This window comes from Pempheris klunzingeri, chromosome 10 (genome assembly GCF_042242105.1).
Source record: "Pempheris klunzingeri isolate RE-2024b chromosome 10, fPemKlu1.hap1, whole genome shotgun sequence".
Classification (NCBI taxonomy): domain Eukaryota; kingdom Metazoa; phylum Chordata; class Actinopteri; order Acropomatiformes; family Pempheridae; genus Pempheris; species Pempheris klunzingeri.
In genome coordinates this window covers 13170237-13314415 of record NC_092021.1, presented here as the reverse complement: position 1 = coordinate 13314415, position 144179 = coordinate 13170237, and the positions used below count along the sequence as shown (strand labels likewise).

At 41.1% G+C, this 144179-nt stretch overlaps 1 protein-coding gene across 1 annotated transcript; it reads left to right on the top strand.

The window, feature by feature from the left end:
- The first annotated feature begins 34174 nt into the window (after positions 1–34174).
- On the top strand, positions 34175–128896 carry epha3 (eph receptor A3). Its single transcript, XM_070837528.1, has 17 exons — positions 34175–34268; positions 41835–41899; positions 51366–52026; positions 86599–86754; positions 90133–90492; positions 95413–95537; positions 100560–100722; positions 101507–101609; positions 102132–102196; positions 103570–103695; positions 107575–107760; positions 110422–110483; positions 112475–112684; positions 114580–114729; positions 115482–115675; positions 121377–121532; positions 126094–128896. The coding sequence occupies exons 1-17, from the start codon at positions 34175–34177 to the stop codon at positions 126197–126199; spliced, it is 2982 nt and encodes a 993-aa protein (XP_070693629.1). The 3' UTR covers positions 126200–128896.
- Positions 128897–144179: the final 15283 nt, after the last annotated feature.

The window sequence follows — 144179 nt, the reverse complement described above, 5'->3', positions numbered from 1 at the left end:
GTATGTGTGTGTTAGGTGGCTGACTGAAGGGCGAGACAGTGAGCAAGCAGAGGGAGGACTGAAGTGGTAATTGATGACTGTTGATTTGGGTTGCACTCATAAACGCGGCATATTTAGTCAGAGGAATAGAGGAGAAGGGCTTAGAGAGATGTGTGAGAGAGTGTGTTTCCATACAACAGTCAAGTGAGCTTTGAGTAGATCCTGGAAATGTAAAAAATAATGACTTCGTGAGATCGTATCAGCTAAATCGAAATTTCCTGAACAAAGACTTGGGTTAGATTTAACAGATATATAGATAGATAGATAGATAGATAGATAGATAGATATATAGATCTCACATTCACATCTCAAAATCTGCCTCGTTATCAATGGTGCTTGCCATATAAGCACAATAGTTTAGAGCTGTTGAAAATGACCCAACACTGCGTGTTTGTGTGTGTGTTGACTGTCACTGTGTGTGTAACAGAACAAGAAGGCCTTGGATTAGTGTTTTCAGCAGTGTGTTTGTGTGGGTAAGATAGGATACCATGTCCAAGCACAAAGCAAATAGGATTTCCTAGCATCTTTTTCTCACTGTCTTTCGTGTGTGTGTGTGTGTGTGTGAGTGTGCAGAGAGTTTACTCTATATTGTGAGGTTTAGTTTCCCACTGTGGTCATCCAGATTGCCAGTCACCACAGCCTTGTGTACGACATGCTAGATAAATCCTGTTTGCACACACGCACGCACGCACGCACTCGCACGCACGCACACACACACACACACGCACGCACGCACGCACGCACGCACGCACGCACGCACACACACACACACACACAGGAGTGCTCTGTGAGCCAAGAGATGTGGGCTAGCGGGTTCAGCTTAACCACAGTGAACTCTGGTTCATCCAAAACAAACGAGGAAGACCATGCAGGGATGAGGCTTCTAACACGCCTGATCAGACATATTCCACTGGTGTAATATTAAGTATTATCTTTCACCCTTCTTTTATTATGTAAGATACAACATATTTTTTCTGAGCTACAGAAGTCAGAATAATATCAGATTTGCAGTGGTGAGAATCTGGTGAGAAGACTCTAAGCTTCATTTTTCTCGCTGAACATCAACAATCAATTTACTCTTCTACGTGGGTGCAAGTTCACATACTGTGTTCAGAATCAGTGACTCTCAGCTCCTGTGGCTTATTTAAAAACTTGGATTGATTTATTTTGGAGTCGAGAGCTCCTCATATCAAAAAGGCAATTAGCAGGCTCTTCTGTTGTTGCAGCAAACAAAGATCCTCGTCATTTTAATTTAATGAGCTAAGTCTGGCTCAGAAGGAGAATCTCTGTTGGAATTTAATAACGGTTTCCACTCTGTCTTGCTCTGTAAAAAAAGCGAAAGCTCCAGCCTTGTGTTGTCACAGTGTTAGGTAGCATCCAAGGATATTATGGGAAAACAGGCCCAGACAGACTCATTAGGAGATGTCCACACTAGCTGAGATATTAGATTCATGATAATGCTAATACACAGGCAGTGTGGATAAGATTTCACTTGAATAATGGATGTTCTGTATTGAAGGGAGCAGATAACTAGAGTTATTTTTTCACAGGGCTCTATGATGTGTTTTGACTGATTCAGTTGTTCCAGAAAGAGAGAGAGGCTAACCATGCTCCCTTGAAAACAACAAAGAATAGACAGAGAGGCATCGTGCCCATAATGCAGAACAGACAGCTTTATTCTCACCGAACTCACATACAAGTATACTTACACACAGAGGACCAAATGTTATAGGCATCTTTATACTATGTGAGTGGGTTTTATTTGTTTTTTTCCCAACAGACCCAATTTTATGAGAAAAATCAAGCCCTTATTTGAAGCCTCAATTCAGACTTCCTTGTTCCGTGTGTTTTCATTTGCATAGAAACTTAAATGTAAATTGTTGCCACACTATTGTTCATTCTCATCTCATAGAAATCCATTCAAACAAACACATGTTGAGACCAAGCGAGTGGATTACTAACAGACTTATGTGCTTATGGCCTGTCTGCAAAAAAGAAAAAAGAAGCAGCCAGTTAGCATTCAAACTGAGGAGCTATAGTATTGTGGCACTAATGGAGCATTAGATTGGGGTTAAGCGCCTGAATGGGGAGTGGTCCACTTGCTCGGCCCCGGGGCTACGCATGCAGGTCCAGCGCTTGCATTAGCATAATTGCTGGACACCGGAGCACAGCAGAAGGTACTGAGCAATCCCCATTCCAGCTCACCTAATTCACTCTGATTGAGCTGGGAGGACTGGTGCTGAACTCCATGAATAGCCCTGGGATGGGGGACAGAGGATGGGTGGACCTCTTGGTAAAGCGGTTGGACAGGATTCATGAACTGCATGGATGACGAACAGCAGCACCGGTTAAAATGTACTGCAGTGAATGATCACTTGTTATTCAGTGCTGGATTAAAATAAGTGAAGAAAGCAGGGCAACTGTAGACCACATGTCTGCTACTCATAATTATCCCAATAAAGAAGCTTTACAACAAGTCTGACCCTCCCAGTATCACAATGCTTGACAGGCAGAGAGAAAGCGAGCAAGAGATCTCTACTTACGAATGTGGCTGAGCACAGTAGTTGGAAGCAGCCTTTCTGTCTCTCTGCCTCCCTCTACCCTCCTCCTCTCCTCTTGGGATGGGTCCTATTTTGAATTTAATGAAAGAGGAGAAAACACTACATTGCATAGGACTCAAATGGGACCCCAGAGTGTCCCAAACCAATTTTTGTTGGACAATGGCAAAAACAAATCGGAAATGTGTACAGTACTGATGAAATGGAGGTAGATGAAGGAATAAAAGTGTAAGAGAGAGAGGGCTAGTACAAGAAAATGAGATTTCATAAAAAAAAATTTAAAAAAAGGCGATTGGTTGAACCATTTGTAAAGGCCCAACACTGTTGACGTTTTTTAGTTGGGTTTCTCTTTTGTCCATAGTCGTTAAACAACGTATGCATACGCAGTGTAGATGCAAAGTTCGGCGACAAGGTGTTCCAGTTTGATATGGAGGGTTTTCCTTTTCCTGTGTGCTCCCTTGTTGTAAGTACTACAATAAAAATGATTCACAACTTATCTGAGTGTGCTCAAAGGCTCTTACGATCATGAGCTCTTCTCCTGCTTTGATGATGGATAAATGGGAGGTTAGCTGTGAAGTGGGATTGGTTTAACACCATGCCATGGAGCCCAATTTTCACAGAGCACCAGCCTCAATGTCCTAGACTCGGGACCAGTGCCCTTTACACAGCTCCTGTGAAGGTTCCCTGAACCCAGACAAGCGTTTCTCCTCCCACCTTGTGCTATTGCTCCAGTCCCCTCGCCTTGGATTCCTATTCAGCTTGTTTACCATGCCACCAGGCCTATTCAAACCCCAGTCGGCAGGTCTTCCAGGGCCTTACAGAGCAAGTGAACTCTCCCTAACCTACTAATCAGACCTCTCCTCCCTTTCAGCCCTTAAACATAAAGCCTCATCTTGACCACCATTTTGTAGGTCAGCCACTGTGGGCATTGTGCAGGCCTTAGCACCACCAGAGAAAGATCCACCTCCTATTGATGCATCTTGAGCAGCTCCCCGAACCACCCAGACACCTCCCCCTGCAGATGGAGGCATTCAAAGACATCCAGTTTATTAAGCTGTCACTGCGCATCTAAATCTGTTCCCTATTGCAATGGTACAGGCCTTTCCAGAGAGAGAGAGAGTGAAAGCCTTTGTGTGCCACCAAGGTATTCAAAGAGCTGTAAAAAAAAAAAAAAAAAAATCACACACTAAAACTAATGCACACACACCGGTGAAATGAGATGCAAATCCGGCGATTCACTTGGCAGTAAGAGTGGGCTTTTCTTTGTGTGTGTATATGTGTGCATCTTATGTGCGTGCATGTGGCACTCGTTGTGTGTTTGTGTGTGTGCGTTCGCCTAATTCCTGTAGCATGGTCTCAATCTGTGCTGGCATAGCAGCGCCTGTACAGTTGAGCAGCCGTAACATAGTTGTTGGTACTAGGGCATTGTGTGACTGTGGCAGGGAGAGAAATTACTTAAGGAGCCAGGACAATGTCTTCGGTTAAACCAGGCTACAGTGAGGGGAGACTTGCACAGAGAAACTTGCAGTGTAGGAGATGAGCAATACAGGGTGACAGAGGAGGGGGAGAGAGAGAGTGAGAGAAAGGGAGGCAAAGAAAGGGTGAAGGCTGAACTAGATCCTGGTTAAGACCTCCAGCTTCTTTCTCTTCTTTAGACAATCAACACTCACAGATTGGATTTGCATGCCTAATGGGAGTATAAGGCTATTGATTGTGTAACGGGGATTCAGATGGGGCAGACCACTGGATTCTAGTACCCCATCCTTAGCCCCAGCATAACAAGTATGGTACAGTAACCTGATTCTAGGACAGTATTTTAATCCCTGCTTGGGCAAATGTATAGACTTTAATGTTCTCAGAATTCCATCCAGTATGTGCATGTGTTGTTTCCCGTGAATCCTTTGCATATATGCAAACCATTGGAATCCGCTACTTGAATGGCAACTCCACCACAGACAAAATAAACAACAACAGAGAGAGTTAATACATTAGTGTAAATACATCTAATGGATATAGAATACTTAAGTCCAGGCATAAATAGTTTTGGGTTTGATTAAACTGTATTGGTATTAATTGGTATTGAACTTTACCAATTCTTGTAATGGCAAGACTGGCTAACTGGTTAATAATTCCACTGCTGGTTGGATGCTGGTGTCCAATCACTCGTGTCCTCAAATCTTTCATTGACAAAATCCTGCTCATCAATCACTGACTTTCATAGAGAAATCAAATATGTGAAATCATATACTTAATAATGATTGGCAGATTATGTGTAATGCATGGTTAGCTCATATATTCCTGTATGAGTCCATTGTCTATTAAAAAAAATGGTTGCATTCTCTCTTTTCTGTGTGTGTTTCTGGCTAAGGAGTGGAAATTAAAGGCTCAAGTGGTAAATGCCGGTATTAGGAAGGGAAATGACCACTCGGCTGTTCAATAAGGCCCTCCGTTGTTAATGACCACTTCCCAGGCTCAGACAGAGACATAGTCTGACACACATACACCTGAGGAAACGAAACAGGAAGAGGAAATGAGAAAGTGATCCACTCTTCCTTCTACTGTACATTCCCACAAAGATGTAAAGACTTTTCCAAACTTCTCTGTGGACTGGATTTAGGCTTGTGTAAAGACTGAGCAGGTTGGTTTGGACCTGGAACAATCTTTTTCCCCCCTAGGTTTTTTTTGTGCACATGGGGAAGTCCCTGCATTGGCTAGCTATAAGAAAAAACATTTGACTCTTATGTGTTTTAATATCATTAACGTACAGGTTTTTGTAAGTGTTGAAATATGACCCAATTAACAAGTGCTGCATTTTTGTTATTATTTCTCCGTGAATTAATCTCAAGGAAATAGGAGCTGAGAGTAAGGTAGATATTTCCCATGGCGTGGCTCTGTGAAATGGGTTACACATGTATACTCTCAGCCCGCCACTGCCCTCTCACATCGGCGATCCCTTTCTTCATTAGCTCCCACTCCTTTCTCATGTGGCTTTATGCTCAGTGCACAGAGAGTTGGCCATAGTTGGTCACAAGCTAAACAAACAGTATTGCTTTTCTTCCTTGAATTTGTCAATTTGGTCTGGTAATAATTTTAGGTTGAGAAGACTGAGGAAACAGTGAGCCAGTATGAGCGTTACAGATGGTATTATCACATGAAAATAGGTATAATTGCACTGTGCTTATAGTGCCGGTTAAGTAAACCTACAGTAGGGATCAGATTGCGCTGCGTTGCCCTCCCTTGTGCATCACAAAGTGGTTAGATGCTGTTTTAACTGAGATATACTAGACTGTATAAATGTCTCATAATTACTTGGGTTGGAATTTGTCATAACTCACTTTGGCATAATCAGTTACTGGTTCACAATACAGATAGTGATTTGCTATAGGTGTTGGTGGTGACAGGTGGTTCATTAACATAAGAAATTTTGTTTTTTGGGTAACTATAACTATATGTTTCAATAGAAATAAAGACAATAGATTGAATTAGATACCTATTCAGTTAAGAAAAATGTCCCTATAAAACAATTATTTACAATGACAGCTATTGAATAGCCACTTTAAGAACACACACGAGAAAACAGTTTTTCTTCCACTTTTTGGTCATTAAGCTTATACAGCAAGTGCAATGCATTCAAGGAAACAATAACTGTAATGGCCAATTGTTTGGCCTTTTGAAAGATCTATTGCTGTGCTCAATCACAACAAGATGGCTAATGTATTAGAAGTGCAAAAGAAATAGGCAAACAGCCTTGAGCTGCAAATACCAGACACATTAAAGCCTGGAGCAGTTCCAGCAAAATCTTTCAATTACACAGAGTGAATACCACTCTGTTTTGAGGGTAAGATGGATAACTTAGAGAAGGAGGGCTGTCAAAGAGGTAAACTACACTATAGATTTAATTAGAATAACACATCTGGGAGCTTATAGTTGCTTGAGCAAGTCTGGGTTGTAACAGACAGGTAGACGGCAAATCAATGCTTTGACCAGAAGGAAGAGCTAGTTCGTATAATAATACTGAGGGACAAAGTAAGATAGAAGAGAGCGGAAAGGCGGTTTTATTGAAAATGGTCAAAGAGTGAGAGTCAGGGTTGTCAGTCCACTTTAAGGACTTGTATCTAAAATCTTTTCATTACACCCAAACGTGCTAATCTAATACAGTTCTGTGACACATTAACAACTGGCAGTAACATATATATATTTGAGAGAGGAGGATAAAGCCTTATGACTTTGGACATCCCCTGATTCTTCTTCTGGTGCCACGATCGGCTTGACAGTTTTGATTCAGAATGAAAATATCTTGACAAGTATTGCATGGTTTGACTTACTGGTGGCTTCCCTAATAGGTCAGATTGTAATTTGTCCAATACTTTGGTTTGTGACCAAATACCTGCAATTCCCATCAGCCTCAGCTGCACTTTGTGTTTTGTGGTATCAACAAATGTTAGCATGCTTACATGATAAGCTAACATGACAAACATAGTGAACATAAGCTGCCAAAACATGAACGTGCTGCTAACATGACATGACTGTAGACTCTTTGTGTTGTTAATGAGTATTTTGTCAGCAATACTATGTTTTTCTCAACCTAATGCATGGGATACCTGAATAATACTTACATCGGCCAAGGAGGGCAACTTATACTCCTTCTGGAGACTCAGACATCAACAAAATGTGTGTGTCAAATCAATGTGTAGGTGTTTAACTTTTGATTTAATACATTTCAAAGAAGGCAGAATGTCAGAGGGAGAAAGTGTGAAGGAGTGTCTGTGAGGATTTGCAAGAATGAATAGGTGACGGGGACAAAGAGGTAGCAACTGTAAGTTGCTTTGATCTCCACAAGGTTGCGGTCTCTCTTAAACAAGATTGCCAAATGTCAAGTTAATTAAATAACCATATCTTTCAATATCTTGGAAGATCTCTCCAACTAAGATTGTCTGCCTCGGCCTTTCTGTCAGTATGATGGTGTCCCTGCCAGGTCCTACAGCATCCACTTCATGAAAGACCGGTCTGTCAGTGCACTCTGAAGCACTTTCTCAGCCAGACATGTGGTTCTTATTTTGCAGCCAGAGGAGCAGATTAACATAAAAGAGGGTGTGTAATAGTTCTCACATTCAAAACCCTGCCTGGGGCAAGAGGAGGAGAGGCCGCGTTTGGATTACCTCATTTAGGATCCTTTAAACCGCTGTTTACCTTGCAAAGTGTGCATCTCAATGAGGTATTGCAGTGGCAGCAAGCATAACAGGGTCAGCGGCATTAACAAACAATCTTCTCTGGCAGATAACTTCATTTGGCACAAGGAGACGTGGATAAACACATACAGGGCTGGGAGTCCATGGGTAACTTAGGATATGATACTATAACAAATGTTGCCCAAGACCTTATTGGCAACTCTAAACCACACAATATATTTCAATATACTATCACACTATCTTTAACTGGAGTGATAGAAGCCAAAAACAGACATTTTGGCATAAAGAAGGAGGGAAAAGCAGTCATGTTTATTCTTGCAGTAGCTGACAAAACAATTTAATCCCCAAGTCAGTTTAGTTGCAGGTCTGGAACTTTTGAGTGAGTCACACAATCTTCATTAGCAGTGTTATGGTTAGGTTGGTTTTCGTAATTGTAGAAAAGTACTTCTGTATTTGTTTTATGTGAAAGATGCCAGCTGTATACATGAGTCGCCTCAGACGATTCCCCAAAAATAGTATAGTAACAGAGCTCTCCAGCAGGAAGGTGAATGACATGATGTCGTCACAGTGGATGGATGGGGCAACAAAATGCGGTAACCATCACAGCAGTCCATTGTTGATTTCCCGCTTTCTACTGATATCAACTTGGTTTTCTTTAAACCATGACCGCGATAATTCCCTAACCTTGACCATATGGTTATTAAAGTAACCATGACAACATAAACAGTTTCTTCCTGTCAACACACAGGGACATCAAAACGGATCATATGTGCTCCTACGACCTATCTCCCCCAACAAGAAATCTGCCAATATGGACACATATGTCAACATGAATGAATAAAGTAAAACAACATGTCAATTCAGTCTGGTTATCGGGCTAATTCTAAATTCAATGTCAAAAAAAGTGAAATCCTTGAGCATGTTCACAGGTGAGACCCATTTTCCAGCTATTTCCTTCAGTTTGCCCCGCTGACCTGTGCAAGGAGCTACTGGCCCGCTCGGTTCATGTTCATGTCTATACATATCTAATGTACTGTATGTCTGTGTAACTGATTTAAAACAGAGCAGACATGGCTGACATGACGTAGGCTGAGAAACAGCAGAACTTTGACCAGTACGGGGTTTTGAATGCTAGAGAGGTCTTTCATTCTTAGGTGCTTGTGTGGAGTTAGATCAGAATGTAGGTAAAAGGACTTTATATACACTCTCTCTCTATCCCTATCTCTTTTTTTGTTTATTCAATAATTAAATGATGTAGATTCTAAGTAAAGCTACAAGTTGATGGTATTAAATGGCTGATGTCTGATTTGTAATGAAAGGTTGACATAATCCAATAATTATAGGCAAATTAATATTGGTATGAAAACACAGTAAAATTCAATCCTCTTTTTTCATCACCACATCCATTAAAAATCTCTCTTCCTCCTGCCACAGACCTTAAGTCATAGGTGCAAGAGTTTCTCACTAACACCGCCGACCTCATGTAGGCTCAAGGGGGAAAAGGCCAGATATGAAGGAGTCCTTTGTTGGAGAAAATTTAATATCATTTTCTGCAGTTTGATTAAATCATAATGCAGCAGGTAATGAATCTCCATCTTTGCTATTTCATTACTCGTCGCAGTCATGTTATCAAGCCCTAAATATAGCCTCATTATATATTCCATTTCTACCAGCAAGAGTCAAAAAAAAAAAGAAATGGTCTTTTCTGAACGTCAGGTGTATATTTCACTACACTGTTCATACAAGGGCCCCTCTCCTCTCCTTTTCTTCTCCTTCTCACTCCATCTCTTTGAGTTATAGCCACCACTGACATCTACCAACTCCAAATGAATGACTGGAATTGGAAATAGACGAGGGAACCAGGGTGAAGCACTTTGGTGAAAGGTTCAATTATTTTGATGATTGGTCACAGGAAATGTTTCACAGTGACACTCATTTGGTCCTTGTGGTGCTCTGTGGATACTTGGTTGTTGCAAGCTGAAATGTCATCATGATCTTTACAGCACAATGTCTCTGAAATCAGCAAAGCTATTCTGACCCATATGATCTTTTTCAGGAATTTCCTTTCATTTGTTAAGATTTGCTTATTTGAATCTTTAACTGTTAAATCTATCCTCAGATAACCCCTGTTTGCTCAACCAGACGTATCCAATTAAACAAGGTAAATCTGGAATTAGGACAGCACATAATGAACTTGACCCCCGAGGTGGGGCAGGTGATGCCCTAATCACGGTCAATGAGCTAATCTATCTCGACAGAAGAGTCAAAGGTCACAGATGAAGCTGTGATAAGGTACGGGCCTAATGAATAACAATAGGTGGATTAAGTGGAAGCCAATCCCAGACCGGGAGGAGATTTGGCCAATAATGTCCCATAGATTTTCATGGTAAGAATGGAAGTCATTGTGTCCTGCAGAGTCGAGGAAGGTCTTATTTAGGAATTTGTCACATAATATTCACAGAGCTCAAAGGCCCACTTTTTTCAACTTTTCAATTGAATCTCATATTATCAGTGTGGTTTCTTTCATTGTGTATGAACATACGTGAGCATCTTTGTGTGTGTGGCTATATCCTAAATCGCTCCCTTTTGCTACCAAACATTCACAGCACTAACAGTACTTTTTGCATTTCATTTTGTATACTTTCTGTGTGGAGTTTGCATGGGTTCTCTCCGGGTACTCAGGCTTCCTCCCGCAGTGCAAAGACATGCAAGTTAGTTGCTCTACATTGCCTGTAGGTGTGAGTGTGAATGGTTGTCTGTCTCTATGTGTTGGCCCTGTGATTGACTGTGTGACCAGTCCAGGGTGTACCCCACCTCTTGCCCAAAGGCACCTTGAATTGGCTCCAACGCCCCTGCAACCCTGAAGGATAAGCGGTATGGATGGATGGATGGATGGATGATTATTGTTCTTGAACATTCTGCTCAACTAGAAAAGTGTAAAACAGTGCAGATCTACGTCTGACGATCTCTGCTACACCTAACCTAAACTTAACCCCAACTGCACAGGGCCCCGCTATGAGAACACTGGGAGCCCTGCATACGCTAACTTATGCTTCCTTACATCCCACATCCTCTCTCTTCCCATTACCTGGAAATCATTCCCCCTCCGCCATCATGGAGGATTTTTTTTTTAAGGCACAAGGAATATTAGATAAGAGAGCTAACTAATATAATAACACAGAAAATAGCATAAAATAATTAAATGAAATGATAAGACTGCATTCTTCCATAGTTACTCCAGTGGTCATCAGATATTTTCAGTTCTTCACAAGTTCTGAGGAGAGACTTTACATGTTTTCTTTTCATTAGCCTGGAGGCACTGAGATGGTTGTCCACAAGGTCTCTTTTAAAGCCAGAGAAATGGGGTTTCATTTTCCTCCTTTTGGATGCGTGGATGAAAAATTTCACCAGGAGTATCAGGTTGTTCAGTATCAAGTCAATCTTAATGTCCTTCATGTTGCTACCAAACACAACATTTTTTCCTGCGAGAGGAGCAAGTAGTTGGATTTTGGTTGACAGCCAGACCGGTAAATCCTCCCAGATTGTCACAGAGAAGACAAAGCTACAGTCATTATGATCGACATTAAATCTCAGTCTTAGCAGTTCATCGGAATGATAAATATTATTAAGAGTTTTGAAATGATCTTCTTTTGCTCTTGGGTTTACCACGTGAGAAATATAATTAGTTCTCCATTTCTTAATGTCTGATTCTGAGAACTCATGGAGGCTCTTCCATTCCCTAAATGCACCTCAAGGAGATGAGGAAACACATCCTACATAAAAGTCTTTTATCAAGTAGTTTGAAGTAGAAACACAGTCCATTACAGCACTTACTTTGTAGTATTTCGTGTAGGGATCAACAGATAACACAATGCAACACAGTTACATGGTGAGATGCAATATAATGTGCCGACAGCGAATCCCACACTTGTATGGGATATATGGGATAATTTTATTGCAAAGTGTTGTGGCATCACACAAGGCAGCAGTTTGTTGTTTTATTTTACAAAACAATTGTCATAAACACATTCTTACACAGCGATGTGATGCATTATTGTGCATCTATCTGCTGCGAGGTTTGAAAATGTTCTTAAATAAGCGGTATTGTAGACGTGCACACCAGTTAGTTTGGGAGGTGATGCAGCTGTGCAGCATGTCATAAGTAACTGATGTCACTTGAGACTGACTCTGTGGAACCAAAGATTTCTCATCTGACAGCTTCAGCTCCACTGTTCTAGCTTATCTTCCTTATATCTCTCTTATAAATCTACGCTAGAGTTAAGATATGAGGACAATAGATGTAAGCATAATAATAAAAAGCACCCCTAGGTGAGGCTAGTTTTTTAGCCTAGCTGGTTGCGGGGAAATGCCTTCAGCTGTGTCATTCAAACTGAAGCAGTATTTGATGACTTGTAGCCCCTACTGGCCAGTTATGAGTGAAGAGTCAGCTGTCAGTGACGGTTAAAAACAGTCATTAAAATAGATTGTGAATCACTGCAATCGTGAGAGGTCGTTCAGTAAACAGGCATGAATGTGTAGAAAAAATAGGCTGATCAGTCTTGCAGTACGCAAGATCAGCCGCGGATACACAGCTACACACACAAGCACACGCATGATCCCCTCCAGGCTTACAGCTGGCGGAGACAACAAAAAAAGAGAATTTATTTCTCAACGGTTCAGTTTAAGAGGATGCAGGTATAGACAAGAGTCTCAGCATGACAAAAAAAAAAGTCCACTTCTGTTACAGCCTGCATCCTTGTTTTGGCTTTTATATTCAGCTAAATGAACAAATTCATGACTCGAGTTAAAACAACAGAACAGAACTGAACTGAACTAAACTGTGTGAAGTACTTATTGGTGTATACGTCTTAGGGAGAGTATGTAAGTAAGTTTAAGTACATCCCAGCATGTGTATGTAGGCATACACAGCAAATTTATTGTTTCCTCTGTATATATTTACAGTCACCTTAGTGATTTATAACTAGAGTTAACCAGTTTGTTCATATGTTTATCTTAGAATTAGTAGAGTGTTGTGTATTTGCATGTGTGTGGCTCTGTCCCTTCAGGAGATCCTCTTCGGAGCGTCCCCACAAAGGTCATTGTGGGGGAGGACACACACCCAGCTTTGACCTTTGGGGTCAAAAAAGGTCTGCATGATGGAGATAGCCAGAGAGAGTCAGATAATAGAATAACAATATATATGTTGTGTGTTGTGTGCACGTGCGCCTGGCCTGCATGCATGCATGCATTAATCCCGCCGTCCAATGTGTTTGCCCACTCAGAGCATGCACGCAAGCATTTTGTGCATGCATGCGTGTGCTGGTGTGTTTGTCTGTTGGTCCATGTGTCGGTAATGGTCAGTCCAGCATTAAAAGCTGAGCAGTTTGCCCACAGCGAGGTGCGTGTGCAGAAGATAACTGTGATTGTATTTCTGTCTCCTCACATACAAGAGGAAATCCTTGTGTCCACAGCCCAAATATTACTTTCTATTTACCCTTTGGATTATATGCTCCAGATAATTGGTGATAACACAGGTGCTTAGAGGCAACTGTCAGCGGTGCTTCCATCTGTCCATTATCCCCTTGCCCATTCCATTTTAAATGTCAATATTTGTGTTTTGTCTTAGACAGAAATGCCTTGTGAAAGACTTGCCAGATTTGAAAAATTACCAACAGAATTGTAAAGAGATTATTTTAAATATTTATTTTCAATGTTCAGTGAAATGTTTGCATTTAAGTCTGAAAATCTATTGTGAATCTATCCAGTAAAAGGAAAGTGTTTTGGTTTTTCAGATTTCTCTTTGGTTTGACCTACTCCTGGTGTGATACATAATTTATGAACTGAATGGTGAGATAAATGTAGTGTAAAATGGTGTAATGTAAAAATAGTGCTCACCAGTCTGGTATTTTAATGGTGCTCGTATGGATGTTTTTGTACATGTATTTTCTAATTTTATTTTTAAGAGAGAAAATCTGAAACAAATTAAGAACATGGCTAGAGAGCAATTTGGTTATCTAAGTTAGTTTTAAAAAAAAAGAGAGGGTAATACTGAGAGGGGAATAAATGACAAAACAATGAAAAAATAAATAAAAACTGCTGTCAGTGAAGTGAAGTTTGATATACGGTGCATTTTGTTCCTGAATTATAGAAAACACACAGGCTTTATTTTGTCAGGCTGGTGAGCCTCACTCTATTGTTCCCTTCTCTGTGTGCCAGCGCATTAAGAGCATCCATTGCTGTTGTGTAATTTGATCATTTTGGGCTCTTACAGGAGCAAAAGGTCTATTCAGTGGCAGTTTTGGTTTTGTTAAAAATGTCCCATTGTTAATTATCTAAATAAGTCCATGCAAAAGCAAGCTCCTTTCTTATGAATTATATTTCCATTTTTTCCAATTCAAATTGTGTTCAAGCCACCCCAATTTCTTTGTAGCAAAAAGATCATGACCCTGTATGTATAGGCTAGATGAGCTCAGGTTGCTTGTGCAGCACAGAGGGAAGAGCAGGCCCAGTGCTCAATCCACCCAGGTCTGCGGGGGTCACTGTTGGGACTCATGAACACAGACTTATTTGGTCTTTACTGGACCTCAAGTCCAGCCTACAGTCAGGATGTTTCACACCAGTATTCCATGTCTCCGGGATTCAGTGTGTACTTGGATGAATTGTGCACACCTGTGGCGATTACTGTGCCTAATTCAGCAATATTATTACATTGTGGAAAAGCTTAAAAATACTTTCCCTGCCCACTGGGTAATTGAACAGTACAATTAGAGAACCAACATAAAAGAGCCTGCAGATAACCACGTGTCACATCTCAAGACATTATGAAACTGAGGGATAATTAGTCTTCACATAATATTATCCTGAGCACCACAGCTTGGATCAAAAACCTGAGGAATACTGCCACAATTCAGTCTCTCCCCATCAAAAGGACAGAGAAGGGTGTGACTTCAAGAGAATCCTGCAGTGACTACGCTGATCATTTTTCTGTGCTGGATCGCCGACCTGTCCAGGGTGATTGAATAGCGCATGTCTTGACAGGCTCCAGCTTCTGCATTATTATTATCATTAATAAGTGTTGGGAGGTACAGAAAACGGATGGATGGAGAGATTTTGTGTTAAAATTCAAAATCTCTTCAACAGATTTGCCTTGCTGTGTTTGGTTCTGTACCACTTTTGCTCCAGAGTTAAAATCAGTCAGTACTTAAATTGCCATTCTGTTATAGGGCTAACATAAAGACAACCATTCACACTTACTTTTAGAATATCTTTTTGTGCATAATTTCAAAGCACCTTGCTCTGAGATGCATTTGACTGAAGCATTGACCCTATATTATGGAATTCTTATGATATATTTCAAACTGAAACTGAAAGAAAAAAAAAAAACACACATATTCACTTTGTTCAGTATCTGTATTGTCAGCTAATGCTGTAGGCATGCTGTCATTGTATAAAACATCAATCCCTCTTCTCTTTCACACCTCTGTCTCAAAAGGTGGCTGTATTTGTCATACATCAAGTTTAATCTTCATCCCAAGAGTCCTGCAGTTTTTTTTTTTTTCTTTGTCTGGGAAATGGATAAAGAATTGCTTTTGGGGACAGTTATTTAAAACAGGACACTGACAGTTTTGAATTACTTAGTCATGCTCAAATAATGTTTTTTCACCCCAGCTGCACTGACTAATATTTAGTTTTGCGACTTTTGAGCAAGAGAAAAAAATGGCACTACTCCTGAGACATTATTTTAATTATGTGTGCGGTTTCAACAGATTTCAATAGTACTTATGTACATAAAATGCCAAGAGCAGAAGTTAAAGTAGCTAAAACCTAAAAAAGAAGTTTTTTGTCTGTTACACATTAACCAGTATTTTTCTCTCATGCTTCCCACTTGCCTCTCAAACACAGATCCACGTACAGGAACAAATGCCGGACTAATGTTGGTCTAATTGCAGGACTGGAGCCCTGAATCGTCTCTTAGACTGTTTTTCAGAAAACTTAATCGTGTGGACAGGCAGAGTGAACTAATTATCTGCACGCTGTTTTCCCAGCCAAAGCTGGTAATTTAGCAGCAATTGACCTCCTGCAGTTTGCCAGCAAATGAAAACATGTAGGCCGGTCTGCTAACGAGGGGCCTGAAGACCCCAGGGTTCGTCTGGGCCCTGCTCTGCACAGTGGACACAGAACCCCTCACTTCACTTCCAATTTAGCTCTTTACCACCTCCAGGGGAATCATCATCATCCTCACACTGTGTAATGACTTAAGCTAGCTGCAGCAGAGGAAAGGCCTGTTGGGAGACCAACTCAATACTGTGATTGTCTGGAAAACAGGATGTACTCTTTTCCAAGGTGGTTCACCGATGGTATGTGGCCTCAGTGACTCCAGCTGGACAGTGCCTTTAAAACTAAAGCATATAGCTCCACTAGTCATTATATTTCATGTTACATTTTTCTGGTTAGGAGTTTAAGTCATACAAATATGGATTTTTTAAATTCTCTTTTCCACTGTCTTTGACATTTTTTTTTTCTCTTGGCAGGCCGAGAAAGCCTCTGACAGCATTTATTATGGGACACAAACTCTTAACTGAGACATTCTTCAGTCGTATGCTTCAAAAAGTTGACATCTGGTCTTCTATTTCCAACAGAAAAACAGTAGAATTGCCATCATATGATTTTATTTTCTTCAACGAGTACTCTCCACACTCGATAGCTTTGTAGCCTGGCTGGCAGGAGACTTGTTAGTGCATACACACACACATACACTCACACAAAACGATTAAAAGGGGATATGCCTCTTTTACTCTATGTGACCACACCTCTTGATAATCAGCATGCTCAATATTAAACACCTCAATCAGCTCTTTCCAATTACTTTATATTTTTAGAATTTATTGCCTCAGTGCATGTTTGCCCACATAACATTTAATTGTTTTTGGGATATTCCAGATACCAGTGGGTGTCATATTTGGCTCGCGTTCTCTTGTAATAAACTGCAGAAGTGATATCACTGAAAACACAGCAATAGTAATGTGGAGCAGTACTTCCTTGTCTGACCTCGTTTGACAAAGTTTGCCCATAGTGGACTTCTGGATTTGGTCTTGTGCATGTCGAACTGTAGCATCATGCTAACTGTGTTTACTTTGTAAGAGGGACCTGTAACAAAATGCCCATGCCAACGCAGCCCTTGCATTTTATTGCATTTTACTGACAGTGTGATTGCTGGTTGAAATAGTGACAAAGTCAGTTATCAGGTAAGGCAAATTGTACAATTGTGGGAGGGGAGCAAATCTGCCTGCTCTCTTTACTGTCGCCCTGTTTTTGCCACATTGTTTCCATGCTGATGCTGTGTTGTCGCCACGTTGTCGCCACGTTGTCGCCACGTTGTCAACATGTTGTCTCCTCTTAATGAAGAAATGCCAAAATATGTGCAGTAGAGCCAAAGCACAATACACTTCTTTTATTTATTTTTTTTAACTTTCTAAAGTATCAGGAAAAAAACTCTCCTTCACATTGTTGACCTTTAAGAGGTAATCATGATACAAAGCATACAATGCAGAAAGCTACAGTGCGATTTCACTGTACTAAAGTGTATAAAATCCAAAATAAAGAAGTCACGCACCAGCTAGTAATGTTGTGGAAATGTACTCTTGATTCTACTCCTATGAAACCTAAGGGAATTTTGATCAGGGAGATTGGGAGCTTTCAGTATGCAGACAATAATGTTATGTACTGCATATAAACCTTTACAAACAGCCTACTGTAAATGCCAAGTTAATTTGACACCCTGGCAGTGGCTCAGCCAGGTGAATCAGTAAGTGGTAACAGCTCATTTTGACCTGCTGACAGTGAGGGCGTCATCCCAAATCTTGTTTTCATGCGCTCTCTTTGGGATGCCTTGTTGCAATTTCAGAAAGGAAAACAAGAAATCTCTTTTGACAGAATCTGTTCCTATATCCCCTGAAGTGATTTGTGTTTTTGACTGTGCGCATTATGTATGTGTGTGTGCTTGTGAGGGAGACACACAAAGAATGTCAGTTAATTTCCCTTGTGCGGTTGCTAAAGCAAACATTTCTTCTTTATGAAGAATGAGTAACTGCGCCACCATGATGTGTTAATGTGTTTGTATGCGTGTGTGTTGTGAGGGGTGAGTAAGTTCACCGCAGAAATATGGTTAATGGTACAGTTACTGGGACTGTATTTTACTACCGGCACTTTGTGATTCCAGAAACTGGCTGAGACAGAGGACATCTGTCGTCAACATGTTTGGAGCACACTAACAGCGAGAAAGGCTTAATGAATAACCTTCAGATTCGACAGAGTCATGCTGCTGCAATTCTCTGTCCCTGCTTAAATCAAATGTTTCACCAACAGCAGACCGCAGTGTAACTGGGATTACCAGAAGAGGGTATCCACCCATATAAACCGGAATGCTGCTCACACATAATTACTACATTGTGCTAATTATTATAAACCATTATTAGGTTCCCATCCTCTTTTATTTCTAACTTCCTAAACGTCAGAGCGTTGAGATCAATATAAAGAATACTCTTTCAGAAATGGTTTTCAGACACCTTTCTGTCTGATTGTCTTTGCAATCAGGGTTATGTTATCATTGTCACAGGCCGCATGCTGTGGACATTTTTTGTCGACTTTCCCTTCCACTTGCAGCTGCTGTTCCTCTTTGCCAGCTCTGTCTATATTTGGCCTGTTTTTTTCACAACTTGACACAGAAAATATATATATATTTTTTCCATCAATCAATGTCAACACAGATAATTCGGCCTCTTGGGAGGTTTGGGAGTAATTTGGAAAACGCACCTATAAAAGTGATGATTGCTCTGCGTGTCTTTAACTGAGAAACGCTGCATGTTATTATGTCTTAACCCCTACACATTAATAACCCAAAGCTCAATTCAGGTCTGTCTTCTGGGAGGCCTGCTTTTGTCTCCTGTGTGCGTCCGTGTGATATTAGGTTATGTATCAACATTCTCCTTGTGGTTTATAATCTATCCTTCCCTTGTATCTGTAAAAGAAAGTCTCAGTAATAAAAGACACTGTGACATTTTGAGACATAAATGTCCACTGCTGAAATACTTCTTGATTGTAATTGCACAAATCAAATGTCATAATAGTCCCTCTGACATGTACTTTATCCTCACACTGTCATTTAGTGTGTCACTTTATTGACAGTCCATTATTATAGCAAAAATATACACTGAGTTGCCAGTTTATTAGGTACACCTTGCTACAACTAATGGAGTCTAATACAACAGCCCTGCAATAAATCCTTCATGAAGGCTATAATGTTCAGTTTTTATTGAAACTGCTTTAGAGAGGTGTTGATTTAACTGTATGACCATTTTAGAGGGTGCAGTTTATGCTGCTGTTGAATTGTACTGCATTACTGATTTTTTTTATTCTTATTATTTTGTCCACACCATTTATACCAAGTAGGATAGGATATATAACAGAAACAGCTCTCTGTAAAATGCAATACAGGTCAACAGCACTACATACTACATCCCCCAAAATGACTGTAAAATTGAATACGCCTCTCTAAAATAAAAAAGGTGCATTGTTATTCACATAAAGATATGATTCATTGCTGGGCTGTTGTATTAGGGTGGGCTATTTTTAGCTAGGTGTACCTAATAAACTGGCAAACTGGCAACTGAGTGTGTTTTTGGTTAGTGACTGAGGTGCATAAGCATGTTACTCTTACAATGAACTTGTCTTTCAAAGCTTCAAAACAGTCAATCCACAGTTTGCAGTTCGGACATGCTTGGTGTACTTTGCACTGGGAGGCAAAAAATGAACTTCGGTCTGCGTGCTTCTGCACGAGCTCCAGCCAAAACACTGTGTGAATGTTTCCAGTCAGTGTTTTCAATGTCAGTAAAACATTGTTCATCTATTTCCCATGAAAGTCATTGTTCATCATCCGCTGCTCAAGGTAAACATTTGTACACTGAACTGAGACTAACAGTGAAACAGATTGTATACAGTATGGCAGGCCGCTATTGTAATCAGAGGATGTAGCTGCATCCTTGTCAACCCGCGGACATATTCCTTATGTTTGCCCAGCCTCCGTTGTATTGAGCTGCCATTCCCAGTTAGTTTTGATTGGTTTCATTTGTTCCTCTGTGTTTAGCCATCAATCATAGCCTTCCTTTACTGGAACTCTGCTGTCTGCCAGCTGGTTGTATATCTGTGTGTGTGTGTGTGTGTGTGTGTGTGTGTGTGAACGCATGTCTGCGCTTGGTTTGTGAGTCTTGAAGGTGGTCTGTTGTGAATCTATAGGTGATCTGAAAGAAAGCAACAGAACATAAATTACCATGAGGTGTGAAGGTGGGAGTCTAAGTATTGGCCCACTGTTCTGGCGGTCTGCCTGCGAGTGTTTGTGGAACTGGTTTAAGCCACAATGCATCAGTTTGGCAATATATCAAAATAAGAATGAAACCAGCCAATATTTGTGTACCTGTGAGCTAGTGACTGTTGGTTTAATCATGTGTATGCATTAAAATATTATTTTCATAATTATCACTGTCATTATTACAGGTTGTGATAATACATTTTAGGACCTTGAGTTTAAAATGCAAATTTCACATGTTTTTCTACTTCAAATTACTAATAATCACATAAATATCAGCCTTGAAAAGGACTCCTCTTGATTCAAGCATGCTTATGCACAGAAAAGCACGTGATTGTTTTGTCAAAAGACTTCTTCTTTAGGTAGAGGAGATTGGAGCCAGCTTGCAAGTTATAACAAAGTTTAATCTTACATGTAAGAGGAGCGTTTAACAGTGCAACAACATCATGGAGGTTACAGAGTAAAAGGCTCAACCAGTGAGCATGTACAGTTGGTTTTTATAATGGGAGTTGTGGGTTTAGCTCTCACACATCGTGGGATCATCTACTGGCAGAGCACACCATCGATTGCCACTCTGTCTGGCAATTCGCAAGAATGTCCTCGGATGGGAATTCTCATAACATGTTTAGTTCGACTGAGTGACCCAGTATTTGTGTGAGGTCAGAAGAGGATAGCAGAATAAATCAGCATCCTCTGAATCCTTCGACTGGCATCACAGCTGTCAAACCACCCTGATCGCTGTTACTTACAACACAAGAAAGAACTTGAATCCCCTGCTCTGGATGATCCAACATATGTTTTACTGCTTTGTTAAGGCGTTTTAAAATCCATCTTGAAGACCTCTGCTACGTCTGTTTGGTGTGATTGAGAGGGATGGAGGAGAGTAAGGATGCAGCTTCTGGCACAACAAAAGAGTGCAACTTTCCATGAAAGCCGTTGGGAGGATGAGGTGGGGGGTTGGCAGAGACAGGAGAAAGGGAGGAAAGTGTATCAGAGTGAGATGTCTGACATGCGGCTGTGTTCTCCGACCTGGCAGGGCCTGGAATGGCCTTGGCTCTGAGGTACAGACAGCAGTGAGGGAGGGAGGGATGGAAAGAAAGACAGGAGAGATCATGTGTGGAAAAAGGCAGGCGGTATTGCCCTTCTTCATTTAACCAGACAGGTCAATTGAGCACTTTTTTCAGTCAACGCAATTACAGCTCTGTTCTCCCTGGAATTGAACCATGTGGTTCTGCCCCTGGCAAATGCTCTACTATGGAGGGATGGATGGGTGTGGAGGGGGAGACGAGAGATGGGAGGATGGTGGAAGTGTAAGCCTGGGTGGGTTGGCAAAGTGAGCAGAATCTGAGTGGTGCCGGAGTACCCTGGCAGACAGCATGGCACCTCTAATCACATTCAATCAATCATGTGCGGAAGGCCCGAGCCAACCTCACTATCAAACTCCTCCAGTCTCTCACCTTCTATCATCTCTTTCTTCAGTTTATTCGATCTTCCTGCAGTTTTTTAACCATTCACACTGCCACCCACACTGTATACAGAGCAGCCATACCAGTTTGTTGTGGCTATTAAGTTTAAACTTAGCTGGGTTATAATGCAAGGGTTTACTGACTTACACATCACTAAGATAAGACAAGTTGCACCACACGAATAAGTTCATGCGTAGATGCTGGGTGTTACTAGATAAACATAATTGGTACTAACAAGAATAAAGATTAAATTAATAAATTACACATCAACCATAATGTAAACAAAGTTTTTCCCATTTAAGAAACAACACCTCTATATTCTGCTAGCTACCTAGTGCCACACTAACTAATGGTCAAGTGCAGTTTTATATGATGAGTGAGGTTGGCTAGTTAACACAAATCACATTTGTTGGATACTGTCATCAAAAGTATTTTTACATTTTACAAGAAGCGAAAAATGATACAGCGACATTTTGAAAAATACTTATAATACATCTATTTTTAACACATATTTAGCATATATAACAAGAACACATGAACACTTAATAGTGGGATGCAGGGTTTAGAGCATGGAAAATGTATTTTTCATTTCACTGTGTCTTTAAGGAGTAATTCTAGTAAGATCACATATTTAGGTTTTAAACATTTTTGGATGCCTTATATATGATGAAAAGTTAAAACATTTTTAAAATAATACCACATGGCAGGAAAATGAATTGAGGAAATTGCCAGCATCCACCCACAACTAAAATGGGATAATTTGTCCTCCTACCATCACTCACTCAAGACAGATGAGTGACTAGTGATTTTACTATTTTGCTTCACTTAAGAGTTTTTCTCTTTGGTAGAATATTTATATTTTGTGAGTTCAGTTGTTGTCAACTTGTAGCAGTCAACGCTTTTTCTCATTACTTAATTTTTCGCATGTTCCTCCTGAAAAGTGACGATTGCAACTATAAATACACCTCATGGCTTACTTGGGTGTTTTGCATTGCTTTCTGAAGCCTATTTTTGTCTTGTAACGGTAGTTTCTACAGATCAGGCGTTCAAATCGTAAAAAAAAAAAAAAAAAACCCTCGGCAAACCTTGGCAAGCATGTCTCAGAAATGACAGCACTAATAAAGATGGTAGGTCTATCTCATGCACTATTTACCTGTCTAGGTCAGAGGAAAATGGATGGGAAGACTATCTCGTGCTAAGAAACACAGTGACAACTGTGTAACACAGATCAGCTGAAATGAGCGAGACTGTAAGTGTCTTTAAGAACACGATCGCTGGTTAGACACTCCACTGACCTGAGATAATCACTTGAGAAAGGAAAGTATTGTTGTACAAACTGTGAAAAATAATAAAATCATGAAACAGCATTTTGCTTAAAGCCAGGCATAATTAGTGACAGACTTAAAATGAATTTGTTTTTACCCAGGCCATGAATTATACTGTCTCTTAAAGCATTTTACTTGGCTGGCCAGCATGAAGTTTCTCCACTGAGTATTACTGTCTGCTGTAAGAGTAATGTTCAGAAGTAAAAAAATGGTCATTTGAAGGAGATGGTGATGCTAAGTGTGTGTGTCAGTTAAACTGTGCCACTGGGCCAATGTCGCAGTGCTTTAGACTGTCTAACAAGCATGCGTGTGTATGTTGGTCGGATTGTACACGCAAGCCAGGCAACCCCAGGCCAAATTGGTGTGTTGTGTGCTCACATATGCATAATAATTACATTGCATTGTCTGTGTTTTTGTGCAGTTGCATGCCTTTCCTCTTTGTTCCCTCTTTGTTAACAATGATGCAATGTTGCACTTATAGATTACAGCAGGATTCAGGCTGTATGTTGACTAATGCAGTGTTTACTATACGCAAGCAAGATTCTTAGTCCGTTTTCCATTGTGGGTTTCCTTTCTGTTCTTCTTAAAATAATGATGGGATAACATAAAGAATGCTGTTAACTACAAGTAGACAGCCCTATAAAAACTCTTCACTAATGCACACAGAGTAGTAACGTTCATCAGTTTAACAATTCATTTCAGATAATCAACCAAGCCTACATGTTAATATTATTACAATGGCCACAGATTCCATTAAATATCCTAAAATTTGGACCCCCCCCGTCTGACCTGAACTCTCCGACATTCAGATGTATTCAATGGTAACTGCTTACCTGAACAGGCAGCTAATCAACCATAGAACCACAGAAAGCAATGCAAAAATACCCCCTAATTGGGCACAGTTGCTGTAATTTTTGTGTTTGTTTGTGCCTTGCAATTAGGAGCATTTCAACTGCCAGTTGGACTGTATAGAGTGTTTTTGAGGATGAGTGCACGCCTCATAATTTGAATCACAGTGTATTGCAATCATCCATATATTAGAACGGATCAAACAACCTCTCCTCCCTAGTAGTTCGGATATTCTGCATTCATCCAAATGAATTGAAAAGTCAAAAATACCCCCAATAGGCGGCTAGCTCTCACAAGCGAGGATGAGAAAGTTGTGTGATGATTCCTTTCACGGAAAATGCTCGTAGCGCCATAGGAGCCTGGTGCCAGAATTATGCTTGTTGATAAATTCCTATGATGAGATTCAGAAACAGCTGGCTGCTCAGAGTAATTTTCTGGGCTGTTGTTTCCTCGCTGCTTTCCGCACTCTCTCACACACAGTGCGCACACACGTGGATATAAGACAGAAGAGAGGGGCATGAGACATGAGAGTCAAGGTGAAGTTCATCTCTGAAATCCCTCCATTACTGAAACACGCGCGCACCCAGCTCTACAGATTCCTTCAGTGGTTTAGTCTACAGCTATCTTAGCAATTACAGCAGTTTCCCACGGGCTCCTGCAAAGGGCCTGTTAGCTAATATGCTAATGAAGACAAATGGAGGTAATCTCTCTGTTCTCAGGGTGAGTCTTGGTAGCAGAGAAAGAGGGTTGGAGAGACGTGGAAAGAGATATTGACAGTTAAAGACAGGCAGAGGATAACGCAAGTTTACCCAAATGTCTCTACTTTTTAGCCATGGCACAACCTCACCTCCCCTATCAGCCCACGCAGATAAAAGCCCGACACAAAAGCACCAAGGCTGTACCTGTTCTGTCGGTAAAAGCATTTTGAGACCTCTCCAGAATCCTTTTGAAATGACTGAAACAAAACAGGAAGAGCATTAGACAGTCTTCACATAAAAGACAGCCGCAGTGACAACTGATGAGGGTTTCACCATTCAGTATTATAGTGTTTGGGCTGGATGTGGTATAAACACACAGTCATCTCTGAGGACTGTGTGTGTGTCATAAAGCGAAGCAACATAATGACACAGGGCCCATTACACACAGTATTTAGAGATTAGACTAACACTGTGGTTTTGTGGTCAGAGTCCTGCTGATGATAACCATGTGTGCCAGAGGATATACGTACTTAGACGGTGCTGGCAAATAATGGGATAATGGATGCCAACATACCTGATCCATGATGGGGTGCCTGCTGTTTCTTACAGGAACTGGGTTGGTTATGATGAGCAATGATGGAGTCAGTTCTTTGAAACTCATACTGGTGCTTTTTATTAATTCATAAACAGAGATGTAGAATCTTTTTTATACGTTATGGCTTTGGGCAGATCATGCGAAACTTCAGGTTGCATTGGTATCGGCGGTCTTGTAACATGTGGCTGGAAAAGAGTGAATAAAAAAGTTGATGCAAAGTCTTCATTTTCAAACATGGTGCTTTTTGTCTTAGTGTGCAAGTTTATGTGATGAGCAGTCAATTTGAGCATCGTCAGCAATGTATCATCACTAATGTGACAACCTCTTATTATAAGTTGATGCGATTATTGTCAACTGAGCAAATATAATCATTCCAAGGCCAAAAAGTACACATAATTGTTCACTTGCTCCCGTCAGAAGCTCGGCATCGCTTTTCCCTGATGTTTCCCCTGAGTTCTTTGACAGAGTTTGCTTTGCTTTGCTTGTCCATGAACAGCCTCTATAAAGCTTTTTAATGCCCCATAAGATCCTCGTAAATGCATGTTTATTACTGCACTCAAAAGAGCACCAAACACATAAAATGTATAGGTTTAATAATTTTTTGGCAAATTGTCTATAGTTATATGATGATCATTATAAATCTAAAGGAACATATATTGCAGTTGTTTGACAATTACGAGAAAAGTTTCTTTCTACTTCTAATGGGTTAATGGCGTTGAAACAAATCAAGGGAAAGCGTTTCTTGACATTGCACCTCGAGGTGGTTGAAACACCTTGTGATAGCAAGGTTTGTCTCATGGTGTTTGCCTATGAATGACTATACTGTAAGAAATGTTTATCTGTTGCCAGAGAGCTTGTAAAACGCATGTCATGCATCGTAGCACAAGTAAGAGCGTTGCCACAAACAAAATGACATTTCAGTCTGGCTTCCAATAAAGATTTAGTCAGGACACTGACGTTTCAACACAAGGCCCTACTAACGCAGTTTGGATTGAACTTGTTGGTGTGCACCACACCCATAGCCTTGGTTTTCACCACGCTTGCCAACTGCTCATAGCTCCATAGGCGAGAGGCTCGGAGCAGATGACAGAAACACAGAACTCCACATAAGGGTGGTTTACAATGGAAGACAAAGACATTATTATTAAGACATTGGCGTTACTGTACTGCTCTGTTTTAGCTTTAGCTTACAGTAAAACTGGTCAGTCTCAAAGCAATATTTGTTTGACGTCATCTGTCAGCTAAGTGCATTAACCCTCGTGTTGCCCTGTATCCACAGCACACGCTTCTGCATCTAAGCCCTATACATTTTCCTTTGCAAATGAATCAACCATATACCCTTAATGAAAATGTTCTGTGTAGGCTGTGTGAGTGCAATTTAATGAGTAGGTGTTGAAATAAACGCATTAATGTAATATAATTGGTACATACACATGGCTGTTTGGTGTCACTCAGTGCCCCGGCAGCCTTTTTTTTTTGCCCCACTACTTGACTTTGTGTCACTCAGGTAACCTTAACAACAGCTATGATTAATGAAAAAGGAACACCTCATTTAGTGGCTTTGGCAGGAAGCGGGCAACAAGTGTGTGCATGTGTGTGTGTTGTGTGTGTGTTGTGTGTGCTTGTTGACTCCACAGTGTCTTCCATTTTGTCTCGTCTTCCTCTCCCACAGCACCAGAAGTAAACACTAAAGTCTGTCACAATACAACACACTGGATGTGAATATAGAGTGGATGTCTGTGCACACTTGTAGGCGTGTGCATGATGTTAGCATATTGTGCGAATATATGTGCGATTGTGTGTGTGTGTGTGTGTGTGTGTGTGTGTGTGTATACGCAAAAAGTGCAGCAACACAGATGCACCCAATGAGAGTGAGAGACCTGCGGAGCCATAGGCCAATTAGATGCTGTTATGGAAGCTGTGTGATACTGGCACACACACACACTCACACACACACACATGCAGGACTTCAGGGCCTGTACTCCATCATCTGTATAATTAAGGTGCTTTTCTCCTGAATATTTTAGTTAAATGTCTCTGCAACAGCGCAGCAACAGACCTGACTGTCTTCCAAATGAAGACTGCTGCTCTGAGAGAGAGGCCATTAGAAAGCATACAGGCATGCACGCACACACACACACACACACACACACACACACTAATACAATGACTGATATCTCCTTTATGACCTTTGATTGATACGCATAACTTCCTGATCTCACGCTTGGAACTATCATTGTAGGCATGGTCTCTTAGGATTACATGTCACATGTGGGGGGGGTTTGAACAGTTTCTATGTTGCTCTATCAGTTTTTTATGAGAAAAAAACTGCTGCTTGTTTCACTTTGTAGTTTTGCAAATCAAGCTCATTGCTGCCAAGGTCTTATTTGGCAGACATTGTTCTAAAATGTGAGTTACTGCATGTGTGTCTGTATGTGTGTGTGTGTGTGTGTGCGAATCTAATCCTATAGCAGATGGAGGAGGAGTGGTGTCCAAGACAATACTGGCAGAGGGAGTGAGATGAGGGTTAAGACACTGTCCTTCAAAGATTGATGAGAGCTGATTCTATGACGGACAGCTCGTTGTATTAGGACAGCATTCCTTCCCAGAAAACACAGTACTTCCATTCACTTTAGCTAATTATCTCAGCCAGTACTTGGCCACGGCTGTTATGTTGCAACACCATGAAATGACTTTATTATTACAGTCAAATTAGTGATCACTGATCAAGTATTCTACTTCTAACAAATGTTTTTTTTTTTTTCTCAGTTAAAATGATGTTTTTTTTTCCTGCATTTTAAGATACAAAACTACTGCTGTTTTCAATTCTATTGTGTTCTTCTATTAACAGTGAGGAATGCGAGCAGAAAAAAATGGGTTTATGTTCAGATAACTTAAAGTAAATGAGTCATACGGTGGGTTTTAATCATTTACAGCCAAATATTTGTCTCCAAACTTTACTCTTTACATGACCAGTTGTAATGTGTGTGCGAGAGAGAGAGAGAGCGACCGAGGGAGAGAGTTTCTGCTTGTTTGCATTTTTGTGTGTCTCCTTGTGACAAAACCTCAATGCCATCAAGGAGACCAAATGTTGTTTCCTCCCTCTCTAATTACCAGCTCTTATGGTTTAGCCTTGTTTAGTTGTCCCCCAGTAAGTAAACCATCATGTCAGACTGTTTTGTTTCAGTGCTTTTCTCAGCTTGAGGCCGTACTGAATGTGTCCCCCCCAGGTGGGGCAGTGTTTACATATTTTTATGAAAGGAGGAATAATCAGCAACATTCATGTAGTAGTTAAATGTCTTTTGAACTGCTCTCTATCTCTAGCATGTAAACAAGTAGTGTTGTAACCTTTAGCTGATTCATGAAGGCTTTGCTGCTCTGGTCAATCTTTCCCAGGGAAAAAAAAATCCTCAGGAACGTGGGAGGTTACATGTCTTACATTTTACTGCCTAATCCGTTTGAACTGGTTGGCTTGCATGAGCTTCGACATCCAGTCTGAACACACAAAGAGAAAAGCACCGTCAACACAAACTGAAACTTCCCTCACAGGAAAAAGAGAGTCAGTGTCTAGTGATGTCCTGCATGGCACAGAAAAAAAAATAAATCATTAATAAATGCACAGCAACAGGATGGATGAACTCAAGGTTTACTACTTTGAGGCAGATATTTATACTCTAGTGAAAAGCAATAATGTGTAATTATTAATTATAATGTACAGTTATTCAGATACAGCACTTGACTTTAATTCTGAGGTATTTTTGCTTTACTTTGCTTTTGTAAAGTGCTTTTCTTTTTCTCTCCAACACATTTGTCTTGTGGCTGAAATTAATGTTACATTCAGATTTTACATTGCATCTCTTCTTAGTTTACCCCTTCTTTCTTTTTAACAGGATATTCTTAGGAGGTATTTCACAGCACAGTGTTATTAATACTTTTACTTAGGTCAACTGCCAGTGACGGAAAAAGTATTCAGATCCTTTAATTAAGTAAAAGTACCAATATATTAATAAAAAAAAATACTTTATTACAAGAAAGAATCTTACTTGAGTGGAGGTGTTATCAGCTGAGTGTATTTAAAGAGCAATGAAATTATGGTTCTACAGTAAAATGGCCACTGTGACTGATATACGGTAATTTATTATATTATTAGATTTTTAATACTGATGCATCAGTGCTCAAGTACTGTTGCATTTGGTCGAGGTGGAGCTACTGTTATTAGTCAAAATATAAATGTAAGAGGTCGTGAGATTAATGAGGTAGGAAAGAAGAAAAGCACTTATTCTACTTTTTCAGACTTTTCTCTATTTTTTGTTTTTCGTCAAACATTATTTAAATAAAATCATCTGATGACTTTGGAGGGGAAAACTGTATTTGATGTAACTGCTAATAACATTTGAAACTAAATAAGACCCCAAATAGTCCTGCTTTTATAGAATCTTAAAAACAAATGTTTTTGTTGAAGCCAAATCTTATTTTGCAAAGTAAGTAGTCACTATGGCTGGCAAACAAATAAAAAAATATTTCATTCTGAAATGTTATTACGTAGCATAAAATGGCAATACTCATCTAAAGTACAAGTACCTCAAAACTGTACTCAAGTAAATATAGTTTCTTTCCACCACTGAGCACTGCTTTTACCACCGAGTTCTGTTCTGCCAAGTTGTTGCTTTTCTCAAGTAATAAAACAATCATGCTTTTTACTGCTGTCTCTCATAAGTTTGACCAGTTTTTGTGCCTCGGCAGAAACAATCCCGTGAAAAAACATTTTAGAGCACAAATCATGGAGAACTATTCTACTGAAAGGCATACTGATGAGTGCAGCAACTTTTTGCAGAATGACATCCCTTATTAAGTAGAATACTTGAAAAAAAGACAGGGACGGTTCTGGACAATGATTCTACCTTCTATTTTTATTTTCTCACAAACGTTAACAACAGCAAATCCATAAATCTCCTTCAGTCATGCTGCAGACTCCCCTCGCTGCCAGCCTCTTCCCACTTCACTACAGCAGTTTGATGGGACATTATAGTAGCTGGATGTGGAAGGAGAGAGAGAGAAAGAGAGAGAGAGAGAGAGAGAGAGAGAGAGAGAGAGAGGGAGTTGTTGGTAGTGGGAAGGAGGCCCGGCTCTGTCTCACAGGACCCTGTCATGACAGGTCAGTCACTCCTATCAGAGCCGTCTCTCTGAGGGTGAGACGGAGAATTTGCCACATGAACCATGACCCAATTAATCATGGGTGCACATACAGGAAATAGAGGGGACACACTCAACAAGACGCATTCTTCATTAGATAAGAATTAACACGCATTCCTTCGGCCTGATGTTAAATCAAAAAGCTTTCACTGGAAATTTGTTGTTACTGTGAAATTGTAATCAGACGCAGTATCTTTGGTGGCTTTTCATGTATTTGACACCATCACTGATTTCCTGAAGGGGGCTTTATCTCTACTGAACGGAACGGAACCGAGTATGTGTTAAGTTGTACTTTACACATCCTGCTGCTTTCAATAAACCCGAATAAATATTATTTCCCCATTCAAATTTTTGGGAGTAGCCAAGCAGGTAGTTCTGTCGGACAAGAATTTTTTAGCATTGGTACCAATTATCATTATTCCTCCTGAATGGACACATAAAGAATGTTGCAGCAGTATTATTATAATGCACATGGGTGTAACGGCTACATAAAAAAAAAACTGTAATTGTGCTTTAACGACTGGTTAACAATAACCAGGCCATTGCAATTTCCTTCAGTTTTAGAATCCTTTGTAGTGCTGGAACATATAAAAGAAGGAGGGAAAAGGGTGAAGAGCGGTGGTGCTGGCAATGGTAAGAAAGCGTCCCTGGTATGGTGTTTGGTGTGGGGGGATAGAGTTTCATGCCAGCAGCCCGCTGGCTTCTCCTCCCTCTGTACGCTGCGAGTATGGAGGAATGTGCCGCCTGAGAACCACAGGGAGGAAGAGGGTACTGACAGCAAGCAGTAAACACAGTCAGCCTATCTGTTTGTTTGTTTGTTTGTACGTTACCGTGTAAGAAGGCCAGGCATTGGCAGCTTCAAAGCTGCTCTTAAACAACGCTGGTTCTGTGAGTTTGGAGCACTATTCAGCCATGTCAGGACACATCATGACTTACAATTGCGGCTCTAAATCAATATTTTCCTCCATCTCATACTGGATTGTTCCACTGGCAAGAGTTCAAGAATGGACAAGCGCTCATTGAGAAGAGGGAAAAAATGTTGGAGTGGATAGACGGGAGGAACCCATCGCATTTTTCCAATCCGCCACAATCAGAAACAGATTTTCAACAATTAGTCTGAACTTAAGTTGCAGGTTTATTGACAAAAAACACAGTGACAGCACCTTTCAGACAACCAAATGAAAACGATTACAACTGGTTATGTTTGACTGTCATCACGTTATTCTTTTCTACACCACAATGTATTCCCATTCATTAATACTGTGTAATGGAGGATGCTTGGAGTCACTTTTGTCTTCGCCGTCTGTCACTTTTTTCCTACTGTATTGGTGCACGTATTTTAATCTTCAACTCTTTTGTTGCCAACATTCAACTTAATTTTAATTTGCCACTTTTTTAAGCACTTTGAGCTGCATTTCTTAAAGGAAAATTGCACCTCAAGTATATTATTCAAATTAAGAATAGCCTAAATTAAGCTTGAAATTCTTGTTTTGCTTGCTTCCTTTCTTTTCCAACTTGGATTAGGGTTATTTAGAATTCTGACAATTTCCCATGAATATGTAGTATTTGAAAATAAATGAAGTTGTTTTCTCAGAGAGCTCTCCATTGAAACTACATCCCCGTACATGTGAACTACGAGCCCGGAACACCGAGCCTTTGAATTGATGGTTAGCTGTGGGACCTCTCGTATTAATCTCTTTTCAGGGTGTAATAAGTGAATTAGTGGGATGTAGAAGATGATGTATGACAAAGGCCGGCACATCTGAAACCTGCTGTAAATCCACATGCCACAGCCACTTAATAACGTGGCCAGAGACCTCCTGGCATCATTCTTCACCGTATCCATTGATAACCTGAAACTAATATTCCTCTCAGAGTTAAACAGTGCTCCGAGTTTGCTGTTATGTCATTTGTTCTGAGATATATAAATGCAGTGTAAAAATGCCCCAGTGATTTCTAAAGGACTTTTGAACACACTTCCAACTACATAATATAATGAGCGAGACAAATAATAAAATCCCAGAACGATTTTTCTCCTGAAAATGCAGCAGCATGTGAAAGTAATGCTCCACACGTGTAGAGATTTTTCAAAATGCATTATGCAATTCGCATAAGACACATTTCCAGAAAATTAGCAATGTTTTCTACCGTGTCGTTATGCTTTGTACAATCGTTCTTCTGAAAGAAAGTTCATCAAGTCCATTCATTGGGAGCATAACATTAGCATTAGTTGGGTGCCACAGTGACTTTTGGCATCCCCCTGAGTTTTTCTTAACCACTGAAATATGCTCAGTAAATTACTTTTTCATCACAAAAAATATTTTGTCTCATTTAATGCAAATGGAATTTCTTTCAATATTTCCTTTTATCTGTGAGAGCCCTCCTGCTGCAACCCACAGTGCTATAAATTACATTGAGGAAATGAAGTAATTTGTATTTTGTCACAGTTTCTACTAATCCAAGTGTGGCTGTTTTGTTGCCTTGTGCGTGCTGTGTCCTTTAACTTCTCCCATACGTCAGATGCCTTCCCAGCCCCTGACCGCCAACCCCCCACCGCAACAGCTGGCGTCTCAGCGAGGGCCCTGACGTTACACTGCCACTTCAGCCTTTCAGTGTGGATCAAGTATTGTGTTGTCAGGGGCCCCTAATGGCCCTTACAGAAAATAGCACAAAGTAAACCCAAATACAAGCACATGATATGTCCCTCTATCAACAACGAATAAAGTTTTGTTACATTATGAGCATTTATGGGGTTTTTTTTCACGAGAAAAATTATCTATATATCAAAATTATATAGGAAATGTAAATCATAAAAAAGTTATTTAAAATGCACTACTTAATCATAGAAATAAGTTGTTGTGACTTATTGTGACTTCAGTTTGTGATTTTCATAAAGAATTACAGCCACACTTAAATGGATAAAAAAAGAAAATTGTTTTCATACATACATACATTTTCTTTGTTTGCCTCAGACTGCTGGTATCATCTGCGTCACTTTCCATGTGACAAAACAACACAAACAACTGGCTTCTATTTGTTCTAAAATAAGGTTTAAAAGGAGGGGGAAAAAAAACCTCTCCCTCTTGGGCATTTAAAAGTCTGGATTAAAAATGACAGGATACTGTTGGCTGGTCCCATTTCTTGATGTAAAACAAGTGCCCAATAATGGTTGCTCCACAGTCCAAATTAAAACCAAGATGTTCCTGATGTATGATTCAAAATCACGAGTCACTTTTGGCAGTTTTATCAAAAACATCTGCGTCCTACTGGCTGTCTCTCTCACAGCCTCGGTTATAGAGGAAATTCTCATTGGCTGTTAAGCACATTTGATTTATGCTCTAATAAAGGCCTGTAGATGTTGGACGGGGCTGCTTGTGTTTGTGACTGGGCCAAATGAAGCCTGGGTGATACTCTGAGGTGATAATAGGTCACATATTCACTATTCACAAATAAAACTAACTAATTTTTGTTATTCAACTAGTTTCTTAAGCAGATGAACACTGTAGCTGATGTGACATTTGGTAGATGTCTAATTTCAGTAGGTCACAGGATCACAGTGTTACCCTTTGGCTCCCAGATTCATTACTAATATTTCTTTAAGTCCCTGCTCTCCGTTTCAGTGAATCAAATCACATTCTTTTTATGCATTGACTTCACATTCTGCTGAATATCTGAGTTTGTTATTCACGTCGAGAACACGCCCGTGGTGAAGGATCCGAACTGACCTGTGGTGAACTTGAGCGCTGCGTTTTGCTTGTCTGTCAGACTCTGTAGGACCCAGCGGAAATCTGCTCCAGCCGGAGGGAGACGGAGCGAGAGAGAGGGAGAAAGCTGAGTGGAGAGGAGACGCTCTCAGATCAGTCAGTGGCTTCATGGAGTTATGTACCTCTGATCCGCCGCCATGGATTGCAATTCGCGATCACTCCTTTTCATTTTACCTCTTTTATTGTGCTGCGTTGCCCCTGCGTTCCCCATCATCTACCCTCCAAACGAAGGTAAGGGAACTCTCAGCCTGCGGACATGTGTGTGTTTATCTGTGTGTGTGTGTGTGTGTGTGTGTGTGTGAGGGCGCGCGTGTGAGGACGGTGCGCAACGGCACGGTGCCGTCAGCTCATCGCGGACTTGCTGCTGTCCAAATTATGGTGATGACAATAATAAGATGATCCGAAGCGCGCGCGGAGGGGACGCCGGGCATCACGGAGAGCCGGGATCCGAGCACCACCAGGCGATAATTAGACAGTAAACTTGAGAGTCGATCCAAACAAGGCAGACGAGACGGCCCATTTCGGTATAATCTCGCCAACTGGGGGGGGGGGGTTGATAGTTGTTTAAATGGGGGATGAATGAACTGAGCAAAAGGCGAGACAGCTCCCCAAAAAGCGCCCACAGCGGAGTTATTACGGAGCGAGGACATGCAAAGAAACTCCGGCGTCTGTGTTTCTGTCTGAGGTTCATGTTGGTCTGTTTTATCCGACAATCCGTTTTGGGGTAGACGCCCCAGTTAGGGCTCGCAGTCACGCCGATTTAAAGGCAGTGATCGGAGGATGAGCGCAGTCGCATATAGTGCTTAAAAACGCGGATGTCTGTTATTTTATGGCTGTGACCTGGTTAAGTCAAAAACAGTTGACTTGTGCGCTGTGAGCTGCCCATCTTACAGCATCACCCCTAACGCCTTCTAAATTATCAGGATTAAAATCCGACGGTGGTTTGTGAACCTACGAATGTGCAAACGACTTCATTTCGCTGATTTCCGAAGCTTTCCAACTTCTGCTCACTTCTTCTGCGATCCTAATCATGTGGCAATATTTTGAAAGCCGGCAGGATGAGGCTGAGCCGCTCCAGACGCGTGCAAACTGCGCTGGGAAACAAGTGAAAGAGCCTCCTGCTGTACTTGGAAGATTTGCTGAACTTTCTCAAAAATGTTGACAAGCAGTGCCAGTGTCCCGCCCTGTGGGTAAGGTGTTTTGTGGAAGGGGGTCAAGAGAAAAAGGAAAGGCACACGTCTGGAGCTGAAGGTTGAAACTGCGCGAGGAGGAGGAGGGGGGGGGGATACACATTTGGCTGCAGAGATTTGGGTCAGACTATCTAAAAGGAAAGGGGTCACAATTACAGTTACACCTGTAAAAATATATATATATATGTAACGATTAAATAAAACACTCAGTGTCCATGTGGATAATAGCTCTCTAATGCTGACATGGTGCTTAGCGAGGAAGGATATCAACATAGAGATGAGTGATTTAAACCTTAATGCCGATAAAGCAATTAAATTAGTCGGAATGAACCTTTAGCAGGCCTAATCTGTAATTCTAACTCCAGAGGCAGATAAAGCGAAGCAGTAAAGGAACAAAGCCACGTCCCTGATCCTTCTTCCGCCCGATGGAGAGGACTGTTACAAAGTACGTGACTCAATTTGAAGTTGTGGGAAGAGTTTGGAAAGTTTTGGTGTAGTTTTGGTCAAAAGAGCGGCTCTCATGTGACGGAGAAACTGTCCCAGAGCAGACACATAACCCAAATTAACCATCGACTGTGCTGTTGCTATAGATCTGATTCATAATCCACAGTGATGAGGACCGATGACTGGATCACTGAAAGGTCCCTCCTGAGTGTTCAGGATACTTTGTCAAACACGGTAGCTTTTTTTTTTTTTCTTAAATAAATTTGAACCTGAAGCCTGATTTCGCCAAAACGGTTATTATGTAAATCTATTCATCCAATACCAAAAAATATTCTGATGTTATACACAGTGCGTCCTGTGCCGAAGATCGCCTGATCGTCCTGATCTCCGCTCACTTGTTTTTCCAACGCAAGAGATCAATTTGATTAGAAAAAAAAAATGTGATTGGGTCAAAGTCAGCTCGGTCTAGCCTGTATAGTCAGAAATGTTGAGTTTTAAAGCTGGTGGACATTTAGTATCAGTGTCAAACATAAATACACATCATCCTGACAAAATATACAAAAGCCTATTGGTCAGTGTGTGTGTGCGTGGGTGTGGGTGTGTGTGTGTGTGTGTGTGTGTGTGTAAGAAAGAGAGAGAGAGAGAGAGAGAGAGAGAGAGAGAGTTATGTAGAAAGTTTTTAAAAAAGAAACAAAAATGTGAGGAAAAGTCCTCTAAGCGGTTTATAAGTTAGTAAGAGCAGCAAAAGTGTTGAGTTTCACCATGAAAAATAGAACCCGGCTATTAAATTCACCTTTTGAAGACATGGATCTACCAGAGAGTGTCAGTATCGAGCCGCTCGGTACTTATTTAGTATAGAAATTCAGACAGACTGCTTTACCAAAAATATGACCCTGTGACAGCACCAGAGACGCTTTGAGGTGGCGCACAGCTAATTCTCTGTGTTTCACACTGTTGGTGTAAAATGTCCCTGCTTTATAGATCGGACTGTGCTCCAGTTTCCAGTGACAACCAACGAGAAGAGGTCCTGCCATTTACTGTTATCTAGTGCAGCAGTGAAGCCACGAAGCAGGAAAAAAAAAACAACCCAAAAAACCCCCCAACCTAAAGTTACAAACTCACTGATGAGCACCAGAGCTGCATTTGAAGCAAATCAAAGGAGTCTGTAACTTTGAATATCTCCTTAAAAAGTCACCAAACACGGCAGGGAGTGTGTGTCTTCTTAGTAATTAGATTCATGTTCATAATTAGACAACACGCTCGTAAAACCTGACCTTTATTTACTTCCACTAGTCTTTGCACATTGTTCTGTGCTGCAGTCCAGCTCACACGAGTGAGAGATGAACCAGGCTCGTGTCTTTGTGCCGACGGGCTGCAGCTGATCAGGACGCACGCTGCAGATTATGAAAAGAGCGTTATGAGGAGTTATGGATGTTTGGAAACTTGAAAATCGATGTTCCTAAAAAAGGATCTGCTGTAAATCCGTCGGCACGTTCTCTGCACCTCACGTGAAGGCTTTATCAGTGAATTAGGGAATCTGGCGAAGGCCTTATTTTGCCAGCTTGTAAACTCTATTTGGACTTTTCATAGACTTGACTCAATAAACGCCATAATTACGCATTAAGAAAAAAAAAAAAACATTTCCATGAAAGTCTCAAGCCTCAACTCTGAACGGGGTGATGGAAATCTTGTGTTATTGTTTTATTATTTCCCTCCCCATTTATAAGAACACCACAAGGCAAGTAATATTTCTTGTAATCCTCTATCCCATCTCGGCATAGTGCCTCCGCCAACATTTTTTTTTTTTTTCAAAAACAGCGTTTACCGTGTGGCTTTCATTAGGCCGTAGTAGTCGTGCATAAAACTTTGTGGAAAAGTTGAGGGGAAATACTGAGAAAATCCCCCAAGAATATCATTCAGTGGTGGGAATTCATTTTAACCAGATATGAAATATCTATATTATATCTATTTGTGAAATATCTATATTTGTCTCCACATTTAATCGAATAGAAATGTCAAGTTGTTAGTTGTTGTTTTTTTTTTTTTCTGTGGTGCAGCGCGTCCCTTTGCGTGGGTTTTCGGTGTGATTCGGCCCGCTGCGGGGCGTCGGGAGGCCTTGGGTATTTTTAGCCGGCGGTAGGGAGGCTTGGCCCGGAGAGCCCGGCGCAGCAGTCCCGCTGGGACCAATGGGCGTTTGTGAGCGATGGTACCTTTCAGAGGTGCTGGAAATGTGCTTACATATGCCCCTCCTTTAAAAATAACCCCCCTTTCTCCACTTAATATATTGTAGGTCTATATTTATATGCGTCTGGTGGCCAAACATTGAGCTGAAGATGGAGATGGCATCTTCAATTTAACACCACGTGTTTTAAGCTTCAAGGATAGATAAAAAAGATAAGACTTGAGTGTGTGTGTGTGTGTGTGTGTGTGTGTGTGTGTGTTTCTGCGTGAAAGTTAATGTAGGATTGTGTATAGAGATAAAAGATTATACAGTATGTGTGCAGGAGTGCTGTACGCCTTTATGAGAGTGTGTAAGTCTGTGTATGTACATTGGATCTAAGCATAAGGTATAAGAATAGAAGAAAGAAAGAAAGAAAGAAACAGGAATGGGGGCAGAGGGGTTGGGCAAGCAGCAGCAACATCAGACAGAGCGACTCTGCACTTGAATAATTCATAATGGGAGGTGAACACTTCACCCTTTAACACAGACACAAGTCGCCTTGCTTTGCCTGCACTGCGGCCTGCCAACCTTCACAAGCGCAGAGCCAGGCTGCAAAGACAAAGCCCTCTCCGCTTTGTTCGATGGGAGATAGCAGGAGATGTGTGTGCAACTTCTCCATTCTGTTCTCTTCTGCTCTGAATGGAGCGACTGTGTCCAGATGGGAGGGTCTCTGCTTTGCTGATCAAGCCATGTGTTGATTCTAGACCAGCGTCTCTGACTGACAGCTTCTTCTTCCACTCATCCAACATTTTAATTCTCTCTGTGCCCGAGGATTAAATTTCCATGTGCATCTGTTGTTTCCCCTCATCGTATTTTACTGGAGGTGAGGGACGATGGAATTAAAGTTTGTGCTCGTCAGTCATAGTGGTTAATGTAGCTGTTGAATTCTGAGAACGCAGACATCGAAATAGGCACGCTGTAGAACGTCTCATGTAAATATTTCAGCATATGCTATTGCTAGGGATACTAGGTCACTAGCAAGTGAAAAAAAAAAGAGAGAATTAATGTTACATGACAAGTGGTCTCGAATTGTATTTGCAAGGGTGCTCGTTGTGTTTACTGGCTGCGTGATAGAGTACACCCTCCCAAACAAATCTGTATTCCCATCAGTTTACCATGAAAACTTGAAGGACATTCTGGTTCCCATGTGGCATGATGCCTCCTCCTTCCTCCCTGTTGTCAGGGTCAGTTAACGTGGGTGTCTGATGGTGGCCTAGGTATGTGTTGTATATTGACTCACCTGTTTCTACCTCTGATGTTTTGCTCCCTCCCAGACTGACTAAGTTTGCTATTAATACTCCTAGTTTCCGTTTAGAGACACTCCCCGATGGGGCAGGGGCTATATGCTTGGCTGACGCCAGCTTGCTAACAGACACTGTGAGTGTGTGTGTGTGTGTGTGTGTGTGTGAGTGAGTGAGCAAGAGTAAGAAAGACTGTCAGCAGAGGTTTGTGTGTGCTCTTATATTGTGCCCGCTTGAGTACGCATGTGCGGAGACATGTGCATGTTTCGGTGGAAGTCTGAAGTGTACGTGTATGTATACCCACAGTATACGTGGGATTGTGTGCAAACGTGTGTTTGTAAATGCTTTAATTTTGAGTGTGGATGTGTATTTAGCTATTTGGCACATTTTTATCACGAATACATGTGCGTCAGTGTTTGTTTACTCCATTAGTTCCTTGGATGGGGTGCATCTTTTTGTGTGATTTTGTGCTTTTCATAACTGTGCACAGGGTTAGCGCTTATGCATGCTCTCCCGAGTGTGTTTGTGTGCGTGTGTGGGTGCTGGTTTCCCTAGCCAAGTGCAGCTGGAGGGGGCTTTTTCTTCCTGCGATACAAGAGCCGTCTAATTTTCTGCTCTCAAATTCCCCCGCTTGGCTCAATTTGAGTGGTGGGCTCGGCTCGTTGAGAAATGTAAATTGGAAGCAATGGCCCTGGATGCTGAGCTGCTATTATCTGACATGAACAGATAGCTTCATTAGACTCTAATAGGAATGTGTCTACTGCCACTCAACCAGCTGAGTGGCTTAGCATGGCTACAGCTCAGGTGAGCCTCAATTTAGCAGCTTTTTGAGCCTGGAATTTGATAATACGTCTCCCTCTGTGTGTATTTTCCTTTCACCGCTTACCTTTCAGGCTCTTTTTTTGCCACACTGGCTGAAGAAAATGATAATTTCCATGTCAACCTTTATTTCAGCGTGAAACAACAATTAATTCACAGAGTGGCGAAATCACTTTCCTCTGCAAATTTCTGTCACACTGCTTGTGAGGGGTAAATTTTGCTTGACTAAAATAGTTTTCACAGTGCCACAGCAGTACGTCATGACCCACAAATACGCTCTTTAACTGTCTTTTGCGATGTTTATACTCTTGCTTACTGGAGCTTTGAATGGGAGAATACAGGGAGATTGTCCTGCTCATATTTTCACAGCGAATAGAGTTACAGCTGCAGGGCCTGACTGCACTGCTGCTTCGCTTTGTTGTGTATGTGTGCACTTGCTCGGGTGAGTGTGTGTGTGTGTGTGTGTGTGTGTGTGTGTGTGTGCACTCGTTTGTGTATGTTGGTGTGTGTGTTGAGCTGTGACCAGATTTGCTCTGAGCGGGATGACAAAGAGGCTGAGTCAGTTTCAGGTTCAAACTTGAACACACCATCAGACCAGTGGAACTTCATTGTTCAACTATCTTTTTACATTAGCTGATTACTTCTCCTCTACTTTTCACGCATGTTTGTAGTCACAGCAACAAATAATTTTCTTATTTTCTTGATTGTACCAAAGAAGAGGCCCTGAAAAAGTAAACTCAGTTTTGTTGTTTAATAATAAAAAGAGAGACACATTTGTTTCTTCTTTACATGACGATAAGGCATCATATTAATTTTTTCTCAGTTCTCCTTTTGAGAAATAAAAACTAAACTCAAAATTTGATTTATTCAAAGTAATATAGCCAACCTATTTCTATTAGTTATATTGCAGCTGCGTAAAGAGTTTCTCTCTCTGTTATTTTATTTGAAGTGAATGTGCACACGAGCTATATTTGGTTATTGTTTCCTGATTGTCCCTAAACAGAATCTAATGCCAAAGTGACAGTGACTACTACATTCACACTATAGCCACGTGTATATACATGGGGAAATGGTGTAAGACATTTTGTGTGCACTTTGCTCTGTGTACTAATATTTTTTGTCTGAGGAGGTGGGCAGTTGAAGTGCAATTACCAGTAAGTCATGACACCAAAGTGCTTGGCACTTACTCACGCTAAGTACTGACATGGCTGCACCATCACGCTAATGGAGCTCCTTGTCTTATTTGTCCTATCTATCTATCTATCTATCTATCCATCTATCAGACATGGATTTCCCTCCCTACATCTTGGCTTCTGTTTGATTTTTATTTTGTTTTCATTGTGACTAATTGAATTTCTGACCACCTTTGAAACTTTTGATTGGATCTGAAGATTTGATTTGATGCAGTTTTGCTTTCCCCAGTGACATTCCAATCACCGTGGGTGTATGCGTGGCTCCATAGACCGGGGGTCAAATGGGTCAAAAGCTTGAGATTTGTAAAATAAACACTTCTTGCTGTGGTTTTTGAAATGTTAGCTCTACTTTGGTTCCACATCTCTTCTGGTTATCAGTGTCGTAACTAGTTTGCACAGCCAAGGTCTGCTTTGATCCTTTACACAGCAAGATGAGTAAACTGGCTCTCACCGTTGCTTAGTATAGGATACATGTAGTGTGTGTGTGTGTGTGTGTGTGTGTGTGTGTGTGTGTGTGTGTGTGTGTGTGTGTGTGTGTGTGTGGCAGCTGAGTAAATAAAGTCGTGATCAGTGCTTGAGGTTGGTGATCCCTCCTGTGGGATTAGATGAAGGCTAATTGGGGCTAACAAGGACTACACACTCATATGCTCTCTTTTGTTTTCCCTCTCTCTTTCTCCTCCTCACCACAGTCAACCTGTTAGACTCTAAAGCAAGCCAAGGGGAGTTAGGATGGATTTCCTACCCATCGCATGGGGTGAGTATCCTCTATCTCTATATTTATCATTATGCCTGGACATGCTTACATTTGGAGGACAGACCCACCAGCATGAACTGGATGTGGGATTCAGCCCTGCACCACATGAAATCGGGATTTTCAAACTCCCGTGGTTCTCACTATGTCATGTTGACTCAATGAGCCAAGTGCAGATTAACCCACTTTTCTTTAGATGTTTTTGTGCATTCTCCATCTTGCAGGTTAAAGGTTAAGCATTTGGAGCTTGCCATATGGTCAAGATGCTTAAAGGAAAATGTACTGTGTGTATGTCTGGATGTTTAAAGAAAGATTAAGGCATTAAAAAGGTTTTAGGCTGTAGGCACAAAGGCTTCGACGCAAGAATCTCGTAAGGCTTGCGCTTTTTTAGTAAATATCACATCAGCAATAGTGATAGCAATTTAGTGCTGTTGCATGTAAACAGTTTAATTTCATTGTTGAGATTTCACCTGTTTAATCCATTTGTTGTTAACTGAAAATACGCCCCACCTCATTCTGTCTGTTACACATGCTTTAATACAGTTATTAGTCTTTTAACATACAATTTTCAAATTTGTTAGACGCTAATTTTATTTTCAGTAAAGGACAATTCCAATTATGAAATTCTTAATCCAAGCCTGTGCTTCAGGAACTGACCTCTGTTGCATTACTTCTATTCAGGTCCCACTTATTTAAAAGACGCAAAGGGTGCCAAAATTCTTGGCACAAAAATAAATAAATAATTCCAGCAACGGCAACAAGAATATTATTACATGAGAATTGTACAGCTTTCATTACAAAATAAAAAACATCCAGCAATGTTGCAGCAACATAGTCTTTACTTTTTGGAAAACAATGTCTGCAGCCTCATCCAGCAGCCTCACTCTGCTATAAAGTCCCTCCAGTGGGCTCTCGCTCAGTGTTTATTTGTCTAACTAGTTAGACTACTGTGCCTTGGGGCTGGCACTGACACACACACACACACACACACACACACACACACACACACACACACACACACACACACACACACACACACACACACACACACACACACACACACACGTATGCATACATGCATACACGCACGCGCACACACACACGCACTTCCTCATTTTTTTCCTTTATTAAGTGTTAGAATTACTCTTTGGCAGTAGCTTAAGGTAATCCAGTCATTTGTTCCGTGGAGCTGCCAAACCTTGTTTCCCTCAGCCATATACAGCGCTGGCACCATAAAAAACGTTCAGTTTCTTTGTGAGGTTGAACCACAATGAAAAAATGACCCGAAGGAAAAAGTGCAGACTGTTTAAAATGCATTCAGTCCAAAGACAATTGCAGACTACAGGACAATTGCTTGACCATTTAAAGGGAGAGATTGATGTTGTGCTGATAGAAGTTATTCACGTGTGAGTAAGTAGGAAAATGTGGGCCGATATTGCGAGCTTGATCCAACACTGGACATTGGAATGTGTGATAGAGGTTATGCAGCGTGCACAGCGAGCTCTGCTTTATTTCAAGTAATTTGTTTTGAACAAGCTCAGAAGAAATGCTTCATACAAATGATGCAGGAGTGGGAGAAAATGTCATTATGAAATGAGGATGATTCCGAAAAGAAAGAGAGGGGGTAGGAGATGATGAAAAGAGGGAGAGTAAGGGGGAGGTGAAGGGGATGATGAGACAGAGAGATAGAGAGAGGAAGAAAGAGGGGAAAGGAGAGTGGGAAGGACAGGAATGGATGAGAGAGAGGGACAGAGAGCCAGATATTGCTGATGATCAAGTCCTCAAGGTGAATCATCTGTAATTACTCACGTCATCCACTGACTGCGCTCCGATAAGCAGCCTTCCCTGAGAGACTGCTGTTCACAAATGATTTCTCATAATGTGGCAGTGGCACTGAGCCCACATACACACACACACACACACACACACAGAAACATTCATTCACATTGATGGAGAGGCCGTGGCTATTGGCCTACCGAGACACAACGTGCTCCGGTCACAACAAATTAAGAGCTTAGCCTCCCCAGGATGTTCACTCCGGAGCCATGGACTAGACTGACAAGTGTGTGTGTGTGTACTTGTGTGTGTGAGTGCGTGTGATCCAGATATACTGTTATCTGTCTGGGAGGCAGGCTGATTGCTGAGCAGTGTCCAGGGGGCTTAGCCCTTCACAAGACTAAAGAGTGTTAAAGATTACATTCTTGCGTGCTTTGAAAGCATTCTTCAGCAACAAACCAACACCCCAGACACGGACTGTGCATACAAAATAGAATTAATGGGCAAATACAAAGTGAAGTCAATTTTTCACAGGAACCAACGGGGGATACAGCTGCACTGACATTTTGGCCATGACTGTTACATATGGACATGAAAAAAAGTAACGAAAACACTTTATTATTATTTGCAATGTGCAATTTGATATGTTCAGCTGAAATGCTGAAATATTGAGATATTTCAACTATTGAAACTAATAGATGTGCTTAAGTTCAGCAAACCAAGTCAAATCGAAACTTATTTTGCAACATCCTCAGCAAAAGCAGATGTTTAAGTAAGAAAAAAGTCAGATGTCAGATGTTAAAAAACATAGTGTTCCTTCTAGGAAAATCAGTATTACAGTATATGAAGTCAATGAGAGTGTTAAATCAGCACTTAAAAAAACAGAGGAGAAAAAAAGGGGAAAAATGTATAGTGAAATATCCTGCTTCTAAATGTTTTTAGGTATATTTTATATACAAGCTCTACCCTCTGCAGGACTGTGTCTTACAGTCTTTTATAGAAGTAAAAGTAAGTGGTTTTACATATACTGGCTGGTAGCAAATAGAAAATAGTTTAAGCGTACAGGAGAAATAAATGAAACAAAGCAACTTCATTTTGGCTCGTTTTTTTCTCATTCAGCAGAAGTCATATCATCATATGCAATATAAACCTTTTTCTTTTTCTACATTGCTTCAGTAGACCAAGATATAACTTGAATATCAAAAAAAGACCCTACCGTGGCGCCCTGTTATAATGAACACGGCACACGGGAAAATCCCATGACATTACAACCTCATCTTTCCAGGAATCTATTTACTGGTCACTCATGTATTCAGCAACATGTTTGTGTAGCAAATGTTAGTTAGTTAACTTAGATTGATTCATAAATCTGCAATCAGGAGACATCTGTTTGTTCCTTGCTCAGCAGAATGAGGGAACCAAAGACCATCCTGATATAAGGACTGTAAAACGACCACCCCGAAATAAAGACTGTACAGGTTATGAGTTAGACCGTACATACACATCATACATAGTGAAGGCATGTAAATTACTCATGAAAGGAAGGCTGGAACATTCAGAGTGCACATAAACATGTTGATTACTCATGAAACAAAACTGATTACCACACATTGGCATTACCTGAACTTTTTTATGGGGATGAAGAAGCTTGACATCTATTGAATAAAGCCAGCAGTCCGAGTGTGTGAACCGTACATATGCTGTCAGGGACGATGAGAAATATTCAACACAAACACATTCACACATTCCAATTCTCAGGTCTGCAAGGAGAGGGCGGGGGTGTAATGGCATAGCTTTTTATATTCTGGACTAAGTCCATCACTTCAGCCAGTCAGCTCTCTCTCTCTCTCTCTTTTTTTTTTTGAAACTCTCAGAGCACAGACTGCTGTTTCAACTTCTTTAGTCACCCAAGGGCTCTTAAAGCCCCCCATGCTCGGCTGCCACCCCATCTGCGAAATCGGCCTGACCAGCATAAAATGCTCTCCCCACAACCCAGAAAGAGAGAGAGTACAGAGAAAAGCCCATCCATAAACGAGGATTAGCAGGGCAAGGCAAGGGACCAGAGAGGAGGAGGAGGAGGAGGAGGAAGAGGAGGAAATATAAAGTGGGCTAGAGTTACTTTCTTCCTGGTAACACCAGTTGATGCAAAACCTCTGACTGACAACAAGTGTATGGCAACATTTTTAAAATTATTTCAAACTCAATTGGGCATTAATATTCCCCAAAATAATAAAACATTATAGAAATGAATTCAATTAAAAAGCCATTTATCACAAATTAATAGATGTCCTACCAGTGTAACACTACAGTGTCATGAATGTGCTGCAAACACGGTTCTTTAGAATTAAACGAAAATCATCCAGCATCCTTCAGCAATCGTCGCTGATGTGTCCTTGAGCAAAGCGTAAACAAGGATTTGCAGGGCAAGGCTTGTGGCTGTTCAAAAACAGGAGGAAGGAGGAAGCAGAGAGGGTATGAAATGTGTATTCAGGTTTCTCTTTGGTAAAGCCGGCTGATGAAATGTCCTCTGACTGATATGTTGCAGTTGTCGTGTCTGTCTGTGACCTCGGTGGCCTCTATGGAGCCCAGGACGTAAGCTGGCTCCGCACTTGCTGCGGACGCTCCAGTTTTTAGATTTACATCTCCCCAACTGTAGAGGTATAGTGGACAGTTGTCAATGAACGGCATATGAACTCTGGTTCTGCCATGACTTTTTTGTAAAGCCACATTTGGCAGTTCGAAAAAAAAATGACAAAAAGGCTATTTTAACATAAATAAATTAAGATTTAAAAATAAAATGGTGAATAGAAAAAAAAACCTCCACTCATATTTCATTACGACAATTTTTTTATGATTCCCTTTTATGAAATTAAAATATTCAAGGCCTTTATTGTTAAACATTGGAATAGAAGATGTTCATTCTCAATCTTGTTTCCTAAAACACAGCTACTTTTGGTATAAATGCATTGTTACCCTATACTGACCCATATACTGGTCCATTAACTCCCATTGACCCGCATGCCTTTGAAGTGGGTGAACTGGTGCGCTGACTCGGTGACTCTGAGACGTGCCTGTTGCCGTAGTTGTAATGTCATGAGCAGATCAAGTTACCACACTCCATTTTACTGTCCCTTAAGCTGCTTCACCTACCTACAGCACAGATCAGAGAGACCAGGGGCAAGATCATCAAACTGTGCCCCAACTGTGACCATCAGGGGTCGGGGTCAGAGGTCACAAGAACCGGTGCAGGGTCCTAGTGTTGTTATATATCAATTAGAAGGCCGGGAGAGGAGAGTTACGCCCCCCTGGAGAGAAACAAGGGGGTGGCTGCTCACTTTAGATCTTTATTTATCCTGGTTGACACACAAACAGGTCCCCACATTCACAGTGTGAGTTTCCTCTGTTGGTGGCAGAACACCCAGAGCAAGAAGTAGCAGTGGTCGAAATTTTGCTTTTGATTAAAAAAAAAAATACTATCATTGAATGTAATGTGGAGCTTTGCAGAACTGTCCAATATTTTCACACTTGTCTTGCAGTTGAGTAGCTCTTGAAGTAATTGAAGTGTCCAGAACTTCCTGTGTATGTGGCTGGTTGATTCATCATAGCACAGGCTGCAGGCTCACGGGTGCTGTAGTACGTAGTGCTATCATCGCTCTCTCCTAACTCGTGCTTTTCTGGATCTGATTAATTACGTTGATACGTTCTCTATTCATTTCCTCACTCTGCCTTCCTGCTTATCAAGTGAAGGACAGAAAACAAGGCTTAGCTAACTAACCCAGGGAAGTGATTCAAGGTTGGAGGAGATCATTCTTATGATGTCATGTTTGGGGACTGGGAGGAGGAGGAGGGTAGCTCCATGTAATAGATGCTATCCTCCAGAGTGGGATCCTCACATCATAGCGGAGGTCTCATTTACTTTGGCAGAGACTTGCTCAAGTCAAGCCATCGTCTCTGGAACTGGATATAGCATGCTCACCATACACATACATACAGGCGTATACACACACATGGGTTTGATTTTGACCCCTGTGTGTGTTTGTGTTCGGCAAACTTCAGACCCCTCCCAAAGACAGCTTAAAAGCAGAGAGCCATCTATCACAGTCGTTTTAGATTTAGTCCAGTTTGCATCATATTGGCAGACATTAAAGTACATAAAGACATGAGAGATTAGGCCTGCAGCTCATCTGCTTACAGCATCTGCTCATAAAGGCTCGTACAGGTCACATGCACACGTTCATGCAAAATTACAATTGCACAGAAGCGCAGAACACATTAATACGCAGGAAAGTAAACGCACATGTATTTGCTCACTCAATACTACACACATACTTTGTACAATGTCCATAGACAAACGCACGCACACGCTGTGCCCTCCACCTTTAGGCCACTTAAAAACCAATTTTGTCAGAGTAGCTTACTGTTCAGGGTAAGGGAAAATTAAACATCACACAATGAAATGTAAGAACAATTTTCTGAGTATGTGGAGAAGCTCTTGAAGTAACAAGACAGGATAGGTGTAAAACAGAGCGGATACTTAAGTCTCCCTCATTTACATTTGCTTCATCCTCTTAAGTTTTTCAATATAGCAGCGAGGTAGAAAGAAAGTCACAGATTCAGCAATGTGCATGCAGTGCATGCTCTCTATATTTGATTATAAAAATCTATTTTTCCAGCCATAATATTGAATACTTTACATTCATCCATGGCCCCGTTGCTGTTTGCCACTGCTGTGTTGTAATTATGAGCCACAACTTGTGAACTAATAGTTCATTTTCTCAGAAAGGCAAAGATGTACAAACTACTCTGTCTTCCAGAAATTATGTTTAATTTGTTCTCACAAATATGTTTTAGAGGAAATGTAATTGTTGCCAGGACTATGTTCACTGTTTTTTTTTTTAAGGAAGTATTATTGTCGTGTACAAAGTGCAGGACTTTGGCACCAGTGAAGAGTGTTTGCATCCTGAGGTCCACATAGGAATACAAAGAACTGTGGTTAAAGTTAGAAAAAGATACTGGTTTTAAACGTCATCAGCTACAATGCCACACACAGATATACAATATAGGGAAAACAAATAAAATACAAAAGTTTTCCAATTTAACATACAGTTTCATTGAAACTTCTCCTCATTAATTTGATAAAAAAGAAAAAAAAAATCGTGCAACACTATGTTACTCTCCAAACTTCTTTTACAAATGTAATATGTAGGCAACAGCGATGTAATGAAAGATATGTTGCAATGCGCTCAGCTCATGGTTCTATACACACAATTCAGCTTTGTGTGATTAAGTTGGAGTATCAGCACCTTCACTGGCCTATTTTCAGGTGTTTTCAGGCAGGATGGGAACCTTTATATTTCTGTATTGAGTATTTGTAGCAGGTAATATTCCCATTGACTGTTTTTAACCAACACAAGTGACAGATCACATGTGCACAAGAAAGATAGATTCCCAGTTGTGCTGCGTTTAATCCTTGCTGAAAGACTAAAGACTAAAGACAGGAAAAAACTAAAATAAATCTAAAAATATATATATATATAAATAGAGAGAGAGAGAGAGAGAGAGAGAGAGAGAGCGAGAGAGAGCTGAAGTAGTGGATGCTTTGTTTTCATCATGTTCCAGTGAGTATATTGTCTTATCAAACAAAATGTCAACAGAACCACCAATCATAGTGGCCAATCTTGTCTTCCCTCTGCTCTCTGTTGTGTCAAGGGATATCATCAAACCGTTTTATATGTCATCACGTCATTATTTCTACAGATACTTTAAGTCAAGCTATTGAAATCGTGAGTAAAGCGAGGTGAAATGTTAAGTTTAGCTTCACCTCTCTATATTCAGCCCCACTCAATTCTGTCTACTTTCCCCTGTTATTGTTGAGCCTATAGAGAGCTCGGACTCCGCTGTGATGAATGAGGTGACGCCAAGGAAAGCATGACAGGAGAGACTAAACACCAATGGAATCCCTCCCCTCAATTTTCCTCTCACTTTATCTCTCCCTCCTTCTTCCGAGTGCTAGTTTTTTAGCTCTATCTCTTTCTCTTTCTTTTTCTCTTTCTCTTTCTCTCTCTCTTTCTCTCTCTCTCTCTCTGGGGTGTTTCATTAACTTTACTGAGAGATGAAAAACAAGTGGCCATCCTTCAGTTTGAGAGCTCCTTGAACACCGGGCACTCATAGCTATGCTTTACACCCACACAAATGCGCACACATACACAGACGCAGCCACACATACAGGCACACAAAAACATGTAATAGAGAACCTAGACTTTCTTACCTCATCATTAATTTCTGTGTTCAGGCTGAAAGCACCTGCTGTGCCTGCCTGCTATGGGACCTTAAACACTTCACATGAGCCTTATGTGAATGCATATGTGTGTGTGTGGGTTTATGTTTCCATTAATGCATGTGTGAAAAGAGCGATAATTCAGTTTCCACTTACCCAGAAAGTGTTTCTCTTTCTCTGTCTCTCGCTTAGAAGAAGAAAGCGCTGCTCATTCAGGCATACATCCATTCTGAATTTCACAGAAAGAAAAAAAAAAAAATAGAAAAAGCATCCATTTGAACGTTTAGAGCCATTCATTCTAATGACTGTCATTTTAACCACAATGAGCCCAGTGTTTCAGGTGTTTGCCCATTCATCATCACTGTGATTCAGTGTTGATTTGCCTGGACAGCGAAGCCAAAGCGCATGATCAATGAGTCTTCCCGCTGTGTTGAATTCAAAAGGAATGACCCCACTTTCTTTTTTCTCCTCTCCCCTCATTGCTTTCTCCCAGTGGAGGGAAAATGTAAGATAGACACGAACGTTCCTGGTATACACTCACATCTGTCTGTACTCCGTAGCTTCTTTTGTTTCATAGTGGATTCAGCACGTTTCCTTTAGTAGGAGTAGTACTGTGATGCAAATAACCAAGACTGCAGCTTGAAAGTCCTCACTTTGTAGAGAACAAAAACATGTTAGTAAAAGGGTGGAAAAAAAAACACTATGAGGTTTTGCCAATATTTAAAAGCAATTAAGCAGTTTCACACAAATTTAGTCGGATTGAGACGGGAAATCACAGTTCATGGTTTTTCTCTGAGATATTTTCATAGAGCTCTAATCTAGAAAATTTGGCTATGCCAGCAAATTTGCTTTTAATTAATTTGAGTAATTTACAAGAGATCTAGTAGTGTGATTTTTTCACCCTTAAGTGTTTATTAGATGCTTAGTATTCAGCAAGAGTGAATCTGAATCTAAATAATTCATCTGTAAATGCTTACAGGGTGGAGATAACTTTATTTTTCTCTCTGCTATCCTCCCTTCCTTTCCTCTTTCTTCCTCTTTCTCCCTCTTACTCCAAATTCCCTATTTCCCACCCCTTTCTCTTCAACTTTCCTCCAATGTCTTTGCTCCTTTTTTCTTCTATTTTGACCCCAAACCCTCTTTAACCTCTAACCCCTTGCTCTCTCTCTCTCTCTCTCTCTCTCTTATTTTTCTTACATCTTTTTACCAAATCTTTTTCATCACTTTTTCATTCCACATTTCCTCAAAACTCTGTCTGCTTCCTATACTATCACCTCCTTTGAATCCATCCTCTTTCTACCTTTTTCTCAAATTTGCCCACTCTCTTTCCTTGCATTTGGTTATCTCTCTGTCTGTCGCTCCTTTTTCGTCTCCCCGTTTCTCTCCTCCACCTCTCCCTCTTTTTATCTTTTTCAGTGGGAAGAGATCAGTGGAGTGGATGAGCACTACACTCCCATCAGGACCTTCCAGGTCTGCAACGTGATGGAGTACAGCCAGAACAACTGGCTTCGCACCAACTGGATCCCTCGCCAGTCAGCCCAGAAGATCTACGTAGAGCTGAAGTTCACCCTGAGGGACTGCAACTCCATCCCGTTGGTCTTGGGCACCTGCAAGGAGACCTTCAACCTCCTCTATCTGGAAACAGACGACGACCAGGGCAGCCACTTCAGAGAGCACCAGTTCTCTAAGATAGACACCATCGCCGCTGATGAGAGTTTCACCCAAATGGACCTTGGAGATCGCATTCTCAAGCTCAACACCGAGGTGCGCGAGGTGGGTCCCATGACCAAGAAAGGCTTCTACCTGGCGTTCCAGGACGTGGGAGCCTGCGTAGCATTAGTTTCAGTGAGGGTTTACTTCAAGAAGTGCCCGTACACTGTGAGGAATCTGGCCTCCTTCCCTGATACGGTGCCCATGGACTCCCAGTCTCTTGTGGAGGTCAAAGGCTCATGTGTCAATCACTCCAAAGAGGAGGAGTCTCCACGAATGTACTGCAGCACAGAGGGGGAGTGGCTCGTGCCTATTGGGAAGTGTCTATGCAATCCGGGGTACGAGGAGAGAAGCAACACCTGCCAAAGTAAGACAGCTCTTCCTTCAGTCATATATTTTCATATCTCGGTACTTTCATTGTCATCCTTTCATTGTGTACTGCATGTCGACTACTGCGTACCTTTCTTCTTATATAACCCCTTATTTGTCCTCTTCACCTATCCCTGCTTGGAACCTGCAGCCTAAAAGTGTTTTTTTTATTCTGTCCTTGTTTAAAATACTATGTGAGACAATGCACAGTTTGCCAAAGCTGCAAAGTGTGCACAGTGTTGGATGAGAAAACTTAATATCTGTCAGCCCAGAACCTTTAATGTCTGTTGCCCAACCTTTGTGTATACATATGTGTGTGTGTGTGCATATGGATTCTGAATGATTGAGACCTTCAAAAGAACCCCAAAATCCCAGAGTGTTGGTGGACAGTTGCACATGTATATTTTCCATACATGTGTGTGATGTGTTATCCAGATCTTTGTGCTACAGGGTGCTGCATGCAGTGGTTCAATAGTAATCTTCTCTGTGACACATCATTAGCTATGGGAAGATCTTAACCAGAGTAGCAAGGATGGGACTGATAACGCAGAAGAAAGGAGTGAGCTGGAGTGGATGGTGAATAATGGAATAGTTGCGGTTATGGTTGTGGGTGTTGGTGGAGTCATGAGCGGGACATTGGAGTCTGGAGATACTCGACCTCACTCCAAAATGGGTTGTCGCCTTGTTGCAAAAGTTTAAAAGTATATGTCTGGCTGCCTGCCTTTGCCTTTCATTCTCAGACTGTCTGCGACATGATCATCACAGATGTTCTGCACTGATTTGAGTCGTTGCCCGCTGGTTATTGGAAAGAATCAAAATGATAATGATGTGATTGGCATCATTTAAGACTTTTTTTGCTTTTTGTGCTACAGAACTGGACTGTTTTCCACACAACTTGTTCATTGTCCGTAAAAATCCTTGTCCTCTTCATTGACTTTATTTCAATTCAATTACTTTGTCAAAAATGTTAAGTAAATGAAGCCCTAAGTCAACTTTTATATACCCGTTAGGATCAAGGAATCACTGAGTTCAAAGGTTAAATACCATAATGAGCCTTTTATCTCAGTCTGATTCAGAATCACGGTGCAATGCATTGCATTATTTTTATCATGTAAACATTTGTTTCTATGGCTGGTGTAACTGCACCTCATCAGTGTTTCTCTGCAACAATAATTTTTGGATCTGTACAGTAGCTCATCCACTACAGCAGCTGCATGATGAGTGTTTTCATGGCCATGATTTATTCAAGTACTTTGGTGTATAATGTAAAATAACAATAGTGGTGATTTATACTTTCTTCATGCTCCACTGGTTTATGCTTCTGTATATATTTTTTGATCAAGCCAATTAGAAAACTGCTCACAGAGACAGAAGCACTAGCTCTATAGAGCAGAAGCTTCTGTCATATATGTTCCATGAAAGCCTTTCCCTTTGTTGTGGCTCGTTCCTGTGGTCCATGTCATCCTAGATGTGCTCCACTTTTCTCAATTTAAGTGAGCTCCTCACTCTGCTTAAGAAGCCAGACACAGCACCTATTTAAAAGCAGCCACCTCTGCACTGCGGCTGTTCCACAATGGCTTTAAAGTTGAAAACAGAGTTGGAAGTTTGAAGAAAAGACAGTGTGTCTATAGCTTTTTCAGTCCTAGTTATTGTAGCTTGTCTCAAATGCATCCACCTTCATCAGCTCACTCCTCTCCAGAGCCATGCCCTGTGTTAATTAAAGATCAAAGGCAGTCTCCCAGGTCAAGCCCCTGCTGTCAGGGCCGAGGGAAGCTCTTTTTCTGCGTCTGTGGACTCCAGACGAGCCTGCCTCACTGTCCAGATGCATGAGAAACTGACGCAGCTGTCAGATGACTGCCTTATTTGTACAAAATGTAAACAGATTCAGGGAGACAAAAAATGATAGGCAAAAATGGTAGTAAAAACAAGAATGCTGGTTAAAATGCACAAATTTAGCCTTTCCTTCCAAATTTGAAAGGTCAAAAAATATAGATACAAGAATGGCACATTATGTAGACAAATGGCAGACCCCTGTCTCCCTAAATACCACCCTCCTTTCACTTCCTGCCTCTCTGTGAATTGTGTGAATGTTTGGATGTATTTGACAATCTCTTATTGGTTTCAGAGAGGTCTAATGGACTCTAATAAGGTCTTATGTTACACTGGAGTGGGACAGCTGCACCAACAGGCCCCCACAGCCCCCGCGTGCAGCCGTCGGGGGCCCCAGTGCGCAGCTCGCTCTTCAGGCCCTTTGTGTTAACAGATAGATGAGCGCGTGGGGTTAGGTCACCGTACACACACATAGCGAGAAAGATGAAAACATATTTACAGTGCCACAGCCAGATAAAACAGAATGAACAGATGTCTAAACCAAGTACAAACAGACACAAATTGGGCCCCAAAACCCACTTGGTAATATTCTATCCTACTCTGCACAGACAAAGATTTTGGTTGTTGATTTAGTGTTAAATAGGCTATACATGGCAAGAAAACATACATCCTAACAGTTAGTAGTCCTATCCTAGTGCAGTTAACACCACAGATGAATAATCTAGCGATCGGGCATACTTGCTGTCAGGCAGCTGTGGTTTAAGACCAGGAGTGAGGTGCTTGCATTGTGTTGTTGTCGTCAGGTGTGACTCAGATGTGGATGGAGCACCTTTGCTGAATATTTCATGCTTTGTTTTCTTTGACAAGACACCTTGATGCAGCGTCATCCATTTACCAGATTCTCTCAGCGTTGGTGTGTGTGTGTGTGTGTGTGTGTGTGTGTGTGTGTGCGTATGTGAGTATAAGTGAGAGAGGAAGAGACAGAGTTTGAAAGCAGTTTGCTTTGTTTATACAGTCTCCAAAGTGTGTTTAAGGGCTTTAATAGAATACACACTAGTATTAGACTTTCATTACCTTGCTGAGCTGTGTGTGTGTGTGTGTGTGTGTGTGTGTGTATGTATGTGTGGGTGTTTGTGTGTGTCTGTGTAGCCAGAAATATTTGGTGAAAGCGAGGATATTTTTTCAGTGGCGCCTTCACAAGAACACACAAATTCTGTCTGGCTTTGGCAACAGGACACCATGTGTGAGCTGCTGTTGCAAGAGAGGGTGTACATGTGTGTGTGTGTGTGTGTGTGTGTGTGTGGCTGATGGCTACAACATGTCATTACATATCTCACAGGATGCAGCGTATATTGCTTTGAGCGTATTTTGATATGTCATCATCCATATCAGAGCAGAAGATGTCATCAGAGCGCTGTGAGTGGGTATGGAGTTTTTCAGACTGTATGAGGTGAATGGACGTGTCACTCGTCATCGGGATTACTGTATGTTTTGTGAGCAAGCTTCGGCCTTTTCACAGAGAATGGTGAGGCCAGATCTAATCTCGCTAAGTCAGTCTTTCATCTGTCATTAGAACGGACTGGAGCAGGTGAACTAGCTCCTATCTACCATCAGTGTGAAATTCCTGCAACCCTAATTTGATCCTAAAACAGCAAACGGATGTCTGTCTGTCGAGTTTGAGTGTGTGTGTGTGTGTGTGTGTGTGTGTGTGTGTGCAAGCAGCTGTTCTGTTGTGCGTTAGAGAGAGACCCAGGTTTACATTCTTACTGGATTTATCAAGACACACAATCCTCAAACTTGCCAGCACCATAATGCTTATTATAATTACACATATGCAGTAAATCCATATACACAGACATAGAGACACATACACTGAAGCCTACTTAAGCCTGAGTTGCTGGTCTTGCCTGGATTACTTACCATATCTTATTATAAGTGGGAAAAATTTAAAGGCACTTTAAAATAGAGATTTCTAATGAGTCCTAATTATTTTGCATGGATGATAAATGTTATAAAATAATTTCTTTTGAATGACTGAAATGATTACAGCATTTCCAAGTAAAAGGGACTTTTCCTCCTTGTTCTTTCCTTCTTCCCTCTCTTCCCACTCACCCCGACGGCTGTTCTTGGCCGCTGGTTCAAAGTCCTCCTTCCATCTCATGTCGATTGTTTTATATCACTCTCCGCTCTCTCGATTAAGTGATTTTGCTGCTGCGCTCATGCACGGACGTGCTTGGCATTCAAGCAGACACATTATACATCTCTTATTGACTTTGTCACGCAAACCTACATCAACTTGACCAATGAAACACTAAAGCTTAGTTCTCTGAAATGACTCAGCATCAATTTTATCATTTGATCTCAAACAAAGCTGTATTCAACTTCCACTATGAATCAAATGACTCTCTGTAATGTCACTGGTGTTTGCTATTGCTGGCAAATGCCACTTTCTCTGTTTTTGTTCTTTTTTTATTGTTTTGCTGCTCCCAAGGATTGAGGCAAAATGGTGGAGAACCAATGTGGTTGGTGAAGAAACTTGTTTAGCATTTAGCATACAAACACTAACCCACATACGTTTCTCAGGATTGGTCGGACCACACCAGAGCTAAAATACCAGTAAATATCCATCAAGTAGTGAGATAGAGTCTCTCTGCCCCCTAGTGATCATCCATCCATCCATTGTCTATACCGCTTATCCTGCAGGGTCGAGGGGGGCTGGAGCCAATCCCAGCTGACGTTAGGCGAGAGGCGGGGTACACCCTGAACTGGTTGCACAGTCAATAACAGGGCCAACACATAGAGACAGACAACCACTCACACACACACACACACACACACACACACACCTACGGGCAATTTAGAGTCACCAGTTAACCTGACCTGCACCTAGCCTTAATTAATAACAGTGGAAGAGATCCAGCAGCACTGCTGAAGTCCCACAGTCATGCTTACACATGCCTTCTTATTTTTCTCATCACTCACATTGTTTTTTTGTATATTTTCTTGCCAAACTGTTGAGGCTGAGAGCTTTGAATTCATGGAGCTATTGGCTCTCCTCTGGTCCCTTGGAAGGACTGTGTTTGTTTGTGTTGGCCATTATATAACTGCCAGGCTCTCTACAAGAACATGTCAGCCCTACACACGCACACACACATGCACATATCTACACACACACACACACACACACACACACACACACACACACAGCCCCTAAATTACAATGACAGTCGGCCCATTTCTAATCCAACAACATACATCACACATTCCTTTCTCAACTTCTTTTGTTACTGAATATGTTTTTGCATGTACTGTACGTGTGTTTTTGTGTGTGTGTGCCTTAATTTGTCCAGTTCACTGAGTCCTCTGAGCCATTGTTTCTTATTCCAGCAGCACCCTGCTACACATCATATACCAATGTTGCACACATTCACAATAGGAGCTGCACAGTCTAGCAGAGCATAACAATAGCCTGTTACTGCTGGGCATTCAGGGCACCTCCCCACAGCCGTCGTTTAGAGGGTTCAGGCTGTCCTGAATGTGTGTGTGTTTGTTTGGGTGAATGACGTGTTATACTGTACATGGCTCTTCTCTAACACTAGTGTTCCATTGCATCAGTCTCCCCCTCTCCTGTCAGTTTAGTTTAGTGTGGAGGCTTTCTCTGCTGCAGTGTTTTGGCTGTGTGCTGGCTGGCATTTCTCCTTTTTGGAGCTGAAAAGGAGAGGAGAGGCTGAAGAAAGGACAAGGCCTGGATTGAGTGCTCCGGTGAGAAAGGTCTTGAATCATGATGTTAACGATACACTATTCAAAATCTGCAGAATGTAAAATTTTCCATCCCAACCAGCAGGAGTGCATAACCAAATCAGAATGAGTAAAACATAAACTCTCTCCTTTAGAGCTGCAACTGAGTGTTCTCTCCTGAGAAAGTCAATAGCAGAAGCTTTTTGGGAATTTCTGTTTTCTGTCTTTTGGGGCTGCACACCTTCGACACCTCATCACCTCATGTGTCAAGTTGCATTGGATCTCGGTCTGTTTACCCTCCTTTAGTGACTTCTAAGCAACTATGTTGTGGCGAAAAGTAGGGCAAACAGGTATTCCCTCACTAATGTGAGACTTAATGTGTCCAAAAGTGAATCCATGGTTATGAAGCTGACCTATTTGTGTTAATTGTTTATTTTGCACTGGTTCTACCTCTGCCCAAATTTTGAACCCCTCCAGTACTGTTTGACTTTTTAAGGATTTTCCATAACCTTGATGTGAAACAAACAAAAAGTTAATTAAAACATGCCGAGATGCCCACAGCAATTATACTGACTCCCACAACACAGCAGCCAGGAGGGGAATCTGACTGGAGGGAGGGAAAGAGAGGGAGAGAGGGAGAGAGAGAGAGAGAGAGAGAGAGAGACAGAGACATAATGAGTAGAAAGAACGAGAGAGCATTCATATACATGCAGATTGACAGACTGCATGAATATACAGTGGGGCAAAAAAGTATTTAGTCAGCCACCAATTGTGCAAGTTCTCCCACTTAAAGAGATGAGAGGGGCCTGTAATTTTCATCATAGGTATACCTCAACTATGAGAGACAAAATGAGAAAAAAAAAAAATCCAGAAAATCACTGTCTGATTTTTAAAGAATGTATTTGCAAATTATGGTGGAAAATAAGTATTTGGTCAAAAACAAAAGTTCATCTCAATACTTTGTTATATACCCTTTGTTGGCAATGACAGAGGTCAAACGTTTTCTGTAAGTCTTCACAAGGTTTTCACACACTGTTGCTGGTATTTTGGTCCATTCCTCCATGCAGATCTCCTCTAGAGCAGTGATGTTTTGGGGCTGTCGCTGGGCAACACGGACTTTCAACTCCCTCCAAAGATTTTCTATGGGGTTGAGATCTGGAGACTGGCTAGGCCACTCCAGGACCTTGAAATGCTTCTTACGAAGCCACTCCTTCATTGCCCGGGCGGTGTGTTTGGGATCATTGTCATGCTGAAAGACCCAGCCATGTTTCATCTTCAATGCCCTTGCTGATGGAAGGAGGTTTTCACTCAAAATCTCACGATACATGGCCCCATTCATTCTTTCCTTTACACGGATCAGTCGTCCTGGTCCCTTTGCAGAAAAACAGCCCCAAAGCATGATGTTTCCACCCCCATGCTTCACAGTAGGTATGGTGTTCTTTGGATACAACTCAGCATTCTTTCTCCTCCAAACACGACAAGTTGAGTTTTTACCAAAAAGTTCTATTTTGGTTTCATCTGACCATATGACATTCTCCCAATCCTCTTCTGGATCATCCAAATGCTCTCTAGCAATCTTCAGACGGGCCTGGACATGTACTGGCTTAAGCAGGGGGACAAATCTGGCACTGCAGGATTTGAGTCCCTGGCGGCGTAGTGTGTTACTGATGGTAGCCTTTGCTACTTTGGTCCCAGCTCTCTGCAGGTCATTCACTAGGTCCCCCCGTGTGGTTCTGGGATTTTTGCTCACCGTTCTTGTGATCATTTTGACCCCACGGGGTGAGATCTTGCGTGGAGCCCCAGATCGAGGGAGATTATCAGTGGTCTTATATGTCTTCCATTTTCTAATAATTGCTCCCACAGTTGATTTCTTCACACCAAGCTGCTTACCTATTGCAGATTCAGTCTTCCCAGCCTGGTGCAGGTCTACAATTTTGTTTCTGGTGTCCTTTGACAGCTCTTTGGTCTTGGCCATAGTGGAGTTTGGAGTGCGACTGTTTGAGGTTGTGGACAGGTGTCTTTTATACTGATAACGAGTTCAAACAGGTGCCATTAATACAGGTAACGAGTGGAGGACAGAGGAGCCTCTTAAAGAAGAAGTTACAGGTCTGTGAGAGCCAGAAATCTTGCTTGTTTGTAGGTGACCAAATACTTATTTTACCGAGGAATTTACCAATTAATTCATTAAAAATCCTACAATGTGATTTCCTGGATTCTTTCCCCCCATTCTGTCTCTCATAGTTGAAGTGTACCTATGATGAAAATTACAGGCCTCTCTCATCTTTTTAAGTGGGAGAACTTGCACAATTAGTGGCTGACTAAATACTTTTTTGCCCCACTGTATGTCTCAGTCCCTCTTAAATCAATGTCTACTTCTTTATCTCTTATAGTATACTGGTGCAGTGTCTCTGTGTGTGTGTGCATGTGTGTGTGCCTCTGTGTGTGTGCCTGTGTGAGTGTGTTTCTGGCATGCAAGGCCAAGGAGGAGGTTGGAGCCAAAGATGCAGGAAAGGTTTGTTCATTCGGGGTATTATTGCCTGTTTGCTTTTCTCTTTATGGGCCTTCCAGTGCAGCCTGGGGGTGGCGAGTAAGCCTGTCACCCTGGGGCCCTGGTGCCGTTAGGACTTCAAAGGTGTTGGTAACCACAGGCGCAGGAATTCAACTTAACACACAGACAAATACACCTTAATGCACATACACACACACACACACACACCACACACATAAAACAGAAATGGAGGGATAGATCGATGGGGTGTTTATTTGTTGGAGAGGCCCCTGCCAGTTGACAGGACCACTTCACAGTGGTCAGTCTTTGTGTGCTAGTGTGTGTGTATGCATGTGCGTACTGTACACACAGACGTGGTGTGCATGCAGTATGCATATGTGCATGCACAAAAAAATAGAGCAAAAGATCAAATGTATATAATTTGTCTGTACATGTGGAAATGTGCATGTTTGGGCTTCTGTGCATTTCCACACATGCAGCCAACGAGCGGCTTAACGGTGATGGACGGTCACTGTGGGACCCCTGACATCACTAGTGTGTGTGTGAGTACATGCGTGTGAGCATGTGTGTTGGTGGACAGGCAAGGACAGTGGGATGGACACAGCGGGAAACATCCTGTTTGACAGACACAGTGGATGTTTGGATACACATGTAATGTAACAGGAGAGGGTAATGGGGGAGTGGAATGGGGGAGTCACTCCATCATTCTTGATAGATGAGAGGGAGCAAGCTGGAGGGGGAGGTTGGCAAGGGAGGAGAGGGGGGAGTTGAAGTCAAGAGAGAAAGAAAGCAAGCTGTCACTAGAATATAGACCCCCACTGAAAACTCTTTGGCGCAGAAGGCTTGTTTTGTGATTTGTAACGTTACTGCCATAAATTCAGCATCCACGGAGGCTGACATGCTTGTTTTATTTAATTTTTTTCTTTTCAGCAATTCTCCACTAATCCTCTTCCTGTGTGCATTATTCTCACATGTTCCAGTGAGCTGATAAAAGATTTTCCAACACAACTTGAAGATGCACAGGTCACATGATCAGTGACATTTACAAAGCTCACTAAATGTTTAACGCAACAGCAAGGTCATCAGTTGGACTTAGTCCTTCCAGTTTTATATTTATCTTGCATAATGGAAACATTAAACATTACAAAATCCATTATGAATAACTGATAAGCACCATTTGTAGGGTGAACATTATGTAGTTATTTATTTATGTATTTTTGTAATTACTTCTAGAGACTCTGATCTATAGCATAATCAGCAGCTCATTTCCATTTTACCTTTTTTCTCCTCACCTTCTATTTCCACTTTCTCCTGCTATTGCCAGTGTTTAACTTTACAACTTTATCTCTTAATGTGTCCTGTGCTATAATGTCTACCCTCAGAATGGGACTGAGTTTAAATAACTGCACAAAAAGCAAATTAGAGGACCATTAAATGCAGACATGGCCTGTGAAAAGAGTTTGCTCATAATACCACTACTCTTACTCTAAATGTAAGCTTTTATCACATTCTGTATCTAACCCATGAATAAAATAGGCCTATTACTGTAAATCTGCCACGTGTGATGTCTGCTGTCCTTGGTGCTGAAGATGTGTTGGTGCCCTCAGCTGCAACCTCAGACACATCTAGGGGCTTTTGCTGTCAAGTGTCTCACTTATCTAAACACGTCCTGTAGGCACGTATAGCGACACTGTGAGTAGTTGTCAGAAGCATCATCTCATTGTACAGATGCGATGTGTTCAGTGAAGAGAGGCCTCTGAGTGTCATTTCAGTGTGGAAAACCCAAGCACCACCACATAAATGTCTGTCTTCCAGTGGCTGCCTGATCTCGCTGTGCTGCTTCATCACAGATGTCACCATAACAACCTTTCCCTTTCAACAAACACTGCACTCTTTAATGACAGCCTGGCGAAGACAGCGATGTCTGTTTTAACACGTTTGTGAGTAAGGGCACAGCATGGAAATCCAGTGGTAATTCTGTAGCGAGGCCTGAGTCACTTACCATACAGACAGTAACAACAGATGTAGCGACACGTTAGAACTATTGCACTCATCTGCCCAAAAAGTCCCTTGATACAGAATTCACCCACAGTGATTTAGAGTAAATAGAATAGACAATAGATTATATGACACATATCAATTAGGGGTATAATGGTTCACATATTTGTACCAAAAGTTTTTCAGAATAGATCTTTCGATTCAGTAGGCGTGTTTGCCGACACATAAGGCACATGTGGAACATTTTTTTGTGTGCGCAGGACGTCATTTAAAATTCTTGCAAAGTCTAATTTTCAAAAAACGCTGGATGCTGTTCATTCAGCCCATGCAATTCCCATGCAGAAATCCCCGCCAGCCAGTTGTGTTCAATGACATGTAAGATTTTGTCAAAAGTTGACTACCCATCTGGAATTTATCAGCCTGTCCTATTCCTATTTTATTTTTTGTGACACAGCAGATCCTGATCCTTGGATCTGTGTATGTGTAACTCTGGCTTTTGTGCGATTTCAATCTATGTGCAAATCTTTATATGGAAAATATTGAATGTATATATCTATGATCATAGGTCTCAGCAAGCCTCAAACACCTGGAATGAAAAAGGTTGAGAAATAAGCTTACCCTGATCCATGGTTTACCTTCAGCTGCTCTGTAGTTTTGAATATGTGTATTTCCTCGTACTCGTGTCTGTCGGTGTGTTGTTGACCTTGCTGTGGTAACCTTGGTGTTTTTATTGTTTGTGTCTTCCATCTTAATCAGGTCTGCAGGAAGTGGGGCTTCAGAGCTCCTCTGGGATCTGTGTGTGCTGGTGTGTGCGAGAGAGAGAGAGAGAGAGAGAGAGAAAGAGAGAATAAGTGCACGACATAAGTGTGTGAGACACGTCTGTCAATATATACAGGTCATTAGTAAACCAGAAGTGAGCAGAGGTGAGGAAAGGAAGACAAAGTGTAAACCGCAGCAGGAACTGCTTCTCACTGACTGATACACACACACACATGCACACACACACATACACACACATATTCTAATGCTGAAATTAAAATACTTGTTCTGTGCATTCAGTTATGTCTGTCAAACCAATCCCTCATCGACCAGTCGTACATTTAGATGTCCTCCTGTATATATTTATCCATTAAGACATCAGTTTCAGGAGTTTCCAAAATGTATGCACTTTTTGCCACGGTGCAGCCTTGTGATGGCCTGGCTGTCAGTCAAAGGTGTTCCTCTTTTTGACCCAGAGCGGGCTGGAATGGATCAAAGGAACCTGGTCAGAGGCTAGTTTTAAAAATCCTGCATTTCCAAGGATTGAAATGAATGGCTGTGAAAAGGGCGCACTAGAGTTTTCAGGCCCAGTTACAGGTCCTAAGGTTGTCAAATTTCTATTGGACTCTTTTCATGCATACTGTGACTGAGCCTCCTGAGGTTTCCTGTAGGAAACACTGTGGCAGTATGGGGCACCTGGCCTGTTTCAATCTATTTGGGCTTAATACCGTGAAAGTGGTATGTTGGCATGAAGTCAACTTTGTTTGTGGTGTCAAACTGGGGCCAAGATACACCTTGCACCATTTGGATTGTAACATTCCTTTAACATGATATCAACAGATAAGATCTGGACTTTAGATTTCAATTAAGGCCATCATGAAGATAAACATCTGGGGGTGTGAGGCCATGGAGCTCTATGGGAAATAAGGTGCTCTGCTCTAGTGAAACACGTGCTACCTGGATTTTGCTCACAAATATGTGTTAATGTGTTAAAGGGATAATGTGTGCACCCGTTTGTTGCAGTGGCTATATTTGGCGGCCGTGGTAAAGAGAGAGTTAAGCCACAAAGCCACAAACTGTCCTTAAGTTACAAGGCGATTTTTGTTGTGACCATCAAATATGACCTCAGCCACCAGTATGAGCTTTAGCTAGTGCCTGGAAAAGTGACGCTATGGAGACAAGCAGCTGGAGTGACCTTTCTTTTTATGGTTGCTTGCTTCGCTCTCAGTGACAGAGCTCAATGAAAAGAACTTTGGGGTAAAGATGTCTCATGGGCGCTAGGCACAGCTGAATGGGAAGGGACCCCGGGGCAAATCCAAAAGTAATTGGGACTCCTACATCAGCTGAAGAGACTTCATTTCTCCCTGTTGACTTGGAGGCACTGGACATGATGATACATACACACACCTGTTATGAGAACACACGCAAAATAAAGTAACCTATCTCAGGAGAACTTATTTCTCAGCCTATGCCCCCATTGAAGAGTCATTGAAGTCCGAGACAGTCCTGTCTTTCTGAAATGACCCACAGACTCAGACTGCATGCATCCTTGACTCTCTCTACTCCCACATTTGATAGAGATAAAGGAAAAGGTCCCTGCACTCATTTATTGGATACTCCAGCCATCTCTATCCACCCACAAGAAGCAGAGGGGTGACGTTTTACCTTCATCCATGGGCGGTTGACTTAGAATTGATGTCAGATGGAATGACATGCCCTCTGGTGTGGTTAAGTGTATGTGTGCAAATATGTGCATCTGTGAGAGAGGTGGGATGGGTGTGTGTGTATATGGGGGGATTGCGTGTGAGATATGTACTACTGTTGTGTATGCATATGAGTGTGTGTCAGTTGGCGTGTGCTGATTAAAGGCGGTCAGGCCTCAGTGATCAGGCCTTTAGCTGTCCCTGCAATCTGAATGCCAAACACAACGGAGCATGCCCAGAGCAGCCAAGCATGGAGACTGCAAAGCTAGACCATACCGGACAGCCATAAAGGTCTACAGCTGGGTGTGTGTATGTGTGTATGCGTGCGCGTGTGTTTTTGTGTCTTTTCCCACTTCCATGTTTGCCATTACGTTCTTCACGGACCATATCAAACAATCTAGATAGTAAACATTCATGTTGAATATAATAGATTTTATCTCCCAATACCAATTTCCAGCATCAATACAAAACATGATGTTGATTGTGAGTATAATTTTTTTTTCTTTACTGCCTCAAATGCTTTCTCCAGTCATTGTTCACCAAACACCTTTAAGAAATTCATGCATGATGTATAACTGCAGTGTCTGCAGCTCAAAGAACGGACTCCTTTGCATTAAATATCAATCAATCATTTGATTATCAAGAAAAATACCACTTCCAAGGTATTTGGATGATTATATATAATATGTCAGGATATTCAGAGAAGATGAATGAATTCTGATGGAAAATGAACTCTATTGTTGAAGTGTCTTTCTCTCACATACAAACATCTTCTGAATAAATGTACTTATCAGAAAACAGAGATATTTCTTTATCCTTGTGTCTGTATTTTAAATCTGCTGCTACTTGCATTACTATTTTTATGATATTGGATCCAAAGTTCGGATCTCTGCAAATGTGATTTGTTTTGCTTGGAAACTGTTGTGTCTCAATGATCTAGTTGAACATAATGGGGAGAAAAATAGAGTTATAATTTAGTGTTAAGTTGTGATAATGGTTCATTACAAGGGACAAGCCATGTAGCTCATTATTGTAAGTCAGCCCCACAATCTCAGTTCTTTAGCACTGGCCTTCGCAAATACCACCAGTGTGTCAACAAGTGTTTGTGCTGCCAAAAATGTTTCTGCCCTCAAACTTTCTGTGTCTCTGTCAAACTCTCCCCTCTTGAAGAGGCTGGAATAAAGTGTCACTTATGCCAGGACAAAGGATTCAACCTTTAAAGGTTGAAGGATACTGTGGAGATGAGCACTGACCTTTCTTACACATTACACACACATACACTCTCTCTTACACATTCCCTCTCTCACACACATACACACTCAGACACACACACACACACACATATGCATGGTTAGAAGCACTGTGAAGATGAGCAGAGAAAAATGGCAGGCAGCAGTGTCCAACAAGATTACTGTACTCATCATCCACAGATTTCCAGCCTCCTCCGATTCATTTCCCTTCATCTCTCCCTGTTCAAATGGATGGCACCAGGCATTTGTCAAGGTGAACGTAGCACGGCTCATGCCTGGCGATACAACCGACCAATTTTTCCATTTCTCCCGGTCTGCTAGTCTTTTGCTATTAAGTGTTCAATTTCATCATCTGGAGGCGATGCCAAAGTGCAAATCCTCAAGGAATGTTAGAGAAATCTCACTGATTAATACGAGGCCTCTGCACTGACTCCTGCGTGACTCCCTGCGTCTTTGACTGGCTTTGTATTCCTGTTGGTGCAAACAGCTAAATTGATGTGTGAGTGCTGATTCTAGCCTTTCATGGAAACACAATACATACACAAGAGAGCAATCCGGTTCAATATGAATTTCTTGAGTGATTTTGATCAGATTCTGCAAAAGCATTAAGAATTTATGACCTCGGTGTTAATGCAGAGACTCCCTAACCCTGCTGTTCTCAGGGTTATGGTTTGATGAATATCAACATTCAGGATAACGTAAAGTATGTGTAAAATATGATAAGAAATTTGATTTGTTGGGGCAGTTGAGGGTTACTTTACAGGGTACAAAAAAGTCAAACCACATCTGTGCACAATAGTAGAAAATGATCAGTCTGTATAATGAAATAAAATTTAGAAATAAGCTCTTAGTTAGCGATCAAGAGACCTCACATACATCATTGGTACATCACTGTGTTGCCATGTGTGTGGGGTGTTTTGTGGATGACAGCTCAGAGCCGGGGGTAATTGAGGTGTGTGGTATTGATGAGACCCCAGCTCTAATGAGCTTTAGCCAATTAATCCATCGATTTGCATGTAAATGGCTGCTGAAAGGTTACTGGCTGTGGCTGCCATCTGCATGTACTTACCATGCTAATGTCATGCTGAGTGACACATAGACTCTCAACACACGTGCAGAAATTTAGAGGCTGAGAGATGGGAAGACTGTTAGAGAGAGACATGACTGCCTGATCGCTGATAGATTGCAATGAATCCCATTATCAGCAAAATAAGGTGTTAATTAGAGTGTCTTACATTTACCACGGGTGTGCGCACCTTTTAATTACGAAGCAAGCATCTTTCATCAAGTCTGTCAATCTCCCTGCACATCTTTGCACTTCAGTGTATTTAGATTTTTTTCCTCTGTATATTTTAATTTATTTTTCTAACTTTATTTTGAAGCTAATTTCAGTGTGTGTCAATTCTGATATGAGGTAAGAACGCCCTCTCTCACTCGCTCTTTCTTACTCTTGCTCATGCATCTCCTCCTTGACAATAATATCAACAACAATTTTATCATTTATCTGACAGTGTTAAGTCTAAAACACATGCCTTAAGTTAGGCACCATTTCAATTTTGGGGATTTCTTTTAAACATTTGTCAGTTTTAACATAGACAAACAACCATATAACCACTTAAAAAATCAACAGAATTGGTGACTTGATTCAAAATCTTGAGGAATTCTTCCAAGCACAAGTGGCTGAATCCAGGAAGTCCAGCAATTGATAGCAGTGATGTATAACAGAGAGCTGGAGGATTGTTCAGCGTAGCAATCTTGAAGTGCATTCTAGATTTACAGTAATAAGTATTTCACTCCATATGAATTTCAAGTTTTCCCTCTAGTGTGAGAGCGCTGCAGAAAATGGGCTCTGTAAAGTCTTTCACCTAAAACAATGCAGAGTTCTGCTATCAGCCAGCTAACTGACTGGGGTTCAGTGTTAATTACCAGTGTGTTCGGCGTAACCGAGATACTCAGTAAATTGTCCCCAGGTGGGGAAAGAATAGGCTATCTTCATTTCTCATTGCTGCAGTTGAGCTAATTATGATGGTGCGTGTGTGTGTGGGTGTGTGTGTCTGTGTGTGTGTGAGAGCATTGTGCTTGGGAAGGTTTTTGGTGTATGTGGTGCTTAACATGTGCTCATTGGTCCAACTAAGATAGTATGTTTGTGTGTATGTCTATGTATATGTTCATGTTAGAGGGTGTGTGTGTGTGTGTGTGTGTAAATGTGGGGCTTCAAAGACCTTTGTGAGATTTCTCTACTTTGTGTGAATTTGTGTGTATGTTTGTACATTCATGCAAGGCCAGACTAGAATTGGCACATGCCAAAACATGTAACTTCCAAAGCCAACAGTTCTATTAAGTGAGATATTCTGCGTTATAATGATGCCATCTATCACTCCCTTCATCTCTCCCTTCCCTTTATCCTCAAACTCCTCCATCACCGCTTCTGTGGCCTCATTAATTTAGCCTGGACTATTTATGGGTCTATAAAAACAATAAGGAAAGAGAAGAAGGCTTTTACTGGCACGACATACGATTCCAGTGCATGGGAAAGATGAAGAAGCCTGTTGACTTAGATGGAGCGTACCACATCACTTTCAGTTAATTGCACTAGATTCTTAACATATGGGTAACATTCAAAGATGCTTTCATATATGCAGTTTTTTTTGACATGTCACAGCTAGTCTGTTCAACTTCTCAGAACGTGAGTGAAAATTAGGCCTATCTACACGGACTGCCCGTTAGCAATGGGAAACACCAAACTGTATCTGTATACCCACGTACGATGCATTGATTAGAATGATAACATTAGAATTTATTAATATGCAATGTAAGGAACTCAAGCAGGATGAGCAACCTTCACAAACTGCTTTTACGATCAAAAACTTTAAAAGTAGTTTTTTCAACAAGAAAGCCCTTTTTTATAAAACTAATCCAGGTACAAGATGGCAGAGTTTTCAACTGAAACCTTTTGATATGATGTCTCCCTACTTTTAAAGCAGTCTGGCATAAATAGTTAAAAGGTTAAACGGTATGAAATATGAAATATATGAGAACCCTTTCAATGTCCTCACCTAGCGGACTGTCCTTCCTACTAACAAGTGTTTGAGGCTCAAGGAGGTTAGGCCGCAAGATTCTTGTCAGCCGGTGAACCATAGTAACCTGTGGCTGCTGTCATTGAAGAGTATGTAACACACACTATAGCCTAGTCAATATGGGGCTGTGAAAAGCTCCTGTTGGCTTCTTTGGGGCTTACAACATGGGGCAGCATGAGGTTGTATGGATCTCACGGTCCCCTTCGATTGGAGGCCACTAACACATACTGCTGTCAAATGCAATGAATGGCTGGCTACTCTGTGTGTCTGAGCAGTAGAGGATGAGTGAAAATGAGAGTATGATATAAACAAGTTGCTTTCTGCAGTGATTTAGTAAATAATTATTTAGTAATAAAGGAGTTTAGCTGCCACTGTGCATTTGAGAGTTCATGTATATCAAATAAGTCAGCCACCAAAATAGAGAGAAAGATGAAGAGGGTCTGTATAGATTATGGAGCTTTCATATGTCTCTAGACACGTAACCATGACATGTTCTGCATCTGCCTGCAAAGAGAACCCTTCACTGGGTTTCTTTTTAATGATGGACTGCTCAGGGTGGCTGTTACTGGGGAGAGTGGGGGTTATCACCCTGCTGCAGAGTGAAATACCATGTGTGCGCCCAGCAGGAGAACATTCCTGCTGGCCCCATGATTTCCTCAGGTCATTCATGCAGTCTTCATCCCCACTGTAATGGCATTGTCCTGGGGCTCAGCCGCCCCGCCAGGCCCCCCACGCTTCAGCCTTTGGCCTCACTGACAGCACTGCCCTTCAGCTGCCTGTCAACCACGCCAAGCCTAGGCTGGTTGATGGGAGAGTTGGAGGGGTCAAGAGGATGAGGCCGGGGCTGGGGCTAACGCTACATTAAATGATGGTGAAAATGATAAAAAAAAAACGCTTTACTTACACAGTAAATATTACCTTTGTCTGATGAAAGCTGTACTACTTGTCCAATAGTGTTTGTACACGTTGAATCTGTATGAAGAGTGCAGTGCAGTTCATAAATTGAGTGCTTTACTGTCAAGAGATGCTAAAGATGAACAATGCACATATAAGCTGGCAGCAAAGAAAAGGAAAGTACTCATGTAGTTGCATTCAACCATTAAATGCTTGAAATGTCTAGCTGGTGTTTCCAGCTTCTCTTTTGGGTGCCAGCATGCTTTTTACACCTGCAAAGCTGAGAGGATTCACAGCACCTGGCACTGAGAGCTGCAGTGTATTTCTGTCTCTGGAATTTCTATAGTAAATTGCCAGTTACATAAGAAAACAACACCTCCATCTAGCCTTTGTTGAGCTAAATGAGGACATTGTCCATTGTCACTTTATGTTGTGATACGATAAAGGTGCACGGGTGAGGCTGTTTGAGCCAAGCAGAGGAACACAGTAGCCAGGGCCGTGTAAAAAGTGAATCTGCTGCATTGACTAAGTGGATGTGTGGAATGAAAGCAGAGGAGGAGGGACGGCATCTGCCACTACTTATGAATTCAACAAAGAGTATGCAACGTACATCTTTTCTCAAAGCCTCTCCCTCTCTTTCAGTCTTTCTCTCTGCATTCTGTGTGTGTAAAAGGGGCTGTTCATCATTATTCAAGGACGGAGCTGATTAAAGGTGATTAAGCCCTGCCCATCCATCACTCTCGCCTTTCAGCCTGTCACTGGCCCCAGTATTAAGGGGGACACCAGTGCATGTATGTGTGTGTGTGTGTGTGTGTGTGTGTGTGTGTGTGTGAGAGAGTGAGAGAGTGAGAGAGTGAGAGAAAGAGACTGTCCATCCAGGTTTGTGTTTTTCCAAATATTCGCCATCACACTAATTGCAAATAATTCCTCAAATAGACAGAAACAATATACTTGACTCTTAAGTAATGCTCCTTAATACTAAGATAATACACAAAAGCATTCAGTTTGTGGTTTGAACTTAAATGGACCATGGCAGTCCATTCTTTACAGGACTCTTTAGCAATGCTATGATGAATGTCCACTTTCTCTCTTGATGAATGGTGGCAGTGAAAGCCTCTCTTGCTCTTGCCATTCCTCATAACATTAACCTACAGTAACATTAACTAATGATGCTAAAAGGAAAGGATCATTTTCCTGAACAACAGTTAATTGGTTTTGCTGGTGTCCTGTTCTTATTGACAGTTTGCCACACAGACAGTTAGCCTTTCAACAGACTGTGGGAAGAGAGGAGTTTTACAAAAATGTTGTGATAATACCAGTAATTTTACAGAAATACAGCTGTAATGTGATTTTTAGGATTGAAAACAGAAATCCAGCGTTTCTGTTTGGGGCAGATAAAGCTTCTGAAACAGTATTTAGGCTATGGTAGGACACTTAGGACAGTCTCTGGCTTTTTAAGACGGGCTGAGGCAGGTTTCATTGCAGATTTTACAGAGTGTCGAATTAAGTTTCACTAGCTGTGGTCAGGGAGGAAGCTGCAGAAGACACAGACTGGACAGTATCTGATTCCCATTAAAAGGCCAATATCATCTTGACAGTGAGAGTCAGCTTTGGTTTCTGTTGCCCAAAGAGGTGCTTCTTTGACTGATGGTCAGATGTGTGCGTGTGCGTGTGTGTGTGTGTGTGTGTGTACTGTATTTGAACTGACGTTGAAGTGACATAGAGGCACTCTGACAGCTTTGTATTTAACTCAGTTTGTATTGCTTCATCAGAAATAATAGCCCTATCAGTATGACTAACTCTACACACACACACACACACACACACACACACACACGCTTTACAGGATTCAGGGATGTTAATAGAACAAGGCAATGTGTGAGGTGAACAGCTCTCAATATGTGCGCTTGTGCTTGTGAGCGTATCATTTTGGGCACAGTACAGGTGTGCGTATGTGTAAATAAGTGAGATTGAGCGTACTGAAACAGGAGCTCCATCTGTGAGCGTTGTTTTGGGAGTGTGACGACCACAATCTGGTTGCTTAACTTTTGTTTCCCACTGCGATGAGCTGGAGCTCCACAGACTCCCACTAAAGTTAGCTCTGCAGGGTGCCTCACTAGAAATAGACTTCTGCTGAACCCGCACGTCTTTAAGCTCTTCAACCCCACTGCCACCACCAGACACGCACTCCACCACACTGCTAGGGCACAGAAGTCACAGAAATGAAAGTTTAGAAAGCAATGACTGACTCATTCCTGAACAAAGCTACTACATGATGTGACAGTTGTTCTTTTGGCAACTTTCAGGAAACCAAATGACCACACATTTCTTTGGTTTTGCACACCCTGATACCTATTCTACATATGTTTTTTTTTATATTATCCTCATCTCTCGTTGTAATAATAATTGTTTTCTTGAAATACAACACAAGGTCACTGTATGGCACTACACTGCTGAGTTGATGCAGGTACATAGTGCTTGGATCCCGCCAATTGTTGCAGCTATATTTCATCTATATTTACACTGTAACTTTTCTCGTATCTATAAACATTGCTCAGCGGTGTCTCTCACCTTAATAGCCTTCAATTATTTAATAATCCTCGTGTAGTCATTTTCTTATACTTAATTGGTCTCTAGCGTGTTGTGTCGGAGCTCTCATGAATCTCCACAGCATCCTTGGTTATGTGTGTGTGTGTGATTTGTGTGTGGTCTAAGATTAGTTTGTTTACAGTGACTGCTTTGAATGGACCCATGTGAATACTATTCATGCTATCCATGCTTGTGTCGTCAGTGGCGATTCATCACGGCCCGCACACACACATACTACGCACACAACATGTTGTTTACACACTCAGCGGGGTTCTGTGCCTATGTATGTACACAGTGTATATGTGTGTGTACAGTACATATTTGTTTGGTTTGATTGTGGCAGGTGTGCATTGCTGTGAATGCATGTGCCCAAATATGGATAATATGTAACATGCAACACGACACAACACATACTCAGAGCTAAAACACACACTAGCTCTCGTATTCATAGAAATACAAGAGAAGAAGAATGAATAATTTTCATTAACACATAATGAGTTGTTTGCACCCCTCTATGTGTACATAATCATATGTGTGTGTGTGTGTGTGTGTGGCATATACTGCAGCAGCTGAGGATGATGGGAGGCAGAGATGAAGAGCCAGAATAGAGTTGAGGAGTGGGGTAAGACGAGAGTCTTGATGTGTACTTGGATCGTGCCAGGATGTCTCGCCATGTCTAGTTCACCTGCGCTGGTCTGTCACTCACACGCACACACACACACACACACACACACACACACACATTCAGACTTACACTGGCAGAAACAGGGACATGCAGTAACACACACAAACACACACCTCCAAGGGCATAGGGTGATACATACATTCTCTCTCACTCTTTGTCTGTCTCTCTCTCTCTGTCTCTCTATTTCACACACACACACACACACACACACACACATGCAGAGCTTATACCTAAAGCACAAGATGATGATTTATAGAGAGGTTTATCTCTCTTTCTCCGTGACCCAGTAACCGCTACCTCTGGGTCTCTCTTTCTCCCTCACTCTCCCTCTCTCTCTTTCTCTCAGCAGTAACACATGGCAGGGCACCCTGTGGTGAGGTGTGTCAGTTGAGGAGTGATTTAGTGCTGCTCTGCCCCAACCACTGCTGAGACACCTGCCCCAGGAATCTAGCTGCACACACACACACACACACACACACTCACAGACACATATTTCTTTGGTTATACACAGATGCATGCATTCGTACATGTGCACATGACGGACACGCATATACATAGTAGTTTAGCACTACCATGACCTCCAAATACACTGATAGTCCCTATTGCCTGAGAAGACCCCGCTTTACTTCCGCAAAGCAATGCGTTACTACTCTTTGTGGATCATGAACTAAAATGTTCAGTTGTGATTTCCAGAATTTTCTCTATCCACTTCATTCTTTCCAGAGGGACTTGGAAGTGGACACTGTCCCAGCTGGCATTTACTTGTAGGGAGGGAAACACCCCCGAGAGTTCACCAGCACCAGCACTAGAATCCAACCAAAACATATTACTTTTATATCTTTTATTAGCCCAATAGGCATCACACTGTAGCCAAAGCAAATGCAAAATAGCTATTCCATAGAAAGGCAATTACTGTAAAATGAGATTCTTTCAGTTTTGTGTGTAGCAAAGACTTTGTAAGAAGCCAGACTGAGTTGAGGATTTAGTGCTTTTTATGTATAAAGTTGTGGTGAAATTGCTAAGACTGAGCTACCATGACAACTTCTAAAGCACAGTTAATGTAGAAATCTCTGTAATGTATTCGACACAATATGATGGAAAAGGCATTTTTTAGCCCTTTTTATAATGCGGCCAAATGAAGCCTTCAAATTCTTTCCGTCCAGCAGATTTGCTTTTCCATGGCAACAGTGTAAACAGTTACTTGCTGCAGTTTCAATGTGACAGTTCAAAGGATGTAACAAGTAATTATTTACGAATGTTTATTTGGATGATTTGGTCAGATAATTTTGTGTAGCATCCAGGTTTGGTCATTATTTGGCTACTTTTTATTTTTTTTATTATTTTTATTATCAATAATAAAAACAAACATGAATAAAACCAAACAAAAACTATAAGATCTAATTTGGACATACCGACGCTAAGTCATGCCTCCACATCTGTGACTTTCTCTGTCTTGCGCTTGTATCAAATTCTTCTCTTTTGCTCGCTCTCATAAAAGAATGTCACAGGTTAAGAACGTCACTGGGGAGCATAACGAAGCATCAAATGAGATAGGGGCTAATTTGAATGCACCATGCTGCAAGCGGAAGGGGCTGCAACATTGCCATGGAGCTGTGAATGTGATTATTATTTTGTTATACGAAACCTTGATCAAATTGCCTCTCATTTTGTCCCCTGTGGCATGGAGGAGAATCCTATTAGCCACCTTGGGCATGGGCTACACAGAGGAATTCTCAGACCTCAATAAATAGATTCTGACCTTCCCGCTTCTGTCGTGGGTGGTGGTGACTTTCAAGGTGAGAGCTAATGAGGCACGTGAAATATTTGGTTTGGTGTGATGTAATGAGGTAAGGTAAGCGGGGGTATTCTAGAATATGCTATAATATGGTTATGAAATGAGGTGGTGTTAAAAAGAAAAAGGCTTTAGTAAGTGTCTTTAAAAGGGAAGAAGCAGTCTTAGCTTCAGACAGTTTAGATTGTTTCCTGTTGCAAGAAAAGCAAACCAGATGTTGGAATTTGCGGAGCACCAGTGTTATCAATATTTATTTCAGAATGGATGTCTAGTCCACATGACATTTAACCAGAAAATCAACGATTAGACGTGTTGATCAAATTTGAAGGACAGCACAGAGAGAAGGTGAGTGAGAAAACATGAGATGGTGCAAAACTGGCATATATTAATGAATAAAATTTCATCCTGTGATTGTCCCCAAGACAAGACAAGGACAAGAAAATTGGAAACAGGGAGTTTGAACAAAGTGTTTCAATTTTCCTTCAAATTTCAATTCGTCCCAGCATCCACTCTCTAGTCTGGGTGTTTCAGATTCTGGTGAGAGTAACACGGAGGGCAATATGAAAGCCAGAATGTCATGTTGTCTGAAGTGAGAGGAGCCTGGGGGCTCCTTAGCATATGGCAGCAGCCACATACTGAGGCTGGTGTGTAGGTGTCTGTCAGCGTTTGCATAATCATGCATGTGTGTGTGTGTGTGTCCTTCAGTCGTCCTCAGGTGCTCCAGCAGTGAAAGTGGTCTTCCCTAGTGTGCTTTACTACAGTTCCCCTCCCAGACCTCAGCAGGCAGAGTAGCTTCCACCCGACTGGGGCTCAATGTCAGCAACCATATGGACATCAATTAATTTGAATTATAATAGACACTAGAGAGACCTCAAACCGGAGTGAGACCACACAAGTCATGTTTATTATATCAATTAGTCCATTCAAGCGATGTAAAATAAAGAGTCACTGTATACTCAGTAAAATGTAGCTTATGTATACAGTACATACAATGGCTTAAAAATCTAATTGAAAAAAATCAGAACATGTGGATATAACAGATATGGTGATAACTTGAAAATATTTCAAATGAGTTTGCAACTCATCAAAATGTTGATTTATATTCAATTCCAGTTAAGAGATTCCAACAAACTACCACCGTTTTATTTATGTTTTACAGTCCTGTATGTATTAAATTTAGATACTAATATGGATTCAGTTTTATTAATATCAGTAATATCAGAAGTTTAGAACAGTGTAGTTGCTCGTGTTGTGCTGTCTTGCTTCAATTTTATTATAAAAGTAGTCGGCATCACAATTTCTTTATGTAAGTCTTGTCGACTGAGCACATTGAGTGAAATGGGTCACCATCATTGTGTGTGTGTGTGTGTGTGTGTGTGTGTGTGTGTGTGTGTGTGTGTGTGTGTGCGCGTGTGTGTTTGTGTGTGTCCAGCAGCATTGTAGATGGCCTATTTTCTCTTAAAGTAGAGAGCGTGTCCTCTCTGGCATTGGTCAATAAAACTGCCCTGGTGTTGCCTGCCTCTCAAAATAGGGCACAAAAAAGGACCTTGCACATACACACAAACACACAAACACAGACAGATAGACACATATTTACTTAATGCTGACAGATGCATATGGAATTGGAATAACTACTTAGCACTCTTCTAAGCTTTTGCCATTCCTTTCCCATTTCTCTTCTCTCTCCGACTACCCATCCTGTTACCCACACCCTCTCCCCCTTTGACCCTGAACTTTTCACTCCAGTTTTCCAATCCATCCATCGATCCATTCATTCTATAGATGCAATGGCAACATTGGATGTTGAGGTTTGGTTATTATGAAAAAGACCCTTTTAAAAAAAGAACATACTGCACTAACTTGTACTGACTTTTCTCTAAAGATGTGATATGTTAAGGGACTTGTAACAAGAAGTAAACGCACTGTAATTGATTACTTAAATACAATAACATTACTTTAGAGTTTCATTTTAATAACAATACTTATAAATCCCCTACTTGCCAATGGAAATCCAAATAAAAGATGGAAATCTGTCTGAGTTCCACATCAATTTCCCATATCAGCATGGAAACGGTGACATGGTTGCCACTGGCTACTATTGTCACACATGAGATTAAGGTACAATGGTGTGTGCAATTCTAAATCACCACAATGACGACAGCTAGTGTGTTTGTGTGAATGTGTGTTTGGTGTACATGGCTGGTTATCAGTTGTATTCAAAGCACCACAATAGTGCTGCAAAGGATGAGTGGAGGCAAATGGGGTTTAAGGCTGTTTAAGTTGTGAAGCGTTTCCAGGAAGGGCAATAGTGGAATGTGTTTGTGTGTGTCTGTGTTTGAGCAAGTGACAGGGCATTAAGAGGTCAGTGTAATCTTCACAACACAACACAATGAATGCATATACACACAGACACACAGACACACAGACACACACTAGTGTGCTGGGTTTGGCACTGCGCGTGATGGATCAATACAAAAAGGCTGATTGTTAGTGCGTGTTGTTAGTGTTTATGTGTGGGAAAGTGCAAATGTGTTCTCATCTTTTTGACTGTGACTTCCCACTCTGTCCATCTCCCATCTATGCCACGCACGCACAGACACACACACACACACACACACACACACACACACACACACACACACACACACACTCAGTTATCAATTTGTAGCTTGGAGAGATATGTAAAAAGGACAGTTATGTGTGTGGTAAAGCTCCCCACATCTATATGCAGAAATTAACACCACTTTAGTGTGTGTGTGTGTGTGTGTCTGTGTCTGTGCGTGTGCTGGTTGTCCTGGATTTTCTCACTGACCTGGCTAACCTCTGGAGTGTGGAGGGTGCAGGAAACAGTTATTGCATCCTTGATGGATACAGCAGGGAGTTGATCCATGCCGCTGCGTGTGTGGGGTTTGTGCAGTGCTTACCCTGTTTTGCCCCAGTTTATCGTCCTTCACATAACACACACACACACACACACACACACATACACACACGGAAACACTCAAACATGCTATTTTAATAAAATTGCCTTTTCTCTCTCATGCTCCATTTATTTCGTTTTAAGGAAAAGCACCGCATGTAGTATCCGTCCATACTGCTCTAATGCATCTCTATATGTTAAATAGAGAAGCAGTACTTTTTAAAGTGACTTACACTGAGCTTATTAATAATAATAACAATGTGAAAATGTGTAAATAAATCTAAATAGATGGAAAGTTTATTGGAATCATTAGAGGCGATCTCAAGGTGACATTTACACTACCCGATGCCTTATATATTGCAGTGAATTATGGGAAACTCTCATTTTTCCACATTGTTTTCGAAGCTTCCCTAGAAGATATCTTGAGATGTTAACTGTGTCATGTCAGTGTTTTTATTAGATGTAATAAGCATCTCAAGCTGATACCACAATGCAGCAGAGCAGCAAGCACATAAAGTCTGATTTGATTCTGCTAATTTCCCCTTGAACTGAAGAGCATGAAAGAGAGAGAGAGAGGAAACAGAGAGGAGGTCAGTTGCCAGTCTTTTCTATTGTCGAGGTTAGACTGATCTATGAAGGCCAATATTTGCTACTATTAAAATCTAATTTAGTGCAGGCAGCACACTTTGACTATACTGCTTGTTTAATGATTACATAATTGGAAAATGTAGAGGGAAAAATTTCACACACAAAAGCAATATCGCAGGTTGTTTAAGTCATAAAACCTTGCAGCAGGCAAAGCACACACACACACACACACACACACACACACACACAGTATTCGATCCATGTGTTAATGTGCGTGTTTTTACCTACATGCACGCTTCCTCTCTGCTTTCCTGACTGGTACAATACATGTAATGTCGACCGTTCTCACATTACTACTATGCTACTTCTTCCTTCTTCCTCTTCCTCCAACTCCTCCTCCACCTCCCTCGATCTTCCTCTGCTTCCTTTCGTCCTCTTATCCTCCTCATCAGGCGGCTTTATTATGCAAATAACTGTTGGATCAGATCGCTTAATTAAGCTTTACTGTGCCAGTATGCGTGTGTGCTTGCGTGCACAAAACACACAAACACAAACACATGGTAACTTTCTTTCACACATACAGAAACTGCTGGTGGTTGTGTGGTATAATGATTAGTATGCTGGACTCATCATACACGAAAACACACACACACACACACTGACATGAATACACACAGACACACAGTGTATCTATGCAGCAGAAGAGTCTCTTTGAGAGTGTGTAGATGAACAGATTTGAATAGCGGGGTCTCTCCAGGCCATTAGGCTGCAGTTAGCATCACAAACTCCAATCTGGCCCTCCACTGCTCAGCTGTTGAAGCCAACTGCCTCATTTCTATTGCTGCTGAAAATACAGATTATGAGGTTGTGAGGTGGCAATGATAAAACTGAACATCAGGGTCACAAATTGATCTGGTGGCCCATTTTTAGGTCCTCTGTGACAGGCAGAACAGCTGCTAGTTCTCACAGAGGTGGTTTGTAACTATCATAAGATCACAGGATCAGTAATTTCAGAAAATGCTGTTATATAGATCTGGCTTTCTTGGGTGGTCTTTATAATTAAAAATCTCTATTGTATCTGGCAAGAAATTTAATAGGCAATTCCATCTGCAAATGAGTCAGTGATGAGCTTATTCTGTGAAGCAGTGCCAGAATTCTCTGAAATCACAGATTTTTCTTTTCTTTATCATGTGCCCTACATCTACAGTGGTCATAGTGTTCCAGCTAGAAGTGATGATTTTAAGCAGCTTCTGCAAATTGTCCATACATACAGATCTTTATCAAATCAACAAAGAAACCACTGAATGCTGCTGATGCTGTTGCTTAAGTATATCCCAGCCAATCTTGCCAGTACAGGACTGAAACAATCACAACATAAGATCATCAGCAATTACGACCTTAAGCGCGGAGGGCCTACTAGGCCTTTGTTATATTCTGATTAGCTTTGGCAACTCTAATCACTGCGGCCGAAACTGAATTACTTTCAAGGTTAATTTTGGACATTTAATGTGTCCACCAGTTGATGGACACTTGTGGACGTACAAAAGCACATTGGTCTGCCGTGCTGATATGTGAATCAACTCTCAGTATGTGATTATCATGGGAAGCGGCACAATAATTGAATATAAGATACAATGCATGCATTTTCAATTTGCCCCAAGATACAACATATCAATTTTGATTATTTTATCAGGTTACAGGTTAGCTTTAGCAAATAGATTGTAATTCAGCATAATGAATGTCTTTCACACCTTATTTGTCAGAGTGATATAGTCATGAACTGGAGCCTTCAATATCTCATTGTGTCCTTCTCTGTGACATAATTTTTTCTGTGTGCTTGTTATTAGGGGTTAAGTCTTCCAGGTTTTGAAAGGAAATAAAATGTTCATATACTGTGGCTGCTGGTATTTAATGTTTTGTGGCAAAATTCTGAGTTTTAAATTGTGAAGAAAAATCCTTAAAAATGTATTTTGCATTTGAACTCTCTATGAATACTCAGATGGATGGCAATCTGAGATCATAAGATCATCCTAATTGTTGAAAAACGTAGCTATGCTGGAATTTTTATGTGTCTACTCATTAGTTGATAATGTGCCAAAGTCATGCCATGGTGCACTATATTTAAACCCTGACGTGATTATTAGGGAAGTGAAAATTTCCCACCAAAGTATACCATGGTTTCAGAGAAGACTTTGACCTTTTTCAGATTTCTGTAACTTTTTACTGCTTGGCCCAAAGGGGGATTTCATGGCAGGGGGCAAGATGTTTACTGTTGCCATGTTTCCAGTAACATTACAAGTGGCTCCGGATAAGACCGCCAGCCAAATGCCTAAGCTGTCAAAGTAAATAACTTTTCCATTTCAAAGAGAGCTATTCCAATTAAGGAAAGAAGGATGGAGCAAAACAAAGAGAAGGGAAAGCCACAGAAAAGAAGAGGAGGCGGGTGGGCAGGATGAAGGGGAGGTGGAGACGGAGGAAGATGGAAGGGGAGGAGAGAGGGAGTGAAAGTCGTTGGGATCTTGTCGGATTGAGAAAGAAAAGAGGCGGAGGTGGTGTCGAAACAGGAAATCAATTGTTAGGTTGGCGTTTTGCTCCAGTTGTGTTCGCAGTTAGGTGGAAGTGTGTATGCGTATGTCTGTGTATGTGTGTGTGTGTGTGTGTATGTGTGTGTGTGAGAGAGAGAGGCAGAGATGGAGACCAAGGGTGTAGAATTCAGGTTAAGCTGACACAAAGATAGGAGTCAAGGGCAAAGGTGGTTTTTGTCATGTTACACCAATCAATTTACAAGTAACAAGTAAAGTCAAGAGGTCACAAGTCCTGAAATAACAAAGAAATAACATGTGGAGTGAAATCATGTTTTCTGATGATTACACTCTATTGTAATTAGAAGCGTATATATGCTTCTAATGAGATCATAGTTGCGTATTGCTATTTCTACGGACAGCGCCCCTAGATGTTCTGTGAGACTTTTACAATTGAAATCATTTTACTGTGTAACTGAGCTTTAGTTATCAACTGAAAACAGATTCCAGGTTTCATTTCATTGAAATCACAGAATTGTGAAACATCTTTGCTTTACACTGTGTTCCAAATTATTATGCAAGTAGGATTTCAGTTAAACAAACTTTTGTTTTTTTGTTTTTCAATGAAACATTTTGCTTGTGTTGTTTCTCCTGTCTGTTTAAAACACTGACATCAATTTCAGACAGGCTTGATAATTTATTTGGCAGGTGAGTCTAACTAAAGGGAAACTACTAAAGGAGGTTGTTCCACATTATTACGCAGGTCACAGGTTTCATGCAATATGGGGAGAAAGAAAGATCTTTCTGCAGATGAAAAGAGTGAAATATTGCAATGCCTTGCAAAAGGTATGAAAACACTGGAAATTTTCACAAAAACTTAAGAGAGATCATCGTACTGTGAGAAGAAATGTGTGTGATTCAGAGCGCAGACGGGTTCGTTCAGATAAAGGTGCATTGAGGAAGATTTCTGTCAAGCAAATACATCGTATTAAGACAGCAGCTGTTAAAAAGCCACTGCTGAGCAGCAAACAGGTATTTGAAGCTGCTGGTGCCTCTGGAGTCCCAAGAACCTCTCGATGCAGGATCCTTCAGAGGCTTGCAGTTGTGCATAAAGCTGTATTTCGGCCACCCCTAACCAATGCTCACAAGGAGAAACGTTTGCAATGGGCTTGGAAATACATGAAGACCCAACAAGGCTGTTGGGCCATGGTGGCTGGTGGTTGGTCAGCAAAGAGGTGGTGGAGTGATGTTTTGGGCTGGAATAATGGGGAGTGAGCTGGTAGGCCCCTTCAGGGTGCCCGAAGGTGTCAAAATGACCTATGCAAAATATGTGGAGTTCCTAACGGATCATTTCCTGCCTTGGTATAAAAAGAAGAACCGTGCCTTCCGGAGTAAAATCATTTTCATGCGAGACAATGCACCATCCCATGCTGCAAAAAATACCATTGAGTCCTTGGCTGCCATGGGCATAAAGGGAGAGAAAATCATGGTGTGGCCACCATCATCCCCTGACCTCAACCCTATTGAGAACCTGTGGAGCACCCTTACAAGGAAGATCTATGAGGGTGGGCGGCAGTATACCGGCAGTATACCTCAAAACAGCAGCTCTGGGAGGCAATTCTGGCATAATTATATGAAATCCAGGCAGAAACTATAAATGGACTCACAAGTTCAATGGATGGGAGAGTTGTGAAGGTGCTATTCAAGAAGGGCTCCTATGTTAACATGTAACTTGACCTATAAAGATGTTTTTGATTGAAACAGCATTTAATTTGAGAAAAAAATATCTCCTAATGCAGAGAATACAACAGATTTGCATTTTCAATTCTTTATAACCTATTGAATGCTTTGAAACTCTGTCGTGCATAATAATTTGGAACACTGTATTTTGAGTTATTTAAAAAAACACTGTTGTCATCATCTGAAGTTTTGTTTAATAAAATCCTGATTATAATATAATTGTTGAGGATTTAAAAAATCGTACTGACTGTCATTTGTATTGACTATTTAGGAAAAACGAACAAAAACAGCATATGCGTAATAATTTGGAACACAGTGCACTAATTCAGACAATAAATATAATTGCTGCCTCTAAAACTCTTTGAAATTGGTCCCGCTTAAATGACCCATAGCAGGTTAACATAATCTGGTCCCACCAAGGTCAAGTCAGGTTTTCAATAAACATGCAAAAAGAGGGAATGCATGTGGCCACCAGATCATCCAGCAGTCATATTAATTATTGATGGGGGTGTCCTATGACCTAGACTATTGATCGAGCAAATTGCAGCCCGGGTTATTTTACAACCACCATATCATGTGGCTGCTGCAGCTTCACATGAGTGCATGTGTGTGTGTGTAGCAAGTGTGTATCGCTCCTTAAAAGTGAATGAAGAGATTGTGTTTCAGCTGTCATTATGTAGACATTGTGTTATACCCCTGTCAGTGTGTGAGTATTTGCAAGAATTTCAACTTGAGTGTGTGTTTGTGTGTGTGTATCACAAAGGAAGACGTACAGGGACAGTGATACACTCCTTACATGCTGTTGTTGCTGCTGTTATTGATTTGAAAATGAATAAAGGATGATTCAGGAGGGGATAACCTTCATATTTTCCTCTTGTGCAAATATTTCATTTTCTCTATTTTTGTCAACACAGTGATGTTCTTGTGAAATGTGCGTGTCCCTGTATATGTTATTTTCACACACACACATATACACACACACACACACACACACACACACACACACACATCTTTTAATTAATCTCACACACTCCGTCATCTGAAGAAGTGCTGAGTTTCCTCTCCTGGGGCACACACACACACACACACACACACACAGTAACATACTATCCACATACTGCTGGTGGATGTCAGTGTAACATATATTGGTTCCCCTCTAGATGAGTAGTTAACCGCCTGCGAGCTGAATCTGATTTTACCATCAGCCTCTGTCGGGCTGCTTTTTACCCTGGCAGACACAGAGGGAAGAAACAGGACCTTTATTATCCTTTTCCAACAGTTATAAAAATATTTTTAGGGTTGCGGTCAAGAAAATACAACATATCACTGTACTGTCATATGAAAACCTCATACCGTAAGTGCAGCTTTGGTTATTAATTTTTACATTGAAAGTTTATGAGATCCTCTCTGTGCCTAATAAGTTTCGCGGCTGTGTTACGCACTGAAAAGTCCCCGTATATTTTTAACTTTTAAGTGGAAATGGGGCTGTTTTTCTTACATTTGTGGAGTGTTGACTTGCCAGAGTCATTCATCCACGTCAAGTAAGATGTAGGTTCCTCTAGCAGCTGCAGAGGGCCGCGCTTAAAGGATTTAATATTAACAAATTGATCCGACTAAGAAGTATTTTCGGTGCAGCCAAAGAATGATAGAGCCAATTCATCTGTGCCATAGACCTCCACTGACCCCTAAAAACTATTGAAAAACACATCGGTGAACCACATCATTACACAGGGTGACACATTCCACAAACTCCCAGCACCATAAATATGCACTAATGCTCAAAATGTGTATTAATCCACAGCTGAAAATAGTTCCAAACAAATGCACCATTTACTCCCGTGTGAGTAATGGTCGCTAAAAACTACAAATGTGCAGCTGGTTAAGGAGATTATGTAGCCTTTTTCAGAATGAAAACATATAATCTTGACCCATTTTAAAAGAGTTACATCTTCATCGGGAACCAAGGAGCTTGGGGCTGTGAGCCACGGGCATAGATTTCCATTTTGAGATAACATAATTGCCTTGATGTTTCTTATCTTTCTTGATCTATGTTACTCTAAAAGAACAAGAAAAAAAGCATATACAGAAATAAAACACATATGACTTGGAACGTCCAAGAATAAAAAAAAAAAAAAAAGCTCCAGCCCACAGCTTTACCAGTGAGAAAGTAAATCTCTGTGATTGGTTAGTTTCTCATCCGCAGTGAGATGAATACCAGGAGTTGTTACATATGGTAGCTAAATGGAAACAGATCCAGTTGAACTTGATCTTAGTGTTTTAACTGTCCAGTGAATATAGTGAAGGCATCTTTTTTTTGGTGTTATCCAGGGGTGAACTGTTAGGGGCATGTGTGCTCTGTCAAGGGTTGTTTATGGATAAAGAGGATCAGATGAGGGCTCAGTCTGCCACTCTCATGAGATTAATTCATTTGAACTTTTGTCTGTTTATCCACACTTCTGTTTTTATGCTCCTTGTGCATTTCTGCTGACCCAGCAGTTATCTCACCGCTTCTCTTACCTGATTGGTTGGGGGTGCTGGCTGTCAGGGCTAATTTCCCACTGTGTCCTCCAATCAGGGTGGTCTGTTTTGTGTGTGTCAGCAAGTGTTGTGGTTGTCATTCCATCAGTAGGATCATATAGGGCTGTTTAAACCCACTTCACATCCTATTACTCTCACATGCACGCACGCGCACACACACACAAATACACACTGTACAGGGGAGGCAGAGGAGTATTTAGTGTAGCATCGGGACCTTGGTGTGCCAGTGTCAGTGATGGATATGGCAGTAGTATCAGCAGTGTTGGCTTTTGCAGGAGTGTGTTGTCCACCACTGGGATCTGTCAGACCTTTTCTGCTGAGCCCACACATTCTGCTGGCTTGCTGCTATTGCTGCGAGACATTTTTTTTAAATCTCGTGTGTTTGTGTGTATGTGTGTACACGAAAGAGAGAAAGAGAGAGAGAGAGAGAGAGAGACAGAGAGAGAGAGAGAGAAACAGCGTGTTTGCCTGTGGTTGCGTGCAACAGATTACTATAAAAGTTCCATGTTTGAATTTTGATACAAATCTGGATTGATTCAATCAGTGTCACCCAATTTTAATAATTAACCATATGTAGCCTATTTTCATGAATTTATCACACAGTTTACCCGCCTGGTTTTAAACACAATGTTGCTTAAACATTTGGTACACAAAATGGTCACATTTAAAGATATTGAATGCTGCTTTAATCCCATGATTTGTACCTCTACTGTTGATGATAAAGCCTACTGTCTATGGGCAGTAAAATGGACTTTACAACCGTGACTTTTTTCCTAGTTTTAAATGCTTTGAATCCTATCATCAAGTCTGATTACTGTGACAAGGACCTGAGTGTGTGTGAAGAGAAGAAAAGTAGAGAAAATAAAGGAGTGGGTTGGAAGTAAATAGACAGAGAAAGGAGAGAAAAGTTAGTCTTTTTTTGATCCTCTCCCCTTGATCCTCCTTCCTACACAAACACGCGTACACTTCCACATGCCATATACTTTACACAGGTGGAGTGTCACCCTGCTTGCACAGATTGCAACAGATTTGTGGTGAGTAGGAGTTAAAAGAGCTGCTGAGTGCTGATTTAATACCACAGATATTTAAAGAGAACAGCCCTTTTATCTGGGGGGACAATTTGCATTATTCATGTTGTGCCTTCTGAGAGATGAAGAGAGAGAGAAATAGAGACAAAGACCAGCAGCCAATGGATTCTTGTTACATTAACAACAGATTTACATTCAGTCCTCTTCTCACAGTTTGTGTGCGTGTGTGTGTGTGTGAGAGTGTGTGAGAGAGAGAGAGAAAGAGAGTACTAAATAATCTCCATCTTTCATCTACAGTGCTTGCTCTTGTTCTAGGAGGTGCTCTGACGAAGAATGCAGCCATTAGATAGCTATCGATGTGCTGGTTCAGCATGACGCTCATGCATCTGTCTGTGTTCTTTTGTCTCCAGTGTGCAGGGCAGGCTTCTACAAATCTACGCTCGGAAATATGGAGTGTTCCAAGTGTCCGCCTCATAGTTTCTCTCACCATGAGGGGTCGCTGCATTGTGGCTGTGAGAAAAATTACTTCCGCGCCGAGGGAGACCCTGCCTCCATGGCCTGTACCCGTAAGTGTGCCTCTAAACCACAGTTAACTCAACATTTGGGGCGATTTGATACATCATATGTGATGTCAGTGGCGTTCTGCTGTAATGCAGGTTCCGCCCAGATCACAGCTATTATTGTTTCACTTTTATTATTTCAACACAAGAAACATGTAATGAAACCTGTCTGAAACTGGCCTTGAAGAGACGCTGAAAGTCATTAGTTTGGCTGTCATTGAGTTTTAGTGTCTGATGGTCTTCACGCTTTTTAGATTCTTTACACAGATTAATTTTTGTAGAATATTGTATTTGTCCATGTAAAATGTTATACAACACAAAGTTATTCTTGTAACAAACCAACGTAAAATACAAAAAGTTACACATCTTATATAAGCAAATGTAAGCCAAGAAGTTTCAAAATTGTATCCAAAAATGTTGGGTTTTGTAGTGGTTTTTTATATAAACAGTAAAACAGTGTTTACAGTGTATTTTTCTCGTTAGCAGAATCTCATTATAGTTGGACTGCACATAATACTGTTGAAGATTGGTATGATAGTGTGCAATTTCCAAATACACCAACAAAAACAGCCTATTAACGGACAAAGAGCATCAACATTCCTTATTTATTTAAAGGTCACCAAAGCCACAGCTGCCCAAGAACTCTTTATCACCTTTTCCACTTTCAAATTGATTTTCTTTTGTCCCTCTCTGATGCAAATGGATTGCAGATGCAGATGCCTCCTGTAAGCCTTCCAAAATGCATTCCCCATAAAACTATAAATCACTGCATTCCCTCATGTCAGGTTATGGATACATCCGTTACTAAATGGGCTAGGGAGAAAAAAAAGTTTCACCGTGTGGAGAACAGTAGAAAATGTGAATTGAGGCCCACAGCCATAGACAGAACCCTAATTAGAAAGACAGTCACGGCAGGTCCCCGTTGTGATTATCTCAACACCATCTTGTCAGCTAGGCAAATTTCACCTCACTGGGACAGACTGAGCGACACGAGGGCTGCACGGATAGAATGGATACATTGTTAGAAGATAATGATCATGATTATCTTAGAAGGGGGGTTTGTATTGTGACTGTTCTGAAGTGACTTTTCAGAAGTGACTCATGAAATCTGAAAAGATAGGTAAAATGTAGGTAAATCTCAGAGGGAAGGAAAAAGAGAATATTAAACTCCCCCCCAAAAATCGACCAAAAAAAATCAATCATATGGTATTTCCTGCTGTGTTCAACACGAGGCGCTTCCGTAACAGCTGTATAGAGCATAGTCTACTCCCAAGAATTCAGTTCCGCCAATTAAAAATGCATCAATGCATTCCTCTATGTCCTACAGCACGACCTCTAAATTAGCACAAAAAATGTGCTGTGAGCGCTGGTCTGCCTTGCTGGCCATCACCATTGATGTGACTTGCTGAGAAAACACAGTGAAATCACCTTTTTCAAAATGTAAAGTCTTGGCGTCTGCTGTCTCTGTCTCCGGTGATAGATAGGAGTCTGGAAAGAACCTAAAGAGAACTGTCAATACATAGGTAACTTTGTGAGAGATTGGAGATTACCTGCACATCCTCACTTCTTACACACCATAATTCATGTCACATGTTAATCTCGATGTCAGTGTATTATTTTGACATTTGGAATTGGTATATGATTGCCTCCATGTGTACATGTGCATGTCTGTGCAGGTAATATCTTCTGTTACAGGTCAAAGAGTTTGATGTGATCAGTGGAGGTAGCTTTATAGGTGAGCCAGAGGACTGTCAGGGTCAGATTAGTATCAAAGAAAACACAGCATCACTTTTAAAAATACACAGAGTAGGTTGATATGTGCATTCTTAATACTGGATACTGCTGATAAAGAGGGTATCACTGTGTTTGTCTACCAGAGGAACATATTCGTTGGAAAAGGAATGATAATTTTGAGAGAAGATCCTGACAAAGTATTTGATGGTTATTGCTTAATTAGAATTGGCTTTTTTTCTCAATTATCACATTGACTGTACTTGGAAACAAATGTGCCTCATCAAATGTAATTTTGATCACAGTAACACGACGTCAGATTCTTTGCATTTGGTGATTTCTGTTGCGGCTAAGCTGGAAACGATATGTATGATAGGAATGATTTATGAACGATTTGTATGATATGAAATCATACAAAGCCATGAATTGTGTAATTCTAGCCTAAGTTTGAATGGTAGCTTACTGGTAATTGTAAGGTAAAGTAATGTCCTATTACATTGTTACCCCCTTCATTGTGTCCAAAAAGTACATTCAACTATAGAACATTAAATCTGTTTTATTTTATTTCAATTGGAAGCACATTATTTAGACTATGAGCTGCTAAACTGCTTTTAAACTTCACAGCCATGTTGGATTAGATCCATGTTTGATCTTATCTTATAGCATTACACATGTCTTAAGAAGTCATCGAGATACCCTAATGTGATCTTTCAAATGTTCTCTTCAGGAAGACATTCGGTGTATTTTTTTTTTGATTTTTCTCCTGCACAAACACAGTCAAAGACAGTAATGCAGATTACTGAGACAGGATCTGCACATAGTTTATGAGCAAAGTGAATTCTTGTCAAGTCAAACAAACCAAACAAAGCATTTTATCTCAAGACACAATCCACTAAGCCCATTTCAATCTCTTTTCCTCCTCCTCCCTGCTCTATTCCCTGTGGAATTATTTGGCAGTTTTGTTTTGTCCTCCGTGCAATTACAGTCTTAGCTTTGATATAAAAATCTGGAAATATTCAGAGAAATCTGTTTGTAATAAGATGTTTTCACTTTATATGTCAAGCCGATTTTGATGGAGATTCATTTTGTTGGGAGAAAGTCTGTCACACCCCTCTGTTCTCTTACTGATGCAGAACAACAGAGGGAAACAGACACATACTGTATTACGTACACAGGCTCATATTAACACAACCCTGATATTATACTGTGCCATAATTAAACTACAATGACAGAGGTCCTTGTGTACATGTTGTACAGCACGTTAGAACAATTCTTTAAAGTGAAAATCTGGTGAAAATCTCAAGTAGGTACCAGCATGTTCTACCGTACCCCAACTGCTATCACTGCGCCTTGGATGAATCACCTAAATGCCACTATGTAGTGTAGCATGGTGTTGAATCTTTTTTATATTGTATAATGTGAGAAGTGAATTCATCCTACATACTGTTGGTACAGGGCAGATGTGCTGTTAAATCGAAGGTCAGTTTGAAGGTGATGCTACCTTTGTCCTATTATTTCCCTTTTTCCAATATCCTTTCTACTACTCACTGTCCTTTCCACCTTCTTTTGTTCCACCCAAAACCCCTCTCCTCCCCCCCTGTATTTAATGACCCCCTCCTTTCACCTTCATTTCACCTCTTCTTTGTTCACCAGGTCCTCCTTCAGCTCCTCGAAATGTGATCTCGTCCATCAACGAGACTTCGGTTATCCTGGACTGGAGTTGGCCGGAGGACAGTGGTGGGCGCAAGGACATCACTTTTACTGTCCTCTGCAAGCGCTGCCGTGGTGCTGCTGCTAATGGCAGCAACGGTGGGACCCAGCGTTGTGAGCCTTGCCGGAGCAATGTTCGCTTTCTGCCAAGAGCCACGGGCCTCCACAACACCACAGTGACAGTGGCTGATCTGCTAGCCCACACTAACTACACATTTGAGATTGAGGCGCTTAACGGTGTGTCATCGCTGGCACCCAAGATGAGGCAGCATGCCGCTGTCACCATCACCACCAACCAAGCAGGTGAGATGTCACAGCAGATGGGTGGGTGGATAAAGACATGCACTATAATCAGACAGACATTCTCTATAAAAATGACTTTGAATCACGTGTTATTGATGTCCAGTTTTTCTCTCCAAATAACTTCTATTCCAGGTGACATTATTAAGTAGAGGCACTTGTAGAATGTAGAGTGTGTTGCGTTGTGTGTGGGCATAACTACATCATTATCAAAACTCGTTGAAGCCGAAACTTTAAGAACATTTCATTTAAAGATGCAAAATGTACCACAAAGCACTATGTCAAAGGCAGATGGACATGTTGTTTAGTCTTGAATATCATTAGTTCTACTGTGTGCCCAAGACTTTCACTTGATGTTCACTCTTAAATGAAGGTGTAATTTATTTTTGTGGAAAGTGACAAAAGAGCAGTACTGCAAGAGAAACAACTTCAAGACAAGTCAGTAAGTTGGTTACATAGAAATTGATGGACAGTATCTTTTCTTCAGTGACACACCAAAACAAATGTTTTCTACACCTCTTTATCTCTCCAAGCCTGGTTTAAAACGTAAACTTTTAGGAGTTTTCAAGGCACAACGAATAACACAACCATCTCAATGTAAACCATTCCCCTAATTTCTCTGATTGGAAGTGAAGTACAAGACCACGAGCGCTCAGGTGCTCTAAGTATAATAAACTAAGTGTGTGAATATAGCAGGTACCTAATACATGGATTATATTCAAGTGCCTCTCTCTAAACTGCAGCCACTTTTTCTCTGTCCCTCTAAATATCCTTATCACATAGTACTCTAGTCTATAGTTTATGTGCGCCAAACATATGCACTCCAACCATCAGGCCTGGACATTTACAAGGCGATCCCAGGCTGCTATTCTCTTGTTTAACGACCAGGATCGGATGTCTTCCTCCTTCTCAAAAAAAAAAAAATCTCATCCTTTTAACAGACACTTTTAAGGTAAGGATGGGCTCCTAAAACTCCCATCAATCTTTATACAAATATCTTTCCACACATCCAGTCCTTAAAAGAATAAGAAGTCAAAGAGAAAGAGGTGCTGCGAAATTCCAAGAGTAAAATAAACCTAGCTGCAGTAGAAAGTGCCAAACCTCAGAAATCCCTGAGTCTAGTAAGGAATGTGCAAAGGTCTCACTGGAATATATCCATTTATTCTTTCCCCTTTCCTGCTCCCTTCACTGTTCTCTTACACAGTTTGCCTTTGTATTTATTAAGGTTTTTGTGTTGGCAGTTCAGTTCAGTTTTCCTCTTAGTCATGTTTTAGCTCTTCTGTTCTCGTTCTCTCCACATCTGGTCACATGATCATTTATTTTCTACCCGTTACTTTCCCAACCTTTCCCGATCCAACCCACACCCAGCTATTGTCTTCCTCTTTATGCATTTCCCCATTTCTCTGTAGGGCTTCTTTGTTCTAAAACTAAAGGTGATTTAGCACTCAGAAGGAACAGATGGGAGTTTCTCTCATAAGAATTGTCAAACTTCCACATTTCATCACAACAGTGATGATAGGCAGGTGGCAAGAGCTGTGAATTCAAACAGAGAGGTTGATATTGGTATACCATGAAACGTTGCTGAGGCAATGGAACTGATGCTCTGAGCCCCATGCAGACATGGCTCCACTTTATTTGAGGAGCATAAGAGTAGCTTTCAGCTACAGGTTACTGTGTGTGTATTGGCTGTTTTCATGTAGAATCAGTGAGGCCGGCCAATGCAATCACTTTGGAGATGCATGCACGTGTGTCTACGCTAAACATAAGTCAGGACTGGAGTTATAAGAAGAATGGGAATGAAAAGCATTTTAAGTAAAGACAATCCAAATGAAAAAGACTTGGAGCATTATAATCTGTGTATCGTTAGTTAGGGGGGATTCTCTCTGCGATTGGAATATATCAGATTCGGAGAAGACTTATCATCACTAAGAGGGCTGTGTGTGCTCTGAATATTGAAAACAATCTTTAATGTTTGAGTGATCATCAGAAGAGATGGATCTTTGTCTTTCCGTATTATAGATCAAGCACATGCAAACACATAAAAGCACGAGAGCACACACCTCAACACCATACCCATGTTCCCTTTCACTCTCCCACACACACACGCAGTCCTCTCTCTTTCTCTAACAAATATCTCAGCCTGCAGCTGCACACTCTCCATCAGCCCTGAGAGTTTACAAGGATTAGGTATGTCAGTGCACTAGCCCCACCCGTCTATACACTTTCTCTCACATAAACACACACACGTACAGATGCCAAAGCTGTTAAAAGCTGGATTAAGTGTTTCCCTGGGAAGGTAGCAGTGTGTCCTGGCTGTGCTGTCAAGGTGCTGGCAGATAGCTCCTCTCCTTCCACCTCCTTTGCCCTCCACACATTGTCATAACTATGCTAACAACAGCGTAACTGTGATCCACATTAAGAGTAGTCTAATATCAACAGTCTGAACTGCAGCTGAACTTGGCAGAGAGGCTTTGGCAGAATAAAACACAGGCGCATAAAGTGTGCTGTAAATACATGCTTTGGGCAAATCCCCCCTTCACCTGCTTATTGATGTCATGATGTAGTTTTTGGTGAACATATTGAAACATACAGTAGAGAAGCACTCTATCAATTATTTTAACCCTAATAAATATTTCATCTTGGTTTGTTTTCACAAAGTCTGAAAGTGGCTATGATCAGTAGCCGTGCAGTCCAAAAGAATGTACAAACAAAACGGTGTGATTAGAAGATGGGAGTGTAGAACAGAGAGATGACAAGCAAGAAATTAAGAAGACAAGTAGAAAATGTGTTTTTGGCACTCACCAGTGTATCCCCTTTTAAAAGCCAGCATCAGCCAATATCAGATTTCGGCCACGCTTTTAAGCCATTTGACAGCATTTTCATTTCTTTTCATTAAATTCCATAGTACTGCTACCAATAAACTACAATCACTTCCACAAGTGTTGTACAGAATAAATAGACATTTTCAAACAGCTGCATCATGTCCCCAAAATCACAGGTGAGTGGTGCTGAAGGCCAGTTTTCAAGTCGGTTATGGGCCTGGTATCATGCTGTATCAGTTTTACAGTTATACCACAGACAGAAACAGAGAGTGACAGCAAATTAAGTGCTTGGCAATAGACATGCAGAGAGAGAGAGAGCGAGAGGGAAGCAAGGAGAAGGAAAAGGAGGAGGAGAGGAACTTGAAGCTGCCTCCAAGCGGCCCAGACACAGTAAATCATTACCACCATAAACCACAGAGCCAATAAAAAACACAGCCTCACCCCGCTATCAGAACCAGAGGGAAAGGAGGAGAGGAGGAGCAGGGGGTATAGAAACAGATTCTCCCCATCTGGATTCATTACAGGAGAAAAAATAACTTCCCGCGGAAGTACACGCGAGTATATGCACGGAAAGACAAGCACACACACACATGCGTAGAGAGACACACTCTGCAGCTATATAATCACAATCAAGAAAGGCTCGAACATTTCAAAGACAAACATGTTTTTTCCTGTGGTCTAATAAAATTAAAAGTCAATGCCTCAGATGCCGGGCTGGCCCCGGAGCTGCCTGGCAATTAGAGAGCAGTAAAAAAGGGAAATGAGAAAGGGAGTGGAGAGAGAGGAGAGAGAGAGAGAGAGCGAGAGCGAGCGAGGGAGGGGTGCAGGGCTCGACAGAGGGAGGGATGTGCTGAGTTACTAGATTGGGACCATGTGAACTCCCCAAGGCGAGGCGATGCTTGGGTGAAGTATTGGTGAGGAGAACGCGCCACTCCAAAATTACGGAGGCAGTAGTGAGATAAAGGGAGGAAGATGGTGTCTAGGATTTTCACTTGAAAGCACAACGTCTTTCTGAGGAATGCAGAGGAAAAAATAGATGCTCCAATAAACGCGGAAGAACAAACCATTGTGAAAAATTGCTTCGTAAGCAATATAAGCAGGAGCAAATGTAATGTTTTTGCATTCAACTTAATATTGAATTGGAGTTTGGCGTTGTTGCTAGCTTCGTTGACAGTTAACATGGTAACCAAGAATAGCCTTGTTTTACTTTATTTTGATGAAATTAGCCAGCTAGTCCTCCCAGAGATTATTTCTCAAATTTTTTAGCTGGCAGTCTTTTCTGTGTCTGGCAGTTGACGGTGCCTTTACTCACCACTCTTCTTGGAAATGAGTATCATTATCTTTTTTTCTCAGAGAAATTTTCTTAGGGAAGACAAAGCAGACACACTCTTCATAATCATACATTTCCAAGCTCTTAGTCATTCCATACTTGCATGGGTTAGAAAACAAGTGATCTACTGAAGCAAAACAGATGTTTGTTCATGTGAGGAAAATGATACCACCATTGTTAAAAATGGTACTTCACAGATTAAGTTTAATCTGTGAAGGAGTGTATGTTGAAGGAGAGGAATGTTTAGGCGACAATGCGGCTTCTACTGACACGTAGTTTTATGCTACAGTATAAAACAGTGTAGAACACGATCCATTCATTTATGGCAATTTCATTTAGATAGTAAAATCAATAGTGTGTTTTGATGGGTTAGGGCTTAATCTTGATCTCTGGCTGATATAAGCACTATGTACTGCATTGCTCTCACAGAGGAGATGTACACATGTAACTAATGTGAGCACTATATGTGTTTCAGCCTGTGTTTATATGTGTGTGTTTGTATGTGTGTGTGCATGTATGTCTGTATGAACATGATCATGCCCAAGCCAGTGTTTGCATTAGTGTACATTTCGTTCCGCCCACCAACCCCGGGCCACAGCCTTTAATGTGGCCCCACTGGGCAGCAAACTGAGTTAGGCTAACAGGAACCATAGACAATTGCCAGGATGCAACACCGGTGACTGAACTTCCACTGAACCTCACAATAAAGAAACTCACTCTCTCTCTCTCTCTCTTTCTTTCACTCTGTGTCTGTCTATGTCTCCCACCCAGCTCCCTCCCCGGTGACAGTAATCAGAAAGGAGAAGACGTCTCGAAACAGCGTCTCCCTGTCCTGGCAGGAGCCAGAAAGACCAAACGGCATTATCCTCGATTATGAGATCAAATACTACGAAAAGGTTGGTGCAGCATATATCCCTGTTGATACTTAACCTGGTGTGCCCTTGAGTAAGGTGGCATCATAAACTGTGCTTTGTAAAGACAGTTCAGTTAATGTGCGTTTTGAATTTATCGAGAGGATTTATATCACTGTCATATCAGTCTGGTAATTATGAGGCTACAGCCAGCATATAACGGCATAGCAGGTGGATTTTGTTGCTTTTGGATGTATGAAGGTGAAATGGATACAGAGTTCAAAGATGGCTAACTATTCATGGAAGACGCTGAAAAAGCTCTGCAGGCATGAAACCAATGTTGTCCAGTATTTCTAACTAGTCCAAAAACAATCTCATTTTCCTCCCCTCTCCAATTTCCAGTCCTTTTCTAACTACTCCACCTTTTGTCTCGACTTCTGCACCTCCATCCTCTCTTCTTCATTTTCATGTTTTTCTTTCTATCTTCATTCTTCTTCTCCTCACGCCTCCCCTCCTTCCTTGCTTCTACCTCTCATCTCCTCTTTAAATCTTCTATTCTTCATCCTGTCCTCCTCTCCCCTCGTCTAAATGGAGACAAGTTTTATGGCAGACAGTAAATGCGTCTGTGGGGTCGCTGATTCCTCTGTGAGGGAAATTAGTGCAGAACGAATTACACTGGCTTTCAGCACCAATGCTGTGCTATGGCTGACATTTGATGGTGAAATTAGCCGTGGATGCAAGTTTAATCACTCTGGCAGATTCATTGTGTGTGTATGTGTGAGCATGTATGTGTGTCTGTGTGTGTGTATTCATGTGTGAGCATGTGTGTGTCCCAGATCACAGTTTGCTTGAATGCCAACATTGGCCCCTAATCTCTTGATTAGTAGGCCGACAGAAGCTGTTTCCTCTATAAACTCTGTTCCCTGCTCAGCCATCCTTACCTAAGATGTTAAAACAAGGCCGGAAATCTGTGAGAGGAAAAGTTAATGACTGATACTGGGTCAAAGCTCACTGCAGGTCTTATTCTCAACTGTGGCATTTCAATCGCGCACATATGCTCACACATTACAAATGCCTATTCGTTAAAAGAGGATGGGGAAAAGAATGAAAGGGTGGAGTCCACCCAGCTTGGAGGCCCAGCTTTGGATGGCATAACAGACCAGTGAACGCTTTCACATGCACTTCCTCTCAATCTCAGCCTAGTCTACAGTTTTTGTGAAACTAAAATCTGCAATTTTCTTTGACTGCAATACCTGAATTAAATGTTATTACCACTTTATTACCATGGCACCTCAAAGAGTTTTGCAACAGTGGAGCCTTATGTAGAGTGTTTGATAGACATTTATGATGAAAAGTCCCTGGGCCTTTTCATTCATCCTTATTAATCACATTGTCTCTCAGCAACTACTGGAGACAGGGACACACACACATTTCCACAAAACCCAAGTTCCCAGCCATACGTACTCAGGGATTTTAAACCCCAGACAAAAGGCTCTTCCATGCAGAAGAGCAAACTGGGACAACTGGGGGAGACCCCCATAACAACCCAGGATAGAGGCCTCTTCGTGTGGCAGGCAGAGGGACGCTGAGGGCCTCTAGCATGCCAGGGATCAAGGCCACAGGAGGACGAGAGTTGGAGCACAAATTCCCCACACCAAGACCACACCATGACTCACTTATGAGACAGAGAGAGGCTTTTAGGGAGACAGACACATGCAGACATAATTACATATACAGTACACATAAACAGGATGGTGACACAGAGCACAAAAACAGACCGACAGAGATTAAAGCAGAGCTTTTAGCAAGAAGATGTTCAGATTTGCAGCATCAACCAGATTTTGAGTTTTTTTGTGTTTTTTGTTTTTTTTTCTGTCTGTATTTACTTGAGTTTAAAACAGACATACACAGTGTACCTTATCATGTAATCCAATAATGATTTACCGATGACTCTAGCCTCCCTTAATATAGGAAAGTGAATGTTTTGCCAACAACCACACAGCATCACTCAAAGCAAAATACCTCTGTGTAGAAGATTAAGGACTCAACGGGCCAATAGATGTCTGGGATCAAACCAATGGCCGACTAGGAAAATTTATACAATTACAGTAATCGTTTCCCCTCCTGTGGGGAGTGTTTTGCATAGGTAGCAGGACAAGGAAAAGTTTTAGAGAAGCATTTCAGAAGTTGAGATTTTTCATTCGTATAGCTTAGGGATTTTCTAGTGTGAGCAATACACTACGGAGCCGAACACAAATATTAGTGGTCACAAGTCATTTAGTCTGGTAGCACTGTAAATCTGGAGTGCTGATTGGACTTCTCATGCTTAAAGTAACAGTTTCTGCCAACGTTTCCTGATCATTTGACTTCAGCACGCTGACACATCAGTTATGTTATGTTGGCGGCTCCATGGCAACACTAACTGAAGCCTTAGTAGATCATTAGCATAGTTATGTGCATGACAGCTATTGTTTCCAGATCTTTATTGGAATATTCTTCAGGGCTTGAAATAATTAAAAGTGATCCAGTGCTCTGAATCTTTTTTATAGTTTTTATAAGTAAGTTTAATGACATAGAAAAAGTGATAAACAACTAATATGGGTGCATCAATTACTAAAGAAACTGTCTTTTCCAACATATTTCTTATGATCTGTTTGTCTGATGATTTCACTGGTGAAACTCAAGCTTAGTGGCTCACACCAAGAAAACCCTTGCAGCTCATTCTTTTTAACTAACCCCACCTAACCAGTCTTTTGCCTCCGTGTTTGCCCGCACCGCTCTTTCTGCCAACACATACCACCGTGTCACACGGTCGTGAAACCAGAGGCCGAAGTTTTCAAGTGCGAGGGCTGTTCCCTAACTGTGTATCCTATATATGGGAATTCTTGGGGAATGTCTGGTGATATTCTTGGGAATTCCCAACCAGAAAGCTTCCCAGTATGAAGAGAGGTGTTTCATCTTTTGAAATCCCAGGCTAACTGTGTGATCTTCCTGTCGCTTTAACCAGCTAAAGGGCGCTCCACGGCCGATAAGGCATTTCCAAGTGCACTTTGTGAAAATAGAATTTGTGGGAATACACTTTGCTGATTGTTTTTGCATGTTTTATCACTGTAATCTAAAGAGCAGAGAGAGCTTCAAATCCACTTTAATTTGGGCTGTTTATTTAGTTTTACATGGAAGGAATGCTGGCTGAAACACTGTATTTATAAGACTTCTGCTGTACATCTCCTGTTTTGGGGTCTACGTGAGTTTGCATCTGTGTATGTGGGTGTGTGTGTGAGTGTGTATGTGTGTGTTATACAAGCTATAATTTGCTACAGCTTTGTTTAGATTGTCAAAGCAGAACGCAGCACAGACTCCATATTAAATTCTAGCAGTGAGACGCACACACAGGGCTGCAGCGGGGGGAAAAAGAAGAGAGGTGTCTGATCTGAGCTTCTTTCTCTGTCCCTTTGTGTCTCAAACACACACACACACACACACGCACAAAGGTGCTTGTGCCACACCTGTGTGTAATTTTCAGGGGATCACATGCTGTCCTGAACGTGGAACAGTGACAAGCTGCGAGTAGATTTAAGAGTTGTCCCAGTGCAGGTCTGGTGTATCAGTTACCTCCTCATACATACAGCAGTTTAAAAAGCTTTGTGCACCATAAAACTCTGATCCACTCCATTAATGGGCGTGAAGCTTCTTTTAGACGTTGATTGTGTGTGTGTGTGAATGTCTGCGTGTGTTTATGCCGCTGCCTGCACCCATGACTGCCTCTTTATAACTCGGTCTATAAAATGAGGATTTGACTATGCCTCAACATGATTTGGCATTGAATGATTTTTACGAGCTTGGCTATGTTGCAAAACGTGTAGCTTATTTTCAGGATTGTTGAAGTCATGCCTAATAGGTTGTCATTAAGATTTAAGGTCCCTGTCCTATTTTCCTTCTTTTCAACAGCTTCCTTCATAGCAATTGAATTGGGTCAATAAAAAGGTGATTGCAAGCCTGTCTGGATTGGCTCGGCACAATTCATCCTAGACAACTCAATCACGTTATGAGGCACAAGACAGAGCAACACAATCTTTGGGTTAAAATGCATTTTTGTTCCAGCAATAATTCAACTTCTTTATTTGTGTCTATGTGAGTTGTTTTTATTCCGGTGCTGGTGCCTCCGGTCCTGTTCTGATGGTGACAGGCTGCCTACTGTAACGTAAAGTTGCTATTGTATTTCTTTCTCTCACGTTTCTGGATTTCTACTTACAGCATGTTTCTTATCAAACTAAGGTTGAAAAATAGATTTCATCAACATTTGTTTCTTTAATAATCTTACACACATAAAAGATAAAAAACAAAAAAGGCAAATAGCACATAGCATAAGCATATACGATGCTTAATGCATGGCATGCATTATTTATGCACTGTAAAATGTTTGGTGCGTAGTAGTAAATTGGGTGTAATAACTCTGCATGTATTAGTACTGTGCTTCAGCTTACTAAACATACATAAACACTTAGTTTTTTGACTGCCCATTAGTTTAGCATGAATTAATTTGATTAGTAACAGATTTTTTTTTTGTTTAATCTATCAAACGTATCTCTCTGCATTGCAGCAGCTAACATCAGACAATTATGGAGGCTACTCTGTCTTTTCTCTTCTTCATCTATCCCCTGTCCTCTCATCTTTTCTTCACCGTTTTCTCCCTTCCACATCTGGAAACAATGTGGGGAGCAGACCTGGTGTAAATCCTCCTGTTGTTTTATCAGTGGGGTTCAGCTGGAGAGAAGTCATAAAATATAAAAGGCATAATTCATCAGAAGAAAAGCTCCTAAACTATGTTTGTGAGTGTTTGTGTGCGTGGAAGTGTGCATTTGTGTGAAAATGTACATGTTCGTAATGTGTTGTATGTTATATATATATTATATGTATATATTGTATAAATTAATAGTTCCAACTCACTCGCACTTGTGCGAGTGAGTTGACTTGTGCTATTTTCCTCAACAGAAAAGGCCAACACTCTCACAAATATTCAATTCCTTTTTCCTGTCCACCTCTTCCTTTGTCCGCCTTGCCTTACAGGAGGAGCAGGAGACCAGCTACACCATTCTGCGTGCTCGGGGTTGTAATGTGACTCTGAATGGTCTAAAGCCCAACACTGCCTACCTGCTGCAGATCAGAGCCCGCACTGCTGCTGGATACGGAGCCAGCAGCCCCAGTTTCCAGTTTGAGACCAGCCCCGACTGTAAGTTCAGCACAGAAAAGAGGTTTAATTGTTTTACTGCTGTAGTTGAAAATGTGGTTAGACTGATTCATGGGTTTTTTTTGGTTTTTTTTTTGAATCAGCACAGGGCCAATACTGTCCTTTCATAGGAAATAACCAATAATGAATAGTGAGATTCTGGAGCCATTCTTACTGAAAACCACACAAGCATGCTTGTTATTTTTCTTATTTTGTCCCAAGTTTTAAAGTGTATCTTGAATTGGTCTAATAGATGTTTCAGGAGCTTTTCTTTATATTTCAATAGTCTTACATTCTGAGGGAATGTTTATTTTTTATAAAACTGGTGTCAGGATATATACTGGCGTGAAAAATCAGCTGTTACACCTTCAGTCAACAACAATTTAGCAACAGTATTAGTTTTGTACACCAAAACACCACAATGATCTGTTTATGTTTTACTTAAATGCCATTAAGTGCATCTACAAATTAGAGTAGCTCTTGTCTTTATACTGTTCTGCTGTGTCTGTATTTTGTAGTTTTGTACAGTGTGAGATATGAGCTGTAGAAGCACAATATATTCAAATTAATTTCATTACAAAATGCAATGTATCCTGAGAGATGCTTCAGCAAAATCTATATTCTCTTGTAACGTAATATATTGCATTAAATTAAATCAAATTGATATTTGATATTAAAAATGTACAGTACTGGCGAAGTAGGACTAGAGGATGATTAATGTGTGTATTTTAATTTTAAAATAAAGGTTAACGCTGCTCATTTCCTGATGCTCTCTGTCTTTCAGCAGCCTTCTCTATCTCCAGTGAGAGCAGTCAGGTTGTTCTGATCGCCATTTCCTCCGCTGTGGCCATCATCCTCCTCACCGTGCTGCTCTACGTCCTGATTGGCAGGTCTGTCCACCTGTCACTTGACTTGATTCTCACTGAGTGTTTTCTCCTCCAGTCACAGCAGCTGACTGTGTGTGTATTTTACTGTGTATTTTTCAAAATGCCCACTGTTGCCTCTAGATAATTTTCACCCAATAGGTTCCCCTCTATTTAAGATATTGCAACAGCTGTTTTTACTGAAGGTGTGTGTGCATGTGTAGGAGAAAGCAATAGATTGTGTGTGTGTGTGTGTGTGTGTGTGTGTGTGTGTGTGTGTGTGTGTGTGTGTGTGTGTGGCAGGCAGAAGTTGGCAGACAGTACTGTTCAGAGAGAGTATAAATCCACAGCTCATTATAATACTTACTGATCCTCTCTTGGCTTATAAGAGCTGGGATTACACACACACACACACACACACACACACACACACACACACACACACAGCTCTCACTCACAGCTCTCACTAGCCTTTAGGCTAGGCCAATGGGTGAAGTCTTATAGGGAGATGTGGCACTACTTATGACCTTTCTCTGTTTGGATTGGCAGGTTTTGTTGCCACAGCAAATCCAAACATCCTGATGAGAAAAGACTGCACTTTGGCAACGGCCACTGTAAGTACTGGACGCTGCATTTCCACCGAGTAGAAATAGAGGCAGGCAATTACATTATAGTTAGTGTGATAGTTACAATCGGGGAGACGCTTCTCTCACAGCATTTTCACACGTCTTTACCAACAGTGGTTGTTACACAGCAGCTATTTCCAAGCTTGAAGTGGTTTTCCCTTTACCTTGGCTCGTTTGGTCATATGAGAAGACAGTAATCGGACTGAGACCGTGAAGAGAAGGAGGTTTCTCGGTCCATTTGCAAAGCAATCCGCAAGGCTTCATTTGGAAAGGGAACAAGTTCAGACTGCTCTCCCAGCCAGCTCTACAGCAAATGCAGAGAATTAAGGTTTACACAATCTCTAATTATAGGGTTCACCCCAGAGTATGGTCCTTTCCATTGATACATTTTTAACCAGCAAGAAAAGAGTCTCAGTCATGTCAGTAAAGTTGAAGTAGTAAATTATGTGGACCAACAGAGACAGCAGGTTTAAAATGAACTTCCATCTTCTTTATATCCCCCTTGCTCCCTCTTTCTGCTTGCTCTACTTTATTCATATATGATGTGTTATTTATTAGGAATACTCCCACCTTTAACCTTGACCCAAGTATTGGCCCTCAAACTCCCCAGTCACTGAACTGCGGCTGTCCACTGCCTCATGAATGGTTAGGATGGGTCAAATGCAGAGCATAAATTTCTCCATAGGGACTAATAAAATACAGTTTTATTACTTAAAGGATAGGTTCACATTTTCTGCCAAGTTTGCCTTAAAACAATACTCACATACTCGCATGTACACTGAAGCAGTTTTTGGTCGCTGTTATCGTTCCTCCTGCCTTTTGCTATTGGACTCACACAAATCAGCTCACAGTCATTTTCCCTCTTTGCGCTGTTATCCCTCCGTCACAGCTCAGCAGAAGGAGAAGTACACAGAGGGAATTTTAAAACTCAGCTTAAAGTGTCTTTATGTCTATGTGTTTGTCAGATTTAGCTTATTCATTTAGAGGATCTCATTCTTTGCTACCTAATTTGGGTGTTTTTATCACAAATCAGCTGCACTTTCATTGAACAGATTATGTCATATTGTTCAACTTAGAAGCATCTGTAAACTACAGTTATTCTAACGCTTGATTTGTCGTATTAAATGAACCCAAACCATCCTCTGAGTTTTGTTTTGTGTTGTGCAGTGTTCAATGTAAATATATCATCACTTATTAACAATGGGCTTTGATTCCTGTTTTTTTTTTATCATAAAGCTGAGCATTAGCAAGATAGCGATAGATCCTTACTATGTTTAAAGTTGTTAAAATGTTCAGAGGACATATGGGATGTAGTTTTTAAATGGTCATTAACTAATGCAACCTGTTCTGTCCTGGCGCAGTGCGTCTGCCGGGTATCAGGACCTACGTGGACCCCCACACATATGAGGACCCAAGCCAGGCCGTACATGAATTTGCAAAGGAGCTGGACGCCTCCTGCATTGCCATCGATAAAGTGGTGGGAGCAGGTAAGAACAGACAGAGGAATACACTTGAGCAGACTTCATACAGGTTATTTCAGGCAATAAAAAAGACTTAAGACTAAAGCTACATTACATTGCAGCTTGTTTAATTTCTTGGACTGGGCACCTAAAAACATTTATAGGAACAGGTGGCATTTTTAGCCACTATTTTGGAACGTAATGTATTAGTGATTTTTTTAGAAACTGAAAGAAAATTGAATGTACTAAAGTGTAAATTGTTTACATTTTTCTCTCACATCTTTACTCAGAATACTTGAATTCTCTGACGTATTAACAATTGCCACAACACTGAAAAAAGTAGGAACAGAAATTATAATAAATGGGCTCAGATTAAGATCAGATTACCAATGTGGAAAAGTGATTTTTAAAAAAGGGTGGAAAAATAGGAAGCAGATAAAGAGAAATAAATGTTTTCTTCATCTCCCTGACATTTTGTCACCTTTCTAACCTCACAGCAACTTCATCACATCCGTCTTTGTCACGCTCTGTTTAAAGACAAAGACACTTCAAGTGCTCAACCGCTTACAGAAAAAATTAAGTGCATGTAGAGCTCCTATATATCTGCTTGTTCATATCAGCAGGCTAGTTTAATTGTGTGCCGTATACTGCGCAGCTGGGAGTGAGAAGCACTTAATGCCCCAGCTTGGGGTCCATTCTTTCCGGCCCTCCTCTATGAGGGAAGGAGAGATGCTGAGACTGGGAATAATTCTGCTCACCATCAATTGGCGTATTTCACCATTTCTTCTTTCCTTCCTTCATGCTTATCTTTTCATTCCAATTCTCTTCATTCTCCACATTGCCCACAGGCAACAGCTGATGCTCTAATTCTGAACCAAGTCTCATGATCGCAACTGTAAAACAAGCCTCCTCTCCTCTCCTCTCCTCTCCTCTCCTCTCCTCTCCTCGATATCTTGAGTAGGAGTGCAGACAGAAGGGTAATGCATTGTGATTCATGTCGAGTGCAGGCAGAATAGATGGAGACTAAAGCACACAGCACGTAACAGCAGGCTGGTCTCCAGAGTCCCACCAGCCCTGCACACTGTAAAGCTGTCAGGACGGCCTGAGAGTTTAATACCTGACTCCACACTGGACTGTGCTACTCTCCACAATGCAGTTTTCATAGTTCATAGTAGAGGCAACGCATATTAATCTCTGTAGGGCTGCAATGATAAATGGGTAGATATTTACTTTTTTATTAGAAGTCAAATATATACAAGAGAATGCTTTCCACTTCTGGTTTGGAGTATTTGAGTTTAACTTTTACATTTTATTACATGACATTTATTACAATACAAACATTAATAATAGCTAATAGAAAATGTGATTGTATTTCTAATATAATGTATAATTCATATAATTATCTGTATCACCCTTCCAAAACCAATATAAGCTGAACCCTGGTACCCTCACACTGAAGAAGCCTACACTACAGTATACTATACATTTTTAATGCGCGCAGTACCCAGCTGAGACAAAGTATATTTATTTTAGTGCGTCTCCATACTTACAGAAAGTTCATGTTCACATTGTGCAATAGTTCTATTTTTATCCATGCTGTGATAAATCATGTTCAGGAGGTTAATATTGTAGCTTGTTTAGTAACAAATGATTGCTTGCTTTCACTTTACAATAACAAACTTTAGATGCTAAATGATTGGAGCCACTTGGGGCAAATTCTCTTCAGATAGTCCAGTGTTGCAGTTCACATCACACTGATTATTATTTTGTTAGCTTTCAGCGACCACAGCTCCTTTGAGGCTTTGACACTAATTGCTAGGACTTTGGGGATATACTGTGTTCTTGTTACATGTGAGTGCCATTGAAGTGCTAATAAATAACATATCTTATGGAAAGAAAACCCCTTTAATGGTTGTAGAAAAAGTTAAAAAAAAAAAAAAACTATATGAGAAAAGTCACTGAGTTATTGATGCTATTGGAACAAAGGTTGGCTCAGGAAGGGAATGGGACTCTCTAAACGAAAGTAAATGTGAGGTGAACACCAGAGGTGAACATTAAAGCTCAAGCTATGATGTAGACATTTTTGCCTGTCAGCTTGAATGTTATGTACCACCCATCTGTGTGATTTTTATGAAACCATATAAGCACTCACAACAGTACACAACATACCTCTTCTTTCTCCATCCCTGCCTCAATCCCCATCTGTCTTCATTAAACATGTTAACAAAGACTTTGATCTTTTTGCCAATCGGTGATTGTGTGTTAAAAGACAGAACACATGCTCCACTCTGCTTACATGGGTCAGACTTTAACATCAAAGTAGGATACCTAGCTCTCCTCAGAGCAGGAAAGAGCTAGTGTCCCTAATCAAGGCTCATTAGACCGAGATCCTCTTTCTCAGAGTGACCACATAAAAAGGTGCCTTGGCCTGGCTCGTCTGTCCACCGCTGAGGGGCAGAAGAACAGAGCAGAGCAGGACAGAACAGGCATGCGTTTGGTATTTAGACAGGTTGTAATTATTCTGGCTTAAGTTCTTCCAGACGCCGTTGCTTCAAGTCCAGGGTTTGACCCACGCTCTCTGATCCAGAGCTGCTTTGGGAAATGATTGTACTGGACTGAGAAGGATCTGCACATGTCTCAGCCATGACATCACCTCGCAATATGCAGATACGTTATGGAGTAAAACGCACTCGCATAGAAATGCACACACATAAATATACTGCGCACGTTCCGCTCAGCTTACAGTCCGGCCAAATCCCTGTCACCAGCTGTAACATGGCTAGCTGCCTTTGAAGTTGCCAGCCTGCCTACAGAGCTTACAGTACTTCGTGAAACACACACATTCTCACACACACACAGGCACGGGCTGAGGTAAACACACACATCCCCTCACCAGCAAGGAATGCTAATTGATCTCTCCCACATTGGATGTTGAGTCACGCTGCATTTTAACACGACATTGAAAGAAAGTCGAAAGGTCACTTCTGGTCTTTCTGGTCAGTGTGAACTTGTCATCCAGAAAGTGGATACAGGTGAATAGCTTTCAAAGTTTATTACTACACATGGTGTCATTACTACAATTTGTGGTTGACACACCTAATTATGCAGTGATTTCTCTCCAAAAATCAAATGAATACATTTCCTGACGAATGGGCGTAATGACAGAGGTGATCATCAAGGTCCTCTTTCATCTGCAGGATCATCTTTGTCACTAAGTGGTCATTATATCTGTTAAAAGCATTTATGATGACACCTCAAACAATGGTGGGCCCAGTACTTCTGCCTCACGCTATGCTTGTTAGCAATGCTTTCAATGGGGAAATTGGCCTTGCCATGGGTTAAAAAATGACAAGCTTCTCTTTTTGTCACTTGCAAATGAGCTCAGTATGAAAAAAAAAGGTTTCTGGACAGAGCAGTTCAGTTACCCAGTAAGCTGCCCTGAAGTAGGACCCTGTGCAGTTAGCTAGAATAGCTAATCAAGGGGGGCATTTCTTTTCTTTTGGTCGGACTCAGTGTTTGAAATGACTTATGCGAAACTTGCATTGCTTTGTCTATCTTTTCCTTATCCTCCACTGGAGATACCTTGCGTAAAGTTAGCATGACCTATAGACTGAATGAATACAATTAGCCAATGAGAATAACTCAGGTAGAAAAATACCAGAATAATTTCCTCCTAACATTTACTTTCCTACAGTTTTAGTCAGCTCCTTGTTGAGCCATAAATATTTAATTAGATGCTCTAATTAGAATATGAATCTTCTTTTAAGCATAGGCAACTTAATTTCTTGTGGATTTGCAAGCGGACAAACATTTGGATCATTTCTTATAGATATATGGTGATAAATTATATCCATATCTACATTTGATTGATCGTGTTGCATCTTCCATCCATGATTTTATCTTTAGGTGAGTTCGGTGAGGTGTGCAGCGGTCGCCTGAAGCTGCCCAGCAAGAAGGAGATCTGTGTGGCCATCAAGACTCTCAAGGGAGGATACACAGACAAACAGAGGCGGGACTTCCTCGCTGAGGCGTCAATCATGGGACAGTTTGACCACCCCAACATCATCAGGCTGGAGGGGGTGGTAACACGCAGTAAGTGCAGGGAATTAACGTCCAACTATTGTGCTGATGGTGGTTTTCCTTAAAGGTCATCTAAGCGATTTTTTTTTCGATTCTGTTAAAAATAAAAGATACAGATAGAACAGTACAGGATCCAGAGGAATAAAATAGAATAGAAAAGAGTAAGAGTGAACAGAGATACTGTGGGATTTGCATTCACATTCCGTCACATATCCGACCTCATCAGAGCGTCTTTTTACCGATTCCGGATTTGCAATTGTCTTTGACAAATTGCTCTAAAGTGGCCGACACTTCTGTGAAAGAGCACAGGAGTTTTATTGAGTTGTCGTGGTGTAAATCTCCGCAGATCAATGTGCTCTGATCAAAGCCTGTGTCCAAAGCGGGCATAAATCCATAAATCCATATCTCTGGCTCGCTCCCCTCTGGGCCTCTTTATAATACTATCATTAGCACACAGAAGGCCTCTTTAAAAAGGAATGACTGCAGAAAAAGGGAAATAATGAGTCTGAACTTTGTCGCTGAGAAACGGGCCTGGCCTCTATCTCTCCCTGCGGCACAAGGCTTGTTAAGTAGTTCTGCCAGTGTGGTTATTCTACAGAGTGGAATAAAATACATTGAGAACTTCCCTTACTTTATTGTCCTCAACTTTTCCTCCTCTTTATGTCTCATTTGCTCTTCTTTTTCTCCACTTTTTGTAATCTCAATGCCTTAATTGCTACCTACCTCTTAAATTTGAATTCACTGACTAGCAGGCTTAAATGGCAAAACTAGCTAATTGTGTTATCATAGACACAGTATGGGATTTTTACATTAGCACTTTTTTAGTAAAACTCATAAGAAACTTATAAGGAAAACATGTTCACTCATAAATTCAGCTCTGTTCAGAACAGAACAGTAGCTCCTTGTTATTCTGAGTTGAACACAGCTCACTCTCAAAGTGAAACAGTTTTTATGTGCATGATCCTCCATCATTGAGACTGTTTGTCTAATACATCTTACACCACTCTTCCTATTAATGTCCAGCTGGTGAAAAATGCTGCAATAACACAAGACTGTGATTTCATTTGCTGCTCTTAGACTAATAGGGAAAGCCCAGTATTCAGGACTATGAGTGTGTGTGTGTGTGTGTGTGTGTGTGTGTGGATACATGACATTTGGAGGGATACCCTGAACACATGTGCGTGAGCTGGAGCAGCATGAGTGCAAGGCATAGTTTTAGGAGGTCCATTTGATATCCTCACACACACACACACACACACACACACACACACACACACACACACACACAGAGTAGACACACTGCTGTAGGGTGATTTATTAAGCTGCTCCTGTTAATTCTTAATAATCCTGAGACTTTCACACCCCATTTACCTTGCTGCTGCTTTTGGCTGATCCACAGGCTGCATATTTGCAGGCGTACACACACACACACACACACACACACACACACACACACATTTGTGTTCACAGAAAAAAGGGGCTTGGGGGTTTTGTCTTTGCTGCCAATGTTGAAAATAGAGAGACATAGGGAAGGGAAGAGGGTGGAGGACAGCGAGGGAGGCCCGGGTGTGTGTGTTCCTGTCTGCAACTATAAAAGCCGTCCGCTGGTAAACGGAGCGATCCATCACAGCCTTTTAGGGATGGGGGGTGTTTAGCTGTATCTGTGTTTTTTATTGTAAGAGAATGTGTTGCAACTATATTGAGACAATCCATGTATGTTGGGTGAGTTTTTTTACAGTGGCAAAAAGTAGAAAAGCGATCTGATCTGCTTTGTTAAGACACTGAGTCAGCTAACATCCATCATTATTAATGGCAAATTGTTGTTTTTTTCCAAATAGAGTAATAGGTTTGTTTCTTTTAACAACTGATTCCATAACCCGCTCAGCCTGTGTCATTCCTGAAAAGAAGTCTGCCTCACCAGATGTGGGGTGGGTTCACATTAATACATGCAAGACAGATAGAAGAAGAAGGTGAGGGTAGGGCGATCGGGGAAGAGAGGCAGGGGTGATGGAGAAAAGGTAGGTCAGGAGTGAAGAAACGAAGCAGGGGAAGGACACATTAATCAGAATAAAATGGAGAAGAAGAATATGGCTGGTGGTAAGTGGAGAGGAAAGAAGGGAGAACAAAGCCATCTGGGACACAAACAAGTCCTGACACCGGCACTGTTCATTTAACAATGGCTGATTTAAAGGTTTCTTAAAGAGATTTTTTTTTTTTTCATTTTCCCCCTGTAATAAACCTTGTGTTGGCCAGAGTCTGATCAGGTACAGATGATAGCAGGCAGTGCGGATTTACAGCCAGATCTTCCACTGAAATAAAGATGTCACACTCTGACAGCTGACCTGCTGGGACCCTAAAACTATGACTAGTATAATTTTATTCTGCTGAGAGAGAGAGCGAGTCAGAGGGTGTGTGTGTGTGAGACACAGAGAAAAGTTCAACCTGGTCCCTATCAATACCTAGAGCGACTGCTTTAAGTCAAATTACAGACCTCTCTGTTGACTCACTGTGACTTAACCAGTTTCAGAGAATACATCTGAAATCAATATGATGTTGGTCTTTTATCTGGCTTGTAGTTCTGTTGTACAGCAAACAGAAGTTGTTGTTCTCACTTTGAAACTGACAGAACTGGTATGATGTGACCACATACTGAAGTCTCCTCTTCTTTCACAGGTAAACCCGTCATGATTGTCACAGAATACATGGAGAATGGATCCCTTGACAGTTTCTTGAGAGTAAGTAATAACATGGACAAGCACGCGCACACACACACACACACACACACACACACACACACACACGCGACTCATACTTGATGGCTAGCTGAGTATTAAACAACTTACATCAGGGAACCCCTTAATGTAGTGAAACAAAATGCCTTGCACCTGTACAACACACAGTCAAACATCATATATCGCTGTCAAGCAGTGCAGTAACTCGTTGCTTTTACATTTTAAAAAATATCTGTCTACAAAGCATAGTGATGTTATTGCGGTAAAAAGAAAAAGCTTTAAGACTTATTCATAGATTCAAGTCAATACTGTACCTAAGAATGTTTGACTTCAGAAGTTGTGACAGCTGAACTCGCCACAAAGGCCTTATCAAATGTTATGAACTGTATCCCCACAGCTCGTCTGGCTGGGAGTGAATTTGATCCTTGCCATGCGTCTCTTAAACAGGAATTGACCTGCGTCACTGAAATTAGCCAAAGCACAACAGCCAAGCCACAACACTGGCATGAAAACATGTGTACTGATGCCTGTTTTAGTCCTTTTCCACATGTGTCTGCTCAGTATCCAGACACATGCAGAAGGAGTAGCTGTTGCTTCCTGACATTTTCCCAGAGGCCTGCACTTCATCGTTGAAAATGTACATGTGCAAACACACACACACTCACACATGGATAGCTTATGCATTGTAGCGTATGTCCCAGTTCCGCTTAGTCACTTCAGCAAAGCTTTGAAGTGACTAAGCCAGGTGGTTCTGACCACTAATTGCTCCAGATGAAATGGGTGGAGTGAGCCCAGTCGGTTTTCAAAGGAAAAGACACTCATCTTACACTCATCTCACAAATGACGTGGTCTTTAACAGAGTAATCTAGTGCATGCGAAGAGTAATGGGTGGAATGGCAAGGGGACACAGATAAACTGAGCTCAACCACACGCTAAATGGAACCAAGTGCAAACCCTGAGCAAAACCTACCAAAGACGGACAGCTCTGACAGTATTTCCTCATCTTGAGCTTTTTACTCTCGTCATGCCGTCATTGTTTGTATTTCTTTTCCATCTCGGCTTACATGCTAATTCTAAAACACTTATCAGTGTAAAACAGTGTAAACAGTCCTGTTTGCTAGCGCAAACAAGGAAAAACAGTGCTGTGTGTCCACATCTTAACCAGTCTGTTAGAATGCTGCATCTAACCGTCTAACCTTTGCAAACTCTTACGCAATTGAGCTCAAGAATCCAATTGAAATCTAAAGGAACTGCATTGTCAACAGATTTGCATTCTTGTTGGAGTACTTTAATAAGTTTTGGCCTGACATGGCTTCCTGAAGAATAACACCCACATGTTTTTAAATACTATTTAAATACTATACCATTGGGCTTATAATATATACATTTCAAACTGCTTTAATGTATGTATCTTGTTCTACATGTATGCATTTAAACATTCAGTGTTTCCTCTAAAATATATATATATATATAGAGGAGTCACTTTGAAAGGCTGTATTTTAAACTGTGCGACTCTAAAACTGACAGTTATAGTAAAAGACATATTCCTGGATAGTTGTGATGAATCCAACCAAAATGTCACAGAACTCAGGTCAGTCAGCTCAAGGTAAAGGGGTCTTTGGTCATCACATTGGCCATTATACAATAAATATATAATAAAATAGCATCATATGAGTGGTGGATAACAATAAGTGGTCTGATTGAAGAAGAAAGACCATTTCAGTTATATATTGGCCTGATCCTAATTTCCATACAGCACGTTAGTGCTTCTCTGGCTTTAGTATTTCACAGTTGCGCTGAAGATGAGGCACAGAATGTCAAAGGTGTTTTTTAAAGGTTAATGAAAATGCTCTGGATACTAATATAGAAAGGTTTCATTTTATGCAAATTGTCAGAAAGGTCACACTCCCTTTGTGTTGTATATGATATACATTAAAAGTTTTGCATTAACACCCATCTTTCCTTTCTTCCTTTTTTTCTTTCTGTCCTTTTAGAAGCACGATGCCCAGTTTACAGGCATCCAGTTGGTCGGCATGCTGCGTGGCATCGCCTCGGGCATGAAGTATCTGTCAGACATGGGCTACGTTCACAGAGACTTGGCAGCAAGAAACATCCTGGTCAACAGCAACCTGGTGTGTAAAGTGTCAGACTTCGGCCTGTCCCGAGTCCTGGAGGACGACCCAGAGGCTGCTTACACCACCAGGGTGAGCTTGAACACAAACACTATCCAAGGACATAAATGACAGCATGAACAAATGCCTTGGGCACTGTCCTGGGGCTCACTGGTTTTTTCAGGAATGTGTTACTTAAAAAAGCAATCTCACATAAAAGTCCCTGAATTGCACTGATGGAATATGAACAATATATTAACCCAAAAACTAGCCACAGCATCTCCTGTTCCCTTTTTGAACCAGAATAATTCTGTTCTTTGTCCAGGAAAAAAATGATCAGAAAACCAAACAGTGGTGATGTTCAATGTTCCTCTCTTTAGGCATATTGACATGAGTGATCAAATCCTTTGTTGACGTATCCACAGTCCCAACATTCACACCAATACTTTTGAGATGATTACACAATAAAACCTGAAGAACAATAACATTTTGGTTTGCAAATATTTGATTTACCTAAACAGAAATGGAGTTTCCATAGCAACGTTACTGGACTGTGGGAAATGTATGTGCTTACTGTGAAAAATTAGCATCTTGAGAACAAAACACTCAAAGTTTGTCCCCCAGGAGGTCAGACAAGTTTTCAGTTTTTAAGAGTGTCATCATCTTAGAAATAAGTAGAAGACTGTTTGACTGGATTTGTACTAAAAATATCAAAAATCATCTCACCCTATTTACAGGTTGTTTTATTTTGCTTGTTTCACTTCACAGCACAAAACACTTTCATCTTTACTTTGTGCCGGATTTGTATGTGTGTGGTCATTTTCATCATAGGATCCTGTGGTCTCAACCATGCGTGCAGCCCCTTTAAACACAGTATAATTTACTGGCTGAGAATTGCTTGTCAAATAAACAGTCAGTGTGCCGTGTGTCTTTCTCCCAGAAATACATAATCTAAAATAATAAGACAGAATAATAAACCCTGCCATGTTACAGTAACTGACAATGCTCCACACATGCAAGGAGATTTGAATCCAGCTCTCACTGGAACATTTCTTTTCCACTTCTCAAGCCTCTAGTTTTTAGGCAAAATCTATAAGTTTCTGTGTGTTTCTGTGCAGTGTGTGTGTAGGGAACACACATCTTGCACTTTAACCTTACAGCGGAGCAGGTGGGTACTGTATGAATGTAAGAGCAGTGTTTTTGCCTTTGCATTGTGTATCCATGTGCATCTGTGTTCATTAGTGCAACCACATGTATAATCGCGTGATTTTCTGTGTTTTAAACATTCCCTTGTGTTTCTTAATGGCTCAGGCAGTAGAAGAGTGTGTTTTTCAGAGGGCAGTGTCTGCGTGTGTGCACAGTACCAGGCAAGAGCTGAGTGACTTGGCCGATGTGTCTGTTAGCTTTGGCTGCCGTCGTCCTCCTTTCCTCAGCTCCATTTTCTTCATTTGTGCTGCTTCTCAGCTAGAAGACAAAAGCAGCAGACACTACAGTCAGAGGTTATGCAGGAAACTTAATCAATTCATCAATATCTTTATTTCTTTATGGTTGATACTTCTTTATTAAAACTGAATTAATCATTTTTACAGTAAGGTTCAATGTCACTTTCTATGATTTTTTTAAAATCCCAAATTTTCCCAAAAATATTTCAGTATCTTATGTGTTTATCATATATAGTTTGACAGCGCTGAAGATCAGTCTGGGTCTGAGGTTGAGACCACTATGCTCAGTCCAAACTCACAACAGCACAGTGAATCATCTGAATCTTTCAGGTCATGCAGGCCATTTTCATCATGTAATCATCAACATTCACACATTGTTGTCAGCCATTGTCCTGACAATCTAGTTCTATTTTTATATTACATTATTTGTGATAGTAAACCTGCTCTGTTGTCTCTCTTGAATTCCTTTTGGACAGGGAGAATGTGCTCAAAAATATTGATTTACTGAATGACAGACTGACTGATTCATCTTTCTTTTACTCTCAGGGTGGCAAGATCCCTATCCGATGGACAGCCCCAGAGGCTATTGCCTACAGGAAGTTTACATCAGCCAGTGATGCTTGGAGTTATGGCATTGTGCTCTGGGAAGTGATGTCATATGGGGAACGGCCATACTGGGAGATGTCCAATCAGGATGTGAGTACTGCCATGTTGCCAAGTTAACTTCCTTTAGTCTGTGTTTTGTACCAACCAGTAAAACAGTGCATCCAGCTTTGCACATTTGGCAAGTTTTATTGATGGGAAGAATACAAGGGCACCAGCAGCTCCCACTGATTTAGATGAAATGTTTAGTTCGTCTTCAGGGTCGCAAGAGGAGGCCGGTGGCCCACAGATGCGATAGGGCACTTAAGATAAAAAAACAATGTCAGTATCACTATGTCAATCACTGGTAAAGAAGCAGTGCAAGCTGCTGTTCAACCTTCAAAATATAACCACCACAACAGTGAAAAACTGTGTTGTTTCAGCTTAATGACCATATCTTGAGGCACTATTGGTGTGTTTTGAGCGCTTGGTGCATATTGTGCATCATTTCATTTCTTTTATTACATCCCCAAATTCATTAAAGCAGTAACATTTTGTCCTTGGCTGCATGCAACCCACAGCACATACAATCCCAAACCACTCCAAAAAAGCAACGCAAGCCGATGCAACAACAAGCTTCAAAACTGCACTATCCAAACTGAATATTGTATCATGAATTTCAAACTCAGGTCATTCTGATACACTGAACACTCCCAGAAAGATATTTATTTATATAAAACCCTGATGATAAAAGAAAAAGAAAGATTGAACTACAACTGCTATTAAAATAAAGGAAATAAGACGTCATTTTGATACTTTACATATCCGTCATTTCTCAAATCCCGTCTTTTCCTTCCTTCATGTAGGTAATAAAGGCTGTAGATGAGGGATACCGCCTCCCCCCACCCATGGACTGCCCTGCTACCCTTTACCAGCTGATGTTGGACTGCTGGCAGAAGGAGAGGAACAACCGGCCTAAGTTTGAACAGATCGTCAGCATCTTGGATAAACTCATCCGCAACCCTGGTAGCCTCAAAATCACAGCCAACACCACATCCAGGTATTAAAAGGATTTTTCATTACCTATTTCTTTTTTATTATGTCGGAAGTTGGCTGTGTGTTATATGGTCTAGACTTCAGCTGACTGGGCATTTTGCATTCTGCAAAATGTGATTGAGTGAGTGAGTTACCCTCCAATTAAAGAAGGTACTTTAAATCTAAAAGGCAGTATAAAGTAATCGATTGATATCATGAATTTCTGTCCAGCACTGGCAGAAGTTTCCTTTATACCTTCCACACAACAACAGTATGAGCTAATGCGGGTCAATGTACTTCCTGCTCTGTGATCACAAGGCTTTGGGACAATAATGGCAGATGCAGTTTTATTTTCCATGAATGAACCACAATTCACCATCAATAATGTAAAAAGACAAATGGACACAGTTGGGAATAAACTGAGGTTTTGTCTTAGGTTTGACCTTTTTTCTCCCTTGGTGGATGCTTGTTTGTTTTTGGAACCAGTAAGTGCAGGAGCTCAACGTAAATATTGCTTTCCTGCTTCCAGTGTTTGCAGGGTGTTACATGAAAATGAGCTCGACTGACCACATCCTCCCCCCATCTTTAACTAAAACAATTTAAATACATTTCTTTCATCTTTCCCTTGCCCATGAAGGCTAATGTCATACTCCTCTCTACTTTTTTTCAAATTTTATTATGCTGCATTTTCCCCTCCTTTTTATCCTCCCTTATACTTTGCTCCTTTTTTGGGGCCACCATTCTCTCCCATGGGTCCATGGGGAATGAGGGCGGCCCATGTACAGTTGTCAGTTCTGAGCAGAGATGGGGACAGGCGCTGGGTCTGCGGCAGACGGCCATGGTGTTATGGAGATGTCAAAGCTCATAACATTGACTAATGATTTCTTAAGAAAGTGAAAATAGGTCCCTTGGAGTTTGCATGTAATTTCCCTGATTGGCTTTTAACACCGGGCGAGCATAGGCTGGCCGACAGGGGCGGCTGTGGTGATTTATGAGAGCTGGGTGTGTATTTGTGTGTGTGCGATGGTGGCAGTTGCACTGCGGGAGCAGCTGCACTCCGCTTCACACACCTCGTTTGTCTCAGGGCTGTCCTGGCTGGCTAACGGAGCACCCCCTCCTCCACAAAGCCCAGAGCAGAGCCTCAGACTAGAACAGAGCATCTGGAGGCTCCGGGGGTGGGACCTGGTCAGAGTTTACTGCCCCTGCATGTGGATGGAGAGGGTCTGAGATCTGGGGCCAAGGTTGGCTGTCAGAGACTAATTATGGGCCAACAGGAGCCCAGTCAAGGTTAAAGGCCACTGTCTATCTGATTGTCTTTACAGGGTGTCTAAAACATATTAGATCACAGGTTATCCTTACTTCAAAATTGAAAAATGTGCCCCTAAAACTAGTCCTCATTCTAAATACAAGTCAAGTCAATACAAGTCAACCAACATTAATGTGCAGTAGTCGGTAATGCATTGCTACAGATGAGGATGGAGGACTTTTTACTTAATAATTTTTTTCCCAAAGCCATACAAGGCAAAATGAATAATGACAGGCCTCTGTGAACCTGTAACAACAAATCAGATCTATTACATTACTACTCTCTGTAATTCATTTTCAAACAAACTCTGTCTAGAGAATAAAGGTCTTCGGTTAATTTTCAGTAGTTAGGGCTGGGCTGGAAATGGGGTTGGAGTTGAAACAACAACCCATTCCCCTGTGAAGGGCTTGGTAGAACATAAGTTAGAGTGGGGCTGGGCCATGGCTGCAGATGGGACTGAGCTGAGATTTATGTTGGTGTGGATCTTGGCCTGCAGGGCTAAGGTTGGGACAGGGAATGGAAACAGTTTATTAGTAAATGGAAACCAGTTTAAGGCACCAAAGAACACAGATATTTATGCTTTTATTTAAAATTGAATTATATGCAAAGGCAGATAATAAGGTAACACCACCCATTGGTGGTCAAAAATATGAAAGCTGAGTAAGTGTGGAAGTACAGAAAACTGGATGGAGGATACCAGACATTGCAGATGCATTTCAGCAAACCATGTAATGAAATTATCCAAATGCCAATACTTTGTGTAATTTACATCTAATATGTCCAGTTGTGGGGTACTTTTTAAAAAAATCAAGGTGAAAGATTTCTTAAATACAGCTAAAACTCACTATCTGGCTAGTAATATGAATAAGAGGGTTCACAGTAAGAACCATGCATGCTTGACTAGAATCAAATGAAAATGTCACACTGGAATCAATCTAGGTTAATAGCTTCCCTGAGACCACCTGAGTTGTATTGATTAAAACTCCATCATATCCATCACATTCAGGAATGTATCACAGTTTAATTCAGTGGCCTAATATTGGGCCTATACATCAGTGTAACCTCTCCTAGTGACACCGTGGGAATCGTCGCGGTAACACAGTGAGAGGTAAATTCCTCCCACTCTGTCCTGCCCACATGTATCTGTTCAAGCTCCTCTCCTCATCCAACTTTCACCTCCCTTGAGAGCTTTAAAAACAAGAGACACAGCCCTGGTTATTTGGAGGTCAAAAGAATGAAAGATAGAGCAGAAAAGGGGAAGGGAAATAGAAAAGAGAAGGGGGTTAGACTTTGTTCTGTCTCCGGTGTCTGTATACTTCCTTCTGTTCTAGCGGGTGTTTTCTGCATTCTTATATGGTGTTAAGTCCACGAGGGGTTTTCAAACTCCCCTCTGACATCAGACAGATGCTTTCTTTTCTCTTTATTTTCCCCGTCATCGCATCCCTCTGTTTCTCTGTTTCTCTTGTCTCTTGAGTTACCGTGAGATGTTGCTGAAAATGTAACAACAAAGGAAACAAAGAAAATGATAAGGGAGGGAAAACAAGGTCATTTGCAGTTTATCTCTCAAAGGAGAGAAGAGAGGGGAAAAGAAAGTATAGGATAAAGGGGAGAAGAGATCGGAGGAGAAAAAAAAGTGGAAATGGGGTACAGCGGAGGAGAGGATCAATAGTCCTACAAAAAAGCCAAACTATTTGGGTATAATTCCCTTCATAAAACAGATGATTTTTATCAGCAGATGCATACTGGGAAAAGGTCTGTCATAACAATCACAATCATTCGTTTACACTACGTACATACATAGTAACTAACATTTTTGTCTTTCTCATAAAAACATTTCCTCTGTCCTCTAAGGGAGATTCACAGATTCCTTCTTCTCCCCCCATCCAAACCACCCCCACCTTCTAACCCCCAATTCCCTACTTTTCCTACAAACCAGTCTCTCCAGGGGGTCCTGGGGGGCCCTCGGCAGTTTGACAGGCCTCTGATCTGGCAGGAAAAGACTCAATCATTGTAACAACACCCACTCCACTGCATCAAATGCATCTTTTTTCCTCCCATTTTTCTTGTCTCTGTTTGAGATGTCATTGTGCCTTTCTTCTTGCTATATACACCTCTTTGTTGGCTTAGTATAGTATTTTTCTTCAGCACTTTTTGGTGGCAGCTTAATTATTTTCTACTGTAACATTCTATGGATTGTATTTTGCGTCTTTAAATCAAAATATACAGCAGCAGCAATCGAGGGCACAGAGTGAATCTAGTTTACCAGTGCTGTAAAGAACCTTGTATCTCCAACAGAAGGAAAAATCAGCAAGGAAACTGGTTGCCCTTGTAAACAACTAACCTTACAACTTAGCATAAGAACTTTTAATTCACCATTTTTCACAACAGGATGATACATGAAGCTGAGTTGAATAAATAAGAGCATGTATGGCCATACAAACTTCTCATTCCACCTTAACGTATGTATGCTTTGTTCTGAAATAAAATGATCAAGTGAAAATTAAAAAGATCACCAAAAAGGCTTAATTGTGTTTAGTGGAGACAACACATATGATGTATAGTCCGTCACTTTGAAGCAAAACACACTTTATTTGAGACAAGGGATGGATAAAATTCAGGGTTTTTTTCAAGAAATCAATCAAGAGAGTATTTGTGTAATTAGATTAGGAGGAAATGTTTCAGTCAAAGTTTTCTTCACCTGCTTTATGGAATCACATCTTCCTGGTTTGTATTCTCACATAGTAGCTCCAATCCTTCCTGCTAAATCAAATCAGTCAGGCACAAGTGGACTTCCTGGTATTCCAATGAGTTTATTTACAAGGATATAAATAGTATTCTCTATGGGTGAACTACCATTTTTTTCTGTCCTGTCCTGTCCTGCCCCCAAGGCTCTATTCCCTTGTGTGCTGTGTGTGTATGTGTGTGTTTGTCTTTACGCAGGTGCCTTTGTCTACTCAGATAGGACTCAGAGGGTTTTTTTTCACCAGTTTGGCTTAATGTAGTTTGACCTGGTTATTTTCCTGCCTCGATGTGATCAGGTTTCACAACAGCAAAGTACAACGCATTTGTAAAAGTCACAGCCTCAGTAGTGGCAATAGCTTTTTCCTCCCTCACACTCTTGCTCTTTGTAAGCTTCTTTAAGTCTGTCGTCCTACGTCCTCCCTCATCTTCGGCAGCCATCAATCAATCACAGTGAGTCAGAACAGTGCCTGCAGCCTTTCCTTCACCCTCTACTGTTGACTGAGCGCTCTAAAGCCCAACGCAGAGCATTTAATTTGATTTGATCCAATTGAAACCATCAAGTCTAATCAAATCTAATGTTGCTTTTTGCTGCATGGTACATGTACTGCAGGAAACGGTAATGACATTAGACAGAAACTGATGCCGCTTTTGTTAGTAATCTTGTTCTTGAATATTTTAAATATATTATGGAAATATTTCGCGTGATGGTTTGATTTCCCCGCTGTATTCAAAGCCTAAAGGCACTGTGCAGGTTTACTGTATGCAAATGACACATGCCCATTGTGTGTGTGTGTGTGTGTGTGTGTGTGTGTCTCCCTGATGAATGCTGCTCGATCAGATCAAAAGGGCCGGTTTGTTTTTATAGGTGTGTATAGGTGTGCAAGCACAGAATGCATAGCATCTCTGTTTAATTGAATGAACTTAAACACTAATTATTAACGCAGTAACTATTCATCATTAAAACATTCATACATGGATAAATCAGCCAAGAAGTGTTGCGTGTCAAGTGCAGGAGCAACGCGGTTAAATCCGACTATGCAACAATCTATGCAGCCCCGGAGCCCATCATGACACTGTTACTTAGCGTTATCTGTGCACAGATGACAACGACTACATGATGAAAGATCTCTCCACACAACCTGAAATGACACACTGGCTGCTGGCTAGTTACTGGCAATAGTGCAGCAATAGTGGCAGCGATCACTGATTAACAGCATCAATGGTTTGAACAGAAAAACACGGGTAAAAGCTGGGGGATGAGTGATGTGCAGCAACACTGCTGCAAAAATTGCCGCTATTCGGGCTTCTGCTCACACAGAAGTATATGAACTGTGTTCCAACAGTGTCCACCTGTAGGTCACCTGAGTTACCTGGGTGGAAGTTTCTTGTCGTCACTCCCCATCCCAGACTGTTCGGACTTGTGGCATGGTTGTGGGGAGTGACAAGATTAAAGACTGTGCTGCAAATAGCAGACTTTGTATATGTATCTGTAATCACATTTTAATGCGGACCTTCCACAAAAGGTGACTAATGGAGAAGCAGTTTGGAACTGCAGTCCTGCCTTCCTGAAACGATGCTATAAACTCGATTTTATACGTTTCAGTATATCACCCAAGGAAATGTTTATTCATTATCCGTTAATGTGTTTTATGCTATTCCTTCTCCTGTGTCCTCTCAGGCCAGCCAATTTGTTGTTGGACAGGAGCAGTTCAGAGGTTCCCTCCATGGGGACGATGGGTGATTGGATGGATGGAATGAGGACCTTGCCATGCAAGGAGGCCTTTTCTGGGGTCAGCTACAGCTCCTGTGACACCCTAGCCAAGACCTCCACAGAGTAAGACAACCACACACACACAGGCACACACAAACACACACACACTAAGCTTCTCTGCCTATTCATTTCAACAGTGTTTACAGGGCCCCAGCACCGGTGGCAAGGCCCAGGAATTTGAAGAGGCTCTTGGTGAAGGAAACACACACACACACACACACACACACACACTTGTTCTCAGTAAGTAAAGAAAGCTATAGAGCTCTTACTAAAGGTGTCCAGATGAGAGTCATGGTAATTCATAATGACAGGCCTTTAGCCATGCTCTCAGTGTTGCGAGTATGACCACAGAGAGAGAAGGTGAGAGCATTAAAAGGAAGAGTGATAAACAGAGAAACAGAAAAAAAAAAGAGAGAGAAAGAGAGCGGAGAAGAGTTGTGAGTTTCATAAGGGAGAGAGAAACTACTCAGGGAGGGAATGAGAGGGAAGATTTGACAAGATAAAAGAGCAGAGAGAGGGTGCTTTGAATGAGCAAATAAAGGCATTGCTGTCAAATAGGTATGCATGGTACTCTCTTTACTGTGAAGCATTCAAATGCAAAGCAAAGCTCAGGCTCAATTATTTGGAAGCCAAAATTTAGAGAAATCACATTCACTGAGTAGGGTGAGCTGACCCTCATTGTTCAGTGAGTCCCCAGATATGAGATGACTTAAGAATGTTCTCTAAAAATTAAAATGATTAATATCTGGTTCCTCAAACACAACCGTGCAAACATTGTTTTTGTTTAAATGTCAAAGTCAACTTTGACTTTAAGGACAAGGCAGGACTCATTCACACAACCTGGATGTGAAAAATGTTGACAGTCATTGTCATCCAGCAATCACCATTCCGCCAAAACATATTAGACGAAGCAAATAGTTTGCATACAGATGTTTTTTGTGTACATTTCTGTAGTATGAGGAACGTTTCATGGGAACTGATAGTAGAGGCTGGGTATTTGTCACAGTGTGTCACAGTTTGTCATCAGTGTCCCTGGATAAAGGGGAGTTTGTTCGTTCCAGAGACAGAGATTACAGGTCTGACTCCGCTGACAGGATCCTCAGGCTGACAAAAGGTTCTGAGATAGTGGATCATGTTCTGGCTCGGCTCCCTGTCCTGGCAGACTGAAAGGAATTATGAATCCCAAGCACAGTGATAATAGATCAGGAGATTATAGTGACGAACAAGTCCCCTTCAGATTTACAGGTCAGAGTAAGGACAGCTGACTAGTTTTCTGTCTTTTTGTTGTTTTCTTTTTTGTCGCCGTCAAAATGCAATGAGTGGTTTCTTGCTCCTTTCCTCAGTCTTTCTCTCCTGCTCTCTCACCCTGTTGGCCCGCTGCTGGTTTAATTGATGTGGAATGTGACCGGTTAATAATTGGACGTTTTCTAATCACCAAAGCAGCCATTCACTGTGGTGATGGCAGCAGCGGAGCAGTTGGGTAGTGGTAGTCAGCGTTGCAACCAGCTGTAACTCCTGTCAATAACTTACACTGACCTCTTGCTCGTTGCTGTGGAAGAGACGTGTTTTTGGATAATAGAAATAAGACTTTTTAATGATGATTCCTCTCTCGCGTGCCGTCTCATCTTATTTTCCTCAGGGATCAAAAGTCAACATGTCGCAAAACAAAAATGCTTACACTGCAGATAGGTGTAAAAAAGAGATTACAGATTAACTGCTGTGGAGTAACCTTGCACTAAAGAAATCATATCAGTCTTTGATTCGTTTTGTGTAGGCAGATGTTAAATTCAATCACTGCAGTATTAATCCACTGAAGGCTGAGCTAAGGCACTGAAGGCTAACTCAGCTACAAGGCTAGCACACTTGGCTGAGGCTATACATTGCTCAATATAGATTGCTGTATTGATTTGTACAGTCTTAATCTAGTCCTTGATATTCAGCACAAGACTTGGCAATGCTCTGACCTCTGAGGAACAGTAATCATACTTGGCTGCAGTGTGCTGACTCATCTGCTGGAGTAATTGGAGTCCTTTTTCAAGACGGGATTGAATGGATTGACTAGGAAATACAGCATCATTTGGACTATTTCTTCATCTGGGCCGAGTGCATGCAAAGTTCATCTCAGGTGTTTCCTTGTTGAAGTGATGAAGTTTACCTAAACTGCAATCCTACTACAATCACAAATTGTGGAGCGTAGGCTTTACACCACACTCTACCAAACAGGACTGAGAGAAAACATTATTATACTCTGAGCTGACCCGGTATAATCCTCCTTCCGGCAATTTAAAATGTGACACAACAAATGAGACAGTTACCTGGGAAAATGTGTAATTATAAAGTGATTCACTTGTGTAAGTTGGTTTTTGTTCACGAAAAATGTCTTAATTTGCTTTTAACTAACCTGAAGAAAAAATACCCTGCAGAGGTGTTGCTCTGGAATCATGGGAGTTTACATTGTGACATAATTTTCAACTGTTTATCTTTATCACGTGTATTTGTGTTTCTTTGATGATTTATGATTATGCCTCACGTGGTTCATGTTACTGTAATTTAATTTAATGTACCATTATCATTAGATACGTCACTGTCTGTTCTTGGGTTGCTTCATGTGGCTTTGCTGACATAAACAAGTGAGAAGTGAATGTCACTTGGCGACCAAACATTGTATTTTGAGGTCACATAATTTTTGCTACCATGTTCAGAGGTAAAGGAGTTCAGGACTGCTCAGTACAGTACAGTTAGATGTTTGTCTTACTTTTTATTGGTAAAGTCACATGATTTAGCCTGATTTCATAAGACTATAATGTGCTTGAGATCCTGTTCTAAATTAAGCACATGTTGATGACATCCAGTTTAAAGTGCTAACGTTGCCGGGCCTGGCTGTCTCTCAGTAGAGTGGTTCTGACGGAGGTCCACGTTACACCGGCCACTTGCCCAGAATGGGAGCCGTCCATGGGAATCACCACTCTCTAACGCCTGGCTCCTCTCCGCCTCCTCCGGCTCTGGATGGTGGGTGGAGGACCAAGACAAATGCTGCACCTGGGAGCAGTAACCTACTGATGGGCTCTCACTCATCTGACTTTTAAAGGGATAGTCATACTCAGTGATAACTCAAGAGCTATGTTTCCATCCAGCTGTTACCTGTAACAGCTTCTGGTAATGTTGATTAATATTACAAATATGATTAATATTACAAGTTGCCAAAGAACAAAAGAGCATAATATTCTAATATGCAAACTAGCATAACCAGTCGACAAGAGTAGGTTCTAAAGGCTGCTGTCATTTGCATTTATTAAAATGTTTGTCTTGACAAAAAAAAAAAACTACAAGCTGTCAGTTTATTGTAGGCTAATAATTTGTAATTTTAGTGTATGGATGGAAACCTAGCTTTGTCTCTATACAACATACTGCTGTTGTTTGTTACTACAACAAAAGACAAAACTTTTGTTTTTTTTCTTTATTGCACATTTCATTGAGATGCACTGTAAATTGTACAGTGTACATTTAAAGCATTACTCAATTTGAGTGAACTATCCCTTTACATCATAGCACAGAGTGATTTTTGTCATTTCCAGTTTCTGGCTGGTCAAGATGTTTCTAAATGTCTGCTGTGATGGCTGCTTTGGAGAACTAAATGCTCTGCTTGCATCCGAATAATACAACGTTTATTGTGAATATTTATGAATAAGACTAAAATGTCTAAATGGCCAAGCGTGCTCTAAGTGTTTGTTGTAGCGATGCCACCACTCCGACTGTAACTCCTCTGCTTCTACTAATACAACACCATTTTTTATACTAGATGGTCAAAAGAGACAAGTCTTAACATGTGCTGTTACTTCTTTTGTACTGTAACATCAACGATGCTCTGTATACACTGTGTTTCAAGGTTGCTGATGCTGTTTGTTTCAGAAGGGGCTTCATCTTCTAATTGAGCTGACTAACTGCCTAGTGGATTTGATATGTCTGATGCACATAACACAAGTGAAACTGACACTGTAGCTCTAAAGTATTTTAGATATTCTTCCTACACAAATGGTCTTTCTTTTTACACTTGAATGCATGTAACTAATCTGTTAAGAGCTTCTAAGAGTATTAACAAGTAATCTGTGTAGAGTGTAATATCCTCCACATGTACCAGTGCTGCTCCTCTCGTACTTATACCTAACCTGTCAAAAAAAAATCCAGTTTAATATGAGAAACTAGGTCTTTTATGCCACTGTGGCCCTCGCATGCCATTGTTTCCTCCACTGACAGGGTCATAATAGCAGCTGTCAGTGTAGCCCCATAGGCCCACCTCCCTGTTTGTTAGTGATGGAGAGTGGAGGCAACCAACCCCACCCCCTTCCAGACCCCCTCCAGAGATGTGGCAGCTCAGTGGCCTTCTGGGAAATGCAGTCCTTTATAAATGACAGATGCATGGAAAAGTGAAAGGAGCAGGACTTGGGAACATGTCATTAAATGTCAGATGGGTGTCACATCCTCCAACACTAACGTTCACTCTCCATCTTTTTTTTCCTCCCCATCCCTCCCTTCGTCGCTTCTCTCTCCCTGATTGTGCCTGCTTTTCGACCTCTCCCCCTTTCCCTCTCTCCCTCTCTCTCCCTCCCTCTCCTTCACAAACCAGGGATCTGAAAAAGGTTGGAGTGACTATTGTAGGACCGCAGAAGAAGATCGTGAGCAGCCTCAAAGCCCTAGATTCCCACACCAAGAATGGCCCAGTACCTGTTTAAAAAAAATGAACCCAGCAAATAAAAAACACCAGAGACCTGTCTGTTGGTGTGGTTGCTAATCACAGTCTAACACGGTGGCTTCGTATTTGAACTGGAAACGGATCGAAATGGAGGAAAAACATGCGATTCAAATGAGGGCTTTCATTGTTTTGTTGAAAGACAATATCAAGACCTGACAGAGAGATGGGAAGAGTTCAGTGCAGACCTGCCAGCTTGCTAACTGGCTGACTCTTCGGCCCTCCGTCCCTCCATGCCCACGTTGAGATGCCTTACAGACAAATATGGGGGTAGAGAGAGCAGAAGAAAGCCAACAAGGTCAGTGGGACCTGGCCAGAGATATAAACTGGGACTGGACTGGGAAACAGGGCAAGGACTGGACTAACATAAAGGCGGAGCTCTCCAACGTTGGCTTAGCTGGACAGCATAGCCTTCCCTTTACAGCTAAGAGGGGACAACCATGCTCACAGTGTCCCACCACGCCTGACTAGCAGCCTGTGGAATGAGGCGGTCAAACGGCTGAGATGCCTTGTGTAGAAGAGCATGGCAGCCAGCAGCAGCTCACCCGGATGTGGACCCTTCCTGGACTAATGAGGTCTGAGGCGTGAGATTTTGTTGTAACTACCTACATTTTAACTGTCTCTATCCATGAGAGAAGTGAGCTGGTATGGACACACCTACGATAACCGAGCCATTTTACTCTGTAGCTCTAACCTATAGCATTTGCATTCGGTAGACATGTCACATACTGTTAAAGCAATAATTATGATGATCAGTTAAAAGTCTCATTGTATGGAAGCCATGAGTCTGTCACGTGTACAATGTATTGAAGGCTGTGCTTGGAAGGTACAGGGGCCATAACACACTTCACACACAGAATTTTCTTTATGGTGACATCTATGTTCTATGTGCTTATGAACAGATATTGTACAGTTATAGTGCTGTCCCCTCAACCCAATGCCCTTTGTGTGAAATCTCAGGATGTATATGTTATTCGTTCTACTTTCTCTAACAAGGGGAAACAGATAGAGAGAATGGAGCAGAGTCAGAGATGGAGAGTGCAGTTTATGAGAGACGGGGGCCAGAAAGGGGGAAACTGTAAGAGAGACATTAATAAGAGTAAAAAGAGTTCTTAATTAAGATGGAGTGGCGTGATTCAGGCCTCTGCCTCAGACATCCTTTTTGTGTTGCGGAAGTGTTTGAAAATAGAAGCAGGTTTGTACTCGAGTTTCTTCTTCAGGTAAGACAGGTCAGCATCATCAACCCCACACAACATGAGGTATCACTTACTTTCTAAAGAGTGGGATTTGTCCTCTGCCTACAATCAGTTCAGAAGGTTGAAATCAACACCGCTGATCTGAGGGTTTTGTAGTCCCTTTGCTTCGGTCTGAACCCATAACCTATTAACAAAAACATACCTTTGCTGTAAAAACAACCTTTTTTTCTAGCGTAAAATGAGTTCATGTATTATTAATCCATAAATCCTGGTGTGTTTAATGCAAAAAGTTGTGAGTGCCTCCTCCAGTTGGGTTGGATCACGGTGGGATCACCGAGCAAAATGCTACAATTTTTTGATTCATTTTCAACAAAGTCTTGCTCTTTTTTTTCTGTGTTCTCATCGGGGCATGGGATTTTTCATCACTGCCCTTAACTAACAAGGTGTGAAATCGCCCTGAAAGAGAAGCAACACTTCCAATAAATGATTGCTTTCTGAGATAGTATCCTAGTACATTGTATGTCCAGGATGGGATTTCCTAAAGGCACCTTAGAACTTAGATGATTTTTGTACTACGAAGTACAGACTTAAAGATGTTAGCCTCATGCTTTGATGTCACCCAGTCAATCCCTCAGTGCAACATATACCCAGTACAATAAACTGGCACTTTGGCACTTTGTGCTGTTGGATGGGTAATATTTAACCATAAGGGTGTTGTCTTTAAGCTTCTTCTAAGCACTTACTGTAATACAAAATATTTGAGCACTTTGAATGGAAACGTTATTGCCTTGGCTATAGACTGAACTTATCTAATGGACAGTGGTGATTTTGGTGCTTTTGGGAAACCCAGCCCTGTTCAGTGTGTCAGTCAGTCCTCTGCTACTTGGTCTACCTGTGGATGCTGCTGTTGCTGCTATGTGTTCTAATTAGCATGTACATAACGTAAACCATCGTAATGATAGCAACTAGCGCTACAGATCTCACTATATGTACATGGCCATCCTTCTTTGTACAAATGTTTGTATGTATAAATGAATAAATAAAAAAAATTGTGCAACATTTTTAATTAAAAAAAGACAAAATGCATCTGTATTATATTTTATCTTATCTTGAATTATATTTGTCTGCTTTGTTTGTTTTTTTCTACAATAAAAAGGCAATTATGGTTACACTCTTATTTATTTTTTAACATTATACAGCGCAATGTTGAAGTTTTTTTTTGTAGCATACAGTAAATTATGTGTCAGTGCTACCTGTGTTTTGGTTTTTGACTTACTTTATAAACCTGGGACATCTGAGAGAGCAATACTGTTATGCACCCTATATCCAGATCCCTCATTTTCTGTCTCAAGACTGACCCGTGTGTCTGTGTGAGAGTTTACGTGTGCAAATGTAGATGGCCTTGTCTACTAATGTAAAATGATTTGTAGTGGAAACATTTATATTTTTATAATAAATATTCGCAAAATATTTTCCAAAAAATGGATGATGGTAGACCTGCTCCTGTGTTTTTATTTCGTCATGTGATGATGTCACAAAACAACGGATCCTACTGGTTTTCCTTTTAACTGTAAGTGTATTTCCATATGTTGAAACATCACAAGTGGAAGTTAAACACTCATAACTCAGATGTTGACTTTTTTTATTTTACAGTCCGTAGATCAATCTTTTGGCACATGCTGCCTGCGTCAGAATAAAAGCCAGCAATCATCTGACTGACATATATAGTGTACGGGACAGGTGTTTCAAATCACTGAGTTCACAGGGCAGTCAACGTGAACAGAGAAGGAGTCCATAGAAAGGTCACTCACAGCCAAGAAACTCTTAAGATCTCGAACTCATAGAAGCAGAAAATACGATCTAGAGCAAATATTACAAAACAGAAAAATATCTAAATTCTTGCATTCAAATTAAGCATGTGACTACAAAAAGAATATTTATATTTATCGGGTATTTATTTTATGCTTACAATACCTACAATATTCAAAAGGTGGGTGAAGAAAGATGAAAAATCTTCATCACTAAAAATATGTGAGTATGATATCAAAGATCATATAAAAATATCAAAAATACAATGACAACTACAACAACAATTACATTTAGTTTAGTGTTGCCTTTTAGCTTAAGTGACAGTGTGGTTGGATTGTTACATTCATCTACTGTATACTGTGCCTTCATTTCCCACTTTCCCTCTTGCCATGTTTTATTTGCCACAGCCATGACCTTCTTCTACCCATTACCATATCATACCCAGAGTTGCTCTGTGTGCCCATTGAGAAATTAAATAACTGTTTAAAAAAAAATAAAAAAAATCAGCAGGGAATATCTGGGGTTTTCAGAACTTCCCAATAGCAGCGCTCTGTTATGAGGATATTGTGATATTATAGGATTGCCACAAGATGAATTCTGCACCATCTTTCAGTCTACCTGTCTACACCAGACCTGCTACACTTTGTCAATAAACCCACCCATATCTGTTGACCAGCCTCCAATTTAACCACCCCAGCCTCTGTTTCTAATTCCTTCCACTCGATTGGCGCCTTCTTGTTCCCCCGGCCACATCTAATAAAGCATCTTGTTTCCGATCATCCATTGTTAACATAGATTTTTTTCTGTGTGATTGAAATGTGGAGGATCTGTATTTTCTCTTTTTTTTTTTTTTTTCTTGCTGACTGGGAGGAGATGAGATATGTCAGACAGGGGAAAGAGTGATGGTCGCTCTGCTCAATGTTGAAAGGCTGACACTATCCAGATGTTCCCAGGCAGATGTGCACAGAAAGAAAAACAGGACATTGCCCTCCCCAAGTCAGGAAACAATGAACACAGTATGCTTGACAACGCCACCAATTTGGCTTTGTTTTTATCTAAAAAGCCTCCATGGTACTGAAGCCACCGGGAGAGGGGTGGGAAAGACAGACGGAGGGCGGAAGTGGGGGTGGTAGAGAGAGTGAAAGTTAAGGGGAGATGAAGCCATAGAGAGCAGGATAGAAGGCAGGTGCGCCGGAAGCGTGATGCCTGTGGCAGTTCTGTCCAAGTAGATAAGAACTTTTCGAACAATGGCGTACGATAATGCAATAAGGCAGGAGAAGATTAACCAGCACCATTCATCATCTTGCATGGCAACGTGCTGTAGTATTGCACTCCCCTAGCTGCTACAGATACAGAAAGCATGGTTCCACTTGGATAATAATGATAATGAGAAAACAAAGTCATGATGTGTAAAATGCATTTCCCATTTTGAACAGGGGGTAATATGCAATCGTCCAAAATACAGCTCTGCTTGTTCCAGATTTTTGACAGCCCCTACTGTTTCTGTATAGGCTTAAATGTCACAGAACCATCACGGACAGCTTTTACAATGTGCTTTTTAACTTATTTTAGTAAATAACGTATAGGCCAAAGCCTGTCCTTAAGCCCATGTAGACATACACAACAAAGCAAGTAAAAAGAGTGAAAAAAAAGACACGAGCACAAGTTATTCACTTAATGTTTATGTTGGCTTGAGGTCAATATTTTTCTCTGTTTAGAAGCTTTTATTTCTTTCAATTATTCGTCAACCATTCCATCTATCATGACTGCGGGTCCGTAGTTTGAATTGGCTTGTGCATTTTCTTTTGCTTTTATTTTTAGACAACAGGAATTATAGCCATCATTAGCTTCTGCCAAATAACTATAATTCTAGTCAGTTCTTAAATTTTTTTTTTATTTTCTCCTGTCTGTATTTTCTAAAGCATGTTTAGTCACTTAAACACAGCTGATAGAAATTCACCTGAGAGCAGGACAGTGGTCCATATCCCATCCTCCCCATGGAGAGATATCCCCTCCCTTTGAAGCCTGTTCTGTGGCCTCATCCCTCTATCTTCTCTCCGTCTTCCCTCTCGGTTTCTGGTAAAAACCGGCCTCCAGCTGTGTGCAGCTGGTTTACAGGGCCTGATGCCATGTTGCAAACTCATACTGCTCCGTTCAGCTACTGCGACCTGCTGTGAGAATGTCATCCTCGTAAGCTCACTTCCTGGGCTCAAAGTTCACAGAGAAAGGACCAGGGTGTCATGTGTTAATTATCTCTGTTGCAAACTATGTTTATCTGTTTGCAATAGTAGTTTGTGGACGACTTTGCTCCTCCGGTGTTGCACAGAATGTACGAGAACACACACAAGGCAAGGTAGTGCTGACACAAAGAGGATTTAATATGTACACATGTACACTGCAGGGAGCACTAAGCTGTCACAATACTGCCTCCACCACACACATGTAGTGTACATGCGCACTCAGACAAAGATGGATGGAAGTCGGCTGTTAGCTTTGTAATGCCTGTGCTCTCTATGGAACCTGAGCGCGCACACACACTCTTCAATCGTTTTATTACCAAAGTAACGTATAGTGTTATCATCACAGCACACACACACTCACACTCACAGGTCCCAGGACTGCAGAGCTCAGACCGCTTCTGTCACTTTAACAAATGGCGCCATCACAAAGGGAAGTGAAGCTATCATCACAGCCTCCTCACCAGCGGTGGTACGATAGAGAGACAACTACAGCGTATTTGTCTTTTGAAGTGGAAAGTACAGGTAGGTGTATATTTGATGAAGGTAGACCCCGGGTAGAATCACTGTCACCAAGGCGTCTCTAGTGGGACGAACTTGCAAAAAAAAAATCATGTTTGTGTTTGCTTCAGACGTGTTGAATCACCCTCAGGATTTTTGCGTGTCAACACAAGATTAATAGAATGTTTCTGCATGTCTTGATGTTTTCTGCCTTTTTTTTTTTTTTTAAACTTGCTATTTCAAAATGCTGGATTCGGTTTTTGGTTTTCCCCACACCACGATCCATCCACAGGGCACTTGACAACACGGAACTTACTCGTCATTACCTACGTTTTTTGAAATCTAAAATGCCCATACTGAGTTGTCCAAAGAAATCTTATCAGGGACTCATCATCTCTTCAACCCACACCACACGCTGAGAAAGCCAGTGTGATAAAGAAAATCCACACGCATTATTTCCATTCATACATCAAGACCAAAACTGAGTTTATGTCTGAATTGCAACAGCTGGCATTTTGTGGTTATATTCAATATTGATAAGTTTTGTGTTTCGAACACATTTTCCAAAGAATGACCTCTAAAATTGTGCCATTAACAATAAAAGAAGTGAAAAACGTCCTCTGGAGCAAAGCCCAGAACCCCACATGAAAATCAGAGTGACTGTAATGATACGTGAAGAGTGCTATGACCACTCTGTCTGCTAATGATAATGGTTGAAGCGAAGCTGTAGAGCTGCTAGTCCTGCCTGCTGTTGACACCGTTGTCCATACCAGTGAGAATTGATTTTCCATGAAAGCTGAGTGATGTGGAGAGACTGCTGGCCCTCTGATGTCAGCACTCTGTCATCTCTCTCTGTCTTTCTCTCTCTGCATCATCCCTTTTTCCCCCTCTCCACTTCCTTTACTTCCTCAGTTTTCCATTTCTTTTCCTCACCTCTCTGTTCTCACTTTTCAGCCCCTCTGCCTCTCTCTCACCTCCTCTCCTCTCCTCTCCTCTCCTCTGCTTTGCAGGCATCATGAAGTGATGTAGTTGCTGTTCATTAAGGTTAATTTATAGTCATTAACAGCGTATTAGTTTTCATTGAATAGAAACAAATAGAGAGCTTTTGATCTCCTCCCTCCCTCTTTCTCCGTCAATAGCATCAGGCAGGATGGTTACATGATGAGGTCACGCTGCTAAATAAGAGCCGGATTTCCACTGCTGTCAGACTCTTTGCATCATCGTGCACTTGAATGAATTTCACACAATTGAGTGTGACAGAGTCTTTCTTTTGGAACAAGATTAAATTTTGTTTATTTTGCATCCAGCTTTTACATATGTTGCAAAAACAGGGGTTTTAAGGCTGAATTTGGGAGTTTGAGCAAGTAAATCTACAGACTTTCTCCTTCCGCCTGTTTGGCGCTTACACAAACACAAAAAAGGCCTGACATGTGTGATGATGTCTGATGTACACTGACTGGAATGAAGCTGATGACTGATATTTGTTTGATGAAATTTAATTTAAAATATATGTGTTTATGTTTGTATGATTAATTTTTTGCACCTACTCATGACACAATGGTCACCATTAATGTGTATCACAATTAGATTATCACAATGATTTTTAATGATCTTTTTTTATGAAACACTGAATATGGGACCCTGTTACGTCTTTTTTGTAAATCGCAATTTGAATGCTTCATTGCACTAAATGCGTTACAAACATCTACAATGGTCTAAAACTCCACATAAAACATGTAGCACCTCATAAATACAATAATGTGATGGATAGTAAACTATGACTCCCACTTGCTGATTCTCTCTGTGAATTATTATTGTTGTATATCAAAAACAAAATTACCAACTTTCCTGACACGAAAGTCGAGACGAGTTTTGTCGTATTTTGCCAACATTATCACCGTGTTTTAATAGTTTTTCTACATTTATGTAGCAGAGTGACTCTGAATCTGCATGACTACTCTGAAATCAAATATCACATAGTATTGTAAGGGTAAACTTTTATTTGGAACATATGCACGGACATGATATTTATCATATTATCTATGAATGTTGTGAAGTTTCCTCATGATGCACACACACACACACACCAACTTTCACACAAACTCAAAAGTCTCTGCATGTCATGCTTCCTCTTTCCTCCTCTCTTTTTCTTGCTTTGTCTGTCTTGCATTCTCTTCATTGCACCATCTTTCTATCCATATATTAAAGCCATATATCACCAGGATCAAACCCAGTGCGTCAGCCAGCGATGGGCTGATTTACTGGTGGGGTTCCTCTGTGTCTGTGAGTTTTATGATTGGGGTCGAGGGCCAGGGACACAGGGATACATTTCTGACAAGGTCTCTCTTTGACTACTGGTGTTTCTAGCACTTTTCAAGCCGCCTCACTCAGGTTGACCTCCGTGAATTGCAAGGGCACATGTTAATGCCACTTTTGACTTTTCTGCTGAGTTCCAGAAGATGTCTCAGGAGGCGCTGACCAGCTGCTGCAATGGTTAAGGAATGGCCGTATTCGTTCTCGGGTGGGGTTTCGATATTCTTGAAAAAAAAAAGTCAGCACAACTTTTCGATTAGAGTGGCCATGTTCCACTAAAAGTCAAGTTTCTTTGACAAATTATGAGTGAATGGGTGAAATCAAAGAGTATTTTTTTTCACTTTACAGCAATCACACAAAAATAGTACTACAGAGGTTGCTTTTAAAACATCTGAATATAATTGCAGATTATTTCCAGAATTTCCAGCCTGTTGGCAGTTAAGCTGCATCGTGGGTACTACAGGCAAAGGATTGTGACAAAGAAGAGGAATGCATGGAATAAAACAGACGACGGTTCTGCTGAATCAATTTGATCCTTTTTTCTAAAAAAAAAAAAAAATGGTCATCAAGTGTCCGAAAACTTTATAGGAGTGGAAAGCTAGGGCAATGCAGTATAACATGATCTCATCCTGAGTTTGGTTATTTCTCAATGATGCTTTTGCTTTCCAGCTACGACTTAAAGAAAATGATGATTAGCACTGAATACAGTATGTACAAATGCTAGCTCTCTGAATGCTGCAGATGGAGCCGCTGTGTGAGTAGCTCTTCCCAGAACAATCATAAGCTAATCCATACCCGGTCTAAAAGGACTCAGGCCAGGAGCCATGACCTAACCAGTGAACACAACACCAGATCTGTCTTGCACACATTAATACAGACCACTGGTTGACAGGGACATGACACAGTGAAAACAACAAATGACACAAACAGCCTACAACTGAGACCATACGGCGTACATGCTTGAATGCTTTCACATAGCGCATGAAGATTTCTATCTTTCTTACATTCTCCGTCTGTCTCTCTCTCCCCTTTACTTCTCTTTCCTCTTGTGTGTTTCCATGTCAGCAGAGGAGACATGACAAGTTCTTTCCGGCCTTTCCCCAAAGTAAGCCAGTGCAGATTTTTACCACAGTCCGTCTGTCAGCCAGCCAACCAGTCAGTCAGTCATACCACACTAGTCCTGCAGGAATGTAGAAGAAGAGTCCACCCCCGGGTTAGTCCTTTCATCATCGGTCATTTCATTTGCAATGTGATCACACTGAGGAAGAGCATGTGGAAAAATACGTGGAAGTATAATGGCATGGTAAATGTATTTTGTTGAAAAGCCATAAATGTTACATGGTTCACATATGTGTAATCTGTTTATACAGTCAAAATGTATAATTTGATGCTTTTGAGCCTGGATCATATTCCCTGTAAGATTAAAATTATATAGAAGACATGCTATAAAGCTTGTTGATGACTGACTTGTGTAAGGCTGTGTCTTAGGGCTGTGCTGTAATGTCTCTCCCTTTCTTCCTCTCATACATACACACGTGAGGAAAGTAAAGCTATTTATTTTTGTGTTAATTCTGCCTGACATTTACAATTACCGCTGTGTTTGGTTGCAGCGGGGCCTGCTTTAATAGGGCTGTTGACTGTCAAACTTGGTTAGGTCTCCTTAGATCTTAGCCCTCCTTTCATGGGGACCTTATTGTTCGTGTGTGTGCATGTGTGTGTGTGCGTAGGAGGGAGGTATGTGTGTGGAAAGCTCACACACGTGCTTTTATTGCACAGTTCTAAATTAATGGGAGCATGTGCAATGATAAGAGCGCCAAAGCTCGGTTGGCATACATGGGACATTTTTGTGGGACTTCTTTTTGTTCGTGTGAACATGCGCACCTGTATGTATGTAGCAGGACTTTTGCAGGCCCAGTGAGGGCCTTCAGGAACCGGATGCCGCTGATTACTACAACGAAAAATGATAAAACCGGTCCACTTCCGATGACGGTCATAAGAGGGAAAACGACATTAACAAGCCAGGCCGTGCCGGCTGGGTTTTCATGCTCTGATTCTGACTTCCTCTCTTGTTAAAGCCGTCCAAACAGCTCAGGGAAGTGCCTGCCGTAATGCAGTAATGACATGAACAGTTAGCAGGGGACGGATAGACGGACAGACACACTCGTGGGGACTGTCAGATATGTCGGTATTGATTTGGAAAGATGACACTTTGTCCTAATGGAGGCATTATGTTGTTAATACAGCATTATAGCAGGCCACTGGAGGAGGAACAAACCTAACATTTAGGGGCAGTAAAAGCCTTTTTGCTTCAGTATACTTACATACGCATGCAGGGAGTGTACTATGAGTTAAAGTTTTAGATTGTGTTTTGCAGTATTTAAACGTATATGTAGTAATATGTATCAAGTATTGACACACAGGAAAAATCAGTAATATATAAAAATAGTAGTATAAGTAGAATACATGCTCACACACACACACACACACACATGGTCACACTTCACACTTTTACAATTGGTTGCTGAGAAGCTCCACTAAGGTGATTTGAGAAAACATAACTTACTACAACAGTGTTTTACACCATGAAAATGATTCAAATGACCACATTAACTACACAGTTATTACCACCCTTGCTTTAAGGACACAATAAGATGGCAAAGACATCAAATGATCACATTAAAACTGATTGACCCCTGAGGTAAAAGCACAAGTAGCAAATTATAGTGTGAACAATGAGTCCAAACTTGAATAGGCAGGTAATGAGCTCAGAAAACTGGATTTTAAACACCTTACAGCCTTATTCCCTTATAACTTAGACTCCACATTTTGGTTAACAATATTAAAACATTTTGGGGGCACATTTATTGGAAGCTAGTTTCTGTCTCGCTTCATCTAACATATTTAGCTCTACTTTCCAAGTGTGTAAAGATATCTTTTTGCTTATTGCACCTTAAGTTGTGACATATGAAATATGACATTTGCGTAAAATGAGAGTATAAACAAACCGTTTACAGAATTTCACACAGGATACAAACAATATGTTTTAGATTGTTTCAAAGAGCCGATGAGGAAGAGTCACAAAAGAGTTTGAAGACTGCAGGAGCAGAGAGACCATAAACGTCTCAAAAAAATGTTTTATGTTGACAAAATCTTAAATTTCAGCTTGGAGCACGCCTCGGTAAAGTGAAAAGGTCCAAACTGGCAGATGGGATACAGACAGACACACACAGATTCACGCACACACACACACACACACACACACACACACACACATAGGGCACCTTGCCTACTTTCCCTTATAACAGAGGTATGGCTATCAAAGCCCTTGTAATGATGTGATGGTCTGCTAGCGCCCCAGCCGCTTTGGATGGAAAATGTGAGGAGAGATCCTAGTAAAGGTCCAGTCTGATCAAATACAATCCACACAAACCCACCAAATCCCCCTCCCCCCCCCCCCCCCCCCCCCTCGCCCTGTCTCCCTTCTGAAAGGCAAGGTGGAGAAATTGGGAGGAATATTTTCATTATATTAAGCAGCTTCGCTCGGATACCCTGGTCCTCGTCAAGCTTGTAAGCTCTAGGAGCAGAATACCTAAAGGGATGATCACTTCATCCCACGTGGAAATTTCTTCTTCCTCCCTCATTTCTGCTCCAGAGAATATGCACTGTTCTTAAACTGACATCATAAAATGGAAGAATACCGTCAGTGTATGAAGAATGTGAGGGACGGTGGACAGCGTGAGTAAAGGTCAAGGACATTTGGTTCTCATTAAGGCCGGGCCCTGCACTCTTTGACACAGTGGTTGCAAGGAAAATGCGTGCTATACACTTACAAAAGGAACATTCTTTTGTTGGGGCTTTTGTTGGTATTAAGTATTAAGTATTATTAGTTATTTTGAAATGATTAAAATGTTAGTGTTTGCAGAGAAATGGCTAACGAGACAGCCTCATTTACACAGTGCAGGAATATCGTCTTGTCTCACAGCAAGACTGGTAGAAGTAGAAGGCCTCAAATCCTCTGCTAAAAAGAACATAGAGAAACTCATATTCAGAAAGGGCACTGACTTTATTATGTTTATTAACATTCATTGGTGATCATTTGATAAATTATGGAACTGTTACGACTGCACTTGTGCAATTTGGTGACCCAGCTTGTTCGTTTAAATTACATGAATGTTATGGAAAGTTTAAGATTTTTAGCTGATGGTTAAAGTTAAAGTAAAGAAATTAAACTAATTGTCTGACACTGAGACAATTAAAGTGCAAAGTTAAAGTAAAGAAGAATGTTTACAAAAGAATTCCAGCAATTTGGTGTGTCTGAAACTGAGTTAGAGCAGTCTGCATCCACCCTTTCACATAATTTATAACAATAATACTTCTGTGAGAATCCTCATCTGGAAGAACCTGCAAGAACCTCTGGGGGTTCCTTATCCAACCTCCATATAGAGATTTTTACTGTATGGATGTAGGTTAAGAAGCAAAGAATTGTGGAGGGAAATGTGTTCCTACGTCACAGCTTGTCAGTACAGCTTGACACAGTTCAATTGTGATTGTCTAAATAGAACTTCTAAGGCAATCGGACCTAGGCCTTTATTTACACTCCACATATTTCAAAGCATTTCAGTCATCTCACCTCTGCGGAGCTTGGAAATCCCATCTGACAGCCCGAGTCTCTATCTGGGTGAGATCAGAAACTAGTCATCACAGCCGAGACCATCTGTTTACATCAAGACAAGCCGCAGAGCTCTGACTCAGGGTTACCCAACACCGCCAGACGAGGCAGCTGACTCCCAGTGAGAAAGCAGACCTTGTGGGGTAGCAGCCACAGCTCTTTATGGGCATTCTGATCACAGATTGTCTAAACAATAGAAATGAAGTGTAGCGCTGTGGAAGTGATAGTTATGAACAAAGTTTAGCTGATATATTGAGCTGCCAAAATCACATCTTAGTCAGCTCGTTGCTATGCTTCAGATGGTGGATACAATGCAGTTTGGGCAAATATCTCCTGCAGAATTTTTAATTAAAACTAGTTTTCTGTGGAATTCCTCTCATTATTATTATTATCATTATTAGTATTGTTATCATTATAATTTTTTTTTTTTTTTTTAATAGTAGCAATACCCCATTATAATAAAATACAGCCTGTGTGTGTGTGTTGTTGCATACATAAGTTATAAGTCATAAAAAATATATATATATATTTATATATAGATATATGGATTCAAAACAGCTCCCAGTGTTTTTTGTGCAGTTTCACTTCTCTGTTTTTTTTGTTTGTTTTTTTGTCGTTATTACAGAAGTACAAGGGCAGGAATGTGAGAAAAAAATTTTTGGTGAGGGCTTAGACAGTAGGGAGTAAGTGTTAGTTATTATTACTTGCTGTGTGTGCATGTGTATATCTCTGTATTGTGCAGAACGCCCACTAAGAGAGCTCTTACAGCTATGATATTGCAAGCCGTGTTCATCCCAGCTGGAAATATCGTCACAGTGAAACATTTATATCTGCTAGACAGAGTTATTGTTCTCTTTGTTGTTGGGTCTCACCCAAAGGTGCTTGAGGAACCTCTGGAAATAAAATTAAGTCACAAAGAAAGCTGTTCTTGGAGGGTATCGTCCGAAATAACAACCCCCACCCCCACTCCCCAACCACCCCCTCTTTTTTTATGTCCTTCTGTGCTGCAGTCCAGGCACTGCAAACTTACTCAGTTGACTTGTTTTATCTACTTTGAGCAAATTCTAATAGAAAGCACACCACCATAACTTGCACTTGTAAATGGATTGGGTGTGTAATAGGATGCAACTTGTTTAATTCCTATTGAATGTAACAATGACAGAAAACATAGCTTGAAAAGGTCGTATCTGTAATTTGTTTTTGTTTGTTTTTAAGAAATATATCCTACGTCTGGTGACCCATTCAATTTGAGAGCGTGTCCTCTCCATTTCATGTCGTTGAAAAAATTGTTTATGATATTTGTGTTCCTTAATTAGAAAATGCACCTGCTACTTTCAGTGGTGTCATTCTACCGTCTCTGTATGAGCTCTCACCTAATTTCATGCAATTAAAGTTATGCCTCACCACTGGAGAGGGGAAACAATGTGTGGCAAATTGCAGGGCTCATTCTCAGTTTTAACTTACTTTAGTGGATCCACTTCGTTACATTTCACAGCTGATAGATTCATAGTTTGATATATGAATATTTTGGTTCAGTTAGTGCAGCGCATGTCTGTCTGTCCTCTGTATTCTTGCAACCCCCAAAACACTTAAAAACCTTTCATGTCATCAATTAAATAGAAAAACAGAACTTTTTTTTTTTTTCATGAAAATCCATCGTAGGATTTACTGCAGACGCAGCCTGTCTGAATATAAAATCATATAATAAATAAATTTCCAGTGGGTCAGCCAACAACAACAGACATTAGCAAGCAATTGTCTCATTCCCCGGCTACATTATTCCCATACACTGGGTAATTCCCCCTTTGGCGTAATTGCATGTAAAAGCCATTATCATCTGGGTCCATGCTAATCATATTTTGAGGCTGGGCTCTGGGGCAATTGTTGAGCTTTCTGTCAATGTGTGGAGATAGAAATGCAATCCTGGCACTGGCATAGCTGCAGCTGCTTCCCTTCTTTGGTCTGAACCCCTAAACCACTACGGATTGGTTTTCACTCTGCCCTATAGTGGACCGTAGTGCAGAGTTGAGTTCTTTTAGATGACTCTGAGTTTTATTGTTGTTACCGTACCTTGAGAGTTGGCGCTTTGCTCCTCAGGATGAAAGATTGACTCCAGCGCGGCTCAGCCACAGTGGAAAGACTGAGAGAGAGAGAGAGAGAGAGAGAGAGAGAGAGAGAGAGAGACAGTCGGGCAAGAGTGGGATGGAGAGAGAGGGAAAGAACAAAGGGAAAGGAGAGTGGGATGGAGAGTTTCATGTTAACAGTGTATGTAGAGACAGCTGTCACAGAGCAGCTCGCTCTTTGGAAACACTTACAGACTCATCAGTCAAAAGAGCTGCACCTGCACCAGTGTTTGTGTGCGACTGCGAGAGACATACATGTGCGAGCATATGCCACTGTTAAAGTGTGTGTGTGTGTGTGGGCACATTTGTGTGTGAGATAAATTACATTTTCGGAAACACTGAGTAATCTGTATTTACATTTCTTTATGCTCAGTTTACATCTGTTGCATGAGGATTATAGTGCTTTAAATTTCCTCCCCCTCGGCCTAAACCCGCTGTTTCCACAATGCTTTCACTGATCCAGTGACAGATATAGTCTGATATATTGAAGGGCCGTACAAACAATGGAATGTTTGGAGCGATGCTGCCAATAGCTGACAATGGGTGCCAATATTATTAAGACTACAAAATTACTTAGGAATTCAACGTTTTCTCCAGACCTTCACTCTTGGCAGATCGAAGAAGCCAGAAACAGCAATAATAGTAATGATACAGCACATGATAGAAACTAGCATTTATCTCTATATTAATTGCCTCGTTTGTTTTTGCAGCATCCAAGCTACAGCTGCTAACAATGAGTGGACAGAAACTCGAATTTAAATGTACTCACACAACCTCTCAGTGGAACTTTCCATAATTTTAATATGTACATACAAAATGCGAACAAATATATTCATAACCACTGAGTCTCATGAAAAATTCATCATAGCGATAGGCGGTAATGATTCTGGCGTCACTTTGCCCGGGAAAATATATGACTCCTAATTACTATGCCATCAAGCATATTTGGCCTCCCTATATATCAAACATAATGCAGGCTTGAATCACAATCACAGGCAGGTCTCTGGTTTGTCACTCTCCCTCCTGCTGCAAGATGGAGTAGATGTTTGTGTAAAAATATCCGCCTTTGGACATTCAATCAGTCATTTGAGCATTACAGTTTAGTGGTTTCCTTGTTTTTTGTATTTTTTGACAGGTAATAAATATGTTCTCTTTTGATTTTGAGGTGAAATAGGTACATTTGGTTGAAAGATTTTAGTCGAGGCTGCCATATACATTCACATACACCGAGTTGAGGTACTTACAAATTTCTTTTAAAAGTAATATTTTACTCCCAAGCGTGTTTTTGACTGGATACGTGGTTTTAGTCTTCCAACATTTGGATTTCTAAGTATAAAATTCAACTGCTGGCTCTCAACAGCCGTTTGCGTAGCTGGGTTTGTGCATAACCTGGTGGACAGGCTAGCCGCTGACTTTTACGGATTATTTTAGGCAACATTACTCTTGGATTTTACTCCTTTTGTGCCTTGGTTGCTTACTTCCTTCATTCCACAACTACTGATTCAGCACTCTAACACTGTTTAACACTGTTGATGAAAAAAGTGTGTGTCTTTTGTCCCTGGTCATGGTTCTCCACTTGAGTCAATGGGCGATGTACCACAATAGGCATCTCTGAGCTTTCCAGTATCGGACGAGATCTCCAACAAACTGAAAGCTTGATCGATGATCTCCCCCGGCGACAAATCCAGTTGGAGTTGTTTGATCCAATAGCCTCAGACTCTACGGCCCGACTACCTGGACCTCAGTGGTCAAAAGGAGTAAAAGCCCTGTTTCAGACAACAATGTTATCCTGCTGTCGAGAACCTTTTAGACCTGAAGGATGATGTAAAGGACATTTCACCTTCATCATCTCCACTTCTTACTGCTGACTTTAGGAGAGGAGGAGATCAGGCAAGTCCTCTTTTTAAATGCCTGTTTTAAAATGCACTTTTACTTAGCTAATTCTTTGCTGTGCATGTCTAATAATCAGTTCCACTGTTTTCTTTATTATTTCTCCTTATTATTACTCCTCTAAACCTTCCCCATTTTTTCTTGCTCTATACTGTGTATAAATTTTCATTTGATTTTTATTACAGAACCTTTTACATTTCTAACAAACATTAGAAATATTACCTCAAATTATTTTGGATATTCATGAGAAAATATTTAAATTGATAATCTTGGTGGTTTCAGGCCCATTATTTCAAATGTCTGACCTTGCCATTTTGGATTTGCATTTTTATATCATTACCATACTGCATCTTTTACACCATACCATATATTTCTTATGGTTTGAAGTGAGATAAATCGGCTCAACTACCCTTCATTATTCGCATTCCTTTTGTATGTTTGTTTTCCAATATTGTAGATGGATTGTTTTCTATTTCATATCATCCAACTTGAACCCAAAGAACCACTAACCAGTTGCAGTAGCATGTCTAGTTCCCTTCAGAATGGCTGTCTCAAGTTTGAGAATGGCCTGAGGGAGAAACAGTGTAAGTACTTGCAGTGGTGTTGTTGTACACAAGCATTAAATTGAAAGCATAACATGGTATTTTAATAGAATTCAGATTATACAAGATATATATTGCAGTACTGAATAGGATACCATTTTAACAGTTTACAGTTTAACTGCCCAAACGACAAGCAAGGGAGGCAGGAGGAGAATTATAGAGGAAAGAAGTGCAATAAGTCTTCATACCTACTACAAAATAGGCTACTTTTACAGTAAGCGTTTTCCTATAACAACCCATACAATCATTTCAAAAACTAATCATACAGTATATGAGCATTATCCAATGTGCTACGTCTATGATTAAAACACGGTAAAGTTTGAGCAAATACAACTTTTTGGGTAAGGATATGGTGTGTCATGGGGTTAGAAAAACATCACGGTCACGGTTGAAAGAAACCCACTTTAACTGTTGGCGTGAGACAAGATGTGAACCACAGCCTCTGGTGTCAAAGTCAAAGGCTTGACTCAATCATCCACCTCTATCTACAATATATATTGACAGTCAAACAATCTTATATTACTTATAAACAATGCAGGCCGTTCATAGAACCCCTAAGTCAACACATTAATTCAAAGTCAGAATAAGCGAAATTAACTGTGGTTGTGGTAGCAGTCTCAAAA

Coding starts and splice junctions, on each gene's coding strand:
- epha3 (XM_070837528.1), top strand. CDS start 34,175: ATGGATTGCAATTCGCGATCACTCCTTTTCATTTTACCTCTTTTATTG. Junction 34,269..41,834: donor CATCTACCCTCCAAACGAAG/GTAAGGGAACTC, acceptor TCCTCACCACAG/TCAACCTGTTAGACTCTAAA. Junction 52,027..86,598: donor GAGAAGCAACACCTGCCAAA/GTAAGACAGCTC, acceptor TTTTGTCTCCAG/TGTGCAGGGCAGGCTTCTAC.